Source organism: Mytilus trossulus, chromosome 8, assembly GCF_036588685.1.
Source record: "Mytilus trossulus isolate FHL-02 chromosome 8, PNRI_Mtr1.1.1.hap1, whole genome shotgun sequence".
Lineage (NCBI taxonomy): Eukaryota > Metazoa > Mollusca > Bivalvia > Mytilida > Mytilidae > Mytilus > Mytilus trossulus.
The window spans coordinates 61,250,077-61,370,899 of NC_086380.1; the positions used below are offsets into that span (position 1 = coordinate 61,250,077).

General features: G+C 32.2%; 5 protein-coding genes across 8 annotated transcripts; 3 read left to right on the forward strand and 2 right to left on the reverse strand.

Annotated features, from left to right (window-relative positions):
• The first annotated feature begins 13,702 nt into the window (after positions 1 to 13,702).
• LOC134681223 (glutathione hydrolase 1 proenzyme-like) lies at positions 13,703 to 29,623 on the forward strand. Its single transcript, XM_063540741.1, has 12 exons — positions 13,703 to 13,814; positions 18,668 to 18,970; positions 19,947 to 20,072; positions 20,202 to 20,293; positions 21,771 to 21,963; positions 22,880 to 23,043; positions 24,044 to 24,193; positions 24,665 to 24,819; positions 25,472 to 25,659; positions 26,865 to 27,105; positions 27,817 to 27,930; positions 29,443 to 29,623. Exons 1-12 carry the CDS (start codon positions 13,771 to 13,773, stop codon positions 29,590 to 29,592), a joined length of 1,920 nt encoding a protein of 639 aa, XP_063396811.1. The 5' UTR covers positions 13,703 to 13,770; the 3' UTR covers positions 29,593 to 29,623.
• A 4,557-nt stretch (positions 29,624 to 34,180) lies between these two features.
• On the reverse strand, positions 34,181 to 63,310 carry LOC134681224 (sphingomyelin phosphodiesterase 4-like). Of its 4 annotated transcripts, XM_063540742.1 has the most exons (19): positions 63,222 to 63,310; positions 60,242 to 60,325; positions 57,584 to 57,799; positions 56,699 to 56,795; positions 54,353 to 54,560; positions 53,414 to 53,558; positions 52,754 to 52,825; positions 51,888 to 51,902; positions 50,825 to 50,860; positions 48,265 to 48,410; positions 47,414 to 47,504; positions 46,768 to 46,874; positions 46,486 to 46,609; positions 44,176 to 44,215; positions 43,068 to 43,240; positions 41,833 to 42,042; positions 40,519 to 40,671; positions 37,158 to 37,286; positions 34,181 to 36,398 (listed from the first exon to the last, which is right to left on the reverse strand). In XM_063540742.1, exons 1-19 carry the CDS (start codon positions 63,246 to 63,248, stop codon positions 36,087 to 36,089), a joined length of 2,385 nt encoding a protein of 794 aa, XP_063396812.1. In that variant the 5' UTR covers positions 63,249 to 63,310; the 3' UTR covers positions 34,181 to 36,086. The 4 variants fall into 4 exon arrangements, with proteins under 4 accessions (XP_063396812.1, XP_063396813.1, XP_063396814.1 ...); XM_063540743.1 differs by lacking the exon at positions 51,888 to 51,902; XM_063540744.1 differs by lacking the exon at positions 50,825 to 50,860.
• A 172-nt stretch (positions 63,311 to 63,482) lies between these two features.
• LOC134681225 (nuclear cap-binding protein subunit 3-like) lies at positions 63,483 to 79,928 on the forward strand. Its single transcript, XM_063540746.1, has 13 exons — positions 63,483 to 63,732; positions 66,196 to 66,258; positions 67,250 to 67,344; positions 69,227 to 69,384; positions 69,787 to 69,906; positions 70,844 to 71,077; positions 73,041 to 73,318; positions 74,014 to 74,269; positions 75,680 to 75,751; positions 77,046 to 77,073; positions 77,682 to 77,824; positions 78,493 to 78,790; positions 79,739 to 79,928. Exons 1-13 carry the CDS (start codon positions 63,517 to 63,519, stop codon positions 79,884 to 79,886), a joined length of 2,109 nt encoding a protein of 702 aa, XP_063396816.1. The 5' UTR covers positions 63,483 to 63,516; the 3' UTR covers positions 79,887 to 79,928.
• A 4,758-nt stretch (positions 79,929 to 84,686) lies between these two features.
• Positions 84,687 to 96,446, reverse strand: LOC134681226 (NAD(+) hydrolase sarm1-like). Its single transcript, XM_063540747.1, has 8 exons — positions 95,156 to 96,446; positions 93,063 to 93,239; positions 92,326 to 92,450; positions 91,511 to 91,746; positions 90,145 to 90,253; positions 89,509 to 89,698; positions 88,480 to 88,601; positions 84,687 to 87,282 (listed from the first exon to the last, which is right to left on the reverse strand). The coding sequence occupies exons 1-8, from the start codon at positions 96,428 to 96,430 to the stop codon at positions 87,096 to 87,098; spliced, it is 2,421 nt and encodes an 806-aa protein (XP_063396817.1). The 5' UTR covers positions 96,431 to 96,446; the 3' UTR covers positions 84,687 to 87,095.
• A 5,659-nt stretch (positions 96,447 to 102,105) lies between these two features.
• On the forward strand, positions 102,106 to 106,728 carry LOC134681227 (UPF0390 protein zgc136864-like). Its single transcript, XM_063540748.1, has 3 exons — positions 102,106 to 102,227; positions 105,922 to 105,977; positions 106,591 to 106,728. Exons 1-3 carry the CDS (start codon positions 102,134 to 102,136, stop codon positions 106,717 to 106,719), a joined length of 279 nt encoding a protein of 92 aa, XP_063396818.1. The 5' UTR covers positions 102,106 to 102,133; the 3' UTR covers positions 106,720 to 106,728.
• Positions 106,729 to 120,823: the final 14,095 nt, after the last annotated feature.

Below are 120,823 nucleotides of genomic sequence, written 5' to 3' on the forward strand. Positions count from 1 at the left end.
CAAAGAAAGAAATTCTGCTACCCAAATGTGTTAGCGCATTACCTGTTTAGCTTCTCTCTCCCATGCACGGTTGAGGTAAAAACGCTTAACGTATTTCATTATGACGCTTGAACGATCCCTTTTTTAAACTAGGTTTGAATAGACGGGGAACTATTGTAAGAACATTGCATGCTATAAATTTTTTTTTATATCAGGATACATGTACTTCAATTTTCTATTTTGTTCATAACCTCGGGTTTTCCAATATTGATGTGATAATTTGAATAATAAACAAGTCACAGACTTCACCGTTATATGTATTAGATGTAGTCTTCTCAAATCTGAGATGCGTAAGCTACGAATATATGAGACGACAAAATCTGATTTATATAGAAGTAAAAGACAAGCATTTAATCTTTTCCTTTGCTCTAAAAGAGCAATAGTTTTGATAACAAAAGGAATAGTGTCATTATCCCAAAATAAACAGACACAGCAACGCTTTCAAAAGATGGTTAACTTAATACTAGTAGTTCAGAATTATGAATACAATTTCATCTGTATCTTTTTTTTTCCTTCTCTTAGACATGCAACACAAAGTTTGTTTAAAGGCAAATTAGGGCCACAGTCTTTTTACCACTCCAAACGTTGGCTTGCAGTCAACAGGACTTGTATTATTTTAATTTTAGTTTCTTGTGTACAATTTGGAAATTAGTATGGCGTTCATTATCACTGAACTAGTATATATTTGTTTAGGGGCCAGCTGAAGGACGCCTCCGGGTGCGGGAATTTCTCGCTACTTTGAAGATCTGTTGGTGACCTTCTGCTGTTGTTTTTTTATTTGGTCGGGTTGTTGTCTCTTTGACACATTCCCCATTTCCATTCTCAATTTTAAAATCTAAATTATCAGACGAGTAAAATTGAAATTAAATCACATGAAACCCCACAAGTTGTACAGTGGATTTATGTAGTCTTTGTCTTTTCTGGAACTAAACGTATCTAAATGTCCTTACATATGAAAACATATCGGGGCCTTTTATAGCTGACTATGCGGTATGGGCTTTGCTCATTGTTAAGGCCTTACGGTGACCTATTGTTGTTAACGTCTGTATCGTTTTGCTGTCTTATGGACAATTGTATCATTGACAAACATACCACATCTTCTTTTTTTATATATATTTATGTTCATATACTTTGTCTGTTTATCTATTTTCGTATACCTCGGTCCAATGCCCGTATATATCAGGCGTTAGAAATGCAATCCATTAGAGTACCACGAGCTTAAATTATTTTTAAAAAATCACTATAAAATGAATAAATTAAACAAATTTGATAATGACAACCGTAAAAATTAATTCCTGAAAGTAAAGCGCAAATCCAGAAAACTTAGAATTTATACTGCCGAGCGGAGCTGGCACAAAAATAATTCAGAGGAATTATGCTATAAATTATAAAATCGGAAAAAGGTGAGAACATTTTTTGACGATCAATTAAGGAGTACGTTCTCTACGTCCCCGGGATCAGTCACTGGTCATGGTTACGTAGGCGTAGTCAAATCCAAACATGGCAGCACAATATTTGTATCAATAATCTAATATAGTGTGAATGATATGACCTTTATGTTCTAATTCGTAACCTCAACCGAACATAAAACATTTATCAATATAATACAAAACTCTCACATGGGAGTAGCCACTTGCAAAAGTCAAGTGCATTTTATTCAGGTAATAAGTACACGTAATTCATTTTATATCAATGAAAATTATGAAAATTGTCTGTCTCTAACTAGCACTGCAACATCAATATTTGCGACTCTTCTTGGACTATCAACCTGTAAATAAATAATTTTCATAATTATTTATTTGGAAAAAAGCATCTAGAGCACTTGACTGCAATGACTCGAATGACTTTAACTACTATCAAACCACCCGTGCATAAAATTTTCCCCCGCATACTTTATATATCCAGTCAAACAGACCTTTCTATAAATATCATAAACACATGTTCCTTACCAAACAAAACAAACTGTATCGATATATGTACAACTTTGATAAATATAATTATGTTCTAATTCGTAACCTCAACCGAACATAAAACATTTATCAATATAATACAAAACTCTCACATGGGAGTAGCCACTTGCAAAAGTCAAGTGCATTTTCGAAAAAACAAAGATCGGGCATATGTATGATTAGTCTTATATAATTAAATACCTAAATTCTGAGATACAGATAATTGAGTAATAATGTTTTCCTTCACATATCCATCTTTAGCATATTCGGATAAATCTATCTGTCATCATTTCACCATGTATGCGCCAAGCTTAGAAACCATAATTATAAAATAATTCATTCGTATAAAGAAGCTTTATCCAAAATAAACTAGCTTAGAACTTTTGATTCAGCGTACATGTTGTTTTTCTGTCCAAGTGGTATTTTTTTTTTTTTTTTTTAAATATTTTTAAATAATTTGTTCAAACAATCAACGTACCTTATAAACAATCAACATACCTTCAATGGTATTCTAGCTAGTGGTAATCCGTTTAATTATTCTAGCCTAGTGGCAACCTGTATTGTTATTTTACCAAGCGGCAATCTGTAGATTGTTATTCTAGATATGCGACATCTTTTAAACGTTACTCTAGCCAAGCCACAAAGCGTTCTCTAGCCAAGCGACAAAGCGTTACTCTAGCCAAGCGACAAAGCGTTACTCTAGCCAAGCGACAAAACGTTACTCTAGCCAAGCCGCAAAGCGTTACTCTAGCCAAGCGGCAAAACATTACTCTAGCCAAGCGACAAAGCGTTACTCTAGCCAAGCGGCAAAGCGTTACTCTAGCCAAGCGACAAAGCGTTACTCTAGCCAAGCGGTAAAGCGTTAATCTAGCCAAGCGGCAAAGCGTTACTCTAGCCAAACGACAAAGCGTTACTCTACTCTAGCCAAGCGGCAAAGCGTTACTCTAGCCAAGCGGCAAAGCGTTACTTTAGCCAAGCGACAAAGCGTTACTCTAGCCAAGCGACAAAGCGTTACTCTAGCCAAACGGCAAAGCGTTACTCTAGCCAAGCGACAAAGCGTTACTCTAGCCAAGCGACAAAGCGTTACTCTAGCCAAGCGGCAATCTGTATAATCATTTAAACCAAGCGGCAATCTGTATAATCATTTAAACCTAGCGGCAATCTATATAGTTATTATAGTCAAGCGGCATATCTTAAGCGTTACCCTAACCAAGCGGCATTCTATATTGTTATTTAAGCCAAGCGGCAATCTGTATAATCATTTAAACCAAGCGGCAATCTGTATAATCATTTAAACCTAGCGGCAATCTATATAGTTATTATAGTCAAGCGGCATATCTTAAGCGTTACCCTAACCAAACGGCAATCTGTATTATTATTCTAGCCATGCGACATATCGTAAGCGTTACTTTGGTCAAGCAACAATCTGTATTGTTATTCTAACCACGCTGCATATCTTAACCTTAACTCTGACCAGCGGTAATCTGTATTGTTTTTTAAGCCAAGCGACAATTTTAATTGTTATTCTAGCCATGCGGCATATCTCATAAAACGTTACTCTAGCCGAACGATAATTTGTTTTGTTCTTCTAGCCATGTAACATATCTTAAGCGTTACTCTTGCCAGGCGGCAATCTGTATTTGTATCTAAGCCAAACGGCGATCGATATTTATGTCTAAGCCAAACGACAGTCTATAGTTATTATAGCCAATTAGCAATATGTATTGTTATTCCAGCCAAGCGGCAATCTGTATTGTTATTCTAGCCAAGCGGCAATCTGTTTTGTTATACTAGCCAAGCGGCATTATGTATTGGTATTCTAGCCAAGCGGCAATCTGTATTATTATTCTAGCCAAGCGGCTTTCTGTATTGTTATTCTAGCCAAGCGGCAATCTTTATAGTCATTCTAGCCAAGCGGCAACCTGTAAATATTGTCATTCTAGCCAAGCGGCAACCTGTAAATATTGTCATTCTAGCCAAGCGGCAACCTGTAAATATTGTCATTCTAGCCAAGCGGCAATCTGTTATGGTATTCTAGCCAAGCGGCTATATATCTTGAATGTTATTTAAGCCAAGCAACAATCTATATTGTTATTTTAGCCAAGCGGCCACTCGTAAATATTGTCATTCCAGCCAAACGGCATATTTATATTGTTATTCTAGCCAAGCGGCATATCTATAATGTTATACTAGACAAGTAGAAAATACATAAACCATTATAAACTACACAAAGTAAAGAAGATTTATCATTTTTCAAAACCAATCAATTATATCAATATTAGATCACAATGGGTACAGCAATTACAGTGCCTTTCAAATCATTTGAACAAGACAATAACTTCTTTCAAGAACCATGAATAAAAATGAACAATAAATAAAACTGTCTTTAGTATCACTGAATTCAAGCATCTCGGCCACACAATGTTGGCATAACAAATTATTCTGATATGACAAGGGCAAAATTGTCGCAATATAATGTTTAATAACTATGTATACATACGAAATGTATAGGGTGAACAACCAAGTGTTGTAATCCTTCCAGTCAAAGCAAAACGCTATCACACCTGATTAACATAGTGTATAACGTCTAGAATAAAATAATTTAATTTTCTTGTTATCACTGTCAGCAGATCTATCAACTGAATGAGGTCCATACATATAATCTATAAATTTAAAAAGAAAACTCAACACTGACGCCCCAATCATCAAAATCAAAAAACCTTACTGATAGCATCTGCTTAGACATTTTTATCTCTAAGTATCCATTCAATATCTAAATTAATAGAATACTTTACACAACTAGAAAATATTGACATCGCAAACTATGTAGTTGCGTTTTTACCACTACCTAACTCCACCATACCCACACAATTCTGACTCCGTAAACCACTTCAAGACATCCCCGCATGGATAACTGACCTTGAACGATATCTTTACATAATTCTATAGCCTTCCTTTCTCTCCATATCAAACTTAATCATGTCCCTCAACCAGTCAACATTTAGAAAGAAAAAAAAAATAAAAAAATATCTGATTCTCTAATAGACATAAGCAAAACTGCTTGCATTCGAAAACACAATTTTAGAAGGAACCTTTATGCTAGAAACATTATATCCCCTTGACCACTGACCCTTTCCTCGTGCATTTGAACTACTATTATTTATGTTTCTTTAATCACTCTGTAATGTTAAGCTGATATTGGGCCCTTTAATTTTAAAATAAAATATTGTATTGTATACTCTGAAAAACATTCCGAATTTTAAGGCAACATTTTATGTTTCCAAACTGTAACTCACTTATGACCTCTTGTCCCTCAGTCAATATAAAACTATAGTGTCATGAAACACGTGACTCAATCAATCTTTACAATAACCGACATTTAGTTATTAATCTGGTTAACTTTAAATTACATTACATAGAAATTACTCAGCCGGCGACCCCGGTTAAATGCATGCACTAATAAAAGGGAAAGCATAAGTCGAAATTGTTAACGGATTTATTACAGAAGGTCTGGTTTTAACTTCTTCAATACAACCATTAACCAAAAGATCAGCAATAGCTCGAGATATAATTTTTGCATTATCAATAGCATTTCCGTGTAAAATAATGTCTAACACATATGAATTTGGTTCTATCATTTTTCAATAATCGACATATGTTTTCCCGTTACCTTGAACAGATTGTGTACTAATTGATAATAGATTGCTCATATTCATATGAATCCAGTTGTAAAGTGTTTAACTGCTCTCTTAAATAACGTTTATCACTCAACAAAATCAAAATAATACTTATCATTCATATCTTCGTCCGCAACTTGTTGGTTTGATAAACTTTGAACAGTTTCGTCTCCTGTGTGCCCTCGTCTGGCAACCAAAACAGAAGTCTGTAGATTTAGGTCCATTGTTGTTTTTCTAGTAGACACCAAAACTACGATCAGTAGCACTAGTAGCAGTTGCATTGGTATTCTCTACGTGTATAAGTATTGGAATAGTCTCTTCATTTTCAGCAGATCTATCAACTGAATGAGGTCCATACATATAATCTATAAATTTAAAAAGAAAACTCAACACTGACGCCCCAATCATCAAAATCAAAAAACCTTACTGATAGCATCTGCTTAGACATTTTTATCTCTAAGTATCCATTCAATATCTAAATTAATAGAATACTTTACACAACTAGAAAATATTGACATCGCAAACTATGTAGTTGCGTTTTTACCACTACCTAACTCCACCATACCCACACAATTCTGACTCCGTAAACCACTTCAAGACATCCCCGCATGGATAACTGACCTTGAACGATATCTTTACATAATTCTATAGCCTTCCTTTCTCTCCATATCAAACTTAATCATGTCCCTCAACCAGTCAACATTTAGAAAGAAAAAAAAAATAAAAAAATATCTGATTCTCTAATAGACATAAGCAAAACTGCTTGCATTCGAAAACACAATTTTAGAAGGAACCTTTATGCTAGAAACATTATATCCCCTTGACCACTGACCCTTTCCTCGTGCATTTGAACTACTATTATTTATGTTTCTTTAATCACTCTGTAATGTTAAGCTGATATTGGGCCCTTTAATTTTAAAATAAAATATTGTATTGTATACTCTGAAAAACATTCCGAATTTTAAGGCAACATTTTATGTTTCCAAACTGTAACTCACTTATGACCTCTTGTCCCTCAGTCAATATAAAACTATAGTGTCATGAAACACGTGACTCAATCAATCTTTACAATAACCGACATTTAGTTATTAATCTGGTTAACTTTAAATTACATTACATAGAAATTACTCAGCCGGCGACCCCGGTTAAATGCATGCACTAATAAAAGGGAAAGCATAAGTCGAAATTGTTAACGGATTTATTACAGAAGGTCTGGTTTTAACTTCTTCAATACAACCATTAACCAAAAGATCAGCAATAGCTCGAGATATAATTTTTGCATTATCAATAGCATTTCCGTGTAAAATAATGTCTAACACATATGAATTTGGTTCTATCATTTTTCAATAATCGACATATGTTTTCCGTCTACCTTGAACAGATTGTGTACTAATTGATAATAGATTGCTCATATTCCTATGAATCCAGTTGTAAAGTGTTTAACTGCTCTCTTAAATAACGTTTATCACTCAACAAAATCAAAATAATACTTATCATTCATATCTTCGTCCGCAACTTGTTGGTTTGATAAACTTTGAACAGTTTCGTCTCCTGTGTGCCCTCGTCTGGCAACCAAAACAGAAGTCTGTAGATTTAGGTCCATTGTTGTTTTTCTAGTAGACACCAAAACTACGATCAGTAGCACTAGTAGCAGTTGCATTGGTATTCTCTACGGGTATAAGTATTGGAATAGTCTCTTCATTTTCAGCAGATCTATCAACTGAATGAGGTCCATACATATAATCTATAAATTTAAAAAGAAAACTCAACACTGACGCCCCAATCATCAAAATCAAAAAACCTTACTGATAGCATCTGCTTAGACATTTTTATCTCTAAGTATCCATTCAATATCTAAATTAATAGAATACTTTACACAACTAGAAAATATTGACATCGCAAACTATGTAGTTGCGTTTTTACCACTACCTAACTCCACCATACCCACACAATTCTGACTCCGTAAACCACTTCAAGACATCCCCGCATGGATAACTGACCTTGAACGATATCTTTACATAATTCTATAGCCTTCCTTTCTCTCCATATCAAACTTAATCATGTCCCTCAACCAGTCAACATTTAGAAAGAAAAAAAAAATAAAAAAATATCTGATTCTCTAATAGACATAAGCAAAACTGCTTGCATTCGAAAACACAATTTTAGAAGGAACCTTTATGCTAGAAACATTATATCCCCTTGACCACTGACCCTTTCCTCGTGCATTTGAACTAATATTATTTATGTTTCTTTAATCACTCTGTAATGTTAAGCTGATATTGGGCCCTTTAATTTTAAAATAAAATATTGTATTGTATACTCTGAAAAACATTCCGAATTTTAAGGCAACATTTTATGTTTCCAAACTGTAACTCACTTATGACCTCTTGTCCCTCAGTCAATATAAAACTATAGTGTCATGAAACACGTGACTCAATCAATCTTTACAATAACCGACATTTAGTTATTAATCTGGTTAACTTTAAATTACATTACATAGAAATTACTTAGCCGGCGACCCCGGTTAAATGCATGCACTAATAAAAGGGAAAGCATAAGTCGAAATTGTTAACGGATTTATTACAGAAGGTCTGGTTTTAACTTCTTCAATACAACCATTAACCAAAAGATCAGCAATAGCTCGAGATATAATTTTTGCATTATCAATAGCATTTCCGTGTAAAATAATGTCTAACACATATGAATTTGGTTCTATCATTTTTCAATAATCGACATATGTTTTCCGTCTACCTTGAACAGATTGTGTACTAATTGATAATAGATTGCTCATATTCCTATGAATCCAGTTGTAAAGTGTTTAACTGCTCTCTTAAATAACGTTTATCACTCAACAAAATCAAAATAATACTTATCATTCATATCTTCGTCCGCAACTTGTTGGTTTGATAAACTTTGAACAGTTTCGTCTCCTGTGTGCCCTCGTCTGGCAACCAAAACAGAAGTCTGTAGATTTAGGTCCATTGTTGTTTTTCTAGTAGACACCAAAACTACGATCAGTAGCACAAGTAGCAGTTGCATTGGTATTCTCTACGGGTATAAGTATTGGAATAGTCTCTTCATTTTCAGAATTTCCCATACTAAGTTGAATGTATAACATTGTAAGAATTCGAAAAAAGCATCTAGAGCACTTGACTGCAATGACTCGAATGACTTTAACTACTATCAAACCACCCGTGCATAAAATTTTCCCCCGCATACTTTATATATCCAGTCAAACAGACCTTTCTATAAATATCATAAACACATGTTCCTTACCAAACAAAACAAACTGTATCGATATATGTACAACTTTGATAAATATAATTCCAGTATCCCACAACGTATATCACTTATCAGTCAACCTATATTTCTTTCCATCTAACAGAATTTTCAGGATCTTCGTAAATTTCTCGAGTTAATGCGGGTGTGATCTAGAAAAAAAATCAGGTAATCTTACTATTTATGCTGCTGCAATTCGATAAGATATACAAGTGTTGAATCACGAATTTCAAAGTCTCTTAATTTTGGAAACTAAAACTTATTAATTTTTACACGCATTAAATATTACAGAATAGAGAAAGAGATAACAATCCAACCAGAAACAAAGCAGAAAACAGCCCAACGTTACTCCGAAACATCATTCTACCGCGGGTTAGGGTTCAGCTGGCCTCTAAACAATAACTTAAATACTAATTCTATGAAATTTACCGCTCACTAATCTCCGTAACACACAAATGAACCAAAAGTTGTTTTAATTTAAAAAACAATTGGGTTTACGTTACAGGTGCAAAATGCGTCGAGGCTAAATGTGTTTTGTGAGATATCAACCTTACCCCTTTAACTTTAAACTCTAGTGAAAGAATAATAAACAAACAATATTTGTTCGAATTTGGAATAATGTATTGAAATTATGCAAAACTTTGAAATTTGCGTAATGATTAATGAATTGAGCGTATTTAAAACTTTCATGTAAATATATTCTGTTTGATCTTTATGTACAAATATAATCATTTCATAAATCCTTGTCCATGTTTACATACTTTACATACAATAAACTGTGAATGAGTTACATATTTGAGGGAGTGGATGGGTTTACAGAATAGAGAAACAAGGAAATGAACCAAGAGTACAGAAAAATTTGTCCCAAATTTAAGAAGAGAGAAAAATAAGCAAAACTATAAGTAAAAGCGAGTAATGGGCTGCAAAATATTACGAATAGAGAAGAATGGAAAAATAAATAAATTTAAAGTAGATAGAAAAATTGTATAAGTAGTGTAAGGAATAAAGATAACTTATAAAAAAAGTTATAGATACAGGACCGGAGGACGAAAAACCAGACCCAGTCATATCCTCTTTTGATAGATAACTATAGTTGCTTCATTTTATCAGGTGCAGGAATTCTATTTTTCCTGCAATGAGTGGATATGAGCTGGAAGAGATTACAGATTATCTCACGTGGAACTGAGAGATATTGAAGCTTGATATCGAGTGGAGTTAAAAGAAAGTTGTGCCGATCCAGATTGGAATTCCAAAAGATTTAAAGATTGAATTTTATCTCGAGTGGAGTTGAAAGTGATTGAAGCTTATCTCAATTATTCAAGAGTACCATTTGCTATGTTGATTGAGACCCTCAAATTTCTGATACTGATAGAAATAAGGGGTTTGATCAAGTGAAATCACTTTGAGGGGTATTGATACGATGTCTCATTTATAGACTAGAACACATTCAGTCATCTTCATAAGACACCCCAGAATGTTTCAAACGGTCAAACTGTTCCAGTTTTACATGTTCTAGAAAAATGAATTTTAATAACAATAGATTCTTTGTAATTTTTTACCAATTAACAAACAACAAAAAAAAAACATTGTTACGGAAAAACTAAGTGCACATGACAAACTTTCAGGAATCTGTAATTCAGTGGTTGTCGTTTGTTTATGTGTTACATATTTGTTTTTTTCTTACATTTTTTTTAACATAACTAAGGTCGTTAGTTTTCTCGTTTGAATTGTTTTACATTGTCTTATCGGAGCCTTTTATAGCTGACTATGCGGTATGGGCTTTGCTCATTGTTGAAGGCCGTACGGTGACCTAAAGTTGTTAATGTCTGTGTCATTTTGGTCTTTTGTGGATAGTTATTTCATTGGCAATCATACCACATCTTCTTTTTTATATTTAAACATAGCGCATTTAAAAAGGAAAAAAAGTGCACGAAATGCAATTGTAATTGAGATTTAAATCAATTCAGAATATAAAAGTTGTTTCTATCTAGCGGTATTTGATTTATATATAATTATATTTTACTTGCCTACACACAAACATATCAATTTCAGTTTTGAATTATATTTGTTCTATATATATACCTCGAGAACTAGGTTTAAAAATCAGAATAACCTTATAAGGATATGACCACTAATGATATCACTGTGCAGTTTAATACACAGAATTTTCAGATTGTATGATTTTATTTAAAAATGGGATTGACACTTATAAAAAAAAGTTAAATAACAAAAACGGAAAGTCCCTAATCAAATGGCAAAGTCAAAAGCACAAACACATCAAACGAATGGACAACAACTGTTATATTCCTGATTTGATACAGGCATTTTCTTATGCAGAAAATTTTGGTTTTAACCTGGTTCTATAGCCATTTGTTGTGCCAAAATATTTGACTTTCAAATGAAATAATTTATCTTATTCCTAACATTTTTTTTTACCGGCATTATTATTTCACAAATCCATATCATACTGTAGGTGCAGATCGAGCCATTTTTAAAAGGTGTTCCAATCCAGGAGAGAATAGGGGTTTGTACCTATTCAAAAGAAATGATCGTCAAAAAAGGAGGCAGAGTTTCAACACTCGGACCCCCCTTTTTCCCTTGGATCCGTCATTAGACTTTTAATTGTCTGTCTCTGTGTGTAGTATCGTTGTTTCCAGACCACCTTTAAGGTACTTCGGAATTAAACATATCAATTTACTCTTCACCGACTTCCTCATCATTTCCCTGGAAAGGTTTTTACTTGGGTCAAATAACAACAAAATTAGCATAATGTTAGTGTATGTCCATGACAAGATAGAGATATGATTATCTCTAGTAATTTATACGGTACAGTAGACATGTGAAGGCATATGTCCTTTAATACATCAAATCTAATTTATTTGCGACAATTGAAAGTGTAATACGATAGCTGTTTCCATCTCATCTTAAACTTTATAAAGACTATAAAAGTACCATGTACTTTGTAAATAAAAAGACAGGAATTCTATAAATATTAACAATGACTATATATATACTATTAAATTGAACCCGTGGTAGAAAGTTGTCTAATTGGCAATTATACCATTTATCATTTATATATATACAAATAAGAAGATGTGGTATGATTGCCAATGCGACAACTTTTCATAATAGAACAGATTATAAAGAAATGAGAAATTTATATATGACATTTTAGATGTGTATGCGAAAATTTTATCCTAAATATTATACATCATGCAATAGTTGTGACGGAGCCTTTAACAGTTTAAAACGTATCCGTTACCGAGTTAACTTTGTCTACATTTAAAAGTACATACATTCTTATGTAACAGTTTAAGATTGTATTATAACGTTTAGATTATTTGGTTTGTTTGTTTCTCGTTTCTTTAATGAAATGTCCTTCGTTTCACTTTAATCTTATAAACAAACACTCCAACCACGCGAATACAACAACAAAAAAATGCAAAAAATCGGTAAGACTTTAGCCACTTTTCTCCAAACCATACCTGTAAAACCGTCAAATTATGTTCGAAATGGTGATAAATATTGAGATCTCAATTTTGCCCCACTTCGACAGTCAATACAATATATGACCCTATGACGATAAAATATAAATATGTGTAATATTTAAAGTTACTATAACAAGACAAATTTGCAGTATGCACACTCTTGAACCAGGTTAAATATGTGAATAGGTAATTTCGGTTGTCTATATACTGAGCAATTGAAGTAAGGCGTCAGTGTTTAAGCTACATTTTCAAAAACAAATTACTCAATAAATTTGTTAAATATAATAACCTCGTTTTTTCTTTGACTCAATGGAAAGGAATGACATGATGCGTTTATATTTTTTTTTTTTTTTTTTTTTTATCCATGACAAAATTCATAATCGCACTTAACAAAAAAAGCGAAAATTAAATATGTATATTTTTACTAAAAAAATAAAGGTGTGGCAGACTATCGACTTCTTTAAAATCTCAATTGACAAAGGTGTCTTCAAGAGTTAATAGATGTGAATTCTATATAGTTATATAAAAATAAGATGTGGAATGGTTGCAAATGAGACAACTCCCCACAAGATATAAAATGACACAGAAATTAACAACTATAGATCCCCTTACGACCTTCAACAATGAACGAAGCCCATACCACATAGTCAGCTATAAAAGGTCCAGAAATGACAAATGTAAAACAATGCAAACGAGAAAACCAATGGTCTAATTCATTTACAAAAATAATCGAATGTTTTGGATTTTTTTTAATTGTTATTACACAACTAACGCGGAAAAAACGAATGATACATTTCAAGTGAAACATGGGTTTGTCGATTTCTTTTATCATAAAAAGAGTCCTTCGGTTTATAATCCGATTTAAATTTGCCTCAAAAGAAAATTATCATCCAATGAGTCAACACCACCTTCATTCCATTGGCGGATCCAGGGGAAGGGGAGAAGAGGGTTGAAACCCCCCTTTTTTGGCCGATAAATCCATTTGAATGGAGACATATAGTTGGAAACCCCCTTTTTTGGGCCGATCAATGAATTTAAATGGAGACATATAGTTGGAAACCCCCCTTTTTGTCATAGGTTGGGACCCCCCTTTTAAAATGGTTGTATTCGCCCCTGCATTATACATCTCTTGTCAACTACAGATTCATGAGGGTGGTGTTGACTCAATATAAATAGACAAACAATACTATAAACAATTAAAGAAAAATATGGAAACAAACACACAAATACTGATGGTGCGTTTTCTTATATGTTGAGTATACTGTTAGATGTCATCGTAGTATAGATGACATGGACACGCGCCCTTTTTATTGATATTTTTAAACCTTATCTTGGTAGATGGAGTACAAATTGAACCACATTGACAAAAACAGCAAAATGAGGTTTGTTTTTAACGTTTATTTTAAAGTTGTTTTTTTCTTAAAGTTTCTCTAATGATTTTGTCAAATTTTCAAGTACAATACATACAATAGTTGAATAGCATATTAAAACACATGTAAATTTCAATTTACAATCGAAAGTATTTAAAGGAAATCCGTTCTCAATTTTTTGAAATGTTTTATCGCAAATTAAATATAGAAGAACATATTTGTTAACATGCATTGACATATTAATGCTGTCATTTATCATGATTAATACCGCTGAAATAAAAATTGTATAATGTTGATGGATTATAAGTAAATTTATTTTCGTGCATCAAACATAAATAACTTGAGGCCATTGGACATAAACAATCTCGCTATGAAAAAGCATGTTATATTTACTACTGGACGTTAAACATAATTTATTGTTTAAGATATTATCCAACAAACTCCACGGTGCTGGTGCGCGCTTTTGAAAAGTTACACATAATTCATAATATTCTGAAAGAATGAATTATTAGAACACATTTTTAGAAAATATTTTACAAATGTTGTTTGCTCATTTGATTGATTTATAATGATAAGGACTTTCCTATGTTTATTTGTTTGTTATCACTTTTATACTTTTCAAAGTTTCTATATTGTTTTCAAAATAAAAGGCAAAAACGCACGCAATTGGTAAAAATTTAGTTGTCGTTCATGATTTGCTTAGGATATTTGCAATATATTTCATAGTTTACAAAATAATTGGCAAAAATGAGTAAAAACAATGTTTCAAAATTACATACTTGTACAAGGATTCATCTGACGATGTCTGCCATTCGACTTAATCATTTGTAGACCTTGACTTGCTGATTATTTTTTTGCAGTCTTTTCTTTCTATGTATCATAATTCTTTAATAAAATAGGTAATCATGACAAAATAAGTGAAAAAAAAATCGTCATTTAAGGGGAATAACTCACATAGGCTTAGTCCGGCGTTTGACAATTTAGCCCTTTTGTCTTTATTGCAGATCTGGTCTTGCTTATTTATATATATATATTTTTACATTAAACTTTTCTCTCCATCTATAAATTAAAGTTTTCAAGATAAGAAGTAAAATAAAGACAGGACATTTAACTTTGAGATATATCACTAAATAGGTCTATCAAAATAACTGTATAGCTATGTTATGTATAACTACGCAGAAAGTTACCGCGTCACATAAAAATGTGCAATTAAAAAAAAAAGTTCAGTTAGTAATATGGGTCAGTTTAGTGTGTTCACATCCGTCCTTACGAAATACCATGGTCTCTTTGTTTATTTTATGTTTTAAAAGGGTTTCCGCATATGTAGTATAGAATTGTAAACGGTTGCACCTGTGTCATAAAATTTGGTTAGGGGGTGGGTTGTCTGTTATTTTATTACAATTTCATTACGACACGTTTAAAGTTAATAACTTTTGAATTTAACGGTATTATAATGACAATAGATTAACGTAATATCCATATTTTCCGAAATTAAGCTAAGCGGACTGGTTAGGTAAAATAAATTAATTAACTGCTTCCAATTAATATTGTATGCTTTTTGTAACGTTATCACATAATATTTCGTCGTTAATTCTCAATAGGAATTTGACACGACTGTTATACAAGAGAGAGGTTTGGTGCTATAAAACCAGGTTCAATCCACCATTTTCTACATCAGAAAATGCCTGTATCAAATCAGGAATATAACAGTTGTTGTCCATTCGTTTGATGTGTTTGTGCTTTTGATTTTGCCATTTGATTAGGGACTTTCCGTTTGGATTCTCCTCGGAGTTTAGTTTTTGTGATTTTACTTTCAAATTCCGGATCCATTATAAACAAGCCAACAGATGATACAAGACATCGAGACTCCGGTTCCATGGCATTCTTTCCATGGCTGACATCATGACATCGAGTTAAGAAAACATCGGGCATGACAAATTTCTTTTCAATAAAGGCATGTCTGAAAACTTTAAATACTTTTGTCAGTACAAATAAAATAGTTTGAAACTACTTTTAAATATGTAGGTACTTTTAATTATTCTATGGTGCATACCTGTCTATTTAACACAATGAAACATCTTCAAACACCTTATATTTTGTTTACTTACACTATAACTTACATTGTTGTGGACTATTTCTTAAAGTAAATCATTTCCATACAGATATATTTTTCAAAGAGGAAGTATGTGATCAAAATGTATCATGACAGATTTCATATTAGATATATATATATGGCAATACTTCCATTTGGACCCCCTTCATGCAGGTATATGTTTATTATTCTGTCAATCAGAGGGAGCAAAAATGGAAGTCTTTTCATGTGTATTATCAGCCCTCAGTCGATATAAGCTCTCGAGGATTCTGATCGTTGGCTGATATTATGACCGAGGGCTAAAAGACTATCTGATTTGAAAAATGTCATGTTATAATCTAGTTTAACAACGTGTTCCTGAAATTTATCCAAATGTTTTGTAAAGAAAATACAGAGAAGTCAGCGAATTTTTCATCTTAAATGTTATATTGAGGAGATCGCAACATACATGTGTGAACTATGATCATTATGTAAACGAAGAAGACAGACATTAAATGTCACCCCACTAATACCTTGATTTAAACGCCTATGCTAGATTACTGACTTAAAACATGTACATAATACATATACATTATAAGGTGAATGGGGAGTATTACTTCATATTCCGGATGCAGCTTTTATCTACACATGACTCACTTATAGCGCTCAAATAAAAATAGTGTGAAAGGAATAATCAATCTCTAAAGTGAGAAGCATAAAGCGTCCAAAAACTATGTGCAAAATCTGGCTATCTATGTCGGGGGGGGGGGGGGACTTTAGTAAAATAGTTCTGGAAAATATAATATATCCATACGACATACTGCTTTCGCGAACAATTAAGATCACTATGATGAGAGAAATTACAGAAATTCATATTACTTAAATCTGTGGCATCTATGTTTTACAGCTAGTTTCCTAATACCCGAAGAGTAAGACTTTGGTTAGCTTGCTTGACTAGTTTGTATATTGTACAAGTATATATTGGCCATAACGTCCAATTTAATTTAAATATAATATATACAAGTTTAACTATGCCTTAATATATTGTTTGAAGATGTCAATCTTAATTACAAAGCCGGAATAAACAATGCAACATTTATAAAAACAAAGTAAGCAGGCCAGCTTTTTACTCTACAAGCATTAGGAAATAAGCTGTAAATAGAAACACAATATTCCTTTCAATGCAACAGTAAACTAAAAAGATCTTTAAATTTATATATTATATAACTTGAAAGTTCTAGATTTTGAAATGTAATCTCGTTTTAAAAGGCAATTTGACTTACATAATCATTATACCATTGGTACACTGTAATGTATTTTTTGTAATTCAAATTCAGTTGTTTGGCAATGACAAAGCATGTGTGAAAAGGGTACGTCCTATTTATTCCTATTAGATAAATATCGTTTATAGTTACTGAAGGGCCGGCCTTGGATTGCAAAAAACTTAAACAAAGATGTGTACAACGATTTCATTATGTAATATCTGACAAGCTATTATAGTAGACCAGGTCAACAAGTCAGTGATATATTTCCAGTTTTGGAATAAAGCAATGTGATCTGGGCAAAAGAAATTGAGGGATTTGATATGTCTTAACTGTTATTACAAACAAAAATCTAAATATTAAGTTTACTTGTTACGTAAAAATTGGCCCAGTCAAAGTTAAATTTGAAAACGAATACGAAAGTTTTATTTTGATTTGGTTCACATATAAATATACAAACATAAGCCCCTTAATATAAATAACATAGATATAACATTAAAACATAGAACATGCATAAACAATAGATAAGTTATTTCAAATGCATGAACACAGCACAGGGTTATTAAAATACATGCAAAGCATTACTAAACTACTTGACACCTAACATGCAAAAAACTAAAGCATAGCTAAACTGAAGCACACATGAAATTTAAGCACAAAGAAAACAATAAAGCACACGTGCAAAGTTTTAGACATAATGCAAACAGAGACATATAATGTAAACATGTAGAGCAATAGAGCATGTAGAGCAATTACTGGAAAACCCTAAAATATCTACATGTAAAACACTACTGCCTGCATTTTGAACCATTCAATGACTGTTCCAGGCTCTTAAATTAAAAAAAAAAATGTTTGTCCATCTTCGCTAGCCAAGGGTTACGATCCACTCTCGTTAGTGGATCGTAACCCCTGACTAGCGAAGATGTTTTATGTCCTGAAATGGTCAGGTAGACTGAAGCTCCCATTACACCTGTTTCTTTATCTCGTACAAATACAGCTGATATTTAAAGACACTGATCAGTTATTGGTTATAATATCAACCTTTGGATTTCATTTTAAAGGAAGTTTATTCGAACATTTCAATTTTAGTTTATAACCTTACCTATGAAATTGTATTTGATATAAAAAGATGGAATCAAATATTGGCTGTAAAATAAACTAAAGTAAAAATAAAAAATTAGAATGCGTTGGTTTGAAACACAATTGGTCAAGGTTTCACATATTTATAAGATAACCTCTACATTACAAAGACCGATATAACATATAACATAAAATGTTTAAAACAGAAGTGCATTACGTACAAACATAGCACTGACAATGGCACTCTATTCGGTTCTGCCTTTTAAACCGATAACCGGAGAGCAAACAAAAATCATTACAAAATTGCTTGTCTCCACCGCGACTCGAACCCGGGACCTCTTTGTTACAAAGCAGTTCGTTTACCGACTGAGCTAAAGAAGTCCTTCCTTAGCCCCCCCTTTCCCCCCATAAAATGGTAGCTCCCTTAACCAAACGCCTGTTATTTTTTTCAGTCATATATCACAGAGTCGGATGCTAATTGTTTCAACCTTTCTGATCTGCTCACTGATAATAGCTCTTGGTGTTGTATTGGGACTTAAGATATATAAAGATGACAATCAAAATAAGAACACTATTTGTGGTGAGGCGGGATCTGAAGGTGGTCAATCTGTGACAACAACACCGACGCCGACGCCACCTGTAAGACCTCCTACAACTACTGGAACACCCCAGTTTGTATCCGAATCTATAGAAGGACACTATAGATACGCTGCTGTGGCGTCAGATGCAGGACCTCCATGTTCAACAATCGGAACGTAAGCGTTGAAATGTTAAGATTCTTATTAAATATAGGTATTATAATGCTACTTCTAGTTTGAACACCTGTAGAGTATTAAATTGTAAGACCGATAAATATAGCGTTTACTTATCTCTCACCAATATATATTACACAAAATACAAATGTGGACACAGATGAGTGTGGATAGTATGTTTGGATGTTTGATAGTGTCATTTGACAAAAGGAGTTCTATATTTTTCCTATATTTGTTAAATTAATTTTTTTATGTTCAAGACGGGCATGGAGGAGACAGTAATTACATTAGTTACCAAATTTTTATAATCGAATATGTTCTTCATTTTTGATTTTGGATACATTTTGTAGCTAGGAGAGCAACACATAATAGATTCTTTTTTCATTTTTTTTTTTTTTTTTTTTTTTTTTTTTTTATCTAAATGGGAAATGATATCTAGTTTTGAGAACATGATATAAGGAGCCTGTAATTCAGTGGTTGTCGTTTGTTTATGTGTTACATATTAGTTTTTTGTTTTTTGTTTTAATTAAAATAAGACCGTCAGTTTTCTCGTTTGAATTGCTTTACATTTCGGGGCGTTTTATAGCTGATTATGCAGTATTGGCTTTGCCCATTGTTTATGGTTTTACGGTGATCTGTAGTTGTTAATTTCTGTGTCGATTTGGTCTCTTGTGGAGAATTGTCTCATTGGCAATCATACCATCTCCTTTTTATATGTATTTGCTTACTATTGGTATGGTTCTATTTATGTTACTTTACGGTGGATCGTCAGTATCATTAGTTAAAAAATTTTTACACAAAATAATACAGAAATCAGTACAGTTATTCTGTTACCATAAAAATGACAGAGTATTCAAATTCCTTCTACTGGACTTGAAGTGCTTGGACATTTCACTTCTAGTACGTTAAAACTCCCAATATATATATATATTTTAATATTACACCAACATATCAATTAATCGACACTTTTTTTTTACAGAGATATGATGGCGAGACGTGGTGGCTCTGTTGTAGATGCGGCTATTGCCACCCTTCTTTGCCAATGTATTCACAATTTCCATAGCTGTGGTATTGGAGGTGGTTTCTTTATGACAGTTTACGAAAGGTTTGTACATTTATTGCTCTTAAAATATTAGTAAGCATATAACAAAACTAAAATTATTCATTATTTATTTTCAGTTGGTCAAAAGTACTCATTTGTGACATTTTATTTGTTATTGTTTCCTTATTGTAGGTCTAAAAGAGCGGCATATACTATTTTAGCTCGTGAGATGGCTCCCGCTGAAGCTAATGAAACCATGTACGTTGGTAGATCATCTACGGAAGGTTGGTTTGCACTTTGTTCTTTATAGACGACTTATCATTTCATTGAACGTAAAAATAAGAAATAAAAAGATTTTTGCTCCGATTTTTCAGTGAGAAAAGTCTCATAGTGTTCGGGTTTGTATAGCTAGAAATTCATCAAGTTTCTTGACTTATGATTTAAATTGGCCAACGAAACAATGACTACCGTATACACACGTATCTTGTCATTGGGAGGGAACAATCGCACTTTCTTCGTCTGATAACATATTTTTAACGTTTCAATTGGAGGACGTATTCAACAAATTATTTTCATTCCCGTGGGAACTATAACTATGCTTCTCTTCTTGCCGTTTTATTCCTTCATTTGCATGATGCTGATTTCATACATATAGGAAGAATGAAAAGAAGCTATCATTATCATATAACTTCATGTTCCGCTATATAGATGATGTCATTGCAGTGTATAGTTCTAATATTGGTTACTATGTTGACCGCATCTATCTCAATGAACTGAACTAAAACATACAAAAGATACATTTAAGTCTGCCTCATATCTTGAATTTCATCATACAATTGACTTTAAGGGTCGGTAGTATAGACAAAAAAAAATTATTTCACTTTCCCACTTCAAATTTCCATTTCCATGTAGCTAAATTGCAGCAGTGGTGTATATGAAGTATATGTCTCCCGGTTGAAACAATGTTTCTTTGACTTATAATTCAATCTTTTTGTGTAGACGAAACGAGCGTCTGGCGTACTAAATTATAATCCTGGTACCTTTGATAACTATTTGACTTATAATGCAGCTTGCAAATTGAATGTTTCCTATCGTGCTTTCCATAAGAGAGGGTTGCTACTCACAAACACGCTTTTAAACTAAGAGTTCACCATCCCTTCGGAAACTTTATAGAGGCCATCACGAGTTGGTTGATCGTTATGAAATATCTGTTGAAATCTTAGTTACCATAATCATATACTCCTTTGTCCCTGATCGAGGGAGGTGACCTATTAAATTAGACTTGTTACTGGGTTTCCACTTACACAAGGAACACAAAGGATGCCACATGTGGAGCAGGACCTGACAAACCTTCTGTAACACATGAAATAACTTCCTGTTCTTGGTTGGATTCGTGTTGCTCAGTCTTATAGTTTTCTATGTTGTATTTTGCATAATATTGTTTCTTTTTGGTATTTTTCTTTTTAAGCCACGGCGTTGTTTTTTTTCCGACTATATTTTTTGGAATGCTCCTTCTGTATTTTTCGCATCTCTTTAACTTAGCTTGCAAATGGAATGTTGCGTTTACGTTTGACGTAGAAACAGCGTCCACATTTAACTGTTATAAATGGTAGGCTCTATTTTTACATTTCATCGCTCTTTGACAATCGAAATTTGGACAAAACTCAATGTTAATGGTAGCTGTTATATTTTTTTCTTATTAGCAATCGAACCTATCATGTCAAAAGAGATATACATGTATCGTATTTATCTTTCTTTTAGGTGGGTTAGCCGTGGGTATACCTGGCGAAATTCGTGGTCTTTGGGAAGCCCATCAGATTGGCGGTAAACTTCCATGGAAAGACTTGCTGCAGCCGACAATTAAACTATTGAAAGAAGGATATACTGTTGGAATACCAGTTGCTATAGCTATGGCAGCCCAAACTGAAGTTGTAAAAAGACAACAGGGATTAAAGTAAATAAAACATCATAGATTTATCTGGAATAAAATGTATAGACCGCCGAATTTGAAAGCAATAAAGATCACTAAAGCAATTCTTCATTCAAAATGTTAATTACATTGATTTATTATAAATGAGCTAAAATTTAGACCAACGCAGTAAGTGTAAAAGTTTTAAACTCACTATAGATACTAGGATTGAAATTTGTACGCCAAACGCTCGTTTCGTCTTCAAATGACACATTAGTGACACTATAATCAAAAACGTTAAAACACGTAAAAAGATCAAATAAAACACGGAGTTGATCAGAAGAGCGTGGAGGAACCAAATTTTCGTCAGGTTTTGTTATATAAGCTTACCATCAAGGGGATAACCTCCACCAATATTGGCATCTACCCTATGGTTGCTAATAAACTCATGCTAGTTACCAGTTACAATTCTCTACCTTGAGGATACATTTTGCATATGAAAAAAAGTCATTCTTTTTATTTTTGTTTTGTTTCGCAGAATTTAATTCTATGCTAGAACCCAGAAAGACAAGGATGGATCAAACATAAACATGCTCAGAGTTAAATGAGCAAAAGGGATATACAACATAGCTAACAACTGGCTAGTTGGAATCTTAGTCTCTCAAACGTTGACAATGTCTTGATAGCTGAATGTATGAATGCATATTTTAATTACAAAAGCATATAAACAAAGGCAACAGTAGTATACCGCTGTTCAGAATTCATGAATCGATAGAGAAAAAAACAAATCCTGGTTACAAACTAAAACTGAGGGAAACGTATCAAATATAAGAGAAAACATGCTATGGCAATACAATACTGAGATATGTTTAATACTTTTACAATTGGCGAGTTGAAACCTAAGTCTCTCAAAAGTTGACAGTGTCTAGTTAACTCAGATATGTTTAATATATTTTTACAGAGATTTAATAACTAATTCACAAACTGGACAGTTTTATGTAGCTGGGGAAACTATTAAAATGCCAAAGTTAGCCAGAACATTGGAAATCATAGCCGATGAAGGCGTTGACGCTTTTTATAATGGGACATTAACCAAAGACATTGTGGCGGATATTCGCGATGCTGGTAAGTAACGAAGGTATACATATTTCGGTAATTAAGAAAAAATAACCATAGTTTTTACGAATGAAGAAAAAGTTGAAATACAATTACAGCCGATTTTATTGAGTGTGTAGGGAAAGAGAGAATCCTTGATTAGCGTGCTTGTTAGGTGAAATGTGAAGTCATTATAAGGTAAGGTAAACTACCATTTTTTCGAAGTAGCTTAGTCCTACAGACACATAGATTGGTTATCTGTTGGACTAGTCTACTCTCTAAGGAGGCTAATTTACCAAACCTAATAATTACTTCATGGTTCAGCTAGCAAGCAAGCTAACCAAAGATAGTACCTTTACATACACACTCAATGCAATCGGATGTAAAGGCCTTTTAAAATACATGTTTTTGCCTTTCAATGGTAAAAAAAAAAAAGTCGGACATACAAAATGTACACAAAGAAAGATAGATTGAGTGATTGTTGTTTGCTTATATGTCAATGGAAAACACCTCAGCCTCATAGTAATGTGCAAACAAGTAACATGTGCACAAGTACGAACATTCTGCAAAATGGTTAACTGATCCGAAGAACAGAAATTTTGAAATTCTGCATTTAAGAGGAGGTATGCTTTGACAAATGCGTACATTTTGTTTTGAAATATGTTTTAGCCATGGCTTTGTCAGTTTATTTTTGATCTATGATTGTCCCACTGGTATCTTTCGCCCCTCTTGTATATGAATGTGGGTTTACACGTACACAGTGCATTCATTCCCAAAAATAAGAGACAAAGAAAATACTGATGCTGAATGAAAATCAATGGTCAAGCATACAAGATATAGGTGGACAAGTTAAAAGTCCTGAAGTTTGTTGAAGACTTTTAAAATTAATTACTATCTTAATGAGCCAACTTTGTCATTATACGTTTTATTGTTTCTACATGAACTGTATTCATTGTTACATAACTCATGTTTCATTAAACATGAAGAAACAATTCAGTTCATGTTAGCCTTGTTTAATTGAATCTTACAGGTGGAATAATAACTGAAGAAGATCTTGCAGGATACACAGCACCAACGAAAGATCCTTTAGTGATAAAACTGAACAAAAATGAAACTATTTACTCATCAATACTACCATCTAGTGGTGTAGTGTACCAGTTTATATTGAATATATTAGACGGTGAGTACATAAAGGCAACAGTTGTATACCGCTGTTCAAAAGTCATAAATGGACTGATACAACAATAATCCGGGTTACAAAGTACAACTATTGTGATATAAAACAAAACAAGTGTGGTTATGTGGCTTATGTTTTTGAAAGGCATATCACCAGTTGAAGCCTGGTGTTAGGTTGTTGGTATTATTTTAACAAAATGTATCATAAAAAAGTACATAGTATAATAAAAACAACAAAACAAACTACAAGGTAAATAGTAAAAAATGGGAGGGTTAATTAAACCTGTCTTAACATGTAAACAACGTACCTGACTATATCAACTACGGAATGAATGAAAAACAATGGTCATATTCAATAATATGAAAACAATCACCATTTCTGATTCTCTTTTTTGTGACAGTCATCAGCAACACGGCTTTGATACCATGTATGTATACTATCGTCAATGTTTTTCAAACGCCGGATTTGTTTTAGGATATAAACTAAGCACAGACAGCGTGTCTACGAAAGAAAAAGAAATATTAACATGGCATAGAATTATTGAAGCATTCAAGTTTGCCTATGCTAAAAGAACGAGCCTAGGTGATGGAGACGCTGAAGATGATGCTTTTAGACAGGAGTTGAATGAAGTTTGTATAAAATAAAATAACAAAGATATAGAACTTCAAGTTAAATTCAAGTCGGAAAGTCCGTTATCAAATGGCAAAATCAAGACACAATAACAGGATGTATAGGTACAGAGCCATGTCATATGTTTCATAGAAACCAAAAAAAGGAGTATAGACAAAGATCATTAGCAAAAATGAAAGACAAGAATACCAAAGAACAATATAACACAATGACGAGATGTATAAGTACCGAGTCACGTCAAATGGATATCATCCAAAATAGATTAAACATTAAGAATAATATTCATAAAGACAAATTAAAGAATTATATAACACGTTATTTAGATGATAAACAACGTCTGTACCGAGAATCTACTTTAGGTATACGAACCGTAATCAAAGACGGCTATTGAAAACCAACATTATACTTTGGGTTGACTAAAAAAGGCAATACACATTGGAAGCCGATATCATAACTTTACCTTAAACAGCATCCAAAGTCCTCTTTTACAAATCAAGTTCTGAACGCCACGACCAAATTTTAACATAAGTACGCGAAACTGTGATTGATAATTCTCCTTGGATATGTTTAAAAAAAACCTGTCATGTAATTTTTCAAATCCTCGAAATAAATAAAACAATTTATAACTCTGCAATGGTCTTAATTTTATAGCTCGTGAACAATATGACATCAGAGACCTATGCTGAAGATATACGTTCACAGATCTCCGATACTCAGACATTTGGTACAAATTATTATGGTCCGACATTTTACGACGACGTAACAACAGGGACGGCACATCTGTCGGTCTTAGCACCAAACGGAGATGCTGTATCTGTGACAAGTACTATCAATCTTTAGTAAGTATTTTAAACGGAATTTAGAGACACCTTCGTCTGATTTGTATTGATGATGTGCTCTCGGTTTGATCAAGTTTTTCAAAGCATGTCTAAGACACAATAAAACAAATTGAAGGACAATATTGCATTTGAATGACATTTTTGAAATACTAAACATTTTCTTATCCCAGGCATAGCTTACCTTTGTCGTATTTGGCACAACTTTTTTCGAATTTTGGGTCCTCTATGCTCTTCAACTTTGTACTTGATTGCCTCCTTCCTATTTTGATCTGATCGTCACCGAGGAGTCTTATTGAGACGAAACGTTCCTCTGGCGTATTAAATTTAAAGCCTGATAGCTTTAGAATAAATTTCTGATCATTTGTTGATACTAGTCATTGCTTACCGAAGGAGTTTGACAAATACGGATAAGGTAATATATTCTTAGGTAAGAAAATCCTAAGAAGGATTTCGAAAAATTCAAAGTTTTAAAAAACAGCTACAAGTTATTTATACTTATGACCATATCAATGATAATGCATTTCATATTTAAATTGGTTGAAATTAAAGTACATTATACCAAATTTTGCATTTGAATACGATGTCCTAAGCTTTTCTTGATTGCCAGTCATCGTTCGTGACGTGCACTATACATAATTATTGAGCTTTGGTCTTACTCACAGTAGTGTTTCTGCTCTCAATTACGGTGATGAGAGTGCTTGAAATGACAAGAAACACATTTATTTTCGTATTTATACCGTTATCGCCTATATTAACGTTGCATCTATACCCCCCTCCCAATAAAAAAAAATAATAAAAAAATAATGATCAATTGGAGACAAAACGCCCGTCTGCTGAATCAATCTATAAGCCTGGTATCATTGATGAATTTTGCACCTTATAAATCTACATAATGATACTGCCTAACAAAATTCCAATTTGGACCAGCTGTAATTTCATTTTCAAAGAAATAAATAAAGAAAATAAGTTTTGAGGAATGTGTGCTACATTTCAGTGAATAATAATGTCTTTCACGACATTACATTATCTTTAACGAATAAATTCCGAGTTTTTTTCCACAAAGATTTTAACTTGAAAGACTGGAGTTTTTTGTGTATTTTCTTTTATGTTAACCGTGATTGCTTTACCTAAAAGTTTAAACTACTAGTATTTGATGTTTGTCTATTTCATGCACATGTTTCATTCTATGATTTCCAATTTTGCAGTTTTGGGTCTAAAGTAGTTGGAAGTCGTACAGGTATCATATTCAACAATGAAATGGATGATTTTTCTACACCCAATACAGTTAATTCTTTTGGCATACCTGCGTCTCCGGCAAATTTTATAAAGCCAGGAAAACGTCCACTTTCCTCCATGTGTCCAAGTATAGTTGTCAATTCCGATGGAATGGTTAATATTGTAGTTGGAGCTTCAGGTGGATCTAAGATTACAACCTCTACTGCTTTGGTGAGTAGTACAATTATAATATAATCTGCATTGGAGTGGCATATAAAATTACAAAGTTTTCAGAGTTCATGGGTATACACATTACTTTCGTTTATTGCTGCTATGAATTACACTTTTAATATCTTTTGATCTTTCTTTGTAGCTGGTGGGCAGTACAATAACACAAGCATGGGTGCAAATGAACTGCCAACCAGCATCAACAGTGTTTTTCGAAATAGTACAATGTTTCTTTCATCAGTTTGGAAACTCAAAATATATCACGATGGATCAGAAACAAATGATTTTTCCGTAATTTCCTTACAATTGAAATACATCACAAATAAAAAAATTAAAAGAAGCACTATTCAATTATATGCAAGAGTCTAATCTAATTTATATTGATAGTGATAGTACTAAATTATATTGATTTAACTCTTTTACATTTGCTGTAATGATTCACCAATAGCTCCGTTGATGTCAATAACTTGTAAGCCCTTTTAATTTGTTTGCAAGCGTTAATTCACGAAAGTAATGTATTTCTTGCTCTATGCATTTTCGAGGGAAAGTTGAATGACTTTAACAACAAGGTGCTTGTATGTCAAAATTTTATTTCCCCACTATTTTATTAATAGTCTTAATAATTTTACATAGCGTGTATCGCATAATACCTGAACAAAACATTAGCATTTAGTATTTGTCAGTTTTCAAGAACTATTTACCCTTTATCGTCAGGTGACAGCTTTAACACAATGGTTAGGCATGGGTATTAAAGAAGCTATTGATCACAGAAGATTACACCATCAATTACTTCCAGCACATATGGACGTAGAAAAAGGATTTCCGCAGGTATGCACTACTGGTATTAGCATTGCTTGAAATTCAGAAAAAACAAAATACCGAATTTAAAGGAAAAGTCCCATATCGAATGGCAGAATTAAAAGCTCAAACACATCAGTGGATAACAACTATCAAATAACTGAACTTGGCTATTTGCATTAAAATTATAAACTCAAAGGAAATGCTAACGAAATGTCACTTATCAAATAACAAAATCAAAAGCTCAAACACATCAAACAAATAGAAAAAAGCTGTCATATACCTGAACTTGGCTATTTTCATTAGTATTATCTAATTTGTTTGACACCAGTCCTATCCAAAATAAAAAGAAAGTCAACTGTTTTACTTTTCTACATTGGCTAGAGGTATAGGGGGAGGATTGAAATCTCATAAACATGTTTAACCCCGCCGCATTTTTGCCCCTGTCCCAAGTTAGGAGCCTCTGGCCTTTGTTAGTCTTGTATTATTTTAATTTAAGTTTCTTGTGTACAATTTGGAAATTAGATGGCGTTCATTAACACTGAACTAGTATATATTCGTTAAGGGGCCAGCTGAGGGACGACTCCGGGTGTGGGAATTTCTCGCTACATTGAAGACCTGTTGGTGACCTTCTGCTGTTGTTTTTTCTATGGTCGGGATGTTGTCTCTTTGACACATTCCCCATTCCATTCTCAATTTTATGTATTTAGAAATATAAAAATATATAGTACCCTCTAATAAATTGATATCTACATACCAAGACAGTACTTATCTTAATGACAAAGGCTTCTTTAAAATTCAAATAAACAACGTAATTCGACGGATTTCTGGGATTAGATTAGTCAAAAGTTTTGTAATACTATCATGTATTTATTTTTTTAACAATGCAATGACCGTCTAAGGATAAATTTACAACCAAACAACAAACTAGAGCAAGTATAATAATAATTTATAACTGAGATTGCTGAAGAAAAAAAACCCTTCTAATTTGTGTATTTCATTGTCTGTTCAACTCTAATAATAAGAATTTGACATTTTTTTGTCTGTAATCAAAACATCTTTGAAAAATCTGCCAGAAATGTAAGTATAACAAGACATAACACTACTTTTTTACCAGTAAAATGCAGATATCTTTTTGATGAAATGTTTTTTCTCAATTGCCAGTTCTTATTTTGTAGAAGTTTGTGTTTTAGTTTTTTAATATGCTATGTAGGTTTTATAAAATCAATGACGTCTTAAAATGTTTTAGATTTAATGTATATGTAACTTTGTTTTAAATGAAATACTGAAAATAAATGGCGTTTTTAAACATTGAGATCGGAGTACGTTCGTTCGATATTTTAAAAAAGTCTTCTATCCAGGTATTGTTGATTTCTTTGAAGTGAACGATGTCCAAAAAGCGTTAACCATACTGCACTTAGATGTTGACGCCGCCAACAGCCGTCAAAATGTCTCGATTCCTCGACAAAATCTCATACTTTACAAAATAATATAAAGAATTTCATATTTTATTATGATGAGGTTTTTTTTTTTGTAATATAGTACATTTTGGATGGATTGGTTAGTCTGGGACATAACATCACATTGAAAGACAGTGCCGGATGTGTTGTTCAAGGCATTCTACAACAACAAGAAGGTGTAGTAACAGCTAACTCTGACTTCAGGAAACATGGCCACCCTGATGGATATTAAATACGACTATAATAACCCGGGAGGTCAAGAAGGAGGTCATGATGCGAGACTATTTAGGAATAAGCAGGTTTATCACAAATCCAGAATCTTAGCTGTGATAGTTCATATTAATCAAACCCTACGGGTATGAGTTATGTAATAATTTTGCCTGGTGTTTCTTAGTGTAGCATCTTCACTTGGTTTGATATAACTTCGGTGTTATAATAATATCTCGTAATTTTTTTTCTCGTTTTCCATTACCTATATGTAAAATTCCTGAATCAGGTAAATGGGGACTTGTCTCGTTTGAATGTATGGCCCTAGAAACACTGAAGAGACATTTGTGTCAAAGAGCTTAACAGGTGCAGTAAAAATTGTATTTTTAATATTATTAAGTAATTTTCTAGTATTTGACTGTACCAAGTCAGGAAGATGGCCATTGCTATAATATTGTTCGTTTCTGTGTGTGTTGCATTTTAACGTTGAGTCGTTTGTGTTTCCTCTTATTTTCGAGATATTGAGATAAGACGTGGCACGGTACTTGTCTATCCCAAATTCATGTATTTGGTTTTCATGTTATATTTGTTATTCTCGTGGTGTTTTGTCTGTTGCTTGGTCCGTTTCTGTATGTGTTGCGTTTTGGTGTTATGTCGTTGTTCTCCTCTTATATTTAACGCGTTTCCCTCGGTTTTAGTTTGACCTCGATTTTGTTTTTTGTCCATGGATTTATGAGTTTTGAACAGCGGTATACCACTGTTGCCTTTATTTACGTCCATTAATTACTTTCTTGTTACAAAAAAATATGATATTTATGCACAACTTACACTTTTCAATCAATTTTCAGTTAAGGTACATATAATTTCAAAACACTTTCGTACTTCAAAATATAAATCCTTATTATTGATGGATCGTTTTACTACCATGATACCTTAAATCCTACAATAAACACTGTTTATTACTAAGTTGTTAAAGAGGAAATGGTTGTTTTTGTGTTCTGTATAATATTGTGAAGAACTGAGTGGATTTTGAAATGTGATAACCGATAGAAATGATAATCCTATTTGGGTATATTTCAAGTGAGACAAAGTTTGAGACCAGTTTAGGGTTTGATACGGGACTTTTGTTCGACAAATTTGTAACTTTGTTTTTATGTTTATTCATGAAATATAATGGATGACAGTATTAAAAGCATTTGTGTATTATTATCATATTCTGAATGTTTTAAAGCCATAAACTGTCACACTGGTCGTAATAAATTAGACCAAATATACATAATATAGTTTTGTTTATATATTTATATGTTTACAAGTATATAATAAAAAATGTCAAAATAAAGATCTACTTAATGATGTAGAATATGATACTTCTGAATAAAAGAATTACGGTCAGTTTCTTGTGATGGAACTGAAGTAGATAGTAGTGTTGGTCATCCAATTATTATTATGATGATTGCATTTTCTATCCATCTAGTCTACTTGCGTTTTAGACTACAACTCAAAAACAAGAAAAGATGTCAGTTATCGTCTTAATGACCATGACTCCTATTATAACTATTTTTGCCATATCATTTAGTAGATCTTGAAATGCTGATCCTTTCTACAGTTTGTACCTGTCTTTTATAGTTTGTTTTATGCATGCAACATCATTAAGAATATCATGTAAGGGCAATAACCCCTACAGGAGTAATCAAATGGCTTCCGTCATTTTGCAATTTTGTAGATCTTGTATTTTCTGCATATATTGTAAAAACACGAAATTTTGAAAAAATCGTCATTTAAAGGCAATAACTCCTTACAGGTTGAATTACTGTAAATATGGACAATACAATTTTCCATAGGAACTCCTTTTACAGCTAACACTGTACCAATTTTACTATGAAGTTTTGAAAAAAATTGTATCCTAGAATGGAAAGTTCATATGCACTACTATTTTTTTCAAAGGTCAAAATATTGAGCTGTAAGGCATATTTTCAATGTTTATATGACCCGAACTTCTAAGAGTTAAAACTAACCCTACCCTGACTCCAGGATTACCACAGATTTCAATATGACCAATATGCATTTGTATATTTACTGGTAACATTCCCAAGTTATGTCTCTTTGTGATGAAACATAGAGATCATAACTGGGAACCAGTACGTAAACAAAATTAATTATCAATGAATATTATATATCTCCCCAAAAGAGGAGTGGTTTGAGAAACAGCTGTATTTACAAAGTGCTACCTACAGACGTATCCAATATTTGGTCAAGACGTGGATACTCTTTCCGAATGAATTTAGTCTGTGAGGTCGTTAATACAAAATTAAGAAAATGATTTGGGTTATTAATACCTATACTACATCAATTCTAAATCTTTTGGCAAAAACGCGTTCTTCTTCCATTTGTTGTCCCCGCAGATAAAGCCCCAAACAACACCTGTTTGTGTGTAAATCACATTACATAAATTGCTTGATAAATGAATTAGGTTTTGACAATTCATTTGGAGACTCAACAGTAACCCAACAACGCCTACCAAAGAGGAAATCCTGGATAATCATAGGTAACTTCTATGTTCCTTTGAAATTTCGACAAAAGATGAAGAACTTGATTTCCCATCACTGTATTGGTTACATACACTATATAAGTGTCCTTTCAAACAAGGGTGTATAGCTTGGTCTTCCAAGTGCTTCACGAAAACCAATTGTATCAACAATTTAAGACGGGCTTCAAAGCCATTTATGAAACTACCTAGTCTATAGGTGGCGTGAATAAGGTGTGGATACTACAAAAATAAAAAGATTTTTAAGAGTACATTCACTATAAGGCTTTTTCGTCTTACAACTGTATCAAAACAATTGAATTACAAAAGTATTTTCCATTGCAAATTAAAAGACAAATTGGAAGAGTTGGTCTTGGATTTGTTTAAAAAAAAAAGGACACATCTATCCCACTAAGCTTGAGATAAAGGATACGACAGAAACATTAAGTCTGTCCCATATCTTGACTTAAAATCAGAAATTAAAGAGGGTTGGTTTGAAAACAAAAGAGATGATTTCAGTTACCCCATTGTGAACTTTTCCTATCTATGTAGTAACATTCCAGCAGCGCTTGCATACAGAGTATATATCTCCTGGTTGATACGTTATTCCCAGGCTTGCATTTCCTTGTAAGAGGGTTGCTGCTCACAATGAAGCTATTAAACCGAGAAGTGTTGAAGTTGAAATCACACCTTCGTAAGTTTTACGGACGCCATCACAACATGGTTGACTGTTATGGACTATCCATAGATATAACTTATGTCCACCTACACTTCTGTCCCCTTTTCACGAATGTGACCTACTGAGTTGGACGTACTAACGGGTTTGTACAAGCATGAGCAAAACAATGGGTGCCACATGTGGAGCAGAATCTGGTGTGGTTCGTGTTGCTCAGCCTTTAGATATTCTATGTTGTGTAGTATTGTTTGTTGGCATTTTTCTTTTTAGTCATGGTGTTGTCTGTTTAACTTCTACTTATGAGTTTGAATGTCCCTCTGTTATCTTTCGTTTCTCTTTGAGCATATTTGTAGAACTTAGTCCTGTTCATCTTATGAATGTTTATATATTTGCCGACTCATGATAGATTTTGAGATACTAGGCAAAAAAAAGGATTTTCTTTTAATAAGAAGTTATCACAAAGATATGTGCGAGTGTTTTTATGCCCCATTTAGGGGCATTATATTTTCTTGTCTGTGCGTCCATCTGTCTGTCTGTCTTCAGGTTTAAGTGTTTGGTCCAGTTTTTGATGAAGTCCAATCAACTTGAAACTTAGTACACATGTTCCGTATATCATCTTTCTAATTTTAATGCCAAATTAGATATTTTACCTCATTTTCACAGTCTACAGAACTTAGCAAATGATAGTGCGGATGGGGCATTCATTTACTATTGACACATTCTTGTTGATGTTTATTTTATTGCCATTACCATAATGTACTAGCTGTTTATATATATAGAAAGTATGAACTATAAATAGACAAGACCATGTGGTTATATAACACCAAATCCAACTCTTACATCTAGTGATCTAAAAAAATTTATAAAACCCTAATAAGGCATGAATTGTTAACAAGTACAAATGTAACACCCTAATCAATATGTGTACTTAGCATCAATTTGATGAGACAACTTCACAAACTACCTCTAACCAAATGTTAAATATTGCCGAACAAACTAGCTAAGGACACAAATAACAGAAAACATTATGCTCCGTTCTTTTCGAAGCAGGACATAACAACAGCATTTCTCACCTGCAAATTATGTTGCAGTCTATCTACATAAGAAAATGTCTGTACCAATTCAGGAATATGAGTTGTTATCAATTCGTTTAACATGTTTGAGATTTGGATTTTGTAATTTGATTATGGTATGGACTTACCATTTTGACTTTTCCTTAACTTCGGTATTTTGGTGATTTTACTTGTCATTGTCAAAACAGTTGGAACACCAATCAAACACTTTAAATTGATGACGTCTTTACATAAATCAAAACAAATAAAACTCTAACTAACTCATACCTGAATTCAGTAATTCTAAAAAAAATCTACCACAATGAACAATAGGCCAGATCACAAACAGAAAGTGAAGGTATTTGAGAAACTAAGCATTTATTTTGTGTTGTCATGACAATTCAGATATGTATATTCATTTCACCTGTATTAAATATAAATAGTGCATTTCAATATTTGACAACAATAATTGTATTAAAACAAGGTAATGTAAGCAGCTTTTTGACAACAAAATGACCAGACATTTAAAATTAAGATTTAAAATCATCAATAAGTATCCTTGTAATACATACAACTTGACAAAGTTTATGGAGGTTTTACCTTTACATACTTTTTCTTTATAGCATTTTGCCCGAAAATCCTAAATTTTGACACTAACTTCCCACAAACAAACAGAAAGTTGTCAAATTAATTTCTGTATTAATAGTGTGCCAATGATTTTTAATACCAGAATATTCACTAGGATATATTTTCAAAGTCTTCAACTAAAGAATTTGATATAAATTATAAATGTTCTTTCCCAAATTATTTATATTTCATTTAACTAGTTGTGAAAAGGTATAAAAGTCCATTTCAATTTTACAGAATTTACATGGTATTTTTTTTATAGCACCATGGGATCAGAAACAACACTATTTTGCTTATATTATAACATAACAATTATATTGCATTTCTTAATAAAATATAACTTGTAACCACCATTTACACATACATGTACATATATAATTGTGTGTATTATTAAATAAGTTCACTTTCTACAGAAATTAAAATATGAAAGAAATGAATGGTCTTGTTTTTGAGGAAGTGCCTCATATTTTGTTTTAATGTAGATGATATGCCAAAAATTCTTTAAGAATTTATAACTATGGGAAAAAACAGGAGATTAGCAATAACAATTTAAGGTAATCTTGCAAAACAAATAAGGCTTAAAAATGTGAGTTTTTATTTTGGTGAAAGCTACCCTAAACTATTTTTGCAATAATACAAACATGGCAAGATTTTCTAAGTTTACAATTATAATACATATAAATATGATAAACATGTTATATAAATATAAAATGTGAGTTTTTAAATTCATTAATTAAATTCATTCAATTCGTTCAAATCATTCAAACATAAAATTCATGAAAATGTTATTTGATTTCTTTAACAGGACAAATCCATTATGATTTCTATTACAACAACTCTATTTTATTTACATAAAATTGATATTTGATATCTATATTTAACAATGACCATTCTATTGCAAATGGTGTTATACAAAATCATATTAACAAGTCATTTCATTCCATACAAAAATATACATTCCATATAGCAACAGTATTCATTGTGCTTACAGAAATAATGAAGATAATTCTTATGTTCCTTCAAGCACATTTGAACAATTAAAGCCCTTGTTAAAGTATTACAAATCTGAAGATTACCCACATTCATATATCAACCTTCAAAAGATCAAAGTTTCCTTTCTCAAGAAAAAGACACAAATGAAAGTATAAATTTGCTTTTAAACATGTTAATACTGTTAATTAAGAAATAATTGCATGTATTTGATTTTAGATTTTGAAGAATTTTGCGGAAGAAGAATCAGCACACAGATATATCTATCAAATGTCAGAATGCATTTCCTTATAACTGATATTCTCCCTAAATTCACATTTTTTTCAGAATTAACAGTAACAAAATGGTATTCATGGGAGTGGTATTTTGACCAAGTTTAATCATCTGATAATAGGAAATCTTATACTGTAAATTCAGAAATTATTGCTAAATTGCTATTATTGCGAAAAATGCAATAATCACATTTTGCATTTTGATTTTTTCTAATGAATTAACTAGTATTTTTTCTCAATATTGCAAATATTAAAAACGCTTTTTAGTCTACAATGACAAAATTGTAGTAAGAAATGCATGAAATAATTTCTAAATTTACAGTATTGAAATATAATTAGAAGCTGTAGCCAGAATTATTGTACATAAAATGTCTTGTGTTATGAAGATGTAACTAAAGCCCGTAAAAAGCCAAAGAACAATGTACAGCCAAGTAACAATAATACATACTGTAAGGGTCCAACACCTATCCACACATTTAAAAACACAAACAATATAGCTAAATATAACATTGTTGAATAACTTGCTAAAAATCTTAATCTCAGTTTTGGTCTTCGTAGTTCATCTAAATTTTTGCCAGATATTGGAGAACTTGGTTTTTTATCTCTTGGTATGGCAGGTGCAAAATACACTTGAGCTAATCTGCCAATCAAATCTCTTCTTTCATACAATGTTTGGATCTCATTTGAAAACTGAAAAATAAAGTATATTTCATTTTCTTATTAATCGAAATAATAAATTCCTATAACTTAATTAAGAGCTAACATTTAGAATGACCTTTGTCAAAATACACAAAACATGCAATAAAACCTACAAATCATTACTATAAGTATTTAAGAGGTTATGTCAAAACTGTGGAAATGTTGGATACTGTTTATTTACAATGTTGTTTTTTTTTACCAAAATTTGATTGCCTATTTTGAATTCATTCTCAATTTGACTAAACAAGTTCTTTTAATAGCTAGCCCTTGTCTAAGACTAGCTCTGTTTGGAGCTTATGGGTATTTGTCTATTGCTAGGCCATGAGGTGAACATAGGGTGTCTATTTTTTTTTATTTTCTTGTATTTATGTTTATTGTTGTTTTTAGATATCCCACTGTCTTTTTTTCCATTCAATGTTATCAGCGTTTCATCAACTTAAAAGTATGACAATTAGATAAATGCAAAGAAGATCTTTTTTAAACTCTACCAGTAATGAATTTTTTAAAAAGAGTATACCATATTCATTGTTGAAACAGTTTCTCTAAGAATAGATTCTGATGAACAGGACTTTCTTCTAAGATAAACATCATATTTCATTCTCACATATAAAGCCAAACATGTGTTGCAGACCTTTTTTTCTGTAATTTTTTTTAAACTGCACTGTTTTTTTCTTTCCAATTATGAATGTCCCCTTAGCATCTTACACAATTTATTTTTACACCTGAGTATAATCTGTACCACACAATTACCTGTGTATTAATATAAGAACAAAACTGATGAAGCAGTCTAACTGTTGTAGCATTTTCAAAGCTTCTGATTGGCTGAAGATCAGGGTCACCAGAGTACATCACTTCAAATCTTTTCATTTTGTTTATAACCTACAGTTTAAATGATAACATATACATTATGGTTAAATCTTCCTCCATGGCAATCCCTGTATATATGAAAAAATAAATGCTGCAAATTAAGAAATCATTGTATACATTTATTATTTCTGAAACCAGGGATTTAAAAATCTTCATATAGACACATGTATCAGATATAAGAATGCCACACATTAATAAAATCCTTGCAGTAATTTCTGAGAAAAGAGGTTTTATTATTTGTAAAAGCCAATTCATTTCTTGAGAAAAATTCCATTCAAAATTTAAAAAATATTGACACTAAATTCAAATGATCAAAACTTATCTGTGTACTAATAGCTGCTTTGCAGGTGCACATAAACTGTTCACACAGAAATATGTCTCGCCTTTGTGCATAAAAAACAAGCTTTTAAACTATTTATGTCTTTGCCCAAACTTTTAAATCATAAACATGCAAAATTGTTGAACTTGAATCAGCACACCCATAAAAACAAGAAAATATTATTTTTCCTCTGGTCGCTGGATCTCGTCTATTAGTCGGTATCCCTCTCAGGTTTATGAATTCTACTACCAAATTTCCAATTAATAAGCGAGAAGGTAAGTGCATTTATAGGGGAGACAAATATCAACATAATAACCTGATATCTACCAATATGTTAGTGTGTCAGGGGAACTTATACACCTTCATTACTTGATATCTACCAATATATAAGTGTGTCAGGGGAGACAATTATACACCATCATTACCTGATATCTACCAATATGTGAGTGTGTCAGGGGAGGCAATTATACATCATCATTACCTGATATCTACCAATATGTAAGTGTGTCAGGGGAGACAATTATACACCATCATTACCTGATAACTACCAATATGTAAGTGTGTCAGGGGAGACAATTATACACAACCATTACCTGATATCCACCAATATATAAGTGTGTCAGGGGACAAAATTGTACACCATCATTACCTGATATCTACCAATATATAAGTGTGTCAGGGGAGACAATTATACACCATCCTTACCTGATATCTACCAATATGTAAGTGTGTCAGGGAAGACAATTATACACCATCATTACCTGATATCTACTCATATGTAAGTGTGTCAGGGGAGACAATTATACACCATCATTACCTGATATCTACCAATATGTAAGTGTGTCAGGGGAGATAAATATACACCATCATTACCTGATATCTACCAATATGTAAGTGTGTCAGGGAAGACAATTATACACCATCATGTAAGTGTGTCAGGGGAGACAATTATACACCATCATTACCTGATATCTACCAATATATAAGTGTGTCAGGGGAGACAATTATACACCATCATTACCTGATATCTACCAATGTGTAAGTGTGTCAGGGGAGACAATTATACACCATCATTTCCTGATATCTACCAATATGTAAGTGTGTCAGGGGAGACAATTAAACACCATCATTACCTGATATCTTCCAATATATAAGTGTGTCAGGGGAGACAATTATACACCATCATTACCTGATATCTACCAATATATAAGGGTGTCAGGGGAGACAATTATACACCATCATTACCTGATATCTACCAATATGTAAGTGTGTCAGGGGAGACAATTATACACCATCATTACCTGATATCTACCAATATATAAGTGTGTCCGGGGAGACAATTATACACCATAATTACCTGATATCTACCAATATATAAGTGTGTCGGGGGAGACAATTATACACCATCATTACCTGATATCTACCAATATGTAAGTGTGTCAGGGGAGACAATTATACACCATCATAACTTGATATCTACCAATATATAAGTGTGTCAGGGGAGACAATTATACACCATCATTACCTGATATCTACCAATATGTAAGTGTGTCAGGGGAGGCAATTATACATCATCATTACCTGATATCTACCAATATGTAAGTGTGTCAGGGGAGACAATTATACACCATCATTACCTGATATCTACCAATATGTAAGTGTGTCAGGGGAGACAATTATACACCACCATTACCTGATATCCACCAATATGTAAGTGTGTCAGGGGACACAATTGTACACCATCATTACCTGATATCTACCAATATATAAGTGTGTCAGGGGAGACAATCATACACCATCATTACCTGATATCTACCAATATATAAGTGTGTCAGGGGAGACAATTATACACCATCCTTACCTGATATCTACCAATATGTAAGTGTGTCAGGGAAGACAATTATACACCATCATTACCTGATATCTACCAATATGTAAGTGTGTCAGGGGAGACAATTATACACCATCATTACCTGATATCTACCAATATGTAAGTGTGTCAGGGGAGACAATTATACACCATCATTACCTGATATCTACCAATATATAAGTGTGTCAGGGGAGACAATTATACACCATCATTACCTGATATCTACCAATGTGTAAGTGTGTCAGGGAAGACAATTATACACCATCATTTCCGGATATCTACCAATATGTAAGTGTGTCAGGGGAGACAATTAAACACCATCATTACCTGATATCTTCCAATATGTAAGTGTGTCAGGGGAGACAATCATACACCATCATTACCTGATATCTACCAATATATAAGTGTGTCATGGGAGACAATTATACACCATCATTACCTGATATCTACCAATATGTAAGTGTGTCAGGGGAGACAATTATACACCATCATTACCTGATATCTACCAATATATAAGTGTGTCCGGGGAGACAATTATACACCATCATTACCTGATATCTACCAATATATAAGTGTGTCAAGGGAGACAATTATACACCATCATTACCTGATATCTACCAATATGTAAGTGTGTCAGAGGAGACAATTACACACCCTTATTACCTGATATCTACCAATATATAAGTGTGTCAGGGGAGACAATTATACACCATCATTACCTGATATCTACCAATATATAAGTGTGTTAGGGGAGACAATTATACACCATCATTACCTGATATCTACCAATATTTAAGTGTGTCAGGGGAGACAATTATACACCATCATTACCTGATATCTACCAATGTATAAGTGTGTCAGGGGAGACAATTATACACCATCATTACCTGATATCTACCAATATGTAAGTGTGTTAGGGGAGGCAATTTTACACCCTCATTACCTGATATCTTCCAATATGTAAGTGTGTCAGGGGAGATAATCATACATCATCATTACCTGATATCTACCAATGTGTAAGTGTGTCAGGGGAGACAATTATACACCATCATTACCTGATATCTACCAATATCTGTTAACGATACTCCATTACATGTTTCTGTTATATCTGGACAAGTGTCATCTAAATCTGTGTTATATGATAAGTTTCCATGGTAACTATTATCTTGTGTGTTGTTTGTACTGATAGAATACTTTGTCTCTGGTAACTGAAATTGCAGAATAAGTGTAAATATTTAGACATTGGTGATTTTCTGTTCAATTTACTGTCTAATTCTCAGCTTCTTAATTATTGATCATAGAATTAAACTTTAAAATACATAGTATACAAAGTAATACTTCAATATGTTTCCTTGTAAGTGAACACAAGTTTGCTTATAGTCAATAATTACTTCTGAAAAAATCATTTGAACATAATTCCTTTTTTTTATTAATTTTTCATTGCTCTTTTAAGATTGTGAACTGAAAATTACTTTAATTATCTTAACAAATAATATCTTGTCACTCTAAGACACCCCTTTTCAGTACAATATATAGCTGAATTGATAGCGTAAGAACACACAATTATTTTGTCAATAGATTATGTCATTCATGTACTTTTTTTATAATTAACGTGACGGTATCCAAATTGCACCTATTTTGACAGCTTTTTTCAACAACGTTTTTTTATGATCAAGACAAAGATTTCCATGTTGTGTTTATTTTGTAGCCGTATCCTTCTTTATTATAAAGGTACACCAATTTGATTTTCAATTCATATGGAATCATAGAAAAATTTGTCTGAACTAACCTCCAAACCATCAATGATTCTGTAATGAGGAGTACCCAAATTGCATCCATGCTTAAATTTGCATTGTCAAAAGTCGAATAACAGAGCTTTTGTTTATTTTCTTTTCAAATATTTTGAACAATTGGATATTTGTCCATGCTTACTCTTCTTTTTGTAAGAAATGGATACTTAAAACATATTGTATTTGCTAATTTTAAAAAGATGACGTTTTGATGACGTCCCATGTCAACGTTTTGGTACATTTTGCTTTTTCAGTAAACACTTCATCTGTTGATAAATACTGTGAATGTTTTGTGTATATATAAATATATTTACCTATTTTGAAAGACATGCATAGTATAAAATCATAAAAATATAAATTGTTCAGTCTCTAAGAGATCTTGTAAAATTTCCGCTGCTAATTTTGCCAAATAGGTGCAATTTGGGTACACGGTGCAATTTGGGTACCGTTACATTATGCTACTTATTTGTGCACTGCTTAAATTTCATGTAAAAATGTCAAGCATGAAAAATTACGCGCACAGACGAATTTACACACACCTGAGAATTTCGAAATAAATAAATATAAAACTGTATTTACATCATAGATAAAGCAGAGATTCTTTATACACTCATCAAGGAATTTATGTAGTTTCTTGACATCATTTGGAGTGAGATCACCAACAGCAACAGAATTATCTTCAAACAAACCAGAAAAAAATCCTGCCAGACCAGATCTGACTGGTTTACTGCCCTGCTGGTACTGGATCTGTGTTTTAACTTGTTGTAACTGTTGTAATACTTGTTTTACCTACAAAAAGACAGGTACAGTGACTAACATAATTATTCAACCTATCCCCTGATCTAACTAGGTTACTGCATGTTCTCATTAAACTAGAGTAATGTTTTCATCTAATGCATATATATATATGCTGACTTCAAATATGACCATGGATAGATGTTTAATGGTGCAAAAATATAACATTTATTTCCTTTTCCCATTCTGGTACAACAAGATAAAAGGAGTAGGTCCGGTAAGGGCTGATTTTGGCCTCAAATCGCAGGTTCATCTAACGAAAGATTTTGGACATTTTTTAAACACTTAAGTATCTATTTCAATTGATTCAATTTGTTTTTGTGAAAGATTTTAACTGATTTAGTATTTAAAAACGCTCGGATTCAAGCTTAAATATGACAAATCCATCAAATATGCCAAAAAACATCACTTTACAGACGGTTTTTGTCCAAAAAAAAGTAGCCGCATCCATGTTCATCCTCAAACTTTTTATATGTTATGTATTATCCTCAAATACAACTTACATTTCAATATTATGAATGAAAACGAATGCGGCCACTTTCATGTATTAAAGACAGAAACCGTCTAAAATTTAACTAAAATTGTGAAGATTTCAGAAATTAGCATGACCTACTGATGCTAGTACTTGATATATGTTCATTATATTGTGAAAAACAGCCCATACTTATGCAGCAGAAGCATTCTACTTTCCAGTAAATAGCTAAAAGATTACATTTTCACAATTTTGTAAAACTGCTATTTTTTGGGGCCAAAAAGGGGTCTTACTGAACCTACTCCTTTGGCTGAACTAAATATTAACAATTGAGGTGACTTTAATTTGCTATCATTCTAATAAAAAGTTATCTAGAGATTTCTTCAATAACCAGACACCCACAATCCAAAGACCTACAATTCCTTTAATACTCAGGATGTGAATAACTTCAAAATAGGATGGTTCGGTCGGTAGTTATTTTTCAGCCATAATAAGAAATTCTTCTTAATTGCATATTAAAGTTAGAGTTATACTACATAATACATACTGAATAAAGAGTTTTCTCTCCAAACATGAGAGTATACTGAAATCCTGGCTTTTCTAAGTCTGAGATCTGTGAGTGGAACATAAGACTAGACTCAGGTGACAGGTAACTCCCTCCAAGGTCACGTGTCATGTGACCAGAGGATCTATATATAGATGTACACATCTCCTGTTCAGCTGTAAATTAGAACAAGAATACATGTGTTGTTAGGCTAAGCATTCCCCGAAGTGTTATTTCTAAGTATCTGACAACATAACATATGTTGTGCTGTTACACCACTGTCCCAGGTTGATGGAGGGTTTGGCACCAGCCAACATGTTTGACCCTGCCTCGTTATGTGTGTGCCTGTCACTGTCAGTGGTTGTCATTAAGTTGGTACCCAACACTGTCACTAAAATTAATTTGGCTCGTTTAATTTTCTTAAATTTTGTCAAAGTATTTTCTATGACACTTTAACAAAAATATAAAAAAAATATTTTTTTTTAACCAACCGTTTTGTCAGAAAAATTACACTGGTTATATAGCAGTTTGACATACACTTATTCTGATCATTGAGAAGCTTAATATTCCCTTCAGACACAACGTAATTAAAATGTTTAGCTGATTTTACAGAGTTATCTCCCTGTAGTGTTAGGTACCACCTTAATCAGCTTTCTTGTTAGATTTGTTTTTCATTTGCAGTTTTGAGGCCTTTTATAAAGGTGACTATTTAGGTAAAAAATCATCACTGACAAGTTATTGATCAAAATTAATTAGGAGTCTTCAAAATATATTTGATCAACATTCTTTTTTCTTAATTATCCATGACCTGCTGATATAAATCTGTCTTTTACTTTCAGGACTGACCAAAATGAAGGAAACAGATTCACTTGGAAAATAAGATAGGGTTCCACTTGCATAGTGTTTAGTTTACTGGGTGTTGTTTGTTTTACTGTTTTTTTGTCAGACCATCTTGTTTGGATTGATTTGGGGATACAAATGTATGTAAATAACTATATAAAGTAGGCTAGTCCTGGTAATTTCTCTTGTTTTTGCTGTCAAATAGTTCATGACACATTTTTGTGTTAATTTTTAATTAAAATTTAGATTTGTTTCTGTGCACATTTCTTACCTTGTCTTAACATACTGTCTAAATTTTCTAGCCTGAAAACCTGAAAAAAAGATTAATTTTCTGTTATTTAGAAATCAAAAATTATTGTGAAACAGGAAATATGACATATGAATAATGCTTTCAAAGTTTGTTTTTTTTTAAAACATTTTCTAATATTTTTTTGCAATATCATGAATAATAAGTCAGTGCAAAAATTTCAGAAGTTTGAAACAGATATTAGATAAATATTTATCCAATATTTCAGTTTATTCTAAATTTGCATGAAACATTTGCTCCTAGATTTAGCTATCATCCTCCCTCCTCCTTTTGTCTATTGCCTTCATCAGTGAGTGTCCTCATTCCTTTTTTTGTTTTGTTCATGCATTGTCGACAATGTAATGGAATTTGATGCAACTGTCATACAAGTGAGAGGTTTGGCTAGCTATAAAACCAGGTTCAATCCACCATTTTCTACATTAGAAAATGCCTGTTCCAAGTCAGGAATATGACAGTTGTTATCCATTCGTTTGATGTGTTTGGACTTTTGATTTTTGCCTTTTGATTTTGGACTTTCCTTTTTGAATTTTCCTCAGAGTTCAGTAATTTTGTGTTTTTACTTTTTTTCATATTACTTAACTTTCAGATCAGTTTGCTGTTCAAAAAAAATTTGTTCCTTAGAATCTCAAAAATAAAATGATTGATAAATCTATCGTAATGTTTAATGCCACTTTCAACACGCTTTATTCTTAGCTATATCAAAGACTTGACCAGTTAATGTTGGAAGAGCTACAATTCAAAGAGAGAATCATCTGCCTTTGGTTAAAAATCTGGCATTCTTTGACAATTAAGAAATAAATGCAAAAACACACAACAATGATGACTGTAGATGATCATAGACTAATTAGACCACTAAGCCACAGAGACCCCCCTTCTTCCCCCACCTTAATCATGAAAGGGAATACGGTACTTACTTTGGCCACTCTATACAACATGTGACTATTTGATTACTCAGCCACGTAGGCCACCGTCATGAGAGGGCAGTACTTACTTCGGCCACTCTATACAACATGTGACTGTTTGATCACTCAGCCACCGTCATGAGAGGGCAGTACTTACTTTGGCCACTCTATACAACATGTGACTGTTTGATCACTCAGCCACCGTCATGAGAAGGCGGTACTTACTTTGGCCACTCTATACAACATGTGACTGTTTGATCACTCAGCCACGTAGGCCACCGTCATGAGAGGGTGGTACTTACTTTGGCCAGTCTATACATGTGACTGTTTGATCACTCAGCCACGTAGGCCACCGTCATGAGAGGGCGATACTTACTTTGGCCACTCTATACAACATGTGACTGTTTGATCACTCAGCCACGTAGGCCACCGTCATGAGAGGGTGGTACTTACTTTGGCCAGTCTATACATGTGACTGTTTGATCACTCAGCCACGTAGGCCACCGTCATGAGAGGGTGGTACTTACTTTGGCCAGTCTATACATGTGACTGTTTGATCACTCAGCCACGTAGGCCATCGTCATGAGAGGGCGATACTTACTTTGGCTACTCTATACAACATGTGACTGTTTGATCACTCAGCCATGTAGGCAACTGTTATGAGAGGGCGGTACTTACTTTGGCCACTCTATACAACATGTGACTGTTTGATCACTCAGCCACGTAGGCCACCGTCATGAGAGGGAGGTACTTACTTTGGCCACTCTATACAACATGTGACTGTTTGATCACTCAGCCACGTAGGCCACCGTCATGAGAGGGAGGTACTTACTTTGTCCACTCTATACAACATGTGACTGTTTGATCACTCAACCACGTAGGCCACCGTCATGAGAGGGTGGTACTTACTTTGGCCACTCTATACAACATGTGACTGTTTGATCACTCAGCCACGTAGGCCACCGTCATGAGAGGGCGGTACTTACTTTGGCCACTCTTATACAACATGTGACTGTTTGATCACTCAGCCATGTAGGCCACTGTCATGAGAGGGCGGTACTTACTTTGGCCACTCTATACAACATGTGACTGTTTGATCACTCAGCCACGTAGGCCACCGTCATGAGAGGGTGGTACTTACTTTGGCCACTCTATACAACATGTGACTGTTTGATCACTCAGCCACGTAGGCCACTGTCATGAGAGGGCGGTACTTACTTTGGCCACTCTATACAACATGTGACTGTTTGATCACTCAGCCACGTAGGCCACCGTCATGAGAGGGCGGTACTTACTTTGGCCACTCTATACAACATGTGACTGTTTGATCACTCAGCCACGTAGGCCACCGTCATGAGAGGGCAGTACTTACTTTGGCCACTCTATACAACATGTGACTGTTTGCTAGGTTCATCAAATCCATTCTTTTCACTCTGTTGAAGAATTCTTGCAGGAGAACAGAGTAAAACAAAAGGTTGTCTTCTATGAATGTAAACCTGAAATTTAAAGAAAATATAATCGATAATTTTCCAGTGCATAACAAATATCTATATAGCATTAAACAGTGTCAATTACTTTTAATTGAGAATTGAAAGTGCTAAACATGCATATGTGGTAATTAAAGTATAACTTTCAAATATTATTGATTCAATACCATTTTTCTTCCACTAGTTTTGTATCTCCTTCACTGTCTCTACGTGTTGATGGTAATCTACTTGTGTATCTCCAAGGCTGTATGTAGGTTAACCAAGTCTCTAGAACCTAAAGAATGATATGGTACTCATCAATGAAGTGGATAACATTCCAGAAATAATGTAAACGTTTTGTTTCTGATAATAATTTACACATTTGTTTGTATTAACTCTGCTTCCTTACAATATTTATAAAACAACCAAAAAACAAATATTTATGGGGTTGAATATACAACTTGAAAGAATCAATGTTGACTTTATGTGTAGGGGGGTAAGGGAGGGTTAGGATCCCACTAACATGTTTAAAACTGCCACATTCTGTATGTAAGTGCATGTCCCAAGTCATGATCAGTAATTCACTGATTTCATTTGTTTATCATTTATTTTTTGTGCAAAAGTTAGGCTGCTAGTTTTCTCATTTGAATAGTTTTACACCGTCATTTTGGGGCCTTTTATAGCTGACTATGCAGTATGGTATTTGCTCATTGTTGAAAGCCGTACAATGACCTATAGTTGTTAATTTCTGTGTCATTTGGTCTCTTGTTTAGAGTTGTCTCATTGGCAATCATAACACATCTTCTTTTTTTTAATAAATATATTAAATCTTACCATTCTAAATGAGTTGTCTAGAGGCCATCTGTCAAAACTGTGTCTAAGAAAGGCATACATGTTTTTCTGTAACATATTTGGTATAATTGACCTACAAAAATAATATGTATATCATTTTCAAACAAAAATAATATGCAAAAAGTTGTTAGCTTTGAACATTGTATGTGAAACAAGAATATGTGTCCATATAAAACCATGTTCATAGAGCCTAAAAAGAATCACCAAAATTGTACAAGGTTAACTTTGACTGTTTGAAATTACAACCTTAAGTTTTATAGAACAATTAAAACACACAATACATAATTTCACGGACAGTTCATTTTCTGTTACATGTATTTGCCATTTATACATATTTCTCAGTGAACATTTTTTTTACTGTTGAATAAACATGTTTTATAACTAATCCTTTATAGAATAGATAATGACATTACAAAAATTGTGCTCCAGTGGTTTTTTTAAAAGGAATCCAAGGTTTAAATATTAAGGTAACAATAAAAAGAGAATTACAGTTTTACTTTAACAATTTAATCAAGTTTAAAAAAGATAAATTTCATGGTGTTGAATATATCAGCTGTGACCCACATCCAGGTTCAAGATTTTCTCACTGCGTTAAAGACCCATTAAGGACCTTGGTCTGTTTTCAACTCTTTGGTCGGGTTGTTGTCTCTTTGACACATTCCTCATTTCCATTCTCAATTTTATTTTGAATTTACTAAGGACACTAGTACTGTGCGGTAATTTCTCGCTACATTGAAGACCTGTTGGTGACCTTCTGTTGTTGTTTTTTTCTATGGTCGGGTTGTTGTCTCTTTGACACATTCCCATTTCCATTCTCAATTTTAATTTTATACCTTTTAAACTCATCCAATGGAGACATGGGGTGTGATTGGTACGGTGAAGGGATGATATCATGTGATGCTGTGTTCACAAAATGGTGGACATGTTTTATCATCATCCGTACAAGTCTGACATGCTCCAAACTTGGCATGAAGTGTTCCTGAAAAAGGTATAAAGTCACATGACATGTTTTATTGAAATGCATCACTAGTATGTGTATTCGTACCTTATAAAACATACATTTAAAGTATTATGGCACAATTAGTGTAGCGCAAAATTTTTAAGCAGAACACTCTGATATGATCTAAACCTGACAATATAAAAAAATTGAAAAAAATATAAAAATACAGCAATACTGTCTGAAAAACTTTTAAAAAGAAAATTAGAAATAAATTTAAAAACTCTACTATACAAAAAACTGTAAAAAAAAGAATTTTCCAATAAACAAATGTATTCATTAAGCATTTTTGGTAAGTTTGTGGTTTATTCTGTGAAAGGTGCTTATGCTAAAGACACAATAAATAACCATTAAAAAAAATATTTTTTAGTTTTGTTTCCATAGAACAATTAATTTATAAAGGATAAAATGTTTGTTCAAGATATTTATTTGTAACTTTAAAAAAAATTGAACTTCTATAAATATAAATATTTTTTTTACACTAAATATTTATGATTTGACTAACATTAACTAGTATACTAAATATGACATTATCATGATTATCCCATGCAAAGAATCCTTTCATCAGAAATCTATATATTCATAACTGAAAGCAAATCTCTCAGCATGTTATGACTAGACAAACATACATTTCCTTATTTAAGTAGGTGCTTCTTTTATTTTGCTGTTGCACCACTGTCCCAGGTTAGGAGGAGGGTTTGGCACCATCTAAATAATTCAATCCAGCCATATTCTGTGTGTACATGTGCCAAGTCAGGAACCTGTAATTAGTGGTTGTTGTTTTTTGCTATGTTACTTTTTGTTTTTTGTTTAATATTTTGTACAAAAATTTGGACGTTGATTTTCTCGATTGATTTGTTCTACATTTGTCATTCTGGGCCTTTTATAGCTGACTATGTTGTATGAACTTTGCTAGTTGTTGAAGGCCATATAGTGATCTATAGAAGATTTCTGTGTCATTTGGTCTAATGTAGATGCTTGACTCAACGACAATCTTGTCTTTTATACTGAAGTATCCACCTCATGTAAGAGCTTCTGTCTATTAGCTTGTTTACAATGAATTGGACTCAACTTTCATAAAAGGGATGCCTTGGCCCTTGAGCTTGCCTGAGGTTTACTTTCGAAAAAAGATATGTATGATCTTAGATTTGATCATGGTACACTACAGAGTATAATACCAGTTTTCCCCAACCTGTGCTACTAACTATTCTTTACATTATTCACCAATATATTTGATTAAAGCGTGCAAAGTATAATGATTGTTTAAAAAATATAGGAAGTGTAAAAAACTTTCTGTCAGGGTTTTTTTAGCCATTTCCCATAGATATACTTTACTTCTGCTGTAGATTTGGTCCGCTACTGGGATAAACCAGAATGCTTTAAAAAGCAAGGAGCCTTTGTGAGCATATCAGTTCAAATTGAGAGCATGTCCAAGAGATTAGATATATGTCAAACTTAAGATACTGGGTAAAACTGCACATACAAAAATTGGGCTCAGTTTGTTGCTCATGTACAAAATCAAGGTCGTATTCATATTCAAATAAAATGTTTATTTTGGGCTGAAACCTGACTTTTCCAGACGACAAATAACTGTTTTAAATGGTTCTATTTGGCAGAGTTGTTTAAATTTGGGGGAAGGGGCATAAAATCTTCTTTGAATTGACTTATCTGACACTGTAAAAAATGTTCAAAAGTAGAATGAAAATTCTTGCTGGTCATGTTGTTAGGCCGTTTTTTGGCCAGTTGCCTTAATCCCTAAAATTATTTAACCAAAGAAACAATATGAGTTGCTGGTATTCTGGGTTTATTGATTCCAATATATCAAAATTATTAAACAAATATCATGCATGCACACTCATTTGAAAGAGAAAAATAATAATTATAATAATTTGAAAGTTGAAAAATAATGAGCAGATGACAAAACAAATATACAGATATGAAAAATCCTTCTTTATAAATACAAAAAAAATGTCTAAGGAATATGCTGATTTATTGAAATTTAAAAATCTTTAACTTAAATTTTAATAACTAAGGGCTATTCAAGAAAAAGACGTCTCCTAGGAGACCCATGAAATCAAGGGGATCTCAATACACATTGAAATTAAGATTTGTTTTACATAACAAGGAATTTTTGAAATTCTACCCCTATCACCAAAATAATTAATGAATGGTGTCCTGTCCCTTAGTGACACCTCTTACTGGAATAGCCTTAAATTTCCATCTTAAAAGTAACACCACAATCTATAAATCATAAATATCTCCGACACATATATACATATTCAAGCATTTGACATTTAACAATCTTTTGGATCAACAAAAACAATAATAATAAATAAGCAACGACAACGGTAAATAACTGTGCTAAGAAAAGCTGTATATATACATGCTTTACTTACAGTGAAATGACTAAATATATGCTGATGGCTCATATACTGAAATACATGTACCTGATTATATATATATATATAGAACACATCCTGGATCTCGGGGTCCATGACTGAATTAAAGTATCTAATTTTGTATATGCCTTATTTTTTGCCTATATATACACAGATCAGAAAACATGATGCCTTTAGGTCGAAATAGGCTAGGCATGAAAAACATCACATGCTTAATTTAACATAGTTTGCATTTAATCTTTATAACAGTAGACCTAAAAATCTCGTAAAGTTAATAAACAAAAAATGAAAAGTAAAACAGATACTTATATTTCAACACTTCAACACATTTTTAATACTAGGAAGAGTCTCATGAAGTTCCCAGACTCCAACAGACAATGACTACTGTTTGATGAAATCAATAGGTCTTTAATAACAAATTGGATTTTCAGGATTATCCATGACACTGCAATAACTAGGATTAATTTTCATCAAAAAGAATAATGAAAGCAGAACTTTTCTGATATATTACTGATTACTTTTAACTAAGGTATAGCAGTCCAACTAATATGTATTAGTAAAAATACTTTTAGCTGTTATAAATCTTAAGTTTGTTTAAAGAGGCACTAGCTGTCAAAATTATGTTCACCGATTTGACTCATATTCACATATTTGATTTATAACATACTAAAACACATATTCAAATTATAAAATTCTTAAATAAACAGTTTACTTTGCATATACTAGATGATATATCAGAATTTCATGTGTATTCTAGTCTTGATCCCATCTAATTAACAATCCTATCTGAGATGACCCTGAAAACTACTGATGGTCACATAACATAACATAAATATAAATAGATATGGACCTCATGCAAATGGATTTTCATTGTCTGTCTGATTTCATTTTTCTAAGCTAAAGAATAAGTTTATTTTCACTTTCATTAAAGATTGAACAAAACAAATCATAGTTTAGATTGTTTATGTATTTTGTAGCTAGTGCCCCTTTAAGAGAAAAATAAACAGATCTGACTTGAGGCCAATTCAATAAACTGGGGTGGAAAGTTTCATTAACTTACACCTTTCTTCTTAACCTTGGAAGAGAAATTAATATAAAATAAATTTAACTCTTGAACCTAGCATTTATGATGTTTGCTACTCTTCTTTTTGACTTTTTGACAGATATTTGAAAATCTCTAGTGTTTTTTTTTATGATTTTATTGCATAGAGTTTAAAAAGCTATTTTTGAAACTCTATTAAAATTCTTGTTCTTTTTTTCATAGTTTTTGAAAGAGAAAAGGGTTAATGTTAAATGTATAAAAAATCTAGATAGAATCATTCCCCGTCTAATTTTCAATTACCATATCTCAATAACAAAGGCATGGACCCTTAACTTTTTTTCTGCTTTTTAGGTTCTTTTGTATAAATATTATCAATTGACAAATGATTGATATTTCTTTTTTTAATAGCTTGTTATTTGGAAACAGAGGAGCAAACATCCTTAAACAAATTACAACTTGAAACTTTTATTAACATGTATTATTCAGAATTTCTTACAATCCTGTGGCTTGGGTCTTTCTAAAACATCTTTAAAAACTACCTTAACCTCTCTACATCTTAATGTACCTGCGTATCAGGAACCTTATTTTGTAGGTATACACCATTCCCTTTATACATCTTCATTTTTAAAACAATCAAAAAGTGTAAAAAAAGAAGTGCGTATTAAATCCAGATACATTTATTTATATTCTGAACAACCATAATCAAAAGGAGAAAAAAAGCTATTTATCCCACTTTTTTACAATTTTAAAAAGATAGATAACTCTTCAACACAAAATAGGAAATAAAAAAGATATGGTAAATAATTCCTTCAATATCAATAAAAAAAGTACATTAATCATCATAAAAACTGTTAAGGGGAAATAACTCCTCCTTTACTACCTACCATGTGTGTAGGACTGATCATACTTTTGTCACTGTCTATGGCATTCTGATTCAACCAAAACTCTATAAATATCTGAAATAAACAACACAAACATGCTAATTAATGAAGTTTCCTATTGTTTCAAATGATGTAACCATTTTACTTGAAATGATAAACATGAAATTTGAACATGTATAGCATTTGTATAGGTGGGTTTAGGGGTGCCAAGGCCACCCCTTTGTTGGAAAAAATTGGTTGATTACATAAGGAATCATGAAGGATGACTTCATAGAGTCCCTTCTTAGGCAAACAGTGGGTCTTCATTTACGAAAATTTCTGGATCCACCACTGACAAGGTTAGTGTCGAAGATTAAAATTGCTGAGAGTAATTGCAACAAGAGCATGCCAGATGATGGAAGTTTTTAACGACCTTGAATGGCTATATGCAACCTTTGCACAGTTGGTGCCAGCCATGTCAGTCACCAGCCTTCTACTTTTTATATAACAGGCAAAAAAAAGCATTTTTTTCTTTGATGTTATTCAAGTGGGTTAACTTAAACAATAAGCTCATGAATATTGGATCTTATAGACTAAATATTTTCATGGAAGCTTTGCTTCTACGTACAATATTACTTTGAACATGGCTGTTAAAATCTGATCTCTCATCATGGTAAATTTTACCTGTAGTAATGTTTCTGACCTCCATACTTCAGCCTCACTCTGACCCAAAACTGATGAATTCTGGGAATGCTGTTTCTGTGATGCTATAAAACTAGCCTTTAATAAACCAAATGTTCTTGGACTTGTGTTGGTTTTTCCTCCAGGACTGAAATACAATTTACAGTATAAACATCTATACACCATTTATCAATTGTGTGATGGCAGTATCTTTTTTGTTAAAGCAGCACATTTACAATTTGTGTTCTTTTTTTCATTATTTTTTTTGGTCTTCAAATTAACGCAATTTACAGTAGGAATATGATAAAAGCATATCAGCTGTTTTCTGTCCTTTATTTTGGGTTGTTTTCTCTTTGACACATTCACCAATTTTATTTTATATATCATCAAAATGATTAGTTTTTGTATTCTTGTCTTTCGTTTTGTTAATGAGCCTTTTTGTGTTTCTTTGTTACATATGACATGGCTCTGTACTTATACATCCCTTCATTGTGTTATTATGCTTTGGTTAATTTTTGTATTTTTGTCTTTCATTTTAGCTTATTTGCTTTTTGCTTTTTTGTGTTTCTTTGTTACATATTTGTTACATATTTGTTTGTTTTTATTGTAATTCTGATTATAACTCAATGTTGACTGCTGTACCCCAATATTTGACACTTTTACCTATTATGTCTGTTTTGATTTCACATCCTTGTAATAATAATGGAATTTTACACTTCTGTCATACAAGTGAGAGGTTTAGCTAGCTATAAAACCAGGTTTAATCCACCAATTTCCACATAAGAAAATACCTGTACCAAGTCAGGAATATGACAGTTGTTATCCATTTGATTGATGTGTTTGAGCTTTGATTTTGCCATTTGATTATGGATTTTCTGTTATTGTATTTTCCAAGAAGTTTGTGGTATTTTTGTCATTTTATTTTTTAGTGGCAACTTTTACCTGCACATCTTTGAATGTATCACAGGGCTTCTTATTGGTGACTGTTGATGTGGCACAGGTGGCAGTGTAGATTTATTGAGTGGCAAGAAGTAGTTGAGATAATCATCTAATAAACATGGAAACAAGTTGTCTGTTAGGTTGTTCCAAGATAAGTTCTGCCAGTTCAACAAACAATGGGCAAAATGGAACATGTAATATTCAAATGCTGCTGTTAATATGTTAAGGCGTAAACATGAAGAGTAAAATATTTCTTTCTAAAGGAATGTAAAAACAACTTTTGTTTAAATCTCTTATCCATATGCAATGGCGATATAAGACCTGTAAAACTCCAATGGTGTTTTAATATTTTCAAAGTAAATTTACCTGAATAGATAAAGTATATAATTTTTTCTCTAAATTGGCCTTTCAGCATGTTCAGAGATGGGGCCAAACAATCACAAAATTTAAACTAAGAAAGAATAGAATTAGAGTATCCAAATCTAAATTTTTTTTTATATAAAAGGCAATTTTAGTTCATTAAATAAACTTCACATTACATTTTTACTGAATAAACAGCTAAAGGCATGTGTAAACCAAATTCTTATCCAATTACTTAAGATTATATAAAACCTATACTACAAAACATTTTAAACACAATATTTCTATCAAACTAGAGGCTCTAAAGAGCCTGTGTCGCTCACCTTGGTCTATGTGAATATTAAACAAAGGAAGCAGATTGAAAATTGACTACAAAGGTCAATAACTCCTACAGGGGTCAATTGACCATTTCGTTCATGTTGACTTATTTGTAGATCTTACTTTGCTGAACATTATTGCTGTTTACAGTTTACCTAAATCTATAATAATATTCAATATAATAACCAAAACCAGCAAAATTTCCTTAAAATTACCAATTCAGGGGCCACAACCCAAAAACAGGTTGTCCAATTCATCTGAAAATTTCAGGGCAGATAGATCTTGACCTGATTAACAATTTTACTTCATGTCAGATTTTTTCTAAATTATTTGGTTTTTGAGTTATAAGCCAAAAACTGCATTTTACCCCTATGTTCTATTTTTAGCCGTGGCGGCCATCTTGGTTTGATGGCCAGGTCACCGGACACATTTTTTAAACAAGAAACCCCAAAGATGATTGTGGCCAAGTTTGGATCAATTTGGCACAGCAGTTTCAGAGAAGAAGATTTTAGTAAAAGATATATAAAATTTACGAAAAATGGTTAAAAATTGACTTTAAAGGGCAATAACTCCTAAAGAGGTCAACTGACCATTTTGGTCATGTTGACTTATTTGTAAATCTGACCTTGCTGAACATTATTGCTGTTTACAGTTTACCTATATCTATAATAATATTCAATATAATAACCAAAAACAGCAAAATTTCCTTAAAATTACCAATTCAGGGGCCGCAACCCAAAAACAAGTTGTCCAATTCATCTGAAAATTTCAGGGCAGATAGATCTTCACCTGATGAACAATTTTACCCACTGTCAGATTTGCTGTAAATGCTTTGGTTTTTGAGTTATAAGCCAAAAACTGCATTTTACTCCTATGTTCTATTTATAGCCATGGCGGTCATCTTGGTTAGTTGACGGGGTCACCGGACACAATTTTTAAACTAGATACCCCAATGATGATTGTGGCCAAGTTTCAAATAATTTGGCCCAGCAGGTTCAGAGGAGAAGATTTTTCTAAAAGATTACTAAGATTTACGAAAAATGGTTAAAAATTGACTATAAAGGGCAATAACTCCTAAAGTGGTCAACTGATCATTTTGGTCAAGTTGACTTATTTGTAGATCTTACTTTGCTGAACATTATTGCTTTTACAGTTTATCTCTATCTAAAATAATATTCAAGATAATAACCAAAAACAACAAAATTTCCTTAAAATTACCAATTCAGGGGCAGCAACCTAACCACGGAATGTCAGATTCATCTGAAAATTTCAGGGCAGATAGATCTTAACCTGATTAACAATGTTACCCCATGTCAGATTTGCCCTAAATGCTTTGGTTTCTGAGTTATAAGCCAAAAACTGCATTTTACCCCTATGTTCTATTTATAGCCATGGCGGCCATCTTGGTTAGTTGGCGGGGTCACCGGACACAATTTTAAAACTAGATACCCCAATGATGATTGTGGCCAAGTTTGGTTAAATTTGGCCTAGTAGTTTCAGAGGAGAAGATTTTTGTAAAAGTTAACGCAGGACGACGACGACGGACGACGACGCCAGACGCCGGATGCCGGACGCCAAGTGATGAGAAAAGCTCACTTGGCCCTTTGGGCCAGGTGAGCTAAAAAATGTGCCGTTACTACTAATTTAAAAGTCACATTATATAAAGGATACAAAGGAGTATAAGATGTGATCCATATCCCTGTGTTTGTAACTTATTGATGTAGAAGTATGGTATGTTTCCTTCTTCTATAATCTGTCTTGACGGTCCCTGAAATCAGGAAAAATAAAATAAATACTATAAATTCATAAACTATTGTGTGCATTTTTATTGCGATTTTAGAAAAAGCAGATTGTATGTAAAACATTATCAGATATCAGAATTTAGTTCTTATTATTGCATTGCTCATGCAGTCTCATTATTTACATTAATAAAAACTTAACAATAATTTCTGAATTTACAGTAAAATAGATTAAATATCATGAATATTGGGCGCGGCCATCTTGGCATTGGCAGTTCAATAAGAAATTCACAGGAGATTCTCTTAGTAAAACAAGTTGCAAGATTCCAAGAGGCCTTCAATACCAAGAAGGAAAGGAAGACATCAACTTTATTGTGAGTGTCAACCGAAGTAAAAATGTCTCATGTAACAAATAAACCTTCTGCCCTATTATGTACTTAATCTATACAGTCTAATAACTTAAAAGGAAGAGAGAGATTTCATTGAGCCGCAACTCCTCTGAAACCACACAAAGTTAGAAATATGTGTTATGACTTTAAATTTAGTATTCTGTACTTCATAAAGTTGTCTTTGGAACATTATTTTTCCACAGAAAACTCCATTTTCTTAAAAGAAAATATCCAAATTTGGAGACTGTTATAGATCCATGTCTTATATGCTTTGGCGCATCTAGCTTAGTCTATGTTCTTCCCAAGAAATTTCAAAACTTTTTGTTTCAACACTGGCCCAATTGCACCTTGATTTTGCGGGCATCTTCTGGTAATTTATAATGTAGTGCCGTGGAAATTCATACACACATCTTCCCTACAATACTTACTGGTATATGATGTAGAGGAAATTCATACATCAGAGTGACATCTGTTTGAAGATTATATACAAGACTCAGCAATGGACCTTCTGACCCAAGGAATCTCCTGGCACATTCAAACTCTTGCAGATTGTATCCTCGACTAATGGAGTGTAGCTGCCAACCCACTTCTGATCCAAAACCAAATATATTGGATAATATTGATGGCAAGGCATTCTTTAATTCCTGAAATCAAAACCAAATACATCAGATATCCAAAATCATGAAATCAACAACAAGGACAATAAAATAAACTAACTTAAGTTTGTGAGCAATTACTAATGCCACTTTTGCGCATAAAAAAAATATTCTATGAAATGATGGCATGTGTATTCAGTCAATCATTTAAAATTTGAATGCATTTTTGTTATCACCTTAGTAATGTTAGTGAGAACCCTGCGATGATGATTATGTAATATAATAATATATCAGGGAAGGAAATTGAATTTTTCACGTAGTCATGGTAGTAGTCCAGTGTTATAGAATCAAGCAAAAAACGGATAAAACTCTGTAGCTCAAATCAAATTTGATGGCTACTGTGCCCCAGAGAATTTTCATTCTGCATTAAAACATACATATAAAGATGATAAAGATGAAGATGTGGTTTGATCATTGCCAATGAGACAACTCTCCACAAGAGACCAAATGTATTGTAAACATTTAGCTTATCTTTTGGTGTAACACCACTAATTCGGGCCCGGCCAGAAAGCACATACCAGAAAGTAGTACATATTTAACACAAAATAGTTCCTACGCATGGACATAACTTTCAAAATATTTAGAATATTTTATTAATTTTGGTATCAAATGAAAGCTGCATGACTGGTGATCATTGTAGAACAATTTTTGACTGATAAATTTGAATAATAAAAAAATGGCATGAAATTTAAAAAGGAGGGTACATTTTGCCTTTTTGTCAGATCGGAAGTACCTGTTTTGGTACATCCGAAGTTCTGGGAACCAGTTCTTTCTTATATGCAATGTAAGGTATGTTGATTTTTTCAGTACAGTACACCAGAGGGTGTTGCTTTGACATGCAATGATTGCCACTTTATTTGAACTTAAAATAAAAGAGGTGTGCCTGCTTGAAACGGAGGATTTAACATAGAAAGCAATGGGACCATGAATTAGTGGTGTACTTCCTATTACAGAGAATCACCAGAAATCCAATTTTTAGAAGTTGTACCTATTCCAATGAAAATAAGTCAAACATGATGTTAGTAATCATGTCTAATCATTTTTTTGGGGTCAACAGTCCTGCTTATGGGAAATTTAAGCTCTTAAATTGGCATACTCAAGTATGTTAGCCTTTTATGGTCATACAACATGCATGCAGTTAAGACTTGACTCCAAGTTCTTATTTTTGCATTTTTTCTGATTGAAATCAATAAAACATATATTCTATGACTTGTATATAGAAAAGAAAAGCTCTTGGTCAAAGTAATCTTATGATTTTTCAAGTTTTTTTGTTTTTCTGATGGTAGCCTTTTACAATCTAGGCAAATGGTATATACTCATATAAGAATTCTAAAATATCACTGTATATGCAATTTTGAACCAGTTTAGCAAGTTATCTAGCAGAGGGATATATAAATTGCTCTTATTAATCTATGTTTTACCACAGAATTATGGTTCATACAAAAAAAAAGCCTTTTTCCAATTTCAAGAAAAAAGGGGGGATAATTTCTCATTTATGTCTTAAGTTTGGACTAATATATTTTTATTTAATGAAACACCTCTGATAATAGTATGACTAATAGTAAACACATAGCTTTCCTAATAGAAATTAATAAATAAAACAATGATATTGAAAATAAAAAAAGTATATTGGCCAATGGTAATATACACATGCAGTTTTCTTTGAATAACCCATATGTTACTACCAGTCCAATCTGAGATTAAAATTAATAAAACAGTACTTGGATTGAAGCTTTATGTGTTTTTTATTGCTTGAAATATATCATAGAATGAAATAAAGTAATGCCCAAGTCAATATTGCAAGTTTGGTTCTGTTATAGGTGTAACACCACTAATTCGGGCCCGGCCAGAAAGCACATACCAGAAAGTAGTACATATTTAACACAAAATAGTTCCTACGCATGGACATAACTTTCAAAATATTTAGAATATTTTATTAATTTTGGTATCAAATGAAAGCTGCATGACTGGTGATCATTGTAGAACAATTTTTGACTGATAAATTTGAATAATAAAAAAATGGCATGAAATTTAAAAAGGAGGGTACATTTTGCCTTTTTGTCAGATCGGAAGTACCTGTTTTGGTACATCCGAAGTTCTGGGAACCAGTTCTTTCTTATATGCAATGTAAGGTATGTTGATTTTTTCAGTACAGTACACCAGAGGGTGTTGCTTTGACATGCAATGATTGCCACTTTATTTGAACTTAAAATAAAAGAGGTGTGCCTGCTTGAAACGGAGGAATTTAACATAGAAAGCAATGGGACCATGAATTAGTGGTGTACTTCCTTTTGTCACAAATTAGTACCAGTGTTCCAGCTAGGCTGTTTTCACAGGGCTGTCCCCCCCCCCTTTCCTGAGTGCCACCCTGTGCCCTTTTTAGTTTCCAGGGCGCCCTGCCTTATTGAAGATTGGTTTCATATACTGTACCTGTGTTCCAGCTGAATGTATAATGTTCTCTATCTCATTGCATCTCTGTAGTAAAGGTCTGGAATAGGCTAACTGTAGTCTAGACTATAACAGAAAATACTTTAGTTTACACACATGTGGATCAGTATTTAGATATAAAGTTAAATATTTGGTAAGTGTTGATTGAGATCTGTTGTTACATCTATATTAATTAGTTTTACATTATTGGCTGTTCATATCAAGAAAAAAGGGTGTCTTTTTTTTCACAGAGACAGAGTCACCTGAATTTCTATCTATAAATTAAAATTTTGAAAATAGGCCAAAAAATAAATTTATGATTATACATGTTATTCATTGTAGTACTATTTTCAAATTTATCCTCGTGTGATGTGTTTTCTAACTGATAAAAATGTTCACTGCTAATGATTTTCACTGTTGAATTTTTATTCATGTGTACTCAAATTTTAAAAGCTAGTTCTGTCGATCTATATTTTTTTGTGAAGGCTTGCTATGATTAATAACTGATTCTGATTACTTTGCGATTTTCGTATGAAGTAATATAAAAATTGAATCAGGAAATGACCTAAAAATCCAGAAATGAGTAGGTGGTTCTGGTGATCCTTTGAATAATAAAAAACGTTTTTGGGATTAAATGTTAAAAGTTACGACGGTTTTAATTTTAATTTTTCAAGGATGTATATAATTTAACTCGCTGGTTTGTACTAAAAATGACAGGTCACTTGTCTTGAAGATCCGGTGTCTGACAGGCAAACAATATAGTATACTTCATGTATTACCTTTCAGAATTTTTCTCAACAAGCATTATAGTCATGATAGAGAAGCTTATTTTTGACCTTTAATAAAATTGACTGAACCAGTTTTGAATACATGAAATAGTTTAATTTAATTAGTTCTTACATGTACGTTTCTAAAACCAACTTTGAATATGTAAATATTTGTCACTTTATAGCATTGTTGTTGTTCTGAATATAGAAACTGAAAAACACGTCACAATGTAAGTGTGTGAAATCATAGCCGATAAAATATTTTTTATATGAAAATATATGCATGATCATGATGATATGCATGACACAACTATATGTTTGTTCCTGACTGTTTCCAATGTCATTATTATTAGGCCTGATTGTTCAATGTAATCATGAGGTCATAGAATACAAATTGAAATTGGTTTACATAAGTATACAATAATTATGTTACAGATAATTCAGGCAACATAACACTGTGCGTGTTGTCATGAAAAGTGGAATACAAATTATAAACCATTTGATTTTTTTAGGCTAAAGACAACATGTTCTCAATGGTCATCCCTCTTTAAAGATTTAAAAATACATGTTTATATGGGGACAAAGTCCCCAACAACAGTAAAAAAATCAATAAAAAAAGATTTATCATCGTGTAATGTGTTTTCGTACTAATAACAATTTTCACTGCTTACGGTTTTCACTGTTGAGTTTTTATTCAGGTGTTTACTCAAATTTAAAAAGCGAGTCCTGTAGATTGATTTTAGGTATCTACTTTTTTTGTCAATGCTTACTACGATTTTTTACTGTTTCCGATTACTTTGCGATTTTTGTATGCCAAAAAAATGGCGTCATATATTTTCGTATGAATCAAAAATTGGATCGATACACGGACAGGAAATGACTACAAAATCCGGAAATTAATATTTTCTAAAGTCGTGGTTCTGGTGATCGCTTGAATAATAAAAAAAGTTATTAAATGCTTTTCAGTAATAAAAATTACTAGTATATAGTTTTAAGTTGATGTTTCGTGTGCTGAAATGTTTAGATTTTGATAAATTTCAGATTGGCACCATGGTTTGTACAAAATACATTATTTTTTCTAAAATAAAATGCAGTTTTCAAAATTTAAGATTAAATATAAAAAGTTACGACTTTTTTCATCTTCATGTATCAAGTATGTATAAAAAAAAATTGTCAATGAAATATTGAATAATTAGATTTTAAACAACCATTTTATATAAGAACCCTGCTAATTTTAACTCGCTGGTTTGTAATTAAAACGGCCAAAAAAACGCATGACAGTCATATGTCTTGAAGATCCGGTGTCTGACTTGCAAAAAACATATCTGGACTTTATTTTAACCCTTCAGAATTGTATTCCACAACTATTCTAGTGATGCATATTTTTGACTTTAAATAAAAATGGCTAAATAGGTCAGTTTTATTTAATTTGTTCTTACGTCTTTAAAAAGCGACGTTGAATGTGTTTACAATATGTCAAGTTGTAGTGGTGTTGTTGTTCTAAATATAGAAACCGAAAAACACGCCACAATGTGCGAGTATGCAGTCGAAACCGACGAAATGTGGTTGATACGAAAACATATGACATACGAAAACATATGACACGACGATAATTGTACTAATGACATGAATGAACTCAAAACCATTCAATGTCATTTTTATGTCATGTTTTGAATTCCTGCATCTGTGCAGAAAGCTACATTATACTTCCTTTTCCAGTCTCGTTTGTATGAAACTTTGAGTAAAATATATATTTATCAGTCTATTATTAAATCATGAAAATAGTAAGGAACGAATCCAATTTCTTGATATGAAAAAAATGTTATCCGATGATAGCGTTTCTTTGTTTACATTGCATTTGACATCATAACTTAAATAATGTCACAACTAAAACCCCAAACAACAGAACCAAAATCAGAAACGTTACGGTATTTCCGTCTCTTTTTTTAACAAATATTTCAGTTACAAAAAAATAATTCATACAGACTTCGTCCCTATTTACAGGTAAAGCCTGCCTCATATTAGTTGGTGTATGAGTGGTCCCAACATGCTTGACTCATAAACACAATGTCAATAAACATGGTAAACACTAAACCAGATTTTTTTTTAGAGAACACTAGCCCTAGGCATTAGCTAACTTAAATGTCACCAAAACACAGAAAAAAAAGAACTGTGCAGGCTAAACCATATAACTAAATCCCCTCCTAAAAACTAACCAAGACAGAGTTGCCAGTAGTTGTCATTTCCCTCAATTTTCAATTTTATGTTTTCTGTCCAGGTCAAGGGAGGTAATCAAAAGAAAATGCTAATTTAAGGACATTAATTATTTGTTCTTGCTTCTTCTCGCGTTGATTGAATTACTTTCAAGCCTTTTGTTTTTGAGATTATTTCTTTCATATAAAGCGCATAAAAAAGGGAACAAATATTCCAAACCCTTGAAAAGATCATTTAATAATGGAAAAAATGTTCGTCCGGGTCATGACTGTTGGATTTTAGCATATTCTTATTTCAATGGCTAACAGAGACGATCGTATGCCAAATTTAAAAATTTGTATTGACAACACAGAATCAGATAAAGAACAAGAAGATGTGGTTTCCATTCACGGCGCTGACGAACTTCAAAGTAGTCCTAACGAATCCGAGGAAGAAAATGAGAGGAACGTAGAATTCAACGTTCGAATCGGGAAGATTGGTCAGACAAGAAACGAAAATAGGACTTACAGACAGGTTTATAATTTATCTTGGGAGACGTTTCGGCCACACAACCAGTTCGGCCACAGCAACAGCCGAACAGGTCGACATCAGTCGATTCGGCCACACTTTTTCATATTTTTTTCATATTTAATATATTGAGGATAATCATGTTAATTGTTATTATCATTATTATGTTAACGTATTTTAAAACTTCTTTTCTGAAATTGTCAGATCTATATAATTTGAAAATATAAAGATTCATGAGAACCCTTTGGCTAAAATGGCTTCATTTTTACTTCAAAATGTACTCTTGAGTACAGACAAACCTGTACATCTGAAAAAAATTAAGGCATAGCATGCCCCAGTTTAGTCCAAATAATTATGACGTCTGGCAAGGCTATTTTAATTTTTTTTAGTCCAAATAATTATGACATCTGGCAAGGCTATTTAAAAAAAATTCTGGGACGCCTTCCTCGTAGCCTCGTAGGAAGGCGTCCCAGAAAAAAATAAAATAGCCTTGCCAGACATCATAATTATTTGGACTAGCCCCAGTTAAATCATGTAAATAGAATTCAAATGCATTGTACTTGTACTGTTGAATGATTTAGAAAATTTATAACTTAACTGGATTTTGTCATGCACTTTTTTTTGTCCCTGCAGAAGATGGTAAAATTATTTACAAACAGTTGAGTTTTGCTTGATATGGTCCACTCTGGTACACAGTTTAGATCAATTATTGTCGGATATCTATCACGTCTCTATACTTCTTTATTGTAGCGAAGTTTGGTCTCTGTATATGATAAAAGATATTACAAATCTAGAGTCAAAATATTGGTCATTGGCTACCATCATTACCATCAAAGTCCAAATAAAATTTGCAAAAACTTTAATTGGAGTAAATAAATCAGCTGTCAATTTAGCAGTACTAGCTGAACTTGGTATGTATCCAGTTTTTATAGAAGCTTTAAAACTGTCAATTGGCTTCTGGTTGCATGTCATAAAATCTGATAAAAATTGTTTACTAAAAGATGTATATTGTTCCAACCTGCAATTAACCAATGGATTTGCTAAAAAGATTGAACAGTTACTTGCTACATTAAATTTTTCACATGTTTGGAAAAATCATGATACTATTTCAAAAAAGCGTTTATTATATGCAATTCATACCAAACTTAATGATAGATATCTTAATTATTGGAAAGAAAATATATTTTGTGATAATAAATCAGTACATGGTAATAAGCTGAGAACATATAGACAGCTTAAAGAAAATTATAAATTGGAAACCTATTTATTGTTAAATATAGACAGAAAAGTAATAGGGAATTTTGCTAAAATTCGTATTAGTAATAGTGTTCTTAGAATTGAACAAGGGCGTCACACTAAAACCCCTGTAGAAGAAAGAATTTGTCCTTTGTGTCTCTTAGAAGTAGAAGATGAATTTCATTTCACTTTAAAATGTACAAAATTAAATATAATCAGAGACCAACTGTTTTCAAGAATTAGGGAAATAGTTCCCTCTTTTTTCAATATGACTAATGAAGCAAGATTTAAATTTTTGTATACGTGTGTTGAGACTGATATAATTAGAATTATTGTTAAATTTATAAGCGACATGTACATATCTAGAAATGCTCTATTAAGCACTAAATAACTTTGTGGTACCACCTCCTCATATAATGTTTATAAATTTGGTATGATATATATATATGTTTGTATGTTTGTGTATAACAAATTTGTATTGTCTTGGTATCAATCCTGTAATTTTGGATTTTAAACCAATAAAAATTACTTACTTACTTACTTACTTATCCATCTATTGTACATGTCAAACAAAACAGCTTACTTCAATAATTACCTGTGGAGAAGATCTCAAACCTCTTTCTCAAATTAGATTTTTTGGTACTTTCTGGAGGAATGAAAAAGTGCACTGCAAAATCCTGTTAAGTTTTATTTTTCTAAAACATAAAACACATTTGAAATTTCCAGATGCACAGGTTATTAATCTGCACTCAGAGTAAATTTTGAAGTGAAAATACAGCCATTTTAGCCAAAGGGTCTACATGAACCTTAATTAACAAAACATAGTTTGGTCTGAAACAAATGGACTTAAGGCATAAACTTAAGGCTCCAGTTTGACATTAGCATGATAAGGGCCAACTGTTACAGAATAGAATCTAAATAAAATATTTCATTCGTAAACAAAAGTCAAAAGAAAAAATATCCATTCCATCAAAAAATCGATCAATTATCTTGTAAATATTTATTCCATATTAGAAAACATAAGTCTGAAAAACATAGACACAAATGACTAACATATGCTGGAATATTTTCAAAAATTCATTAAAAGTCTCAGAAATTTCTTGTTTGTTGATTTCTACATATTTGGAACTGGGTCTGTCTGGCCACAATCCACACCACCCTTATTCTTGTGTATGTAATGATACACAAGTTCATGTGTAAGTGTTGACCTTTATTTATTCTTTTTATTTTCAGCCTTCAAAAGTGTATGAGAACAGATCAGGAGAGTTTGTAACGGGAATAGACATAACAGAAAAAGTATGATTTATCCTTAATTGATTGACAGTATTTGTTTTTCAAGGAAAAAAAGCATATATATGCACGTAGAGTTGTGGTTTACAGTATATTGTGCTCTCATATGTACAAGTAGTTTACAGTATATTGTGCTCTCACATGTACAAGTATTATTGTGGAAGTTGGTCAGATATACAATATGTGTGAATACTATAAATTTTGAAGTTTTATTTTTGGCAAATTGTGTTATATGATATCAACATGATCAACTATGTCTGAAAATTTTGCTTCTTGATTTATTTATATGTGAAATAATAAAAAAAACAAAAACATTCAGTTTCCAATTTAAATGTTATGAATATGAGAGAAACATTATACTTACAAATGACTTAAGGAGGCTCGAGTCAAGGGTACAAAAATTTCAGAAAAAAACCCAAAACATTACAAATTTTATTTATTACACTATTAATTGTTACTTCATGATATTGTACAAATATCAGGCAAAAAAATCAATTTGTTTTGGCCCTAGATGACTTTAAAAATGTTTATATCATTGAAAAAGCTCTTAATTATCTCCCTTTGGTGCAAAAAAAAACATTTCTTTGCATTAAAATTGAAATATCAGTTTAACAAATTGGTGACCTATGAATTTTTTTTATTATTTTTTTCAAATAAGCTGTACTTAAACTAAACAATTGTAAAATTTAAATGATTTCTGCAAATCCTTGATTTCTGTAATTTAGTTCTTTTTTTATTTCAATCTTACCTCTATTTCTCCTATTGGAATGATTGGTTCAACAGAAAAAAGTACCTTAACAAAAGTAGTGAAATCCTGTATTTAAAAAGAATAACAATTTTTACCTGTGAGCACCCTTAAACAAATAGGGATTTTTTTAAAACAATTATAATCATGTTAATGTAACTAATTTTAGAGACACATGAAAGATTTTAATAATTGAGTACTAACAGAAATTTGTATGAGTAATAAAAGTTCTTCACTTCTACATTGTTCTAGGATGAGATAAAAAAGAAATCAGAAAGAGCCAAAAGATTTGGAATAGAATCCAAGAAAACAAAGCATTCTGTTGACCTAGATGGACTTTATAAAAGGTAAATATAATAAAGAAGAAGTGGTATTATTGCCAATGAGACAACTCTCCACAAGAGACCAAAATGACACATACGTTAACAACTATAGGTCACCGTACGGCCTTCAACTAGGTAAATCTGTTATACCTGCTCACACACTTTTCCTTCTGTAAAAAATAAATAAAAAACTGCACATACTTGCACACAATATTCATTGATTCAATCAAAACTTCAGACAAAACTCATCAATGATACTAGAGGGGTCAAACTCTATTTTGGTCTACATACATGTGAGTCTCATTATCAAATTAAAACAATTGAAAATTGGAACCAAATAAAAGTTGAAGATCAATTTATTGGGTTTTTTGGCTCACTTTTGATAGTGCAACTTCTCAGCACTGAAAATGTAAAAGATTTGCGTAATTTGTGTAAATTCTTGTTTAATGCACTTAATTTAATCATAGGACCGAACTGTTATTGGTCAATACTTTATATTTATTTACTTCTCTGATGTAATATATATGTCATGTTGTGTTATAGAAATGTATTTGTATTTATTGCACTAATAAGCATAATGTGCTTAAAGTAATAAAGAATTAAATTGAATTTATATGAAATGTAATTTTAACAATTCTGAATCTTAATGCTAACCATGAAAAGTTCCTATAATTATACCCCCGCTTTAAAAAAGGGTGGTATACTGTTTTACCTCTGTCTGTCCTTCCACCAGTCCGTCAGTCAGTCCGTCCGTCCCATGAATATTTTTGTTGCATTTTTCTCAGGAAATACAATACAAGGATTTCTGAAATTTGGTTTCAGGGTTTATCTAAGTCAGCTAAATCGTGTAATGCGTTTTCAGATTGATCACTTGACAACTTCCTGTTTACTGAACACTTGTATGGTTTTACACATGATAGCCAAGTTGAAAATTTTTGACACATTTTTCTCAGGAACTACAATACAAGGATTTCTGAAATTTGGTTTCAGGGTTTGTCTAAGTCAGCTATACCGTGTGATGCGTATCAGATTCATCACTCATCAACTTCTTGTTTACCGAACACTTGCATATTTTTACACTATTTATATTATCCACTTGCGGCGGGGGTATCACCAGTGAGCAGTAGCTCGCAGTTTCACTTGTTGAACCTGTGTAACATTAATTGTAGCTTGTTTCTTGTTAATTAATACATGTTAACTAACATGACTAAGATTTATACATTTAACAATTGGTCCCTGGTGTAAATGAGTGTGCAATTTTGTATTACTAAGGTAGATATGTCAGCATGTTATAATGTTTGATAAATGTACAAAATATTGATTATCAATTATGTAACTTCAAGTTACTTTAAATGTATAAAATTTTATATCAGTTTGGAGACTATCACAGCTAATTTCCTAATGCATGTTAAGCAAAACTTTTGTTGGCTTGCTTGCTTTTTTTGTATAATTGTTTATACAAGATTTGTAAATAAGATTGACATCTTTAGATAATATATTTATGCATAGTTTAACCTGTATATATAAAATTTGAATTTAATTGGGTGTTATCCTAATGATTGTGCAATATAAAAACAAAGCAAGAAAGCTAACTAAAGTCTTGCTCTACGTGCTCTACATGCTTTAGGAAATTAGCTGTAATTGAGCTGAAAATTAGCATAAAAAGTACAGGTCATTGATTCTGACATATAGTTATTATTCCTGCTTTTGTCATGTTTGTGAATAAAAACATTATTCCACAGAGAAAAGTTAAATATTTAAGGTATGTGTGGACAAAAAAAGAACTTTATAGAACTTTAAACTTGCTTTCTTTTACATGTGATCATAAAAAGCTTATTTTACCTGTATAAAAGAGTGTTAATCACGTAATAGAATTGTATGTACTGTAATTTTTTTTCCATTGTAGCTTTGGGTTCAAAGCAGAAGATATCAGCCATGACCACCGTGGAATCAGGCTTGAAGCTGTACATTTTCGGGGGGTAAATGACCTACATACAAAGGATATATTTAAATATTTTGGAGAGTTTGGACCAGGTGGGGTTGAATGGATAGATGATGCCTCGTGTAAGTTAGTTATATTTTCAGGATTTCAGATTTGTATAGAATGAAAAATATTCCACAAATCAGGTAATTTTAAAGTAGACATATTTAATGGTATCTACCAGTTATATTTTGGTGTGTCATATTTTCATATTTTTTTATTCATTGGTCAATTACTGTGGATTCTTTATTATTTGTGTTATACCGACCAATATACATTGAATGTTTAATGAAGTACACATTTTCTAAAGGATTGAGTACAGACTTTGAGAAAAAACAATGGAAAAAAATGTGCATGCATAAATCACAATAATTATAATAAATGCTCACAATTTTTTTCTGAATTTACAATATACACAATTTTTCATGCAATTAAAATGTTTGAAGTTGTAGATCATAGTTGAGGATTAATATTACACATTTTAGGTAATGTTGTATGGATGGATGCTCTGACAGCAGCTAGAGCCTTATTGAAACTGACTAGAAGTTATGATGAAGTCATGAGACCATATGAGGCTGATGAGAGTGACGACATGGAAGTTCCAGGTCAGTTAAGGTCGTATGCAAAATTTGAATTTTGTCTGAAAAAAAACAAACTGATCCACAGTTAATCGAATCATTAGAATTTTTGTAATATTCAATATAAAGGAGTAGGTTCATGAGGGTCAACATTGGTCTTATAATTCTCATATATTAGATTATACTATGATTGTAAACATTGGTTAGATAAATATGTTAATAACCCTTTGACGCCACCCCCCTTACTCCATAATGACGCCTTTTGACGCCTGTGTAGTACCTCAGTTGAAACACTTTGGCTACAAAGTGTCTGCAGATTACTTAATAAAGTTTGTATCCAATATGAAAAGGAATATCATAGGAATATTCGACTTAAATTTATTTGATGAAATAGTTGTTTTTCGCAATGCCTTAATACTTTAAAGCATAAGTTCAGTATTTTATCCAAAAAATCCTATGCGAATCAAGTATGCCAAAAAAAAAATTCAATGTCATGACAGTAACAAATATAGACAACAAGTTTTGGCACATTAGAACATATAGCATGTCATTTTCGTGATATGGTTATGATATGAGCTGTGTTGGATATAAATTGACCTTATGCAAGTGTACATTTACATCTGCATGTATACAACTTTGATTGGTTTTAGGAACATTCAACATGTTCAAATACAAAATTAAAGATGAAGTTTGGTCTGTTTTATAGGGTTCTTATCACAACTCAATTTTCAAACAGTTACAGACTTTTGATAGAGATTTTATTTCAGGCCAAAATATGATAACAGATATATTGATTGACACTTTCATAAGGTCGATTTCTATATGACGAAGCCCATACTAAATTTGTGCACTCTTATGAAGAAAATCATAATCTTGATTAACTTTTTGGCTAAATTTTTTGTTGTTGCTTCATTACTTGTAATGATAATTATAAAAATTGCAACACATGTAAAATCTGTTTTAGAAGTAAAGAAAGACAAGGAAAAAAGGAACAAAGTAAAGAAGAAAAAGAAAAAGAAGTCATCGTCTTCATCGTCATCATCCTCCTCATCAGATGAAGATGATGAAAACCAAAAGATGAAAGACCAAGAAAAACAGAAGAAAAAAGAAAATGAAAAGCAGAAGAATAATGACGATGATGATATTTTAGATCTTTTAGATGATACAGATACAATCAAGCTTACTGGTCAAGTCAATGGTAAGAATGTATTCTTATTGCGATTTAAATAAAGTGGAAGATGAACTTAATTTTCTTATAGAATGTCCTGTATACTCTAAGGATAGAGACATGTTATTTGATCTGATATTTAAAGAATGTAAAAAATTTTACTCCTTGGATATGGTCAATAAATTTATTTGGCTATTAAACTGTGAGTCTATTAATATTTTAAAACAACTTGGCTATTTCTTATCAAAACACCTGCCTTGAGTAAACATTTATTATATAACACTGGGATACTGTAAGCAATATTTATAATGTCTAACTTTTTAAAGCATACTGTTCTGCTTTATTGTATTTTATGATTTCAAAGTTTATACTTGACATCCATTTCAACAACCACCAGAGGGCGTGTCATGATGTATGTACAACTTCCTAGGTCAAAAACTTTGGTTTAGAGTTGACAACCCCATGTCCTGTGGGATTGTGTCCGCTCCAAATCTAGATAACGGTTATGATTTCAAAGTTTATTCTTGACATCCATTTTAACAACCACCAGAGGGCGTGTCATGATGTATGTTCAACTTCCTAGGTCAAAGGTCAAGGTCAAAAACTTTGGTTTAGAGTTGACAACCCCGTGTCCTGTGGGATTGTGTCGGCTCCAAATCTAGATAACCGTTATGATTTCAAAGTTTATACTTGACATCCATTTTAACCACCACCAGAGGGCGTGTCATGATGTATGTACAACTTCCTAGGTCAAAGGTCAACGTCAAAAAAACTTTGGTTTCAGTTGACAATCCTGTGTCCTGTGGTGAAGATTGTGTCCGCTCTATATCTTGAGAACCATTATGATTTCAAATATTATACTTGACATCCATTTTAACCAACACCAGAGGGTGTGTCATGATGTATGTACCACTTCCTAGGTCAAAGGTCTGTCTGTCTGTCTGTTGGTCTGTCCATCGCTAACAAATTTGATCCACACTATATTTTGAGAGGACAGCTGTTATTATTTCATACTTTATACCTGACAAACATTTTCAACTTAACATATATATAAACCAACACCACAGAATGTGTCATAATGTATGCATCCTAGGTCTAAGGTCAGTCTGTCAGTCTGTCCATCCGTTTGTTGTTCTTAACAAATTGTGTCCGCTCTACCTCTCGAGAACTGTAAATATTTCATACTTTATACTTGGTGGGTCATAATATATTGAAGGCATAATTCTAAAAATATGTGACAAATATCAATTGGGCAGCACCTTTAAACATATTGTTCAAACATCAATCCATACATCCAGAAGTCACCTTAGAGTAGTCAACAATTAGTTCACATCATGCAGTCATATCACTATTATACTATGAAAGTAAGATGAGAATATTTATCAGTTTTAACTTAAAATCTTAGATTGAAATCACACATGAGACTCCTTAGAGTAGTCAACAATTAGTTCACATCATGCAGTCATATCACTATTATACTATGAAATAGTACTATCACTATTACCCCACGTTATTGACAGCGGGGCCCACAGAGATGGCTTCCATCTCAATGATATCTAGTTGTATTTGTAATTGTTTGTAACTATATATTGTCATGAATGTATATGCACTATGCCCCTTGAGGGTACCTCTTATGGAAATAAAAGATATTCTATTCTATTGTATTTTTAGGATGATTTTCAAATCAAAATTAGCTGCAATGTACAAAACGTTTTGGTCAATGTTGAAAAGGAAAAATTGGAGCAACAAGAATTTTGCTACAAAACAAGAAAGTTAAATTTACAACACATTCCTTTATAAAAACTATATTATCTGCGTTATCTCCACTTGTACGGCTTAAAAAAAAAAAAAAAAATCATGAAAATTAAATTAACAAAAAAATAGTAAATGCAATAAAACAAATCGAGACAATTTTCAACATTTTCCTAAAGGGAGGAAGACTCTTGCACAATTCTAGTTTGCACTGAGATGTTTTTCTATTGCATTTTTTCAGGTAATACCAGTGATAAAACTAAACAAGACCAATCTGAAAATAAAAAGAAGGAAAAAATGCCCAAACCACATGCACCTAAATCATCTAAACAGAAATCACAAGTCAAAACAAAGACAAAGAAAAAGTCACAGTCTTCTAGTTCATCGTCATCGTCCAGCTCATCGTCTTCATCAGGGTCTTCGTCATCGTCAGGGTCATCGTCATCATCTGATGGATCTTCATCTTCATCGTCTACATCGTCTGGTAGTTCATCTAGTTCTTCGTCGAATTCTGAGGAGGTAAGATATAAATCAGATAGATGAACCTCAGATTTACCTTAGGCTGTTGTTCAGTTGATACTCTGAAAATACTTTGTTTATATTTTTTAATTAAATTGAGAAAGGTAATGGGGAATGTGTCAAAGCGATAACAACCCGACCATAGAGCAGACAACAGTTGAAGGATTTCAGAAATATTGTCCGTATGTCTGTCTGCTGTTAATGTTTCTTGAATGAGAGGAAGATCCTTATGGTTTTTGAGGTCACTTCTGCAAAGATCAAGGTCAAAATCTTAAACATGATTTGTACAGAAAAGTCTTTTCTGGACACCTAATCAAATACTCAGATTTACCTCAGACAGGTGTTCAGTTGAGCATGCATTGTTATTTGTTTTAAAGCATTACAGAAATATTATCTGTCTGTCTGTCTGTATGTATGTCGTTAATTTTCTTGAATCAAATACAACTAAGATTGCAACCTCTTTTGATATATGGTCACATACAATGAGATCACCATTCATTTTGAGGTCAACTCTTCAAAGGTCAAGGTCAAGTTACTAAAATTTAAAACATAATAAGTTTTGTCTGGATGCTTAATCACTTCCTTGAACAGGAATGGAAACTAAGATACATGGCCTCATTTAATTTTGATTTATGATGACCTTATGAAGCCAACAAGAGTTTTTATGGAATTTATGTTTTTTTTAATTTGAACAGGAAATGGATACATCATCTAAAGACAAAACAGAAAGTAAAAAAGAGACAACAAAGTCGAAGAAAGCAGCAAAGAAAACAGATTCCAAAAATAAGGAAGAAAAAATGGAAGTGGATAAAAAAGAGACAAAGTCAAAAAAAGTTAGAAAACCTCTGTCTGGTCATACACCACCAGATATACCATGGCCTCCTGGGAAATGGAGATTAGGGGAGCCGTACCAGCGAAACAAATTTCTATTTTTACGATATGCTACAAAAGGTATTGCTGAATTTTTCTTTTCAGCTCTCTAACTTTAGTTTGCATCATTCATATGTTATGAAACATATGTACAATGCTTATTATCACAAAAAACAGATCAAGTGAGTTTTGTTGGCTTCACTTTTCCTGTTTTAGAGCTATGTTCCTTTTCAAACTGAAAAATTGCTGATTTTTTTAAGAATGGACCCTCATATGTGAGATTTATTATTGTGCTTTCATAATTAGCTACATACAGATATCAGAATGCAAGTACTTCTTATTGCATTACTTATCAAGTCGCATTATTCTTGTCAATTAAAACCTCCCAATCATTTCTGAATTACCCAATCAGTTCATTAAGAGGAATTATGTAATGTTGACCAAAGGAGTAGGTTCAGTAAGACCCCTTTTTGGCCACAAAATATAGCAGTTTTACAAAATTGTTAAAATGTAAACTTTTAGTTATTTATTGGACAGTAAAATGCTTCTGCTACATAAATATGGGCTGTTTTTGACGATACAATGCACATATATTGGGTACTAGCACCACTTAGTCATGCTAAATTACTGAAATCCTCATAATTCTAGCATTTTAGTTAAATTTTAGACGGTTTTCGTGTCAAACGAAAGTGGCCGCATTCGTGTTCATCCTTAATATTGAAATGTAAGTTGTTTTTATGATTATACATAATATATATAAAGGTTGAGGATGAACACGGATGCGGCCACTTTCATTTTTGACAAAAACCATCCGAAAAGTGACATTTTTAGGCATATTTGGTAGATTTTTCATATTTAAGCTTGAATCGGTACGTTTTTCATGGCTAAATCAGTTGAAATCTTTCACATAAACTAATTAATTCAAATAAAATAGACACTTCAGTGTTTAAAAAATGGTCAAAATCTTTCGTCATATAAACCTGAAATTTGAGGCCATAATCAGCCCTTACCGGACCTACTCCTTTTAACAAGCTATTATTTGAACTTGGAATTATTTTTAATTATGAAATTTGCATAATTTCTTGTGTTTAATTTTTTTTTAATAAATTCCATGTTTATTTGGTATTATGATCCTTTGAGCGATTCATAACATTTTCCATACCTTGTATTTTGGTTAGATAGTGTTGTGCGCGGCACATTACATTTCTATTGAAAATATAATATTTTCTTAGTAATAGAAAGTGTTGTGCACAGCACAGAATATTGCAATACAGAATATACATGGAATTTATAAAAAAATTCAATAACAAGAAATCAAGCAAATTCCATAATTAAAAATAATTCCAAGTTCAAATAATAGCCTGTTTTTTATAAAATGAGAGCATTGACAATAATGGGAGGTAACTCTTTCCAAAATGACTGAATGATAAAAAGGGTTTAAAGTAGGAAAAGATTAAAAGTATAATTCTAATTTTATTTATTTATTTTTAGCTGATAAAAAACTTCCTGGTGCCGAGAAGAGGAGTAAATTTTATGTGAAGTATGGGAATCCTAATTATAGTGGTAAGTGGTACATTACACTGTTCACATACAAATTTACATACACATTTTGGGAGAGGAGTTTGTAAAAGTGAAAATTCTCTTGTTTTCCAATCTTAATAAAACTGTCTTATTGTTATGTTGACATTATTGTTTTTAAATAAAATATTGTTTACATGTCTGTCTTCTCCTGGAGTTTGTAATTAATTGTTTGAAAAATTTATAATTTTTCAGACATTACAGTCGATTCCATTGAGTGTGTAGGCAAAGGTAATATCTTTGGTAACCTTGCTTGTTAGCTGATCTGTTAATGGTCACTAATAGGTCAGGTAAACTACCCTCCTTTTGAAGTAGCCTTGTCCAACAGACGGATAGATTGGTTATCTTCTGTCAAACTAATTTCTCTTAAGGGCATACAATACAGTTTTGATCCTGTATTTTCAAGTTCATGAAAATTTGCATATAGGCTATTTTTTACCAGATTAAATCAAATATGTAATAAAAAATATACCTTCATGTGCTACTTTTTGAGTAAAATGAGGCCGAAATTTTGTATATTTGCTCAAAATTCAGATTTGTGGCCGTAATTTCTTTTTCGAAAGAAAGACACAACTTTTTTGTTATAAAAGATGAACACAAATTGTTTTTTGTTAAATAATCGGTAATTTCTGTATTTTATAACTATTCTAAAAAAATAAGCAATTTTTTATTCAGAAATAACTAAAATTTATCAGATGTACATGAATTGAGGAAAAAAACGTCATTTTTTACTGCATGTTTATCAAAATTAAAAAAAAATCCTCTATTTACAGATTTATAAAATTTAGGTCACATAATCTCCATGCAAAATGAAACAAAATGCCCTTTTGAAAAATAGGGGTCCATGAACTCGTTTTCAAATTAAATCAGTTTGAATGATAAAAATCATTCGAAAAATGCATCTTTTTCCGATATGTCATAGTTTGACGTCCCGAAAATAACAAATTACGTTAGCAACGTCATGACCTTCCCTGTAACTGTATCGTATGCCCTTAAAGTAGGTTTGTTTACCTAACCTAACAATGACTTCATGGTTCATCAAGCAAGCAAGCAAGCTAACCAAAGAATTTACCTTTGGCTACGCATTTAATGAAATAGGCTGTAATATTATTCTCTCATTTATTAATCACTCAGTATTTATAATGATCTTCTCCGATCAAAAATAGTATTTGAGTTTTATTTCAATTTATACATGTTAAATAGACCAACGAATTTAATTAATCAAGTTAAAATTGACATATTGATTTAAATAATCTGTATTCATGTTATATTTTAACAGGTATGAAAGGAATCATTAGCAGTTCAAAGTAAGTTACTATTTCTAGCCATTAATACTTACAAGTTATAGTTCTGCAGGTCTTTTACTTTTTGTTTGAATGAATGTAAGTTATATTATACCCACTGGGCATTGAATTTTTCTTCAATGTCAAATACTGTTTGAAATTTAGAAAAGTTTACAATATTTTCATTGATGTGACATACGGAAAGAGAAATAGATGCTGCAAAATTAAAAACTTATGTTGAATATTTAATCTTCTGTTTGCTCAATAATTGCAGTTTTAAATGCATGCAAACATTTCTGAATTTTCATTAACTAAAGGTGGTATACTTTCATTTACTTTGTGTACATTTTCTTGTTCGTTTTTGGTAAAAGGTTTATTATATAACTAAGCAGCACAAGCCCCATCAAAACCTGATGCGATCATGAGCTAGAGACAAATTGCATGGTACCTTGTGGATAACCACATTATAAATTTGGCCATGTGAAAAAAAGCTTATAAACCTACATGTCCAAGAATGAATTCAACAACATGAACTATACTTATTATGATTTGGCCTATCAATTTATTAATCCTTTGTTTATTATAAGACATCTGTTTTCTAAAAAATATTAAAATGAATATTATATTTATAGAAAACGTAGATTAAAGGCCACACAGTATAAGGAGGAGATACAAGAGGCCAGGGAAGCTGTGAGGGCCAAGAGAGATGCAATCACTTATGATGATGATATATTTGGAGATGATCTGAAAATAGACACAGCAGAAACGGATTTTGGTAAATATTAGTTAGGGCTATTCCAGAAAAAAATGTATGAGGGGGGGGGGGGGGGGGGGTCGGGTTGGAAGGCACATTGTATCAATAATACATGGGTGATGGGTATCAGAGCAACTTTACACACTATAATTCACTATAATTCTCAATTACAATTGTCTGGGTGGCGGTGCTGACTAAAACTGCCTTCCGATTAGGTGCATAGTTATGGTCCTAAGACTTTGAAAAAAATGACTCAAATAATTAATTTCAACACTTTTTTTCTGTCATGGTTGAGTTTGAAGACATTGCTTTGATATTTGTTATATAGTTTACACCATGACAAGTTATAGATCAAGGTAGCATACTGGATAGGGACTTTGTTGTGGTGTGCAATACTCTCAAAATGCTTGTTCTATTCAATATTTTTACAAAATATGACATTACATTTCAATGGAGGAGTTGATTATCAAGGTTGGAAGGTCTAAATAACAAAATCTACAAACAATGAGTGATACATATTCATAGAAAGGAGGAAGTAGTTCTCCTTTTTACGCATATATATTAGACATTATTGAGCGAAACTTATATATGTATATATTGTATTGCAAGTGTAATTTTTTGCATATTATAAATTATCCGTATTATTTATATGAAATTTTCATCTTAAAAATGTTTCTCACTAACAACAGGTATATCTGTGACTGATCAGAAGACAGTGGAGGAAAGGTTAGGGAATATCAAACCTCTACATGATATGGACATGATGGAGGATGGAGAATTAGGGGCAAGTTCTGAGGAGGAAGTAGATGACAATGACTATCATGATTACATGAGATCTGATAAACGTTTATTTGAGGACAAACCTGTTGATCAGGAAGCAATAGAAATGGAGAAAGAATTAGAAGTTTTATTGAAATCTCCACCTAAAAAGAGACCAGCAATGAAAATGTATGCTGATGAATTAGAGGAAGAAATTCAAGCTAAAAAGTAAGTTTGTCGAGGACGGTTTCTGCTTTTTCATTAATTTCAATAGAAAAAATTAAACAATCGGCAATCATTTGAAAACTTCAGTAGTTTTTATATGTTTGATAAATAAGTATTCAGTTCTGCTATGTATACTCCAACAAGATAGAGATCTTTGTCTGGACCAATCAGCAGTGTAAAAAAGACCAAATAGATAATTGCAATTTTTACGACCAAAGTAACTTGGCAATGAATCTTTTTTGGCATCATGTTCAATCACCTTTAGTTCTCTTCTGGTGGTCTTGGACTGAATTTTTCGGCTTTCCTTCAACACCATTTGTGAGTATGGTTTTGAGAAAGGATGATTATCAGTCAGAAGGGGATGATAAAATAATAAAGGTTTGCCTGTGTTAAGACAGAGCTATATCTCTTGCACGTAGAAAACACCCTTGTAGATTTTGAAAAAGAGCAGGCTTATGCCTCTATACATGGCAGCACATGCACCCTCAAAGGTGAAAGGGATTAATAGAAGTTATAATATCTTGTTTACCAATCCACTATATGTTTAAACTTAACTACAAAGTTAAAATGCATTCTTAGTCTGAGAATCACAACAAAATCAAAATATGGAATGTAATGAGTTACAAGACTCAAAGGTATTGAAAAAGGCTAAAAAAAACACCTTGTGTAGATTTAGATTAAAACCCTTTATTAAAGAATTAAAGTACATTATTTTACTCTTATTGGTGTTTTGTAGATGAATACTTTACATGTCAAATATATTAAACTAAGAAAATGTTGTTCATGCAGAATCTCCCTTCTGCTGTCATATATAGCAGAAGAGGAGTGTCCCTCTTTGAAGGTTTCAAAGGTCGGCAGGTATGAGTATAAAGTGAGTTTATATGTTTATTTGGAAGAGTCATAAAATATAAACATTGTATTTGATCTAAAGTACATGTATGTACATTCCAGGTTTAAAAGACAAGGGGGCCTAACTATAGTAGCAGACAACAGATCTCAAGACGATGCAAGAAGTTTAATAATAGGCAAAGCGCCCTCTACTGGGTTGGACTTGCGTAGTAAACTTAAGAGACGTAGGATACCATCTTGGGATATTTAATGAATGATTATTGTTTTAATTTAATAAATGCTGTACAAAATATTTTAACAGTGATTTCAGCCATCAGTCATCATTATTTGACTACAAATTATTTATAAAGTGTTCTTAAATACAATATGTACAAATTTAGTGCCGTCTTAAATTAGTTTATATAATAGGTTCAGAAATTACCATGCGACAACTATATGCAAGATGAATATCACAGTGTGAGTGAAGATACTTTTGAGAAAGAAAACAATTTTTCCGATAAGCTGGAAATTTGTTCCTGCTATTTGATATTGAATGACCTATAATGGTTTACTTTTATAATTGTGACTTGGATGGAGAGTTGTCTCATTGGTACTCATACCACATCTTCTATATATATCTATATACATGTAGGAAATAATGGTTGTGTTTTCTCATGGACTGTGTATAAAACCTTCCTTAAATTTGGTTTCAAGCTTCACATTAGCATTTTACGTGCTGTATTTTACATTCATCGAAAAACTTAACATTGAAAATGGCTAATTAAGTCAAAGTCACTGGACCATGTCCTAGGGAGGCAATGACTCAAAATAATTACTAAGCTGATAGGTATTGACAGAAATGAGACTTCATATAAAATATTGATCTACCATAAAAGCAACCACTAAGTCTTTCTATGACTTTTGTTGCAGGCCAGACAAAAACTAAAGACTGAGCAACACAAACCCCACCAAAAACTGTGGTTGATCTGTGGTGTTCTCCAAAATGTATTGCACACAAATTATTCAGTAAATTAATATTGTTGGCTACTAATAAAATTTCTGATTAGCATTACCATGTTTCTTTAAAAAAACAATAATTCTGCAAAATTTAGATAAAAAAATAGTTCCTTGATTTATTAAGTGGTCTTTGTTGAGCAGCTATGTCACTTTTGGTTCAGAAGTCCTATGATAATTTATATATCACTGTCATTTTGCTTAGTTTCTTTTGTTACCTATTCTGACATTGGACTCCGACTTCTTCAAGACTAAGTTTAACTGTGTATATTGTTGTGTGTTTCTTTATTCTCCATTGGCTAGAGATAAAGGGGGAGGGTTGAGATATCATAAAACATGTTTAACCCTGCCACATTTTGAACCTGTCCCAAGTCGGGAGCCTCTGGCCTCTGATAGTCTTGTATGTATTTTTCTTTAGCCTGCGACTTTTGTTGCAGAAAGCTCGACATAGGGATAGTGTTCTGGCCTCAAGTTACAAAGTTTCTGTCAGACACATGTCCAATGTCCTGGACCTTATTTTCATGGTTCAGTGACTACTTAAATAAAAAGATTTTTTGTAAAGTTATCCTCTATCCTTTAAGCAATAGGTCTTGTATATTTGGTGTATGGAAGGACTGTAAGGTGTACATGTACTACTGGCAGGTGTCATCTGACCTTGACCGTAATTTTTTTAGTTTTGGTACTACCCGGTATATTTGGTGTATGGAAATATTTCATGATCTATATGTCAGTTGCCCAGGTTTTATTTGACCTTGACCTCATTGGCTCATTGCTCAGCGTTAAGTTTTTGTGTTTTGGTCTGTTTTTCTTAAACTAAAGACTATAAGCCATAGGTCAACTATATTTGATGTACGGAAGAATTGTTAGTTGTACATGCCTGCCTGGCATGGTTCATCTGACCTTGACCTCATTTTCATGGTTCATTGATCAATGTTTAGTTTTTTTGGTTAAGTTTATGTGACAGTTGTAATAAAGCTTTATATTTAGGACTATCAACATAATATCAATGATTAGTAAAGAAGGCGAGACATTTCAGCCTGTGCTCTCTTGTTTTAATTTAAGTTCAGTTCTATGTTTTCGAGTTTAAATTGACATTCATTTTCACCACCTAGTTTAGGGATCAGCTAAGGCCTGCTAATGGGTGTGGAATTTTCTCGCTGTATTGAAGACTCATTGGTGGCCTTAGGCTGTTATCTACTCTTTGGTAGGGTTGTTGTCTCTACCATCACCGCATTTCCATTTTCAATTTTATTGTTGGTGTTTAATTCAACTTTAAGAAATATTTGCTGTATCATTGCAATCCATTTTTTTCAATGGAGCAATCCAGAGAAATCAATGAGAACTTACAAATTATAGATTTACTTCTGCCTGGAGCATGCCTGAATAAGGTTATTTCAGAAGAATGAGTTGTGCACATAGAAATTAGTACGTTTATTTTAGAAATACAATAGTCAACAAAACAAAATTAAAATATTACCAGTATATAATATTAAATACATAAAAACAAACAATACATAACAGTGGCATTAGTTAATTATAATAAAGCAATGCTAAGGCTGCAGCCTTTATATTAAAAATTTGCCTATGTAACACAATATATGCATCAAATGTTTTATAATTTTAAGTAAAGGAGTGCCGCCTTTAAAATAAAATTAACCTGTGTACATCTGACTTTATTATTAACATGTTTTTAGAGCCATTAACTAAGGAGTCATCCATATAATTGTCAACCATTTTCCAAAGTGTATAAAACATGTATACACTTTTTCAGAACCCCCCACCCTCCGTCAAAAAGTGTACATCAACCATTTTCATATTTCATGACAAGTATTAATCATTCTTAATAAGAAGAAGATCTTTTCTACTACAGTTTGGTTTAATATAGAAATTAGCATTGCAAAATAAACTGAAACATATTTGACTGTTTTATTTGATGATTAAAAAAAAGTGTACAGTAAAAATGTTGATTTTTTAACCCCCTCCCCCCAAGTGTACACTTTGGAAAATGGTTGACAATTATGGATGACCACTAACAGAGTTCAAATTATACAAGTTACACTGTATTTTTTATGTCTACTGCTAGGTATAGATGAAATTTCTTTAATTTGTATAAAAATATGAATAATTAATTGACTAGTTTTATAATAAATTGAGTATAGATCTTGTATCAAGTACATGTATGATGTATCTAACATCTGAGTATTGTAAAAATAAACCAAACTTAATTAACAAAATAAATCTCTATAATAATAACAAATCAGAACTAATATATTAAATAAACTTAGAAACAATTTTTTTATGGCACAAAAATTAATGAAACCTAAAAAACAACATATGAACTGCCTAAGAAGGTTAAGAAAAGTTTGATTAAACACAAATGTGTACTTGAAACTTTTTAGCAACACCAACATGACCAATTCATGATTTTATTGTTGAGGATATATTACAAATTATTTGAAAGTTAAAAGTTCCATAACTTATTCAAATATTTTCACATTGATGGCGATATCTTTATTTTAGACTAGCACACCAGATTAAAATGAGGCAGCAAAAAAATATCAACGTTTGTTTATTCCAATTGCATGAAATCTTTGTAAGAAATATGCTTTGTCATGCCACTTAGATAAATGATCCTGTATGAAGTCCAACGTAACCATCTACTTAATTCACATAAAGCTATAGTAAATGTAATTTTTAAATTGACATGACATATAAGTTTTACTTAAGGAAACGCTTAATGTTTAAATTTTAAAACAACAGTTTGAAACTGTAGTATCTGCATGCAGATGCTACTAGCGGCTGTAATGACAACGAACCTATAGTTATAACACAGTACTAATACAAACTTTTTTTAATGTTTTTTAATTTTTTAGTTTTTATTGTGTATAACTTATTAATGAAAAGTTTGAAGAGATATTTACAAAGAAAAAGGTCAACCAAGGAAATAAAATAATCTAAAAAAGGGAAATAACTCATGGAATGAATATCTACTACACCGAATTGTGAATTGTGGTCACTACATTGTATTACAAAATTGCAGAATAAAATGAAATATAAGAAAATTGATTAATGTTGCAAATGTTAACTTCTGATGATTTCAAAATGGCAAGATATAGATTGCAGGTGGTTTATACTAGTGATTTTCCAAATTAACTGTCGAACTAAATTTTTCAATGAATAATCTGATATTCAAGAATAAAATTTTTGTAAAGGAAGAACATGTTAAAATCATTGCTAAAATAGTTAAACAAACCATGCCTACATATTTACATGAACACTAATAACTACATGTATATATCTTACATTCTTTCATATATTAGAAATAATATCTAACAATTGTTCAATAACATTGCAAAATTTGATTACAAATCTAAGAATACAGCCAAAAGGGCTGAAAACTTAAAAAAACAAATCCAAAATGGCAGCCAAAAGGGCTGATGGGTTAAAAATATCATTCTAACAAAAATATCACACACTATACAATAAATAATATCACAAACTGCTATAACATTATATATAATTTAGCTAGGGTTAAGCCCCCTTTTTACCATGCAACTGATGCAGGGGTCAGACAAAAGCCTCCTTAACTTAGTAACTTGTATCTCTTCTAATCTACTACATGTATTGCACTATTTTCTTTTTATCTTTTCCCATAGATAGTTTTCCATTTAACTATCTATCTCAAGCATTTCTTCCCCACATGCCATTTATAATATATCATCTATATTCCCTCATTTCATATTTGACAATACTATACTTAACCTACCGTATGCAGGGTTATTTTCTTGAGTGTAAATTTTCCCTTATTTTCCAAGATAGAAAAATATTGCCAAAATAAATTTCCCCAATTTAAAAGAGTACATGCAAAGGTTTTGATAAAAGTTTTGAATCCACATAATAATAACAGCCAAAATATTTTGTATATCTTATTCAATGATATTCATGTATTTGTAAATGGAACATGAAAAACTATGGATTAATATATTTACTATGTCATCAATCTTTATGACGTATGAAAAATTGCAAAAAATATAATGCAGAAAAAATTTCATGAGTGATGTTCTTTGTTTAATTTTTGCAATCACATTAATAAGACTTTTTGCCGGTGGTTAAGAATTTCTAATAATAAATGTGTGCATAAATTTCTGAATTTACAGAATCACAGTTGTGTCTTCATATTTTGCTTTCTTTTTCTAAATGTGAAACTATTCCAATGCGTTAGAAAATTTACATAGACATGTAAATATGTATTGTCTTTTGACTTCTTTCTAATAAATATTAATGCATACTATTCGTTATATTTTAAAACAACTGCTGTTTAAACCAGACATGGGAAATAACTCTTTAGAAATAAAATGAGGGAATAATTATACAATGTTACAATATCACTTCTTCTCAGAATAAAAACATATAATTACAAACAAATATTTTTTAAACACAATATTTTCGTTTTTATTTACCCTGTTTAATAATTACTGAGATTTCTCAGAAATAAGGCTTCAATAATATTACATCAAATTGCCAATATAAGGCCTTAATAAATAAACCCTTCTCTTTCAGGAATAATCTTCGAATAAGGACGAGACAGATGACCCTCTTTATAATATAATTCTGACAAAAACTATATCCTTTATCAATGGAAAAAATAACTTATTCTCAGGCTTAAGGATGTACTTAGGTGAGGTTTTGGAATAAGTGTCAAATGTTCGGACTCCTTGGTGTTTTTCCATACAATACAAGGTAAAATATTCTGTCCTATAACAACTATTTATCTTTTAACATGCGACTTTTAAATAGCTCATAAAAGGTCATTTGACAAAATATTAGCAGATTCTTGATTTTCTTTCTTTCGATTTGAGACCCAAATAATACCAATGAAAATATAAGGTAAAAGTCGAGTCAGTCTTTTCCAGCCATATTTTATAAATTAAATATCTTGAAAATGTGCTCCATGTAATTTTTTCCTGGTTCCCTGCCCTACCCGTTTTCATTTTTGGGTACCATCATAGTTAATATTGTATCAAAATCTTCTACATAATATATACCTTTTATGTAACAAAAGAAACTTAATTATAAATCTAAAATTCATGTCCTTTTAAATTTCAGAAATTAAAAGGTTCAAAAGGTATTGCCTATTCTTTGTGAAAAGGAGCAATAAAAAACAATACATTTCTTCAATAGTCTATACAGTTCTTTACAAGTACATGTATCATAAAAGAACTGGACAGAAAAAATTAACAATGAATTACTTCATTTTTTTGTGGGTACTTAATTTTATGGATCAGGGAAACCTTGCATTTTTGTAAAAATATGTTAGTTGTTTTTACAAAATCTGAATTTATTCCCATTGAAAATAAGTAATTCATTTCAACATTTAAATTTAGGTTTTCCATTACCCTAAAATCCACAAAAATTGGTTGCAACAAATAATAATAAATCCACATTATACAAATGAACACATGGAATGTTATGAGTATATATCTATAAAGCATTCATACCATCAAGATTTCTTTAAAAAAACTTTTAACGTAATGGAAGTTGTTATGTCAAAAATATAAAATGTATGTGTCTCAGTCAAAATTTCAAATATAAATCTAAAAGATGAAAGGCACATAAAATTCCTAACTGAAACCTTTTATAAACTCAATTGCTTAAGGACTTACAATATAGAACCAATTTGCTGGAAATAAATAGGAAGTATCTCTGCTCGAAAATTTTGTTATAGTTGTTATTAGCTAATATTTCTGAATTTTTTTGGATTACCAGGATGGTATATAGAAATTATGGGAAGAATGCTGCAATAACAATTGAGTTTTCAAGATAATCATATAAACAGATTCAATTTCCATGCATTCCAAATTAATTGCTCATTTAACTGCATCTTAAGCATGAAGTCAGTTATCTGTTTAGCCACCCTTATCGAGTGAAAACGGCCAAATGTACATATTTTGTCACAGGTAAAAATATCTCCATTGACAATAATCTTTAAATCACAATAGGTGAAATATTAAAAGACACTAGACACATTAAATACAATTGCAAGTTAGGAGATTCACATACATATAAGGTAGGGAGAATTTGAGAAAACAATTATCTGATGTACAAGAGCCGGGACAAGCTATAATTTGGTGTAAGATTTACTTACATATTAAGTAGGAAGAATTCAGAAAAAACAATAGTCTGATGAATAAGAGCGGGGACAAGCTACAATTGGAGGTTGGGAGATTCATATACATATGAAATAGGGAGAATTTGGACAAACAACTCTCTGAGGTGTTAGAACTAGGATAAGCTACACAACTGGGGGTTACGAGATTCATACACATATAACTTGAGGAGAATTTGAACAAAAAAATCTCCAAGATGTGAGAGACGGGACAAGATACAATTTAAGGTTAGGAGATTCATACACATATTAAGTAGGGAGAATTTGGACAAACAAGACTCTGATTTGTGACATCTGGAACTAGCTACAGTCTGAGTTGGGAGAATTTTCACTAGAACTAGAGCTATATTTGGCTTGGTGCTGTTGTAACAACTCTGAAGATGAGCCCATCTGGAACAATCCTGCTCTTTTACTACTGATGTTGACTTCTCCTCTCAGGAATCTTTCTAACTTCTCCACACAGGCATCCTGATATTCATGTATCCATCTACAGAAAAAGCCAGTCATGAAGTATCAAGTGTCAAAACTTACATATTTCATAATATAAATTGTGCCATGTGTACATCATTTACTTAACAAACATGAGGTAAATACTTTGGATTCATTTATTTTCCAGAGTCCAGGAAAATGTTCATGTTTGTTGATAGTTCATTTTTTGAATACAAGCTCATAGAAAATTTGTTATTTGTTGATCATCTAATTTCGTTGTTCACCTCTATCCACAGAATCCACGATAATTGGTATCAAACAATTAACAATGAATCCACAGTAGGTAAATGTGAATAATTTGATAAAATATTTTATCCTTTTTTGTGTGCATTTATACATGGACATAGATGTCAGACCACACTTATCATAGTGTTAGAAGATTGGTGTAAAGCTTTTTAAAAAACAAGAATGTGTCAATAGAACATGGATTCCCCACTTGCACTATCATTTTCTATGTTTAGTGGACCATGAAATTGGGGTAAAAACTCTAATTTGGCATTTCAAAATTTTAGAAGGATCATATCATAGGGTCAGGATAGGGAACATGTATACTAAGTTTCAAGTTGATTGGAAACCAACTTCATCTATAACTACCTTGACCAAAAACTTTAACCTGAAACATGCACTATCATTTTCTATGTTCAGTTGACCATGAAATTGGGGTCATAACTCTAATTTTGAATTGAAATTAGAAAGATCATATCATAGGGAACATGTGTACTAAGTTTCAAGTTTATTGGACTTGAACTTCATCAAAAACTTCCTTGACCAAAAACTTTAATCTGAAGTGGGAAGAATGGACAGACGAACAGACAGATGGACGCACAGAACAGAAAACATAATTCCCCTCTACTATCTTAGGTGGGGCATAAAAACCCAGATTATTGCAGCTGTATAGTGTATCAAATGATCTTTCTAATGCATTTGACTGCCTGCTTCACAATATCATGCCAGATAAATTATCGGCATATGGTGTATTCCCTCATTCATTAGCTCTTTTAAAGTCCTATGTATCCAATAGTAAACAACAAATAAAAGTCAACCATGTTCTGAGTGGTTCGGCTGCCATCTATAAAGGCTTACCACAGGGTTCTATACTAGGGCCATTGTTGTTTTACATATTCATAAATGTTCTATTCTATAAAACTTGATACCATTAAACTAAGATAATTGTATCTATAGAGAATCTTCTTACCTTATACCATTAAAGAATGTGATCTGTTTCATATCTTCAGGTAGCTGGTCAGCTGATGGCCAGCGGAAGTTGTCCATAATAGGTATAATATTACACTTACTTTCTAATGCTGCTACTATTTCCTGGAAAATATTTAACAATACGTATAAACAATCTTCTGTATAAACAATTCAAATTTTCTCAAATGGTTGTGGCTTAAGCTTGTTATTTATTACTTCAATAAATACATATTTTTCCTATCCTACTGCAGTGTGATATGAAATAGTGATACCAAAATCTGTGCTAATTTATTTGGCTTATCCAGCATCCTCAGACAATATTACGACAATTCCATTGGCTATTTGATTGGTAATTAATGAATTTCAAAGGTTAAGACGATGTACATTTTGTCCATGTCAACTGACATATGTGATGTCTTCACTAATATATACAAAAACATTCATACTTTTCAACTGAAAATCTTCCTTTTGTCAAATTTTATTACTTTCTGAAACATACGAAATATTTTAAAATGACCAATGTTAAAATTTGACACCAGAACAGGACATATTATGATGTCATACTGGAATGTGCAATAGACTAGTTCCACTATTCAAGCAAAATTTTATTCTTACCCAAAGAGAGTGTTGATCATAAGAGAAATAGGTTTAATAAATTGTGATAAATGGATAATGCTTAACACTCCCAATTTAATTTAAATAGTAATAATTAACTTAAGTTGATATGAAGCAATATTCCCTTATCATGTAACTTCAGTGAAAACAATGTATTCATCCATTTCAAACTGTATAAAAGAGAATAAATTTAATTTTGACAAAAAATAAAATTTAAATTCAAATTAAAGAATCATCATTATCTTGATAATAAGAAGGAAATAGCATTGACATTTTATACACATAAACAAGGTAATCTATTGGTTGCAAGGATTAAAAGGTATCCTAGCTCACTAACGACATAAAACAGATTAGGACTCAAAAAATCAATGTGCTCAAAAGGTTGCACTCGATTTAAAAACTAAAAATACATTACCCTGTGAACCCAGTCATTTTTGTCTTTATCTCCTACACATCTATCGAGAGCATTTGGTGTCAGTACCAGTATAAAATTACGTGATGACCTCACGCTACTCAATAATCCCTCATCAAATTTACCAGCGTTTAATTTCTCTATATCTAAAAATACTGTAAATCCCCTCAGCTGCAGAAATACCTTCAATAAACTGAAAATAAAATGTTTTTGGTTAAAAAACAGAATTCTGCATTCATAAAATATGACGTACAATACAAAGCAGGATTTAGCACTTTTAAAACATTTGAAGTTTAAGTATATGTGTTATGGATACATTTGTCTGTCTGTCCTATTTAAAATGTGATACTAGTACTTTAATGCATAAACAAAAGATACAACATTTCTCCACCAATAACAACTTGCTGCTTTCTTTAAGTAACAAAACTCCATTAATTCCAATTTTTGTAAGCTTATCAAGACAACCTTTGTGCCAACCTCGGTCGAAGGATCAACTTATTTTACAGAAAATTACCATAACCCCTTTTACTGCATGAGAGTTAATGTGGCTACAGATCAAAGGAATCTATGACTGATTAAATTAGGCTCTGAAGCATAAGTGATATCAAGATTAAGGAGCACATGTTTGAATAACTTTACCTTGCTAACATGGACCCATTTACCCTTCTGTAACTTATAAAAACATCCGTCACTTTGCGCCCATCAATAATATCTCCACTGTCACTTTCCGTCTTTTGTTCCTCTGAAACTGTTTATTAAAACATCTTTATTAAATTGTTAACACAAATAATTGATTTCGATCTGTTTCATGCATGTATTCCCATGTATTTCCTTGACTGCTGTGATATTTTCTCTTCTCACGAGTTTACCCCAGGCCTTGATGGCATAAAACTTTGCTCAGTGCTCGGAGCACAAAAATCATGCTCGAAACATGAATCCAGCAATTTGGTTGGTTGATTTTCGAGTCTGAGTACAAAAATCATGCTCGAAAGTTTTATGACCGTGAGGCCAGGATTTTGGTAAGGTACTTTCTTTACTCAAATCTTTATTTCTCTGTTGTGTTTTAAGGAGGATTACATGTCTTTTTTTGTTTAACCATGGTTTTATTGTTCTTTTTTCAACAAATGTTTTTTTATTGCCTCCATAATCAGTCAGGGGTGCTACTTTAACAAGTGATTTCAGTATCACCTAATTGAGTTTTTAGTACATTAAAAAAAAAGAAAATAACAACATTTGACACATAATGTTTTGAATTCTCTCTCAGTCGAAAATGATAGTAACCATTTTTCTTGAATTTCAGCTCAAGATTCTTAATATTTGCAGGGAATTTTCTTTATGGTTTTCATGGATCAAAAAAACAAATTGAAATACTCAATGTTGGTCACTTTGATTATCAAAAAAGCTGTCCTCTCCAACAACAACAAAATTGATATCAGTAAAAAATAAATAAATCCACATTATCGCTATTTTGTGCATTTTTCCTTGGATAATTTTTTGTGATAATTTTTCATATCATTCTACTCAACAGAATAAACAGAATATCATTGGTCATCTCAACTCGATTGTCAGGCTCAATCGAGAAAACTAATCTCGGTGAGATGATCAATGATAATCTATAAGTATAGAAGAAAGCTTAAAAACAAATGATCCCTGTTCAATTAATTGTCGAAAAGGTTGTAAATTCATGAATCATTTACACAAGGGATTTGCTATGCATGCATTGACCTGCATTTCAGGGATCTAAAAACTAAACAGTTGAACTTTGACCCTGGTATCTAAAATGAAGCTGTATAAACATAAACGCCTCCGGGTGCAGGATTTTATCGCTGCATTGAAGACCCATTGGTGACCTTCAGCTGTTGTCTACTCTATGGTCTGGGTTGTTGTCTCTTTTTGCCCATTTCCATTCTCAATTTTATGATTAAGCCCTATCTGCATACCGCTAATTTTCTGTAATATTTTACTACTTTATATGCCACCATAGATGCCACAATCATTGCCTTACCTCTAATTTTCTGTAATATTTTACTCCTATGTATGCCACTAGTGATGCCACAATCATTGGCCAGCTGTTCCTCCGTTAGGTCAGGTAGATAAAGCATGTCTACACCAGCCTGTAACATGGAGTAGGTGTATTGGCTGAACTCTGACCCCAACTCCATCAAAAAATCGTCCAGTTTGGTTGGATCTGAGGACGCATAGTCTGCTGTTATCTTAAGTCTCTTTAATTCTCTCATAAATCTGTCAAAATATAATGCAAATTAAAATTGTTTATATATATTTTAGGATATAAAATACTTGCAAACACTAGACAAAAAATTCAAACTCAAATTGTATTTATTTACTTGTTCATGACCATTTTTTTTAGTGGTCCTCTTTCTCTCAATATATAGCAGTGTAGTGTTCCAGAACTGATTTTTAATCTCCTTTTTATATTTTTAACCATTTTCTGTTAATGTAAAAATATACCCAAATTAATTTGTTGCCATTTTCTGTTACTGATTGATTAATTGTTAGTGGTTTAATGCCACTTTTAGTGCTACTTTTGGGCTATTTGTGGCTTCCAGTTTTTTTTTGTTTTGAGGAAGCTAGAGTGCCCAAAGACAACCCCTAACCTTTGATAGGGAAACAAGACAACCCTAGTCATTTAAGAATGGGGTCGAGAGAACCCACATGAGCAGGGTTTTGAACTCACAACCTCAGTGTTGACTAACTAGTGATAACAGAAGTAACTACTTAGACCAATCCGCCACCTGATAATGTGGATAACACTTAAATAAAATATTTTCTGTCATGTCTGTTAACAAAACAATCATATACCTTTTGTGTGCTATTCTACATTTCATATGCAGACTGCCTGATAAGTCGTCTTCTGTTAATGTTAACAGCAGGTCGCCATCTACTTTACATCTCTCAAAATTAACAGCAAATTCCTCAAAGCCATTCTGTAGATAAAAATGTTAGTAAATTTGAAATTTGAAAAAAATCGTGAAATAAATAGCCTTGGGGACATGATTAACATTTAAAGGAGATTATAAACAAAAAATTGAGAGAACTTACAGTTTGTTAAACAAAAATAAGTTCTTTATCTTCATGATATTTAGTATAATTCATGTAATTATGATCATGAAAGTGTTATAACGTTTTCATAATAATGGTCTATACTAGTTAATCTGTGAATTAAAAAAATAATGTGTGCATTTAACATTTATTGCAAATCAGTGAAATCACTGATTAATGGAAAAATGTGAAATACAATTAATGAGATTGCAAACCTTTTGTGAAAGAAAACTTTCTACTGAAATTAGGAATGGGAGTTTTGATTATCATGATTATTGCAAACCTGATTTTAATACAATTTTGCATTTATAAAAAAACAGCATAGTATCTATATTTACATTGCATTTTTTATGTTGAAGGCAGAGTTTTTAATGACACAATTAATACATGTATAAATTGAATGGTTCTGAAAATTTGTATAAAATTCAAAAACACGAGTTGCAAACATCCTTAACCTCTATACATGTCATATATATGCGCTGGAGTTATGAACCTACCTGTGATACCCAGAACTTCACATCTTCAACAGTCCACACAGGAACTTGTGCAGTCAGTTTGTGCGGTAGATTCTCTCCAATAATTCTTAGAGCTTCACAAGCTAATTTGGAGGTTGTAGCATTTGGACTACTAGCTAATCTTTTTAATGGACGTATAGCTCCTACTTCATAAAATACCTGGAAAAAAACATTATTAAAAATTATTGGTTCATAATTCAATTAGAATTCAAAATTCTAACAATGAATCTAATGTTACTGTGAATTAAGTATTCATGTTGAAGACCCATTGGTGGCCTTGGGCTTTTCTCTGCTCTTTGGTTGAGTTGTTATCTCTTTGACACATTCCCCATTTCCATTACTGTGGATTCATCATTATTCGTTGGATACCAATTTTCATGGATTTCGTGGGCACAGTCAAACCAAGAAATTAAATATTCAACGAATTACAATTTTTCTATAGGTTTGTATGCAGACTTCAGCAAAACCACGAAATTAAATATCCACGAATATGCAAGTTTTTCTTAATCCATGAAAATTGGTACCCACGAACATAAATGAATCCACAGTATCAAATTTTTCATTGGTGAGGTACCAATGTTGGTGTATTTTGTGGAGATGGGTTAACTATAAATTTAAATGTTCATGTATTTTCTAGGGTCTTAACACATTTTTTCCTAAGATGAGAGATTTGATTTAAATCCAACTGATTTGAATGAAGATCAAAGTTTGAAATATTGATGAAGTTATTTATATTCATCTTATTTTCCAACTAGCATGACTAGCTATAAAGTCTTGTTAATAAATGCAAAAGGATATCAATATATCTCATGTATCTGTTGACCTATTTCAAGTTAGAAAATCTCTATGCAAGCATGGCAAAGTTTTAAACTGTTTGAAAATTGAGTTGATATAAGAACCCTACAAAACAGTCCAAACTGCATCTTTATCTTGAATTTGAATCAATAAAAAAAAATTGAGAATGGAAATGGGGAATGTGTCAACTCTTTAGGGTTATTACAGGAAAATAACATACATTTGTTATTGTGGACTAAAAAATTAAAGAACTGTGATAACATATGTATGTTACATGTTTCAAAGGGACAATATACTTCATAAGTTAAGTTAAAATTTATACAAGTTCTATTGATATTACTATTGTCTTTAATTATACTTAACTATTGAAAGATGTAACAGTTCATAGTATTCCAATTTTGAATAGTACACCTATATGTTATTACAGAAAAAATATGCCTGTAATAACTAAAGAGTGTTATCACAGCTTCTCTATATCACTTCAAAGCTTTTGCTCAGACATAAATCATGCTTAATTACAATGTATTTCGATTTATTGTAAGAAATAATGACCAGAGCATGTAATGAGGTTCTGCGCAAGTTTCTCAGTAATTCCCAAGTGTCTTATATAATGAGTTACATTCCTTTAATAACTAAGCCTTGTTATTACAGCTAAGTTAATTTCTAAATAGCCTTGTCTCATTGATTAACCATGATTACTGTGGATTCATTAATATTCGTTGGATACCAATTTTCATGGATTTCGTTGGTACAGGAGAACCACGAAATCAAATGATCAACGAAATACAAATTTCTGAAGGAATGTATGCAGACTTTGCCAAAACCACGAAATTAAGTATCCACGAATATACAAGTTTTCTTCAAACCACGAAAATTGGTACCCACGAAAATAAATGAATCCACAGTAATCAAAAATGTATTAATTCCATTTAAAAATTAATTATCAAGGCTATGCATTTAGTTTCTGCGCAAAGTCTCAAGAGTTCCCTAGAGTCCACTTTAGATTAGATAATTTTACAAATAACAAACATATGTTATTACAGATTTAGAAAATTTAAGGAAAAGTAATCTGTTATAACACACACAAGTTATTTTCTGTAATAACCCTATAGAGTTATATCTCTGACATGGTCTGACAAAGAGACAACAACCCAACCATAGAAAAAACAACAGCAGAAGGTCACCCAATCAAAGACTAATTCATGTACATAACATGACATGAGGTCGATTTCTATTCAACACAGTTCATATTATATACATGATATATATACATTACTTACTTCTGTCTTTTTCTGGAGAGATTTAATTCCTGCCTCCATTGCAAAATGAAATGCTGCTAATGCTTCAGATTCCTCCCTTTTACTGGATAATAAGGGAACCAGACGTTTCAACCATCCTCTGGATCTACCATGACGATGAGACAGGTCCATCCTCCCAAACTCACTGGGAGAGTGACTAGCAATGAATGGAAGAACCAGATCTAGGGTACCAGATTGTAATACAGCAGATTCAATTTCTTTATTGGCAACCAGTACAGAAATTGCTAAGCAGGCATAATATCTTACACTATCATCATCATTAAATGCCAGAGGGAAGAGCCATTCTGGGACTTTGTGTTTTGCCATCTCTTCTTGGTTTTCAGGGCCACCATACAAAGCCATATTTGACAAACCAATTGCACAGTGACGTAATGTCAGACGATCATTACTTCTACACCAATAAAGTAAAACATCAAGTCCCCCCAGGACAGTCAACTTTCTACAAGTTTCTTCCGATGTCTTGAAGAGACTCTCCAATATTCCCGTACAAAATCTGGCCATATCAAACTCTCCCTTAGCATCAACGGTCATTTTAACCACTATTTCTAGTCCATAGTGTGCTACTCTTTGTCGATTTCTTGTGGTTAAAATTTTGTCAAGTAATCTTCCCGAAGTCTTCATCAGTTCTTTGTTTTGAGAGGCACAGTTTCCTATCACAATGTCTAGGGCGTGTTCTTCACGAAGAGTGTCACATAAGCTATATGCTACATCCCTACCATAAGTGGGAATGGCCCAAGCTTGTTCCACTAATAAACTGATGTCACGTAATGCTTGGATGAGTGAATCACCTGCACATTGTTTGATGACCTCAATTTTGACCTTAAGTTGACCTATAAGATGTTGTAGACTGGAACACCAATCAGAGTTCTCTGTTGCAGGTTGATCCTCAGATTCTGAGTGTTTCAATGTGTAATTGTTCAAATCTTCATTTCCTGATAAAAATACACATTTTTCATTTCCATTCTTAAGATGATCCTGATCTATATTGTTGACGAGACGTTGTTCTGAATTTTCTGGTTGCGACAGATCCAAATAAACTTTAGAACATTCCGATACATTATGATGTGGTGACTCCTGATTTTTCTCTGTCATCTCCTCCTCATCCTCTATGTCATGGAGAAGTGTTCTGGCCGATTGTGATCTTTCTAGAGCTTTATACGGATCAGTTGGAAGTCCAGAGAACTTAGCCTCTGACTGAATCCTTCTTACAGTCACTTTGCCTTCCAGATTCTCCATAATGAAGATTTAATCTGAAAAAAAAATATAGTGAAAATTGAGAAAATTTTGCTTCCATAATTAGATAGTCAGTGATAGTACTGCATGTACTATGGATTAATTATTTTTCGTTGAATACCAATTTTCGTGTATCTTGTTGGTAGAGGGGATCCATGAAATCATACCTGCCAACTTTTCAAAATCCCCAGGGGGGGGTTTACATGCAAGATGGCTTGTCCAGTCCTAAAAAAACTTCAAGGGGGGCTTCAAATGTATCTTAATGTTGTTTTTTGGCTTCTTCATAGTTTTTAAAGCCTAAAGCCCTTGTAAATTAACTTTTTTGTTTAAAATTGTGGAAAAAAAATGCTATTTTAACATTTCTATTTAAGAGCTTTCATGGGGGAAATCCCCCCCAAATAGTGGCAGCTGGCATGATGAAATTGAATGATCAACCATAAGCAAATTTTCTATAGGCTAGTATTCAGACTTTGTACTTTAACCTATAATGGTTTACTTTTTAAATTGTTATTTGGATGGAGAGTTGTCTCATTGGCACTCACACCACATCTTCCTATATCTATTTGGCAAAACCACAAAATTATAGACATCAAGGAATATCATCAATATGTAAGTTTTCCAAAATCCATGAAAATTGGTGCCCGGTAAAAGAAATGAATCTAGATCTACAGTATTGCAATTGTTTAATAAAGTACAAAAATATCAAGAATACAAAATCAATCATTTCTATTTTACGAAGTGCTGCATGAAATTAAGATGATTAACAATGATTTACATCATCATGATGGTTAATGATACCAAAATCTTTAACACACAAGATTTTATTTTTGTTGCCATGTTTTCTGTTGCACTTTTTAGCCCACCCTGCTGTTGTAGTTACTGCATATCTTGTCGTTGTTAACTTCTGATAGCCGATTAGCGGTCACCTTCTGGAAAAATAGTAACAGATTTTCTGAAAACAGCTAATTTTCAAATCAATCTGGAAGGGACATAATCATATAATAAATTGTTGCATTTATGATATTTCAAATATTTACAAATTGAGTAATTACCACATGTTTCTACAATTTTTCAATCTGTTTTGTTTAAATGGAAATTTAAGGTTTAGCAGGACAAAAAATGCAATATTTCATGGAAAGGAAAATACCAAAATTTAAACTTTCCAAATAGCACAACTTTATTTGTAAATACATGAAATATATATGCATGACATGATATGAGGAATTACAATACAGTTCCACACTTTTTTTTATCATGAACTAGTATTTATTTATTGTATCTATTCCTGAACTCCCCTGTGCATTTAAATTACTTGGGCATGATCAGTTAAAAATGTATGCGTGAAATCACCAAAGTCATGTGATAGTTGGATATATATGTATAGATTATTACATGGCATTTTTCATATCAAACCCTTTATCGGCCCAAGGTTGTGATATCAGCCCAAGAGCCGGAGGCTCGAGGGCTGATATCATGAACGAGGGCCGATAAAGGGTCTGATATGAAAAATGACATGTAATTATCTTTTTATCATATACTTCAGCAGAAGATATACAGACAAGAAATATTAAAATTTAATTTTTGTTTGTCTTTGCACTTTCAGAAAATATTTACAGACAAACAAAACAAATTCTTTACTTTAATTGCTTTATTGATAACAAGCATTTTATTTGTTTTTTCATGTTCTTCAATAATATTGTCACCTCATTTATGTCTTTCAAAACAAGTTTAACTTAATTATTTTTTGCTCCTCAACTACCTTTGGGAAAAGTCTTACACTTGCCGTTTTCCGCGTTCTGTTGTCGTTTTAATCAAATTTCCGGAAATGCACGAAGTTGCATGTGATAAACGTCACGGAAATTAACGGAAAGGCATGTGATAACATTCCGGAAGCAGTCAATAAAGGTACCTTTATCAGCCCGCTATGAAAATTTTTAAGAATCTGGTCAATAAACCTAGTAATCCTTTCATAGCCTTTTGATATTTTTAAATGTTATTGAACTGTAAAATTTTAGTAATATTTTATACAAGTATATGATAAATATATATATCATGCTTCAAGTACAATATGATAAAGATTACAACAGTGTTCTATCCAGGATTTGAAAAGGGCAGAGTGCTAGTCAGAAAAAGGGCAATTTAACGTGTACATGTCATTGAAAAAAAGTTGATTATTTAAGCGTTTTAATTAATTATCATATTATTTAACTAAGGCACTATGATATTATCAAGTATCAGTTAACATTGAGAAATGAATTTCAATTAATGGCACTATCTTCTATCATTCAGGGGACTTACTTAAATAAGTGATTTTTAAATCATTTATCTAAGTGGCAAATTCAATGTTTTGTCGCAAATTGTGATTTTGTAGTTTTACCAAAATTTTAAACACATAAAATTTAAATAATATCTTTTCATTAGCATGATTAGTAAAATTAACCTTTTTGCTTCTTTTAAGTAGCAAGGTTTATATGCCTTTAATGCTATTATTTAGCTGCAAATTCTATTTTAGTTGAAAAAAAAAATGCTGTAATAATGGCTTTTCATAATGAACTGATACTTTTTAAAAGATTTTTCCCAGCAGTGGGAGTATTTTTCCTGTGAAGTTCAAGGTTTCATCTTTCAGATTATGTAAATAAATAAAATTCTATGTTTTGGGGGTGTTGAAATCAGTGGGGGTTATTAAAATAATGATACTTAAAGAAGTGATTTTTTTGGAAGGAAATTGAGGTATGATACTTAAACAAGTGATTTTTATGTCATTATCCTAGATTCAGTACAAGGTCATCACCTGAAATGACCTGGTCATCCTATCAACACAGATGTTGGTTCTAATAATTTTAGAAACATAATTTGTCCCTGGATCATTTGTATTCTATATCTAAAGCTACAATAAAATTAAATCACTTCTATAGTGATAAATTTGTACTACTTAGATAGGTGATTACTAAAGAAAGACAACTCTAACTTCCAACCTTTGTGGAATAATGTTTATACTTCATGTACATTGTACTTGAATCAGTGATTTAGAAAAGCACTCATTTAAGAAAGTCCCCTGACTGCCTATATTTAACTTTCAACACTAATTTAGAAAGAAAGACTTATAACTGCCAAATACAGTATTTAGTGCAATTTCAAAAGGGTGTGGGACATGAAAATTTTCAACAACAAATGGAAGTTTTTAACGACCTTGACTGGCTATACAGCCCTTGCACGGTCAGCTCAATGCCCGAAGACGTTTGGTGTTTAAATAATTTTGTGTCATCAGTCAGGAACAAGTGGTGGTCGTTATTTTGGAGGTCGCTGTCTTGGTTTAGGTGATGTTATTTCTTCACAACGGCTCCTTTCAGGGTCAGTTTGGTCAGCATGGCAGCCCGCTTACCTTGATGATGGAGTACTGGTAGATGAGTCTTGGATATAGTGCTTGAGATGACAGGAAGCATTATCAGGACCAAAGCCGTGAGGCAGTGAAATGAAGGTCAATCATCTAACACCTAGGAACCAGACCTCGGACATTAATTGGCATAAACACTCCCCCATCTACAATAGGTTTTGGTGTGCATGTTAACGCAGAAATACGCCAACTACTATGTTTACTGTACAGCGTTGGATTGGTTTCTGTACAGTCATCTAAAGTAGTAAGACGTCGATCATCTAAAAGTAAACTGTCAAAGATAGCAGGTAAAGCAGAGCTGGCCCAGCACGTCGGTTCAGCTGTAATGACTGAGGCATGACTAATGAATTGAATGAATGAATGATGATAGAAATTTAATCTATTCTTATTATACTTTAATGCACTTGATTTATCAATTAATGGAAGTGAAGGTGTGAAAATAGTTTTCAAGGTATTTATTATTTAGATGTTTTAACATGTTAAGGTGAATCTATTTGAAAGTAATATTTTGAAATGCATTGGCATTCAATTTGTTATAAATATTATTTTTTTTTAAAAAGAACATAAAATTAAAAAGAATATTGTGAAAGATGACAAAAAAGGGGAAGTAACTAATTCTTTTCTGTCAACCATTTTAGATACACAAATTATTTATGACCTAATGTTAAGGTAATTGGTGTTAAGTTACAATGTGTTTGACATCAAAGATTAAGTGAAGCCATGCACTTAATAGGTCACTTAATTGGACAGTTTACACAGCTAGCTAACTACATGTTCATAAAAGAATTACAAAGGAGTAAGTCCGGTAAGGACCGATTTTGGCCTCAAATTTCAGTTTCATCTGACGAAAGATTTTGACCACTTTTTAAACACTTAAGTGTCTATTTTATATGTTTTGATTAATTTATGTGAAAGTGTTTAACTTATTTCGTTATTAAAAACGATCTGATTCAAGCTCAAATATGAAAAATCTACCAAATATTGGAAAAAATGTCACTTTTCAGATGGTTTTTGTCAAAAACGAAAGTGGCCGCATCCGTGTATATCCTCAACCTTTATATTATATGTTATGTATTATCATCAAATACAACTTCCATTTCAATATTTTGGATGAACACGAATGCGGCCACTTTCGTTTTACACGGAAACCGTCTAAAATTTAAGTAAAATGCTGGAATTATTAAGATTTCAATAATTAAGCATGACTTTATGGTGCTAGTACGCAATATATGTGCATTGTATTGTCAAAAACAGACCATATTTATGTAGTAGAACCATTTTACTATCCAATAAATAACTAAAAGTTTACATTTTAACAATTTTGTAAAACTGCCATATTATGGGGCCAGAAAAGGGTCTTACCTGACCTACTCCTTTGATGGTTTTTCAAAGGCAGAAATGCAGAGATTTTTTGCCATAAAAACGGCAGGGCGCCCCATAAACCGCAGAAAAGGGCAAGGGCGTCAATAATAAAGGGCGAGTGCTGCGCCCTCAAATAATTATGACGTCTGGCAAGACTATTTTAATTTTTCCTAAGGTTTCCCAGAAAAAATTTAAAATACATTATGTACATGTAGCCTTGCCAGACATCATTGTTATTTGGACATTTGTAGTACCCCCTGACTGTCAGTGGCAGATCCAAGAGGAGGGTTCCTGGGAGTGTTGCATCCAAGAAGGTTCTTTTTTTTTTACAATCAATGAGTTTGAATGGGGACATATTGTTGAACCCCCATTTTTATCTAGGGTTGGGTTGGACCCCCCCCCCCTTTTTTTTTAAATGCATTAGAATTGGGACATATGGTTGGAACTACCTTTTTTGAATTTGGCTGAATCTACCCCTGTGGATAGATACAATTCTTAGTGCCTGCAGTGTCAGTTGGAGGCTCATGAACCAGAATGATCTGATGTCACTGTCAGTGATGAACAGTAGAAGCCTCACAAAATCTATATGTTGACAGTTTTGGGTTTTGACACATTTTGCCAACTGTGTTATATTAGACATTGTAATGTTGTGGCTTTAATTTGACTGCTGTTTGTAATATAAACCTTAATTTTTAACCTAGAAACTTGACTGAATGACCCTCATCAGATCTTCTTCCTTCATCAACATTAATGCGGAATATTCTACAAAACGAAAAGTATCATTTTGTTCTCCAAAAGAAATGAAAATCTAAAATAATCAAAATAAGAGGTTTTATTGTTAAAATTTATTTTATTTTCGAAGAATTAGTTCAAGTTAAGTTATATTTGAAGAAGAAAACACTCAAATTCGTTTTGTTAAAAAAACAATATTGTTGTTTTTATTTTTCACGATGGTGCAAGGGAAATCGAAATTAAAAAAGCTTCCAAACGGCATTAAGACAAAGAACAAAAAACAGAACAAACCATTGGGACTGAAAAAAGGAGGTATTACGGCAATTTACCAGTTTCTTTTGGCCTGAAATAACCCTTAGATTACTGTTATAGGCACCATAGAAAAAAGGGGGATCTTCATGTGCTTTTTAGATGCATTTTTTTTGGGTATGCAGTGGCTAAACATAGCCTCTTAGATGCTATTTAACAGGTTCTTGCAATACAGCAATTCGTACAGAGTTTTGCTATTTTTGCTGGTCGTATTTTAGATTGTTAATCAGACTTGCTATATCATGTATGTCAGAGGGTAGCTGCGGAACTGTAGCTCTTAGGTCCCTATAATTTATAATAAAGAGCTACGGTTCAACAGCTAGTCAGTGGGTAGTAATGCCCTTTAACGTCAGTCGTCTAACAGTTATTTTCCGCTACAGTAATCGTCAAATTGGTTGAAATTTTACCTTGATTTGTCAAAATATCCTTATCGTGATTCGTCGAAGGTCTCAAATTAAAGCATTATTGTTTACACTGTCATTTGGCAAGAATTTTTACCATTATTCATCATGAAGGTATCCCCATTATAAATACATCCCTCCTATATATGAAATACATTTTTTATGGAAACTAATTATGCACATTTCATATTGTGTAGTCGTCTGTTCTCAATAGTTATCATTCTCGATAATCAATATACAAACGTTTTGTATTTAGCTAAATCGCACATGTTTTCTATTTGTCAGGATCTCAAGGACAGAACAAAAACTCGCTTCAAGCAAGCAATAATTTTTACATTTCAAGTTTTCAGACATGTTACATGTACAATTTTATACAAGTACTAGTAGAAGTGATATTTTTCAATTTTAACCTACTTTTCCTTATTCCCAAAACTACCCCAACTTCATCCCTTGGTTCATAAATAGCACGATTTTAAATGTAATCAAAACTTATCAAGAAAAGAATGTCAAGTCCGCATGCCTAATATTATTAATACACAACTGTTAGAGGTTGGGTAACGTTGCCAAGGAAAAAAATCTATGGAACACAGTTTTGGCCGTATCTTATGAATTTTTAAATTTAATTCAATTCAATTATTCGAATAGTAATGTCCTTATACATGTTATATACATTGTAACTGTGACATAGAGACAGTGAAATTTTAATAACAGCTGTGACAACATCAATCTGATAACATATATAAGAATTGGTTCAAAATAATATAAAACCATCTAAAATATATACGCATTCCCTATTTCCATTCTCAATATTTAAGATTAGTATTCAATGCATATTTTTGTCCTTGAGTGATAAATCCTAGGATATCTGTTAAAGATGCCTAAATTGATCGATTGGGCTAAAATTCATAAAGAAATTGTTTCTAGAGACAAATAATACTTAATTGATAATTTTCTTCAATTTTCATAACTATCCACTACCATTGTCTTTTTATATTAAACATACATACTATACCATACTTTTCACACCTGATACAACTCAAAAGGAAAAAAACCAAAACAAATCAGAGCATGAAGGAGAATACAAACAGTCTGGGGCACTAATTGTACAAGTTTACTTTTATTTACTTGAAGACACATATAACATGTATAAGTAAATAAATAATGTTTGAATAATCTCCCCTTAATTTTCTCAAAAATTTACTTGTATAAGCAAAATTTTCTTACTACCCCACAAAAGTCCTCAAGTTTGTGATGTAAATTCATGCCTTTAATGATTTTCCCATTGTTGCTCATATTTTTTTTTTGAGTTCAAGATTTCATCTCATTAATTCAACAAAGAAACTGATTGCACAAAGATCTCAAGTATTTGTGGAAGACCTTCAAAAATTGCTCCTTGGGGGCTTGTAAATGAGCAGTGTTCTGGAGATAACAGACAAATGGGATTTTCATTGTCCATGAAATTACACTTAAGGCAGATTTTACAGTATTGTGTTCTGTCTCCTACTTTCATGTTGCTAACGTGACGGAGACAAAAATGAGTAACGTTAGCAACGTTTGGACATGTCACATGAGCAACAACATCTTTAAAAGTTCAAATGTATGCACACAGTGATGTTTAATATATGCCTGGAGTAATAAAATTGTACAGTCTGGTTTAGAATTTCTAAATATACAGAATGTCATTTGCAGGTGTACTTTATATCAAATGAATACACAAGAAACCAAAAAATTAGTAACGTTAGCAACATTTGGACATGTCACATGAGCAACAACATCTTTAAAAGTTAAAATGTATGCACACAGTGATGTTTAATATATGCCTGGAGTAATAGAATTGTACAGTCTGGTTAAGAATTTCTAAATATACAGAATGTCATTTGCAGGTGTACTTTATATCAAATGAATACACAAGAAACCAATTCGTAATAGTAACATTAGCAACATCTACTATCATGACATTACGTTTTGTTGCGAACGTCTTTTTGATGGACGGAATACATTTAAGGTCCTCTTGTAACAATATTACATACAACTTACCTTCTTTGCTACCCCATCATGTGAAGGAACTGACTCCGAATCTATTTCTGCAAAGGGCGATATCGTAACTCCTATACAGGAGAGTTACAGATCTAAATATATGTTGCTCATGTGACACTGATTTGGACGGAAACCTCAAGTAGTAACGTTCGCAAAAAATAAAACAGCCAATGATATTGATTCCTCAAGTCCTTTGACCCCCTTACGTCATCCAAATTTAATATGATTGCTATTTTCAATTATTTATAAAACCCGGGATAAAAATAACAACAATGGCCTGTCTGAGAACCAACAAGAAAATTGCGATCGTGACATACCACAATGGACGGAAAAGACGTGACGTTAGCAACAATATTATTAAATTACCTTTTTTAGCCTTTACCAATAAAAATCTGCCTTAAAGCTATGATTAAAACACAAAAGAAGACTTTTTATTAAAATATAAGTCCATGTTATAAGGCTCAACTTATAAATAATACTTCAAAATTCCACTCCGAATAAGCTGGATGTCAGTAAAGTAGGTCATGATGTCTATTCCATGTCCAATATTTTGAAATTGAAAACCCTCTAATTCTAACAAAAAACACAAACACAGAGTAATTTTTATTTTTATTTACTCAGAAAGACACATTTTATTCAATAACATAATGCATTACTCCATTACACAGTCTGTTTCACAGTTTCAGCAATTGCTTTTTTGATGGATACAAAAAAACAATAATTCCTTCTTATTGTAAAATCTGCCTTAAATGATTACCGGTAGTTAAGACATCTGCAAACAGACAATTTAAAATTCTATTAAAGCAAAGAAATCATAAGAATTCAATATATAAGAAGATAGGATGACTTTTTAATTCTACAAGTAAAAAATCTGAATGTCTAAGGGACTTAACTCAGGAAATGTTTTTGTTTACCTATACAAATAAATAAAATTCACTTGTATAAGTATCCTTAAAATTTACTTACATGTATATAAATATATTAATATTACTTTTTCAAGTAATTACAAATAACTTGTACAAGTAATACCCCTGACTGACAAATATAAAATTTCATGAAATGTGTATGCTAGAAATTTATTCACTGGCGGGTCTAAAAATTTCAAAAGTAGGGGCCCACTGACTACTTAAGAGGTGGCCTGCTCCAGTCACGCTTCAGTGATTCCCTATATAAGCAAGCAAATCTTTTTTTCCTAAAAAGGGGGCCCCCTTCCTCCTAAATCCACCTCTGTTATTATAATTTTGACTTTTCTTTTTCAGGACAAGTGATTGCCCCAAAAAAGAAAAGACACTTAGAAGCAGCAAAACTAAAAAAGGTAAGAATCATGTCAGTTGAGGTGCCAGTTTCTATGGAGTTAATATTATATTGTTACTATTTGTTGACGGCGAACTATGAATTTAAAAAAATCAACAATTTTTTTATAGGAATGTATTAAAACTTTGACAAAACCACAAAAATACAACTTTTTTCCTCAATCCATTCAAATTGTCACTATCATGACTATAAAACCTCAGAAACATATAAAATAATTTAAACTATAAACATATAACATGTATAAGGCAAACAAAGGGCAAAGGCTCCTGACTTTGGACATGCACACAAAATGTTGCATGTTTTGTGAGCTCAATCAAAATTATAATAAGTATAGCCTAACAGGGACAAGGAATCAAAGCTATGCACGAGGGAGATATATATCCTTTATTTGAAATATATGACAGCAAATTGATGATTTCAAATTACTAATTTTATCTTTTGGACAAATCATTCAGACTAAATTTCAACTTTCAACAACCTACATGACCTAGAAAGAAAAAAAACCTGATTACAAAAGCAGAAAAAGAAATCCTCATTAAATTAAAAAGATTAAAAGGAAGCGTTTGATTTTAAATCAAAATATTATATTTATAAATTATTTTGTTATTTTTCAGGGATTAGAAAAGTCTATCAATGCCAAGATAGAACATGAAGTTACAATGACAGCTAATTCTGTGGAACCAAAATCTTTCCATGTGGTCAAGTCACAAGAGGCATCTACATCAAAAGCTAATAAAACATAGTGGCTTTTAGTTTTCTCGTTTGAATTGTTTTACATTGTCTTATCAGGGCCTTTTATAGCTGACTATGTGGTATGGGCTTTCCTCATTGTTGAAGATCGTACTGTGACCTATAGTTTTTAATGTTTGTGTCATTTTGGTATTTTGTGGATAGTTGTCTCATTGGCAATCATACCACATCTTCTTTTTTATATTATAAAATCAAATGTTTTCAACAGTTTTGATAATTACATGAAAATGTTCATAATTCAGGAATGTAACATAACAAATCTCCAAGTAACTTTATCAAACTAATTTAGGCATATGCATAGTTATAGTTCACTGTGTGTAAATCTGAGTTATAAAAGCAAATGTTTTCAACAGTTTTGATAATTACATGATAGTAATAGTTCACTGTTTTTTAAACTGTCGTGATATGAAAACAGGTTGAACTGCAATAGCTGTTGGGATTCTAGATCTGTATCCATATACATTTTCGGCGGTCAAATCAATTTTTCATGTTTTCTGTATTTGGGTGGAATCAGAAAAAATGAAGCAAAAGTGTGACATGGGGGTTCCAATTTCAAACTTAATATTTTGTATTTCTTTTTGTCTTGCCCTATTACCAATACTTTAAATTTTATAATTCCAAAGTTTCAGGCCGAACGAAACAGACACATTGAATAATCTTAAATTTTAATAGCATACATCTCAAAAATATTTAACAGAAACCATACTACTTAAAAACAAGTTTGGTAATAAAACAGTCAAGAAAACATTGCTCAGACCTTTTCCAAATGAAAGTCAATATAAAAAGGAAAATTTTAAAACCAAAATTTCCATCTTTTCTGCTAAATCATATAATAACAATCAAATTGAATAGCTTAATTTGAAAAAAATAATAGTAACTAGTGATTGAAGTTTTTGCCAATAAAAAGAATCTTAATATATTTCAGTTACAATAGTAAACTTTGAAAGCCCTGAAATTTTGTGATCATTTGCAAAAAACAAAATGTCATTTCATTGTACCGTTTTAATGTAATTGTATGTAGAAAAAGCCTTCTATTTTCAGTATTTTGTCACACTCCTGACATATTTTATAAAGATTGAAAAATGCTTTAAACTTTCACAAAAAATCACTAAACACATTGCTATATCATTGATTTCAATTTCTGATATCTTTACCCATAGAACAGGACTTTCTTTTTAGGACCATTTAAAAAAAACACAAAGAGAGGCACCCCAAAATGTCAGGAGTGTGACAAATGTCTTTAAACATCTACCAAAGAATACAAAGGACTTAAATGTTTTATTTTTTTTATTTTTCAGAAGTGGCTATTTCAAAGAGAAGAAAAAAAATCATTACCACTGTGATATGTTTATATCATAGATGTGGGAGTGCATTATATATGTCAGGAGTGTGACGCTTTTTTAAGGCATTTTCTGTCAATTCATAATTTCACAAGAACAAGTTCCACAAGTTTCTTTGTGTAAGAAATGTTAAAACCAAGTAATATTCATATCATTTACCTCTTAAATGTGTTATTTATCATGATTGTTTTGGCACAATAAGTTTTAATTAGTCATTTTTCTATTTTTTGTGCACTGAGTCATTGAGTTATGCAAATTTATCAAAGGAAATAAGTGTGTACAACTATAATATCATATAGGAATGTGAGGAAATGTATTTTGTACAAAATTGAACAATTATTTTGATTTAAAATGGTATATTTAAAGATGTTTCAAGGATTAACCATTCAGATGTAAATCGTCACACTCCTGACACAAATTTATCAATTTAAGAAAAATATGAAAATTAGCTTTATTTTTAGGACAGATAATTGAAAGACAGCTAGTAAAATGAAGAAACTTTTGGTAAACCTTCCACTCCTTAAAACATCTACCAGATTTGCTGAAATAAGCAGTGCAAAATTTTCTAGAAGAAATGATTCAAAGAAAGAGACTTCGAATGAGAGAACTCGCAAATACTGGCTGAATCTGAAATTTAAAATTGATCAGCGGAAGTTGGACCATCTTAAAATAAAAACCTATAAAACCAAGCTAACAAAAAAAAGCTTAAAGAAAGAAGAACTTCAAATTCCAAATTTTATAAACAATATAAAGAAAAACAAAGGCAGTGGCAGAGAAACAGAAGAAAAAAAGGAAGAAAGATAAAAAAGAAGTTGGGTTGAATAAGGACTTAGAATCGAACAAAAACAGCTCAAAAATTCAAATGAGAATAGATCTGTGACTGTGTCAGATTCCAGATCTACAGTGAGAAAACCTGCACAATAAACAAGAAAACAATTGCCACAAAACAAAAATGCTTATAAATGATCCCTTCTAGAAGGCCCTTCTGGGTGTAGCATTTTTTATGATGTGTTTCAAAGAACTCGTCCAAGCGTTTGGGTTTTGTGGCAGTTGTTTTCTTGTGTGTTGTGCAGGTTTTCTCACTGTAGATCTGGAATCTGACACAGTTACAGATCTGTTCTCATTTGAATTTTTGAGCTGTTTTTGTTCGATTCTAAGTCCTTATTCAACCCAACTTCTTTTTTATCTTTCTTCCTTTTTTTCTACTGTTTTTCTGCTACTGCCTTTGTTTTTCTTTATATTGTTTATCAAATTTGGAATTAAAAGTTCTTCTTTCTTTAAGCCTTTTTTTGTTAGCATGGTTTTGTAGTTTTTTATTTTGTTTAAGATTGTCCAACTTCCTCTGATAATTTTTTAATTTTATATTCAGCCAATATTTGCGGGTTTTCTCTTTCCAAGTCTCTTTCTTTGAATCATTTCTTCCAGATAATTTTTCCTGGCTTATGTCAGCAAGTCTAGTGGATGTTTTAAGGAATGGAAGATTTACCAAAAGTTTCTAAATTACTAGCTGTCTTTCAACTATCTGTCCTAAAAATAAAGCTAATTTTCATATTTTTCTTAAATTGTTAAATTCATGTCAGGAGTGTGACGAATTACATCTGAAAGGTTAATCCTTGAAACATCTTTAAATATACCATTTAAATTCAAAATGATTGTTCTATTTTGTACAAAATTCATTTCCTCACTTTCCTATATGATTTTATAGTTGTACACACTTATTTCCTTTCATAAATTTGCATTACTGTGCACAAAAAATAGAAAAATGACTAATTAAAACTTATTGTGTCAAAACAATCATGATAAATAACACATTTAAGAGGTAAATGATAGGAATATAACTTTGTTTTAACATTTCTAACACAAAGAAACCTGTTGAACTTGTCCTTGTGAAATTATGAATTGACAGAAAATGCCTTAAAAAAAGCGTCACACTCCTGACATATATAATGCACTCCCACATCTATAATATAAACATATCACAGTTGTGATAAATTTTTTTCTTCTCTTTGGAATAGCCACTACTGAAAAATAAAGAAGAAGAACATATTTAAGTCCTATGTATTCTTTGGTACATGTTTAAAGACAGTTGTCACACTCCTGACATTTTTGGGTGCTTGTATAGAAGTTAATCCAATATGTGAATTATGCACCTCAGGATGTCTGTATAGCCTTTTATGGATAGCTTATACATGTATACAATAAATACTTACCAGTTTTACACACAAATACTCCTTTAAAATACAACCATATCACTTTAATTTAGAAATTATCAAATTTTGCCAATATTAATTTTTGGTACATACCTTTTCACAATATATATTTATTTACATAATATTTGTGCAATGATAACACCAATCTATAATCTACAAAACCTAGTATTGAAGAATGATTATAAACCATCTTCATATACATGCATTCATCATAATAATTTTTACTCAACATGTAAATTATTAAAAAAAAATCCTGTCACACAAAAAGCGTCACACTCCTGACAAATTTGACATGTTTTTTTAATAAAACTTTTGGCTGGTACAAGATATCTAAATGAAATTTGGCTGCAAGTTAGCTGGTATTGAACTTGTTGGTTTGACATTTAATTTACTTTCCTAAATATAATGGGGGAAACAATATGCCCCAATATGTTAAAATCTTCATTTTTTCTGATTCCACCCATTTATAAGTTGACCTGATGCACGGAAAGAGCTGAGCTTTCTGTATTTCTTGTACATATTGCTAAATTGTAATCCTTCTTTGTAGAATGTTGTTTCCCTTTTAGTTGTTTGTGCTTTTTCTTCATGGGAAGTTATTTGGTTTTCCACTTACAAGTTTGATTATTGCTTTGATATCTTCCACCCCTATTGTAAAGTGATTGTTTATAATTAAAGCATGTCAGCCAGATAAGTTATCTAAGCTTGATATAAAAGTCAGGAGATGTGGTATCATTGTTAATGAGACAACTATCCATCATAGACCAATGTAAATGAATGTTTACCTCAGTCATTTAGATATCAAGTCAGTATACTTGGGTTTTAAAGCCGGTTTTTATGCTACCTCTGCCCTCATCTTGAATGGCTGTTAATATATTCCAGATACCAAGTGGGTATACTAAGCATATACTGTTATTGAACCTGTTTAAAGAGTGGAATAGAAAGAATTAACTACAGTGGCTGATCCAGGGGGGTTCCAGGGGTTGGAACACCCTTTTTTTTGGCTTATTAATGGATTTGAATGGGAGCATATAGTTGGAACCCCCCCCCCCCCCCCCTTTTTACTCTGTGGTGTTTGACATAAAAAATTGAAAGGTAAATTTGAAAGGGGAACTCCACAAACCTGCAAAAATCAAATGTTGGACTACTGTAAATTCAAAAATTATTGCGTGCATTTATTATTGTGATTTTGTCATTTTGGACTGAAATGCAAATTAAATTTTGTGATATTGTGAAAAATCCAGTTTAATTCATTTAAAAAAAAATCCAAATTCAAGATATATTGTTGGGATTATAGCCTTGTCGATTTTTTTTCGCAATAATAAAAACACCGCAATAATTTCTGAATTTACAGTAGATCAACCAATGTAGAACCTCTGTAATATACCTGACTTGGCTTTCTAACTTTAAAACAATGGAATCATTTGGGGAAGCCAATGACGGATGTAAGAGCTGCCTTAATTCCACTTCATTGCTGTTGCCTACTGTCATCTGACTCTTGCTTGAAACAACCTGTATATAGTGTGTAATAGATAGATGTTTACACCAGATAAGTTATGATATGATGCAAACTTTTATACTGCGCGGAATAGAGGTACACGGAATAGATAGATAAAACTACCTCGATAATAAATCCTAAGAAAATTAAAAAAAACCTAATTAATGATCGAGCACTAAAAGCATAAAGATTACCCCTATAAATGAGCTTTCACATGATACATACTATGGAATTTAACCAGAATGGATAGAGAAAACCAGAAGATGAAGTTTCATATTGATTGAATCTGTTAAACTTTTGAATAATGCAGAAAAAATTTACACTGAGCTAAAAGTGGGGCTAATGATACCAGAGGGACTGTCAGTGTTGTGACACGAAGGGGATATTTTACGATATCAGTATGTAACAACCTGATAATCAGTACTTCTAAGAGCGTCAACAGCAACTCTATTAAAATATATTGGATTTGTTGTTGTACCGAGCTAGGGAATCGGAATTCTGACTTACCATAATGTTTAGAACAGTTTGTTAAAGACTTAAAGAAGATACATGTACGTTAGAATAATATGTAAAAAAACACATTTAGATTTACAAGATCAACATATATCAGTGGCGGATTCAGAGGGGGGTGTAGAGGGCGTACCTCCCCCCCTCCTTTGCTCGGACTTTTTTTTTGTAAAATGATCAATCAGACTAGACTTCGTGAACTTTGCCATTTCCCGAGTATGTAATTTGTATACGACAATTCTTTACTTATAAATAAAGATATTTTTCGCAGGCCGTTTTTCAATGATTGTCAAAGTCATGTGATTTGCTATGGTGGAATTGACCAGTGCGTTGAAAAAACGGCACTCGGTCATTTTGAAATTTAAATAACAGTAATACACATTGCTTAGGCTGAGGATGTCATGACAATCAGGAAACCTTCAAAGCGACACAGGATTGAGCAAGAACGTATTGACTTCTTTTTCACTATTCCACCAAACAGGAAGTAATAGTAAATACTCTATATAGACTATTACACTCTCATGAAAAAAAGTTCCACAATATTATTTACCTACGAAAACATGTTTAACCCCAAATGCCTCAGCCTATTTTATAAATAACAAAGTTGAATAATTATCCCCAGTCAGTATAAGCTCTAGAAAGATTTCAAGTACGAACCATTTGATTTGAGGAGGCTGTCTGAGATTTAAGAGAGAAAAAATTGACTCTGATTCTTGCCTTAAACAAAAATTCTGGCCGTATCTGGATTGAAAATAATAGTCTTGTCCACTTTTTTGCTATTAAAAACGAAAATTTCCAACAAAAATATTTAGCATGAAATGAACATGATGAATAAAAACGGGCGTATTTTTTTGTGGCAGGAGTTTGCATGTCTGACTGGAATGTCTGTTTCGCCGGACTTGTATATATTGAATACTTTTTTCAAGACCAGACTGCAACCTGCCTACTGGGTGTGACCTTTATGTCTCCATTTGTCGACCGTCATTCATAACTTCGTTGTCATTTCAGACACTTTCGTAGTCTTTGGTGGATTTGGAACCCCTCACTTCGCTGAATCTTTCAAACTTATTTAGGGATGTTTTAGTTGTTATGTTTTTTTTTAACTATCGAGGTAAAATGTTGAATAAAAAATAGCTTTAATGTTCATCCTTATCAAAATAATTACAGGCTTCAACCAGTTGCAGGTTTATCAAATGGTAAAAGAAATACTGATTAAGAAATATTTCCTTCGTGTCATACTCTATGCTTATTTTAACATGGGTAGGCATTATATTTGTCGATATTTTACACTGAGCGTTAGCGAGGTGTAAAATGTGGTCAAATATAAAGCCTACCCATGTTAAAATGAGCATAGAGCATGACACAAAGGAATTATTTCGATTCTTATAGGACATATACAGTAATTTTATAGGTCGAAGCGTACAAAAATACCGTAAAAATGTTCAAACTTTTCCCGTTTTTTTCCCGAGGAGTCTCATGTATACATTTTAAAGGATAACGATGGAAATAACGTTTAAATACACAGTAAGTTCGTGCGCATGTGTCAAACATATTTTTTATGCGCATTAGAATACGGCTTTGTTTACAAAGCGTAATAAGGACGTCATATTAGAATTTCTGATATTTAGTAATAAGTCTGGTCACGCATTATCTTTCACGATCAAAATAATGCGTTGCCTGATCTTTCACGATCAAGTTTGATGGATATTCAACAAATTCAAGGTTTTCATATACACATTAATGCTTTTAAGGGCATACGATACAGTTACAGGGAAGGCAGTGACGTTGCTAACGTAATTTGTTATTTTCGCGACGTCAAACTGTGACATATCGGGAAAAGATGCATTTTTCGACTGATTTTTATCATTCAAACTGATTTAATTTGAAAACGAGTTCATGGACCCCTATTTTTCAAAACGGCATTTTGTTTCATTTTGCAGGGAGATTATGTGACCCAAATTTTATAAAACTGTAAATAGAGGATTTTTTTTAATTTTGATAAACATGCAGTAAAAAATGACGTTTTTTCCTCAATTCATGAACATTTGATAAATATGAGTTATTTTTTAATAAAAAAATTGCATATTTTTTAGGATATTTTTAAAACACAGAAATTACCGATTATTTAACAAAAAACAGTTTGTGTTTATCTTTTATAACTAAAAAGTTATGTCTTTCTTTCGAAAAAGAAATTACGGCCACAAATCTGAATTTTGAGCAAATATACAAAATTTCGACCTCGTTTTACTCAAAAAGTAGCACATGAAGGTATATTTTTTATTACATATTTAATTTAATCAGGTAAAAAATAGCCTATATGCAAATGTTCATGAACTTATAAATACAGGATCAAAACTGTATCGTATGCCCTTAAGAGAAGAATATACCTTAATTTTACTGTACTATCAGATACACCAAAGATTAAATTAAGAAATAATTCCTTCATGTCATGCTCTATGCTCATTTTAACATGGGTAGGCATTATATTTGTCAATATTTTACACTGAGCGTTAGCGAGGTGTAAAATGTGGTCAAATATAATGCCTACCCATGTTAAAATGAGCATAGAGCATGACATGAAGGAATTATTTCGATTCTAATAGGACAAATGAAGTATTTTTATAGGTCGAAGCGTAAGAAAATACCGTAAAAACGTTTGGCTTTTCCCGTTTACTTCCCGAGGAGTCTGTGCATTACAATTCATATTTGATAAGTTTAAAAACCACGAGCAGGCTAAATATATGTTGTTTTATAAAAATATGTAATAAAAGTTTATGCTACCTGCTTAAATGTATACATTTTAAAGGATAACGATGGAAATAACGTTTATATACACAGTAAGTTCGTGCGCATGTGTCAGACATATTTTTTATGCTCATTAGAACACGGCTTTGTTTACAAAGCGTAATAAGGACGTCATATTAGAATTTCAAATATATCACGATGAACTGAAAAATGACCGTTATTGTAACAAAAAGCGTGTTATTTGTACTTAATTTCATAGACATGCATTGCGCCTTTTGTGTTTTTACATAGAGTACTGCATATTTTCTCTTTCTTATTTCACAGTTATGTTGAGGAAGTTAAACCATTTTGACAGACATATTTTTTTGTTCGGATTTGTTTCGCGTTTTGAAAATTAAGCGATTTTTTCAAAGATTCTCACCTAGAATTTTCATTAAATGTATTTCACGATCCGTTACCAGAGCTTTCACGATCGTCGCTCAATACTTGACCGCCGTTAGATATTCTTTCACGATCATTTCTCTCGATAAACCGAATGACACCCGTGTATTATAATAGAACTACAACGATGAAAATAGAATCATTTTTAAAAACACTTAATACAATAACCTATCTTTTATTAAGTCTCCCAAACAAAGTTTTTTTTTATTATTCTTCCTCTTCTTCCTCTTCCGCCACTTTAACAATAAACTTGTCCGCAGCGTTTCTCCGAAACCGCTTGTCAGATTTACCTAGGGTTTTATAAAATGTTAGACTTATATGCCCAGCACGAGGATAATTCTGTCGCTAGGATAGGACCGGAAATCCCACCGAGGATAGGACCGGAAATCCCACTGATATATAGCATATTAATACCATTTACCTACGCGAAAAAAATTAGTTCAAGAAGTGAAAGTAGGGGTCAGGAAATGTGACAATCCCTTGAATATCATGGAATGCACTACACGAAAGCACGGAACATATTAAATGTATATGTCAACAGTGTCATTTACATGAAACATATGGTATTTTGTCAGTTAAAGCTTACCACAGTATATAAATAGAAAATTGCTTTATAAAATAACAGTTTGGTTATCCAAGATCCAAGTAGATAGTGTGCTTTTGCTCCATATTGGAGGTCTTAATGTGACTGAGATGAAGAAAAGCAATTAAAGACCTGTTTATAATTAAATGAAATTACCCCTGCTCATATCTGGGGCTCCTATATATTAAAACACACATACAGTCAATCACATGACATTGGGTTACCCCTGGCCCCCCATAGAAACTTACATACAAATATAACATTGGGTTACCCTTGGTCCCTATATTAACTTAAATATAGACATAACATTGGGTTACCCAAAAACTTACATATAGACATAATTTACATAAAGACATTGTATGGGTTACCGCTTGGTCCCTTATCAAAACTTACATAAAGACATAACATTCGGTTATTGACCCCTTGTCCTCTATAGAACCTGCATATAGAAATAACGTTGGGCTATCTCTGGTCCTCTATAGAACATGCATACAGAAATAATATTGGAATACCCCTGGTCTCCTAGAGGAACATACAGAAAAAAACATTAATTAACCTCTGGTCCCCAAAAAAAAACATACATAAAGAAATAACATTGGGTTACCCCTGGTCCCCTTTAAACATACATAAGTTGTATAGACATAACATTGGGTAACTCCTTGGTCCACTATAGAACATGCATATAGAAATAAATAACATTGGGTAACTCCTTGGTCCACTATAGAACATGCATATAGAAATACATAACATTGGGTAACTCCTTGGTCCACTATAGAACATGCATATAGAAATACATAACATTGGGTAACTCCTTGGTCCACTATAGAACATGCATATAGAAATACATAACATTGGGTAACTCCTTGGTCCACTATAGAACATGCATATAGAAATACATAACATTGGGTAACTCCTTGGTCCACTATAGAACATGCATATAGAAATACATAACATTGGGTAACTCCTTGGTCCACTATAGAACATGCATATAGAAATACATAACATTGGGTAACTCCTTGGTCCACTATAGAACATGCATATAGAAATACATAACATTGGGTAACTCCTTGGTCCACTATAGAACATGCATATAGAAATACATAACATTGGGTAACTCCTTGGTCCACTATAGAACATGCATATAGAAATAAATAACATTGGGTAACTCCTTGGTCCACTATAGAACATGCATATAGAAATACATAACATTGGGTAACTCCTTGGTCCACTATAGAACATGCATATAGAAATACATAACATTGGGTAACTCCTTGGTCCACTATAGAACATGCATATAGAAATAAATAACATTGGGTAACTCCTTGGTCCACTATAGAACATGCATATAGAAATACATAACATTGGGTAACTCCTTGGTCCACTATAGAACATGCATATAGAAATACATAACATTGGGTAACTCCTTGGTCCACTATAGAACATGCATATAGAAATACATAACATTGGGTAACTCCTTGGTCCACTATAGAACATGCATATAGAAATACATAACATTGGGTAACTCCTTGGTCCACTATAGAACATGCATATAGAAATACATAACATTGGGTAACTCCTTGGTCCACTATAGAACATGCATATAGAAATACATAACATTGGGTAACTCCTTGGTCCACTATAGAACATGCATATAGAAATAAATAACATTGGGTAACTCCTTGGTCCACTATAGAACATGCATATAGAAATACATAACATTGGGTAACTCCTTGGTCCACTATAGAACATGCATATAGAAATACATAACATTGGGTAACTCCTTGGTCCACTATAGAACATGCATATAGAAATACATAACATTGGGTAACTCCTTGGTCCACTATAGAACATGCATATAGAAATAAATAACATTGGGTAACTCCTTGGTCCACTATAGAACATGCATATAGAAATACATAACATTGGGTAACTCCTTGGTCCACTATAGAACATGCATATAGAAATACATAACATTGGGTAACTCCTTGGTCCACTATAGAACATGCATATAGAAATACATAACATTGGGTAACTCCTTGGTCCACTATAGAACATGCATATAGAAATACATAACATTGGGTAACTCCTTGGTCCACTATAGAACATGCATATAGAAATACATAACATTGGGTAACTCCTTGGTCCACTATAGAACATGCATATAGAAATACATAACATTGGGTAACTCCTTGGTCCACTATAGAACATGCATATAGAAATACATAACATTGGGTAACTCCTTGGTCCACTATAGAACATGCATATAGAAATAAATAACATTGGGTAACTCCTTGGTCCACTATAGAACATGCATATAGAAATACATAACATTGGGTAACTCCTTGGTCCACTATAGAACATGCATATAGAAATACATAACATTGGGTAACTCCTTGGTCCACTATAGAACATGCATATAGAAATACATAACATTGGGTAACTCCTTGGTCCACTATAGAACATGCATATAGAAATACATAACATTGGGTAACTCCTTGGTCCACTATAGAACATGCATATAGAAATACATAACATTGGGTAACTCCTTGGTCCACTATAGAACATGCATATAGAAATACATAACATTGGGTAACTCCTTGGTCCACTATAGAACATGCATATAGAAATACATAACATTGGGTAACTCCTTGGTCCACTATAGAACATGCATATAGAAATACATAACATTGGGTAACTCCTTGGTCCACTATAGAACATGCATATAGAAATAAATAACATTGGGTAACTCCTTGGTCCACTATAGAACATGCATATAGAAATAAATAACATTGGGTAACTCCTTGGTCCACTATAGAACATGCATATAGAAATACATAACATTGGGTAACTCCTTGGTCCACTATAGAACATGCATATAGAAATAAATAACAACATTGGGCTATCCTCTTCCACTATAAACCATGCATATAGAAATAACATTGGGGTACCCCCTAGTCCCCTATAGAAACATACAAAGATCATATAGATGTCACATGAGGTTAACCTTGTTCCCCTTAAAAAACATACATAAGTCGTAAAGTCATAACATTGGGTTTCCCCTGGTCCCCTACAAAAACTAACATATAGGCATAACATTGCGTTACCCCTGGTCCGTAATCATAATGGAATTACATAACATTTAGTTTCCCTGGTCCTCTTTCAAAAATTACATAAGTCGTATCTATAGACTTAACATTGGGTTACCCCTGGTCCCTATAGAAACTAACATAAAGGCATAACATTGCGTTACCTCTGGACCGTAATCATAATGGAATTTTATAATCCGAATTCGGATCTGTATCAAGCTTGAATGTAGTGTCCTTAAATATTGAATGGGGGTATTCTTAGTTAGTTTACTCATATTTTTATGTAAATCTCTCATAATGCTAAATACTATCCATACTGGTCTGTGTCCACTCTTGTTATACACCTTGTCCCCATATACATGTACACAGTAATAACATTCGGTTACCCCTGGTCCCCCATATAAACATACATACAGTAATAACATTCAGTTTACCCTGCCCCCGATATAAACCTACATACTGTTATAACAGTTGGTTACCCCTGGTCCCCAATATAAACTTACACACAGTTTTAACAGTTGGTTACCCCTGGTCCCCCATATAAACTTACACACAGTTATAACAGTTGGTTACCCCTGGTCCCCCATATAAACTTACACATAGTTATAACAGTTGGTTACCCCTGGTCCCCCAGATACTTACATATAAGTTTTCATACAGTATGAACATTCAGTTAACCTTTGTACCCAATAGATACTTACTTACAGTAATAACATTCGGTTAATTCTTGTCTCCAATATAAACTTACATACAGTAATAACATTCGGTTACCCGTGGTCCCCCATATAAACTTAAATATACATTAATGACATTGGGTTACCTCTGGTCTCCCATGTGAACGTACACACAGTTATAACATTGTTTTACTTCTGGTCCCCCATATAAACTTACATACAGACAAGGCATTGGGTTAACTCTAGTCCCCTGGAAAATATGCATATAGAAAAAACATTGGGATACCCCTGGTCCTATGAAGAACCATATATTAGTCATAAAGATGTAACATCAGGTTATCCCTGGTCATATAGAGAACCATTTGGTTATGGGTTACGTTCCCCTTGTCCCCTATATAAGCTTACATCAATGCATTGGGTAACCCTTGGTTCACTATAGAATATAAATATAGAAATAACATTGGGATATCCCTGGTCTATATATATATTATATTTGATTTCCCCTGGTCCCCTATAAAAACTTATATAATATGGATATTTTATTGAGTTACCCCTAGTCCCCTATAGAAATTTACATATATAGACTTTGCATTGGGTTACCTCTTGTCCCCTAGAGAAATAAGCATATAGAAATAACATTGCACAATGTATTACCGTTGGCCCCTATAGGAACATGCATGCCGAAATAATTTCAGTACTATTTCAGATCTAAAGTAATGTTTTTATTCATATTTTTTTCTTTTTTAGCGATATCTAAATTCTTAATTTGGAAAAGGATCACATGGATGATATACAAGGTACATATTATTTAAATATGTTGAGATTTTAAAAGTATTTCCTTATATTCCTTTCTTTTGTATGTTTGAAATCTTTTTACATATTATACTAATTATTTAAGAAGGATATCAGTAAGGGCGAGGTGAGTGCATTCATCAACAATGAATTTCATTACAACAAATCTTATTACATAAAGTTATTTAAACCAAATCAAATCAATTTCTTTGCTAAGGGGTATA

Excerpts from the sequence above, each read along its gene's own strand:
- LOC134681223 (XM_063540741.1), top strand. The coding sequence starts at position 13,771 with ATGGAGTACAAATTGAACCACATTGACAAAAACAGCAAAATGAG. Across the intron at positions 20,073-20,201 it reads TTTATGACAGTTTACGAAAG|GTCTAAAAGAGCGGCATATA; the intron begins GTTTGTACATTT and ends TCCTTATTGTAG. Across the intron at positions 21,964-22,879 it reads AAAAGACAACAGGGATTAAA|AGATTTAATAACTAATTCAC; the intron begins GTAAATAAAACA and ends ATATTTTTACAG.
- LOC134681224 (XM_063540742.1), bottom strand. The coding sequence starts at position 63,248 with ATGACAACTACTGGCAACTCTGTCTTG. Across the intron at positions 48,411-50,824 it reads ATATATTTAGTCATTTCACT|GAACACTTCATGCCAAGTTT; the intron begins GTAAGTAAAGCA and ends TACCTTTTTCAG. Across the intron at positions 42,043-43,067 it reads GAGAGAAAACTCTTTATTCA|GTAAAACAAGTATTACAACA; the intron begins GTATGTATTATG and ends GTCTTTTTGTAG.
- LOC134681225 (XM_063540746.1), top strand. The coding sequence starts at position 63,517 with ATGGCTAACAGAGACGATCGTATGCCAAATTTAAAAATTTGTATTGAC. Across the intron at positions 69,385-69,786 it reads ATGGATAGATGATGCCTCGT|GTAATGTTGTATGGATGGAT; the intron begins GTAAGTTAGTTA and ends TACACATTTTAG. Across the intron at positions 77,825-78,492 it reads CACAGCAGAAACGGATTTTG|GTATATCTGTGACTGATCAG; the intron begins GTAAATATTAGT and ends CACTAACAACAG.
- LOC134681226 (XM_063540747.1), bottom strand. The coding sequence starts at position 96,430 with ATGGAGAATCTGGAAGGCAAAGTGACTGTAAGAAGGATTCAGTCAGAG. Across the intron at positions 93,240-95,155 it reads CTCTCCAGAAAAAGACAGAA|GTATTTTATGAAGTAGGAGC; the intron begins GTAAGTAATGTA and ends GTTTTTTTCCAG. Across the intron at positions 92,451-93,062 it reads TGAAGTTCTGGGTATCACAG|AATGGCTTTGAGGAATTTGC; the intron begins GTAGGTTCATAA and ends TTTTATCTACAG.
- LOC134681227 (XM_063540748.1), top strand. The coding sequence starts at position 102,134 with ATGGTGCAAGGGAAATCGAAATTAAAAAAGCTTCCAAACGGCATTAAG. Across the intron at positions 102,228-105,921 it reads ATTGGGACTGAAAAAAGGAG|GACAAGTGATTGCCCCAAAA; the intron begins GTATTACGGCAA and ends TTTCTTTTTCAG. Across the intron at positions 105,978-106,590 it reads AAGCAGCAAAACTAAAAAAG|GGATTAGAAAAGTCTATCAA; the intron begins GTAAGAATCATG and ends GTTATTTTTCAG.